This window comes from Spermophilus citellus (assembly GCF_964194105.1).
Source record: "Spermophilus citellus genome assembly, chromosome: 2".
NCBI classification, from domain to species: domain Eukaryota; kingdom Metazoa; phylum Chordata; class Mammalia; order Rodentia; family Sciuridae; genus Spermophilus; species Spermophilus citellus.
The window spans coordinates 65,223,994-65,358,256 of NC_138183.1; the positions used below are offsets into that span (position 1 = coordinate 65,223,994).

The 134,263-nt window shown below is 37.5% G+C and overlaps 2 protein-coding genes and 1 long non-coding RNA gene across 5 annotated transcripts; 1 reads left to right on the forward strand and 2 right to left on the reverse strand.

The window, feature by feature from the left end:
• Positions 1–12,625: 12,625 nt before the first annotated feature.
• Positions 12,626–73,677, reverse strand: PDCD1LG2 (programmed cell death 1 ligand 2). Of its 2 annotated transcripts, none has more exons than XM_081279109.1 (6): positions 73,585–73,677; positions 55,599–55,667; positions 39,275–39,580; positions 31,696–31,965; positions 28,128–28,262; positions 12,626–13,058 (listed from the first exon to the last, which is right to left on the reverse strand). In XM_081279109.1, exons 2-6 carry the CDS (start codon positions 55,651–55,653, stop codon positions 13,045–13,047), a joined length of 780 nt encoding a protein of 259 aa, XP_081135235.1. In that variant the 5' UTR covers positions 55,654–55,667; positions 73,585–73,677; the 3' UTR covers positions 12,626–13,044. The 2 variants fall into 2 exon arrangements, with proteins under 2 accessions (XP_081135235.1, XP_081135234.1); XM_081279108.1 differs by lacking the exon at positions 73,585–73,677 and adding an exon at positions 73,011–73,179.
• Positions 73,563–93,067, forward strand: LOC308641016. Its single transcript, XR_014020399.1, has 5 exons — positions 73,563–73,642; positions 79,210–79,496; positions 90,440–90,482; positions 92,050–92,219; positions 92,779–93,067. It is a non-coding gene; the product is annotated as an uncharacterized lncRNA (long non-coding RNA).
• Positions 93,068–100,495: 7,428 nt separating this feature from the next.
• On the reverse strand, positions 100,496–119,790 carry CD274 (CD274 molecule). Of its 2 annotated transcripts, XM_081282285.1 has the most exons (9): positions 119,691–119,790; positions 118,295–118,349; positions 118,111–118,162; positions 114,832–114,897; positions 113,673–114,014; positions 107,959–108,243; positions 105,796–105,897; positions 104,107–104,166; positions 100,496–102,858 (listed from the first exon to the last, which is right to left on the reverse strand). In XM_081282285.1, exons 4-9 carry the CDS (start codon positions 114,881–114,883, stop codon positions 102,836–102,838), a joined length of 864 nt encoding a protein of 287 aa, XP_081138411.1. In that variant the 5' UTR covers positions 114,884–114,897; positions 118,111–118,162; positions 118,295–118,349; positions 119,691–119,790; the 3' UTR covers positions 100,496–102,835. The 2 variants fall into 2 exon arrangements, with proteins under 2 accessions (XP_081138411.1, XP_081138410.1); XM_081282284.1 differs by lacking the exon at positions 118,111–118,162 and having other exon boundaries at positions 118,240–118,349.
• Positions 119,791–134,263: the final 14,473 nt, after the last annotated feature.

The following is a 134,263-nucleotide window of genomic DNA, read 5'->3' on the forward strand; positions in this document are numbered from 1 at the left end:
CACATCCTCTCTACCCAGAGTTGTGAGGATGAAAATAGATTATGTTTGTAATTTTGTGTTGATCTCAGTAGGTGCTCAGTATATAGAAACTATTTTTTTCACTTAAAAGTGATATAACACTTGTATTTCTATGTGATTTTTTATTACTATTATTGTGTCTAGGTAGTAGTTTGTAATACAAATATGATATGCTATGACCACCTCACTTTCATTTCACTTGAGAGGTTATTTCCAGTTTGGGGAAATATAGATAGTACTGTAATTAATATATCTTTTCATATAATACTCCTTTCTCTTTGGTCTACTTATTTTCTTTAGAAAAATTCTTGAAATGATGTTTCTGGGTATAGTTGGGTCTAAAACCTTGACATGGTCTTGCTACATATCAAAGTATATATTTTTTAGATCACTTTTTAAATATATAGTTTAGGAGTAATCAAGGTAAGAGTTTTGTACCTTGCTCTTTTCATTTAATGTTATGGCAAAGTGTGTGTGTGTGTGTGTGTGTGTGTGTGTATGTGTGTGTACACACATATATATGCACAGAACCTGTCTGAGTTTGTTACTTTTTCTATATTTGGATTATTTTCTTAGATTAAAATATATCTGTAGGCATAAAATTATTTGAACAAATGGTATGTCAAATTGTATGGCCTCTATCTATAAATTGTTTTCCAAAAGAATTGTACTGATTCATATGGTTAACAATTTATGGTCTACCAATTTAACAACATATTCTAAATCATTTATTTGTTGTAATTTAAAAGGATTTACCAATAGAATGGTTGAAAGGACCTGTTTAAGTTTTTTCTCATTTAAATTTTAAATTGTCTGGGAAGTTAAGCATTTCATTTTTAAAATTTTAAAGCAAGGGGAACTGAGATATTGGAAAGTTGCCTGATTTAACCAACAGCCTGATTGCATTCTTCTTCAGTAGCTATAATTCAACATTCTGGTCATTATTTGCTTCCTCTGTACTTCTTGCAGCTGTTTTAACATGGAATTCTATTTTTATAGGATAAACAGAACTCAGCAGAAAACATGCTACTCTCTTTTAGTTTACTTCTCCTAAGAAGATCCTGGCTTTTGGGAATACACAGATATAGACAAGATATGTTATAGAGGCAACTGATGTCTACCATACCATCTTTATAGAATAACAGATTCTATAAAAATGGCATCTCAAGTTCTTTTCTAAAAGGTCAAAAAATTTTGCTCTGTCAATAAACTCATAAATAGACAAAACAAACAAACAAACAAACTGGATTGTGTTGACCAAACTCCTAAAATATATTTTTATAATAACAAATGCCATTGGCATACAGATGCAATGTTGCTTCAGAATCCTCTTCCTATAGAAAAGCCTAAATTCCCCCCCTCCCCCCGTACTTGTGATTGAACCCAGGACTTTGAAAATGCTATGTAAGAATCTACCACTGAGATATATCCTTAGAAAAGTCTATATGAGAAGTCAAATTATAATCATATTTTTCAGAAGTCATAGAATCAGCAGGATGTTGTGAGAGGTGGTGGCAGCTATGACTGGAATGATTTCAATGACTACATGAATACAATGCATTCATCAACACTGATAGGTGGTAGAATAAGTGGTCCTCATGTAGAGAGACATTTCTCCATTGGATATGCTCAAGATTCACTATTACATTTTTCCATCTTGGCCTCTTTCCCTAGACTCATGCATATAGGCCTCAATTCAATTCCAAAATATTTGTTAAGTATCTTGTATGTGCTAATCATTTTACTGGGCTCTGGGACTACAAAAATAAATAGAAATAATAATTCCTGCTCCTAGGTACCTCACAGGCTGTTGTAGAAAATAAAAGACAAATCTAATTACAAAATACTAACTGATGAGGGCTTAACTGTGTTACAGGTTGAGGATATCTGAATTTTTGGGCTGAGATACTTGGCTTGTAGGATCTTAAGATTTGGCTATGCTACTTACAAGTGTATGATGTGAGTAATTTAATGTTACCAGGCCTTAGTTAGCTTACATGTGCAATGTAGATGATAACAGTTCCTATTTCATGGAATTGTGAAGTTTGAATGATGATTCTTGTAAAGTTACTCGAACAATGTCTATCACATAGTATGAAAGTTAGTTATAATGATAAACTTAATTAAAACTCATGATGGATACTGGAAATATAACATGGCAATCTAATGTTTCAATCCCAGAACAAGGAGAATGTGGTCCAAATCTTTCCTAGCACTTAAACACATCCACATCCCATGACATGTAGGAAGTACATTATCAGGAAAGATAGGATGATCACCTTCTGAAAATATGATAATTTGTCTCAAATATAGAAATATTTTCCTTAGGGTTATGGTATGATAGTGATGTTTTTCTTAGAGTAAGAAGAATACATCTTCTCATATATTCTGGCAGAAGACTACAGAAGCATCTGGATACTTCCAGTATCTCAGCCCAAAGAATATTGCTTAGATTGATCCTTTCTTTCTTCCTTTCTTCCTTCCTTCCTTCCTTCCTTCCTTCCTTCCTTCCTTCCTTCCTTCCTTCCTTCCTTCCTCCCTCCCTCCCTCCCTCCCTCCCTCCCTCTCTCCTTCCTTCCTTCCTTCCTTCCTCCCTCCCTCCCTCCCTCCCTCCCTCTCTCTCTCTCTACAGGACATTGAACTCAGGGGTGCTTAACCACTGAACCACATCCTCAGCCATTTTTATATTTTATTTAGAGACAGGGTCTCACTAAGTTGCTTAGGGCCTCGCTGAGTTGCTGAGGCTGGCTTTTGAACTCTTGATCCTCCTTGCCTCAACCTCCTGAGCCACTGGTTTTACAGGCATTCATCACTCCCCTTTCTTTTCTGAAGATGCTAACCTTCCCTTGCTTGGAAACCTATTATAAGCACATATGAGACAATGGCTTTGGTGAGATCCCTATTCTTTTTAAGTTCCAATGGTCTTCAGGATTTTCCTAGAATTAGTTCCAGGCATATTCTGAGGGACAAGATCAGAGTTTGACTTGGGAGGAAAAGGCTTATATTCCAAAAAAAATCATAAGATTTAAAAAAAATTTGCACTAACAATATATGTAGGGATGGACCCTACAGGTATTAGACCAATAATATTGGATTGGGACCAAATTTAGGTAGCCCTGACATAATAAACTTTCCAGAGATTTTTGAACTTAATGCTGTAGATGGTTAAAGTACTGACTCTGAAAAAAATCATACCATTTTGTGTATCATGCCTTCATGTCATCTCTTAACACACTGATTCTTGACATGGCTATGTGCTTTCTTTGGCCAATGGAACATTAACAAATGTGATGTAGAGACTTGAAATGTACTTGCACGCTGCAGCTTTCCTTTTATTTTCATTTTTGGACAAACTTCCATGATGAAAAAACCTGGACTAACCTACTGGAGACATAGAGCTCAACCAACAACTAGCACAAACTCTTAAGACAGAAGTGTGATCACCATCCTTCAGTAGAACTGTCATTTAGCTGCAGATATGTCAGTGTGTCCATCTGACACCACATAGAACGGAAATGATTTGCTCCCACTAAGCCTAGCTCTAGTTCTTAACCTGCAGAATACATACATAAGTGTTGTAAGTCACTAAGTTTCTGTGACTTAATTTGTTCTGCAACAAAACTAACTAAAAGAAATATACTAACTTGAAAAGAAATGGATGTATTTGCTGAAACTTGGACTCAGTGGTAGGCTACATTTGATGATTTTTTTTTAAAGAGAGAGAGAGAGAGAGAGAGAGAGAGAGAGAGAGAGAGAGAGAGAGAGAGAGAGAATTTTTCAATATTTATTTTTTAGTTCTCGGCGGACACAACATCTTTGTTTGTATGTGGTGCTGAGGATCGAACCTGGGCCGCACGCATGCCAGTCGAGCGCGCTACCACTTGAGCCACATCCCCAGCCCCTACATTTGATGATATTGAGTGGGCAGAGCCTTCCTGGAATAATGTACAGGAAGGATTGTAAAGGCTTAAGAAATAGAAATAGTGGAGCAATTTACACATCTTTCTTCACTCTTTTGGGCCCTGGAGGAGCCTATGAGAGTAGTTGCTTCACTAAAGCACCAAGAAATGAATTACTGAGGGGAGTCCCTGGCAACCCAAACACTTTCATGTGTCTGTTTTCTATGGGCCAAGGATGATGCCAGGAAATGTCACCACTTAGATGGGCTTCCTGATTTCAGTGGAAATGATGAAATCCTACTTCATCTGTAGAATACAAACCAGACCTGACATGCCACAGTTGAAAAGCAGAGCTTCTTCCTCAATTACAAAATTGGTATGAATCAAAATATATTTTATTTAACCATTTCACATCTAATAAAAAATTTTAAAATATGATTTTAGAGATTTATTCTAAGAGGATTAAAAATCTTCTAAAATCACATAATATAAAAACAAATATGAATAACCCTGAATTATCCAGATCATCTATACTAGTATTTCATAGGTAAGTTTCAACATAAACTTGAAAAATATTTTTTTTGAGATGAGATCTGACTGTGTTGCCCAGGCTGGTCTTGTGGGTTTAAGTGATTTTCCTGCCTTAGCCTCCTGAGGGCTTGGATTACAGGCACATAACGCCAGCATAGATGTATAAACTTGAAAGAAAGCTGTTATTATTTTGTGCAAAAATTGACATAATTTATTAACAGAGCTCAACATATATTTATTAAGGTGAAAGGAAATCATGTTTCTTGATGATTTTTAGGTACTAGATGCATACAATAAAATAATCCTGTGAGAGAGGTATTATTATTAGGGTATCTATATACAAATAAAGATATTAGGCTTAAACAAGTTAAATAATCTGCTAAAATATTAAATTATTAAGTAAATAGATCACACAACTAGAGAATGAGTGGGGGAGGGGGAGGAGTAGATTAAGCATGAATTAACTTCAAATTTAAGAATGGGCACAGGAAAAAGTATGATTTAGAAAAAAACTTGAGAGTAACCCAAGACATGAAGACTTAAATCACCAGGAAGTATCAATGTTTTAACCTGTTTAAATAGTGAAATTATATTTGAAAAAAAATCCGTTGTTGGGAGAATATGCCTATAGCAATGTAAATGGATACTTATCAAAAGCAAGAGCCTGAAAAGTGTTCATACTCTAACCCCTTAAATCCCTTTTCTGCCATCCATTCTAAGGAAATTTGATGTAAAAAGACATATATTATCTGAAATAGTATAATATATCAATGAGGGCATTGAACTGGATAATTTGAGTAATAATTGAAGGGACTTTTGCAAAGGTATGGACTGAATACAGGGAACTCCAAGGAATACTGCAGTACCCCAGGGCTAGCAGGAAGAAAGTGTATGTGTGTGTGTGTGTGTGTGTGTGTGTGTGTGTGTGTGTGTGTGTGTGTTTTGTGTGTGTTACTCAGGCATCCAAGCCTGAAAAAGGGAGAGAAGGGAGCAGTTACTGAAAGATAACAGGAGTTATCCACATAGAGGAGGTCATTAGATAGGAGCTCTGACCGTTTGTTGAGAGATTTATCCAGCCAGGAGTGACCCTGGAATAGAAGAGGAATAATCCTGGAGTAGAAGAAGAGCCTGGGTAATAAATAACCATCATACCCTGTCTCTCATCCTCTGATCTCTTATCAGTGTTTCCATTGGCTGAACCTAATCAGAAGCCAAAGGGCAAGAGATCCTGTTGTTATAGTCCATAGTCCATATAAGTCAGTCTCACGGGGCATAGAGCAGGGTGGAGAATGTTGGAGAGTGGAATCTGCAGGGGCTGATGGAAAATATCCAGTCCCAAAACTTTCAACTAAAGTGGCAAAAACATCAGCATCAACCATAACCTTCCATCAATAGTGAGATGGTTAAACTGTGTCACAGATGCTCAGTAGAATACTAAGCAGCCATTAAAAATTATAATAAGGAAAACTAGCCAGCAACTTAAGTATAAACTTAACTGTACAAGACAAAATTTTTAAAAGAATAAAAAATTATATGTTACATTTTTAAAAAATTTATATTCATAGATGAACAAAGCAAAAATAAACAGCTAAAATGAAAATACTTGTGATTGGATGATGAGATCATAGGTAGTTTTTTTTGCTTGCTCTCTCACAATTCCTCAAACTCTCCCTAACACTATTTTTGCTCCCATTGTAAAAAGCACTTAAAAAAAGATGTAGAACTCACCTACATTTTTAAAGAATTGCTATTATATACTTTTTAACCAATCATATTAAAGTCATTAAAAGTAAGAAAGTTAAGTATAGTTGCTCTCCTTAACATGTAACGAGTCTCAGAGCCAATCATGCAGGAGGCACTAAACACATACAGGGTACTGTGGGAGTGAGAAAACCCCACGCTCTCCCTTACCCTCCAGAGTGCAGGGGGAAGAGAAAGCATGTGCTCAAATCCCTCTGATCCCAAACTCAGAAAAAAACGGCTTTTCAGAGAGGGAAAAAGAAAGCATTACTGTGTCCAAAGGAAAGAGAGCTCATAGTTGAAGAAAATTGGAAAATATTCACTGACAGATAATGATGGACAAGATTTTTCCAGGGAGTATTGATGAAAGGAAGTATTCTGGCTAGAGAGGACAGTACAAGCATACTTACAGTCCAGTGAGCATTTTGACTTTGCTGGAAGTTGAGGCATGTATCAGAGAGCCTGGGAAACAAACCCCATGCTATACAGTTAGGCTAGAAATTTCCTGGAGAATATAGGTTCCCTTAGGATTAGGACTTAGAAGAAATTCCCTGCAGACAAATTAGCTTGATAACGTCATGAGCATTACCTATTGGCAAGGGATCATGACTGATAAGTATGGGGATTACCAGTGATATTTGATATTTATCAGGCATTTACTATGCACCACACGTGCTAAGTGCCTGTTAAAGAAAGGTGCTAAGTTTCTTTCCCTCTTTCTTTCTTTCTTTCTTTCTTTCTTTCTTTCTTTCTTTCTTTCTTTCTTTCTTTCTTTCTTTCCTTCCTTCCTTCCTTCCTTCCTTCCTTCCTTCCTTCCTTCTTTCTTTTTTTCTTTTGTAGCCATCTTAAATATCTTTGTCATCTTTATTTTTCTCCCATTTACTATAGAATAGAGAGTCCTGGATTTTTTGGTCACAGATTGGTAGCCTGGAACCCAGGAGAAGCCCCAGACTCCTAACAGGGAGGCATGGATATTTTGCTATTACATCATTTTAAAATTAATTTTCTAAAATTTATATATGAGAGTGGAATGCATTACAATTCATATTACACATATAGAACACACTATTTCATATATCTGGTTGTATACAAAGTATATTCACACCAATTTGTGTCTTCATACATGTACTTTGGATAATGATGGCCATCACATTCCACCATCATTTCTAACCCCATGTCCCCTCCCCGCCCCTCCCAACTCTCTGCCTTATCTAGAGTTCCTCTATTCCTCCCATGCTCCTGCTACCTATCCCACTGTGAATCAGCCTCCTTATATCAGAGAAAATATTCAGTATTTGGTTTTTTTGGGATTGGCTAATTTCACTTAGCATTATTTCCTACATCTCCCTCCATTTACTTGCAAATGCCATGGTTTTATTTTCTTTTATTGCTGAGTAATATTCCATTGTGTATATATGACACATTTTTTAATCCATTCATCTACTGAAGGGCATGTAGGTTGGTTCCACAATTTAGCTATTGTGAATTGCGCTGCTATAAACATTGATGTGACTGTGTCCCTGTAGCATGCTGTTTTTAAGTCCTTTGGATATAGACTGAGGAGATGGATAGCTGGGTCAAATGGTAGTTCCATTCCCAATTTTCCAAGGAATCAGTACTCCATACTGCTTTCCATATTGGCTGCACCAATTTGTAGTCTCACCAGCAGTGTATGAATGTACCTTTTCCCCCACATCCTCACCAACACTTATTGTTTTTCTTAATAATAGCTGCCATTCTGACTGGAGTGAGATGAAATCTTAGAGTAGTTTTAATTTGCATTTCTCTAATTGCTAGCGATGATGAACATTTTTTCATATATTTGTTGATTGATTGTATATCATCTTCTGAGAAGTGTCTGTTCAGATCCTTCACCCATTTATTGATTGGGTTATTTGTTTTTTTGGTGTTTAGCTTTTTGAGTTCTTCATATACCCTAGAGATTAGTGCTGTATCTGATGTGTAAAGGGTAAAGATTTGCTCCCAAGATGTAGGCTCTTTGTTCACCTCACAGATTGTTTCTTTTGCTGAGAAAAAACTTTTTAGTTTGATTTCAGCCCATTTATTGATTCTTGGTTTAAATTCTTGCACTATAGGAGTCTTATTAAGGACGTTGGGGCCTAATCCCACATGATGAAGATTAGGACCTACTTTTTCTTCTGTTAGACACAGTCTCTGGTTTAATTCCTATGTCCTTGATCCATTTTGAGTTAAGTTTTGTGCATGGTGAGAGATAGGGGTTTAATTTCATTTTGTTGCGTATGGATTTCCAGTTTTCCCGCATCATTTGTTGAAGAGGCTATCTTTTGTCCAGTGAATGTTTTTGGCATTTTTATCTAATATAAGATAATTGTAATTTTGTGGGTCAGTCTCTGTGTCCTCTATTCTGTACCATTGGTCTGTACCAGTCTGTTTTGGTGCCAATACCATGTTGTTTTTGTTACTATTGCTCTGTAGTATAGTTTAAGGTCTGGTATAGAGATGCCACCTGCTTCACTCTTCCTGCTAAGGATTGCTTTAGCTATTCTGGGTCTCTTATTTTTCCAGATGAATTTCATGACTGCTTTTTCTATTTCTATGAGGAATGCTATTGGGTGGGATTTTGATCAGAATTGCGTTAAATTTGTATAGTGCTTTTGGTAGTATGGTCATTTTGATAATATTAATTCTGCCTATCCAAGAACAAGGGAGGTCTTTCCATCCTCTAAGGTCTTCTTTGATTTCTTTTTTTAGGGTTCTGTAGTTTTTATTGTATAGGTCTTTCACCTCTTTTGTTAAGTTGATTCCCAAGTATTTTATTGAGGCTATTGTAAATGGAGTAGTTTTCCTCATTTCCCTTTCTGAGGATTTGTTACTGATATACAGAAATGCCTTTGATTTATGGGTGTTGATTTTATATCTTGCTACTTTGCTGAATTCATTTACTAGTTCTAGAAGTTTTCTGTGGATGCATTTAGATATAGAATTGTATCATCAACAAATAGTTCTAATTTGAGTTCTTCTTTTCCTATGTGTATCCCTTTAATTTCTTTTGTCTAATTGCTCTGGCCAGTGTTTCAAGAACTATGTTCAATAGAAGTGGTGAAAGAGGACATCCCTGTCTTGTTCCAGTTTTTAGAGGGATTAACTTCAATGTTTTTCCATTTAGAATGATGTTGGCCTGGGGCTTAGCATAGATAGCCTCTATGATGTTGAGATACGTTCCTGTTATCCCTAATTTTTCTAGTGTTTTGAACATGAAGGGGTGCTGTATTTTGTCAAATGCTTTTTCTGCATCTATTGAGATGATCATATCATTCTTATCTTTAAGTCTATTGATGTGATGAATTACATTTATTAATTTTCGTATGTTGAACCAACCTTGCATCCCTGGGATAAATCCCACTTGGTCGTGGTGCATGATCTTTTTGATAGGTTTTTGTATTCAATTTGACAGAATTTTATTGACATTTTTTGCATCTATGTTTATTAGAGATATTGGTCTGATTTTTTTTTATGTGTCTTTGCCTGGTTTTGAAATCAGGGTGATATTGGCCTCATAGAATGAGTTTGGAAGTGCTGCCTCTTTTTCTATTTTCTGAAATAAATTGAAGAGTGTTGGTATTAGTTCTTCTTTAAAGGTCTTGTAGAACTCAGCTGTGTATCCATCAGGTCCTGGGCTTTTCTTGGTTGGTAGGCTTCTGATGGCATCTTCTATTTCATTGCTTGAAATTGATCTGTTTAAATTGTGTATATCATCCTGATTCAATTTGAGCAAATCATATGACTCTAGAAATTTGTCGATGCCTTTGATATTTTTCTATTTTATTGGAGTATAAGTTTTCAAAATAATTTCTAATTATCTCCTGTATTTCTGTAGTGTCTGTTGTGATATTTTATTTTTTATCATGTATGTTTATGATTTGAGTTTTCTCTCTCCTTCTCTTGGTTAGCATGGCTAAAGGTCTGTCAATTTTATTTATTTTTTTCCAAGAATAACTTTTTGTTCCAAGAACCAACAATTTTTTCAATTGTTTCTTTTGTTTCAATTTCATTGATTTCAGCTCTGATTTTAATTATTTCCTATCTTCTGCTGCTTTGGGTGTAGATTTGTTCTTCTTTTTAGTACCTTTCTTATGCTGCTCATTTTTTAGATATGGAAATTGTTGCTTAGAAAGGACAACTGACACATCCGAAGTAGTATACCTCATGTATAGTGAATCTTAGGTTTGAATTTCTGATGCTAGAACCTGCACTCTAACCCATGCTTCTGTATACCTTCTTAGAAAGAGTAAAAGTGAAATTAATCCTGGACCAGTGAAGAGACCACAGGATGCATGAGACTTATAAAATCCCACCTTAGAGTCCCATCTGGTAGGAAATCAGGGAACATTAAGGGTTATAATAAATAGAGTTTCATTGTCCCAGCTCTATCCTATCCACTGAACAGATAACTTTAACTTATCTATAAAGTGGAGACATTAACAGTGCCTTTTCCAACGGGGTTTGAAAGAATTCATTCCAATAGTATGTGTAAAGTGCTTAACAACACTGGTCACATAGTAAGTGCTTGATAAATGTTGGATGTTAAGATAGCACACTACAGTAGAAAACATTTCTCACATGGGGACACACTGCCTTATGTTCTCCCATGACAATCCTGAATTTTAGGATACTGGATTGAGTACTCCTTTTGCTATTGTAGTATAGAAAATGGCCCCAGTGTAAGACCAAAGATTGCAGTATTTTGAATCCATTATACAGTTGGGTTCCTAGAGTAAAAGACAATCACCTAATCCTGATTTCAGGATTCAACATGCCAAGCACATATCTGGGAGGTGTATAGATGTGTTTATTTCCCAGGGAGAAAACCTTGTCTGCCTGACCTTTTCTCTGTGACACTGGAAAGTGCAGCAGGGTGGGCTCCCTGGGCTGCTTCCTAGCCCCAAACAGGAAGCCTGGGAAGCAGCCCAGGAACCCTACTCTGCTGAAAACGGTGCTGCTGAAGAGTGTCTCCAAGGCTTTCAAATCAATGGGAGCCAAATGGCCTGACAGATATTAAATGTACTAACTTTAAAGGGGCCTCAGGAAGCCATGAAGCCCAAAGTAGAACATTTAAAACACTCTGAAGAATGAACAATTGAACTGGGTGTGGTGGTGCACCCTGGCAGTCCCAGAGGCTTGGGAAGCTGAGGCAGAAGGGATTGCAAGTTCAAAGCCAGCCTCAGCAATTTAGGGAGGCCCTGAGCAAATTAGCAAGACTGCCTCAAAATAGAAAATAAAAAGAGCTGGGATGTTGTTCAGTGGTTAAGAGCCCCTGGGTTTAATCCCTGGTACAAACAAACAAGCAAACAAACAAACAAAAAAAATTCCAAGTTTCGTTCTTTAGAGGCATTTTCTGACTTATATAGACAGACATTGAAGAAACTAGGAGGTTAATTTGTTACTCATTTCCACCTTCCTTCATTCATATTAACCCAAATTCCGCTCAGTCCATTATCAGTTAAAGATTGTGTTTTAGACCTGCTAACCTGAGACTGTTATACTAGTTCATGTACACATTTGGACAGTTCATGGATCAGTTAATGCCCTGAGCTTTGTGGCTCCAGCATAAAGACCAAATATAAGACAGATAACCTGTTGTATAGACCAGTCACTCTTCTCTTCAAGAAACATGATGGGAACCCACAGGATTTCCATACTAGTGATCATCAAACTAGAGAGCGCCACTGTTTCAACAGCATGGAAACTGAGGCACTGAGTTTAACTGAGGTTAAGTTTAAAATTAGACAAAGGACCAGGAAAAGAGGCTTAGTTTGGGGCTTTGACTACTACTCATCTGAAGTCTCTGCCTGTTAAGTATTTTTACTTTATACCATTTATTTCTAAGGTTAAAGAAAATTTTTCTTAAGGGAAGATATAGTTAAAAAAAAACATTTTACACGTTACCATTTGGACTAAAAAATATTTTGTGATTTGGACCTTAATAAAAAAAAGACTCAATTCCTTTTCTCTATAATTTATGTACTTAATATATACTTAAATGCTTTCTAATTATTAGAACAACTTCAAATACTATCAAGATTCTGGGAAGCCATAAAGAATGCCAGTTATGGCTTGAGTTGGTACAAAGCCCTGTCTGTGAGCTTCCAGTCTCCAGAGGAAGTGATAGATAAAAATAACCACTGGCAATCTGTTTTTTTTTTCTATAACTGGAAATTTCCACACATATCTGCTTCTGACTTGCTTTGGAAAGTTAGGGGGAAGTAACTCTCTTTGCTTTCAGTCTAGCAGCAAGAAGGAGCCTCAGGACACTCACTAAGGGCCAGATTCCCATGGAGTAACTTTCTTTCTTTCTTTTTTTTTTCATTTACATCTTTTGATTTATTTAGATTTTCTTAGATTATTTTTTTTTTATTATTAGTTATTCAAAACATTACAAAGCTCTTGACATATCATATTTCATACATTTGATTCAAGCGGATTATGAACTCCCATTTTTACCCCGTATACAGATTGCAGAATCACATCGGTTACACATCCACTTTTTTACATACTGCCATACTAGTGTCTGTTGTGTTCTGCTGTCCTTCCTATCCTCCATGGAGTAACTTTCTAAAGTGCAGTAGTGTTTGTTCAGAGCCACAGGCTGCAGAGACAAGAGCCCCAAGCAGTGAAGGGCTGGGCTATTGAGTTCCTTCCTCTAAGTACACCATGGCTAGGTGCTGTCCAGTCTTGCTGCAGGCTCTTGATTAAAGTGTTGGGTGATCCAAAGATATTTGAAAAGTGCAAATGGCAAACTCTGCTTGCCAAGGGATCCTTGTTCAGTTTCTGGAAGACTCTTGAAGATGTGGTATCATCATTCCAGCTCCTAAGACTATAGGTTCAGATCTAGGGAGAAAAGTCCACAATTAGGAAAAAAAACCAAAACACATTCCTGAGTAGAAAAATATATCACCTCTCAATAATAGACTGAAGTAAGAAATTACTTTAGAAAACACACATCTGTCTGGATCCAGCATGGTTGAAAACCTTTCATCCCATCCTTTCTACCACTGCCCTAGTCCAAGTCTCCTCCCAGATATATTGTAGGAGCTTGTCCCTCCATTCTAAGAGTCCCAGACACTTCAGTAATACTGGAACACATTTCATGGGGCTTGCTCTTGAAAATCATTTACAGTTCCTTATTGCACCAGATATTTTTATTAGTTCCTGCAGATCCATTCTCCACCCGCTCTCCCTGTTCATGACCCAGGATGATGACATTGTAGATGGTTGCTAATGACTTCTGCTCCTCTTCCCTATGGTCTAAACAGAAAGGAAAGGGCACTTGAAGTCTCTTGATGTGTATGTGTGTGTGGGGGGCGGGGAGGGAATTCTGAGGATTATGAGGCTAAATAAGGTGGACTTTGGAATAAAAGGGTAACACGAGGGCTACATGATTTTCCAAATATGTTCTGAGAAGCACAAGGTAGCTCAAGACTCTTGCAGAAAAATATAGTAGGGTATTTATATTCTACTCCAATTTCATCACTTTTTTAATTAAAATTTTTTAGAAATTTTAATTGACTCATAATAATGACATATTTGTGGGGTACAGTGTGATTTTCAATACTGTACACAATGGACAATGATCAGATCAGGGTAATTAGTATACCCATTACCATTAATATATCCCAATATTTATCATCTCTTTGCTTTGAGAATATTCAACTCCTCTCTACTAGCTATTTCAAAACATACAATACTGTTGTCAACCATAGGTATACAACTGTGCTATAGAACAAATGATTTCTCCTATGCAACCATATCCCTTTTCCATTAAACATTCTCTTTCCATCTCCCTGTATAATTATTAGTCTCTAATAACCACTATTCTACTCTCTACTTCTATGTGATGAACTATTTTAGCTTCCACATGTGAGAATATGCACTATTTGTCTTTCTGTGCCTGACGTATTTTATGTAATGTAATGTCTTCCAGTTCTAGCCATATCCCTACAAATGACAAGATTCATTCATTATGGCTGTATAAGATTTCATTGCTTATTACAGAACATTTTCTTTATCCAGTCATCCATCAATGGAAAATTAGTGGATTTCATACCTTGGCTATTGTTAATAGTGCTACAGTGAACATGGCAGTGCAGGTATCTCTTCACCATGCTCATTTCCTTTCCTTTAGCTATATACACAGTAGAGTAATTGATAGATAATAGGGTAGTTCTATTTCTAGATTTTTGAGGAACCTGAATACTATTTTCTATAATGGCTCTACTAATTGATATTCTCACCAACAGGGTGCAAGAGTTTCCCTTTCTCCACATCCTCGCCAGTACTTATACTTCGTTTTTTTGTTAAGAGTCATTCATTTTTACTGTAGTGATGTGACATGTCATTGTGTTTTGATTTGCATTTTCCTGGAGGTAAGTGATGTTGAACATTTTTTCATATGTTTATTTGCCCATTTTTAAAGTCAGATTCTTCCCATTGTTGAGTTGTTTGAGTTCCTTATGTATCCTCTACCACTGTTTAAATCTGCATTACCTATAAGATTTATGCTCATAATTTACTTTGTAAAAAAAGAAAACAATTGGGAACTACTGGAGTAGGAAAGAGGAAAGGAAACACTGGTGGTAGAGTGCTGAGGTTGCAGATAGTTCCAGGTGGAAGAACAAAACAAAAACAGAGACTGGGCCTTTTGCCAGGGGTATATAGAAAGCTGGCTCCTTTTATTTGAATTTTAGCCCAAATTATACCAATGAGAATAGTCTATTGAGTATCATCTCTAATATTTGATTGTAAGAATATTGGATGACTGATATTATGCTTAATTCATTCTTATAATTTCCATAAGAACTACCTGAAACAGAGTCTTACAAATTGTAGATGCTTAGTACAGGTTTGTGAGCAAAAGAATAAATGAAAGAATAGCACTATCCTGAGAACTGCAGGATCTATTTTTCCATCACTATGTTATTCACTTATTATTTCTTAGTTCCAATATCACTATTTCTAAAATAAGAAAGCTAGATTACAGGCTCTACAAGCTCTAACAAAGCATGGTTTGATGACCAGAATAATCTCTTTTTAAAAAGACCCATGATACATATTTATGGCATAAGGATTGACTCCTAAAGTATTACTGCTTGACAGCCTACTTGTCTGCATCAGAGTAAGAAGGCATAAGCCTAAAATCAGCACAAGTGAGGTTAGATGAAAAATAACTTCTACAAATGCAAAGGTCATTGTACCACAGATGAGAACTCAAAGGGCCTGTGTGGCAGATCCAATTCTATCCCCTAAGCTTTGAGATAATTTTGTACAAGTCACCTCATCTCTTATGTCCTTGCAGTATATTCATCTTTTTAATGTAGCTGTGCTAGAAATCTTTGCAAGACAACTAAGACATGGTTTGTATCTTTAAAAGAAAGTATAACTTTGCCTTCTTTAGAGTTGATAGGGAACCTAAGGAAGAGTCTTATACAATGTATTAACTACTGAGATATAGAGAGGTGAGTAGGAGATCTCTCTTTATCTAAGAGGCATCCCTGGGTATTTAAATAGAATATGTTGGGACATTAAAAATGTATTAAATGTATTAAAGTATGAAGAAAATTCACAAAGTAGAAAACATACAAGATTCTATATCCCAAAGACAATAATTCTTGACATTTTCATAGTTTTCCTTCTTCTTTTTGGAGAAAGTGGTAAGGTAAACATGTAAACACTTTTAATAGAACACAAATGATATAGTAGATTTTTATATACCACCTTTCTGTACTTTTTATTACATAGAAAGAATTTTCCTACATTATTATTCTTCATGAAGGAAATTTTAAATGACAACATATAGTTTATTGAGTAAAGATTCTAGCTTTCCCCTGTTGTGTCAGTCAGGATATATGAGATTATGCTGCAGTAACAAACAACTCCAAAATCTCAATTTAATAAACAAAGTTTTATTTTATGCTCATGCTCCATGTCAACTGAAGGTCAGCAAAGTTTTTCTTCTAATTTTTAGTTTCTAAGAGGCTGAGATTGATATAGCAATTATTACCTCAAATATTTCAGGTTACTAAGTCAGATGGAAAAAAAAACCCAGCAGAGCACATGGTGGCTCTTAGGTGCTTTCATTTAATTTACCAAAGCAAGTAACACAACCACATAACTACAATTGCAGGGAAGTTCAGTTCTATCATGTACACAGGCAAGAGATGCAGGAAATGATGAAATAGCACAAACAACCTCCATGCCCACCATGGAGGAGGATGAGAATGAATTATCTCTTTGGCAATCTCTAGTTTTATTTGAGACTTTTCCCTTTACAATATGAAAATAAAAGCCTTGAAGGTCCATCTGGGGAAATTGAGGAGAGTGGATTTCCATAAGAATAAGAACATGAAGCAATTTTCCCAGAATTACCTAGAAAGTTAGGGATAGAACCACAGAGTGGAAAACACCACTGAGCAACTGAGCCCTGCTGGGCACTCTCACAATAACCAGATCTGGCTTCAGTTGCTGACCTGTGACAGATCTGGCTTTAGTTGCTGACCTGTAAAGTAAAATTAGTAAGCCCTTCCTTTCTTTAGTGGGAAGGGAGAACATTCACCTAAATAAAAGTCTGTCAGAAGTATGTGCGATGGACATGCCCAGGACAAGTTCTAAGAACCCATCTCTCAAGATGATGCTGAATCAGAATATGAGGGTAGAGAATGACTCTCAGGCAGCCTGGAAGTGAACACTTCCTCACAATGGAGGATTTAATGGTCAAGTTGAGCTGAGTTGCAGAGAATGGGTATGGGAGATTGAGAGTCTACATCTGGCAAGGCCTAAACAATATCACAATATTAGCTGTGGCAATTTCTGGAAAATACATCATATATTATTTTAAATATTATTTTTAGTTGTTGATGAAATTTAATATTATTCATTTATTTATATGTGGTGCTGAGGATTGAAGCCAGTGCCTCATACATGCTAGGTAAGTGCTCTGCCACTGAGCCACAACCCCAGCCCTGTACATTATTTTAATATTCTTCATAATTTTTATTTTTTTCTTTATTTTATTTTCCTTATTTTTATTTGTGTATTATAATTATATATAATTGTAGGATTCCTTGTAACATATTCATGCATGCACATGAATATAACAATACAATTTGGTCAATATTGTTCCTCAGTATTTCCCCTTTCCCTCATTCTTTTTCATTTTTATACTCAGAAAAAATATATATAGTAGTGAGCCAAATTCGGTCAAAGTCAGTCATCTTTAAAATTTTTGCAGAATAGATCATAAGATACACAGCAAAGGGATAATGGGAAAATATCAAACTTAGATAGCTGCATTAACACCACTATCTCACTTCATTACACTGGCCAAATAAACATAAAATATAGAAACGTGGTTATAGCCAGAAAATAATGCTGTAATCATGTGCTTGAGAGTGGGCTAGTCTGTGTGTTCAAGGTAGAGGCATGAGCTGGGAGACCGTCTTATAGATTAAGCAAGGGAAGATAATGTGGTGGGTAGGTGTGGTTTCTGCACTTGAGTATTTGGGTCAATTTGCTGGGCCTAGTATTTACTAGACCTTGGGCAAATTATTTAACCTCTTTGTGTTTCATTTTGACATCTATAAAGTGGAGGTGGAGGAGTATGTACCTAAGCAGTTGCCAAAATGATTAAGTGAGTTAGTATCTCCAAAGTAGTTAGAACAGTAGCCTGGCATTGTAAACATAAAGTTAATTATTATGGTATCTTAAAGTTGACCCTGCAAGAAGTTTGAATTCGGGTAAGCAAGAGGATCATGGAAGGCATTCCAGGCAGCAGAGCCAATATGGGCAAAAGCAGAGGTGGGAATGAGTTTGGCAAGGGAAGGAGTAAGGATGGCGATGGTAGAAGCGGTGGGGACAGCTTGAATTGAGGAAAGTTTTTGTTGAGGGGTATAGATGAAGTTGACTTAGGAAAATGTGTCTGTCAAAAGGACTGAAAAATCTTGGGAAGAAATTTAGATCTGGTCCATCTAAATGGAGAAGAATCTGACATGATAACGAAAACAAGGTTTGGTGGGATTGGATCTGGCAGTGGTGTGCTGACTCTCCCTTAAGGGTTCTTCCCCAAACTTTCTATAAAAAATTAAAATCCTCATTAGATGTTGTCAAAGAAAATAAAATATTTGAGAAGTCAAACTATCTCAAGATTCCATTTTATTGAGAAATAATTTTCAAAATTTTGGTTTGATTTTGTCAAATCCTTTTGATTACAAGTTTTCTTCCCCTCTAGATTTACTCAGATGTTCATTTTTTGAAATACATAGTAGATTCTGGAATGACAGAGGTTTTATTATTGCCCTTGACTAAAACTAAAAACAGAGTCTGAGAGACAGTGAGAAAAAAATTCTGCTGAACTAAATGAAACCCCAAACAATCTGCATGCAAATCTGGAGTGGCAGGTTCATGCATGAGCAGGTATTAGACAGTTGCCCGTTAGACAATTACAGTGACCAGATAATAGATGGTTATTTAACTTTAAAAAGGCTTGTGCAATGTTAAAGGTCTAAAAAGGCAACTTTCTCTAGCTAACGGTGAGGCCTAGATTGCTACCCCACAACTTCCCATCTCCCATCTCTTGCCTAATTTTGGTGTCACGGAGTCCAGTTCTCTGGTCAAATGCTAGTCTAGATGTCATTATGAAAGTTTGTAGCTGTGATTAACATTTACCATCAGCTAGTTTTTATTTTTAAACTCTTCTTAATTAACGCAGATTACATTCCACAACACAGGTGCTTCATTCAATCAGTTGAATGCCTTCACAACAAAAACAGATTTCCTACAGAAGAAGGATTCTGCCTTGAGACTATAACATGAAGATTTTGCCTGAGTTTCCAGCTTGCTGGCCCAGCGTACAGATTTCAAACTTGCCAACCTCCACAATCTGTGAACCAGTTTTTTAAAATGAATCAGTCAATCTGTCTCTCTCCCTCTGTCCTTCTCTTCCCCATCACCTCAACCCACTATTGACACCATTTCTACGGGGTGCCCTTGACAAAAACTAAAAACAGACACCAGTTTCCTGGTTATTCAAATACTAGTGTCCAGACTTAACCTCTTCTCAAAATCATTATCTTCATATCCTGTTCCTTTTCTTTCCCAGGAGATATTAGCCAAAATGCTAAATTAGTTCTTGCTAAAGAGTTAATAACTGGTGAATAATATAACAGGAACTTAAAAAGTATCTAGTAAATCTAACACATTGGTATTTGTCTTGACAAAAACCATAAAATATTACTCTGAATAAAAGCGAGCCATTTTTTTCTATCATTGCTGATCATTAATCAATATATGAATTGTATGCATATCTAAACAGGATTGCAAAGACTTAGGCTAATCAGAAAATAACTGAATGCAACTGAAACAATATAGAACACAAAATAATGTATTAGATAAGTGTTAAAATATGTATGTACACGACGAGAATGAAAATACTGATAAATACGCACATAGTTATCTTTGAAGAAAAGAATACCAACTCATTGCTATACCCCATGACTTATTCTGGTCCCAAACCTAAGGCAATGTCATTCATCCATCACCATACTCCTCACCTAGAAGTGGTCCATCACACCATCCTCATTTTTGTTTCAAGCATCCTTGGCCTGAGATAAGGTCTATTTACCTTTCTGGATTTGGTCCCAATTTCTCAATTTACAGATGACAAAACTAAAATCTAGAGAGGCAATAGATTTTACCTATGGTTCTGTAGCCAGCTCACAGAAAAATTCAAATCTAAATCTCCTGAATTTGAATCATGAGCACTTTTTATCCCTCTAGTATGGGGATTAAACACAGGGTCACTCCATCACTGAACTACACCTCCAGTCCCTTTTTATTTTGTTTTGCGGCAGGGTCTTGCTAAATTGTTCAGATTGCTCTTAAACTTGTGAACCTTTTGCTTCAAATATCCCAGGTAGTGGGGATTACAGGTGTGCTCCACCATATTTGACTATAAGCACTTTTAAAGATAAAAGTAAATATTTCAGGAATAAAACAAAAAGAGAATAATATAGTGGATATCTGTATACCCACCTGTATATGCAGTTTAAGAAATGAATTTCTTAAAACTACCAGATTCATAGTCAAGAGTCCTACGTTTTTCTCTCATATGTGGAAGCTACAGAGAAAAGAGGGGGAAAAAGGTGGATCTCATGGAAATAGAAGGCAAACTGGTAGAGCAGAGGAAGGGAAACAGGGGGAGGAAGGAGGGGAGGGAAAGGGAAATACTGAGGAATGAAATTGACCAAATTATTTTATGTGCATGTATGACTATGTCACATGAACCCCCATTATATGTATAAATTACAATGCACCAATAAAAATTTTAAAATGAGGTTGAATTTGGTGTTCATCATTGCTATGCTGGTGTTTAATTTTTAATTCATATTAATATTTCCCATAAAAACTACTGAAGAATTATCTGTGTTTTTTTAAACTCTTTATATAATAGTGATTATATTATCTGTATCTTTCTGTGATCTGTCTTTCCTCTCAAAATTACATTGTTTAGGGGCCAGGATTATGGCTCAGTGGTAGAGCACTTGCCTAGCATGTGTGAGGCACTGGGTTTGATCCCCAGTATCATATAAAAATAAAAACAAATAAGATATCATGTCCATCTACAACTAAAATATATACAATATATAATATGTATTATATATTATATATATTAAAAATTATATGGTTTAGACATATTTATCTAAAAATACACCTAGGTTTTGGTTCTTCCACTTCAATTACAGCTTAGTTAAGTAATCCTATTTATCTATTCTATTGATACATATTTGATTGTTTCCAATTTGCTGAAATTGTAAGCAATGGTACCAAGAACCTTTCTATTTGCATCTCCTTGGGCATACATGTGAACATTTTCTATGACATATATCTAAGTAGCCCTAACCTCCTAATCTTATGTCACATCTTCTCAGATAAATGCCAGGGAGAGGGAGAGGCAGAGAGAAGAACATCAATGTCTCATGTCCCTCATTTTCACTCTCTACCTCTGCCAGATGGGAGAGAGTATGACTGTATGTAATTGGGGAAAAGGGAAATATTCTCTTTTTTAAAAATTTGGCTTTTAATCAAGATAGTTACCTTATTTTGAATTTCAGATGCCATTAAAAGAAGGTCTGAGATTTTTCTGTTTATAAGGAATAGTATTTGTTAAATATGCTTGGTACCCTGTTTACCCAATGAAGGTATTCTCTAATAGTGCGATATTTAGATCATGTGGCAGTCTATGGTTTAAGACATTTAGGATATTTAATATACCCTTGTGTGTTCCCTGATTCCTCAGATAGAGAAATTTCTTTCCTAATTGCTCAGATTCTAAGCCCCTTTTATGGTAGCATTCTCTCTTTAGGATTGAGGTTGCAAAGTGATCACCCATAAGCCATATTAGTCTATGGGCATGTTTAATTTGGCTTGTTTGGTTTAAAATATTTTCAGCCAGCACTTAATGAATAACAGATTTTATGTAAACATGTCTGGATTTTCATCTTAGAAACGACAGGCCATATGTTCTCCAGATGGCAGGAGTCCCCACTACTCCCTACCTGATTGTACCAGATCCTTTGCATTCATTTCATCACCTGCCCAGCCCCAATGGGCATCTGAGTTGACCATCTCTGCTCTCAGGCCTTTCAACATTTCTTCCCTATAATAAGCAGCTGAAGGAATTGCAGTCAGTACTTAGGAAGGCTGTTGTTCCTAGTGATCAGATATGAAGGACTTCGAAGAATGTGATAAGGAAAGTAAGGAGAAGGGAAACTGGCCACTTTTTTGTCTCCAATCTTTAGGTGGGAATCAAAGAGGGCAACATTGGTTGGTGCTGTGGTCTCTGATTTTGTCCCAACCTGCTACTGCTGAGGAACACCATGTGATTAATAAAATATCTAAACCCTCTCCATTGAGTCCTCCAAGTAAATATTATATTGGGCTTTTGCAGCCCTGCAAAAATGAGAAAATTATTCTGTTTATAGATTAAACTATGGCAGAACGAAAGTAAATCCATATATAGAGTTCCAGATGTCCACTGTGGTTTGGGACCTCAGACTGGGTAATACATAATGTAAAATCTGGACTTTAGGCCAGGACTCTGAACAACAACAACAAAAAAAATAGTTCAGTTTCTATTCCTTTGTTTGCCCTTGGATTCTCCCAGGCACTTAGATGATGAGGGGCTGCAAATTTTGTATATAATCCAAGAAATGTCAGGTTCTAGAATATTCTCTCCCTTCCTTCTATCTTAACTGCCACTTCCTGCCTTTCTTCCCTGGCACAGAGCAGAATGTATGGTTGCTTAATTTGAAGTAAGATGTAAATGACTGATGATTTAAAGTGACTAATATAGCAAAAGCACAAGTTCGTTGCTCACCACTAAATCCCCTGCTTTCATTTCTTCCCCTGATTTTACATGTCGCTTCCATTCTGATTCCCTTCTAGGGCTTGATGCTCAACTCTTGCCCTTGCCTGGGTTCCTGAATTCCATCACTGCTTCTGCTTTTGCTCTGTTCACCAGGTTTTTAGTAATTCCATCATAACCATCCTGATCTTGCTCAGAATTTGAGGGACTCTACCCAGCATTGTAGCCTCCCCTAATGTTTGCATTTGAAAGGTTACCCCAGAAGAATTGATCTTGAATGCTGACATTTTCATTGGAGGCCTCTTTAATGCCACAGGTCAGTGCCACTATTCTCTGTGGGTCTATGGCAACCATAAACCAGCAGCTGTGGCTTTTGGTATAGCTTCCTGTAAAGCTCTGGCTCAGTCTTCCAGGTGGTGCCACTCAGAGTCTGGTCTATAGGCTAGTATGGGCAAACTGTTATCAGTCTATGATAAACATAGAAATTGAGTGTAAACATTTAGAAACTTTTGGAATAATTCTTTTATTATTTTCTCTGATGGCATTTTTTGAAATTTAATATTTGTTGCGTCTAATAAAAATAAGGTTTACTGTTTTATGCTTTTGTTCTTTCCATTACATTTTTTAGTAAGTGCTTATTATAAAATATCAACATATTGGAAATTAAAACAAACTAATCCTTCAACAGAGTTTGAGAAACACTTTTCAAGATCTGGATACTTGTTCCAGAGATCTAGATTCTATAGCAGGTGGCCTTTCTGGATTCTAACTTGGCTTGTTATTAGCTCAACAAATCAATGATAAAGTCACTCAAATCTTTTGGATTGAGAATTTGCTTTTGTTTTCAATTGCCCAAAGATAATGCTATTTAGACTGAGCCAATTTTTATTTTTTTCAAAAAAAATCTACAGGTTTTAGAGTCACACTTGTGGACCTGTGTTCACATACAAGCCAGATGACTGTAGGATGTCAGATAACCTTTCTGAGCCTTAGTTCCTTCATCTGTAAAGTAAAGACACCACCTCTATCTCAAGAAATTTTGGTGGGATTAAGTAAAAAGAAGTTTGTAAAGAGTCTGAGTGCCATCTAATAACTTTATGCTGTGATGTAATTTTGCATATCTGCAGTGTCAAATATGGTAGCCACTGGCTGCAAGTGGCTCTTGAGCAGTAACAATGTGTGAGTAATTAAAATATAATTAATGAATTGAATTTTTATTTAAATTTAAATAGTCATTATATTGGATAGGACAGGTCTGGCATATTCATCAGCATATAGTAGGTTCAATGTTTACAATTTTATTAAAATATTAAATAAGTCAGATAATGCTTTAAAAACTGGGCACATATTGGTGAATGAGAGGAACACAGTCCCTGTATTCATGAAACTTAAGGACTAGCTGAAAGCAGAACTTGACATTACTTTTGCAACAGAAATTGTTAGCTTCTTCTCTGGAACTCAACAGATCACCTGGGGCCCTTAATGGTTATCTTAGGAGGAAATGGTAAATAGGATATTTTATGGACCAACAATTGCTGCCCTCCCAATCCACCTTAGTGTGCAGAGTTGGTGGTGAGGCATGGATAGCTAAATCTGTTTAAGAGCCAAGGAGCCTTCTAGAAAGAAAGAAACTGAGACTACTACCTATCAACTTTAGTCTTCAAAGGATTAATAAGTTTAGGACAATAATGGCCCTAAGAGGCACTCAAGAGAAGGAAGTGAGAACAAGTGTCTCATGTTCAACATGACAAGTGTGGAAGAGGCTGGCTGTGCACAGCTATGGTTAAGGTAGGAAGCCTCCCCTGCCTCTCTAGCCCATGAGGGTATTGCTTTGGGACCAATGGTAAAACATATGAGGGTGAGCCATAGAAATTGTAATCTGGTATCATCATGTCTGCATGGGAATCTAGACCTGCAAGGGTACCTTTTTGCAGTGGAAGGAGACATCAGAAGAGAACAAAAATTCTGTACAGCAAGAGTAGAGTCATAAACAGCTCAAAATTAGGGTTCTCTGGTGGACTGACCTAGCTCTCCAGTAGGTTTTCTGCCTCTTTGGAAAGAGCACTGTCCCTGTAAACTGAGAAGGCTTCCTGATAGTTTGTGGGAGGTGGAGAAATGCATACTGTATGTGTGGGGTGAGACATTGATCTTCTTGCTAAGATGAGCAAGTGGGTGCTTGAGGGATTCATTAGAAAACTAAAAAGAATGCAATGCATTTGTAGCCAAAGCTATTATAAGCAGGTTCTAGACATTTACTTCTGGGCTGAGTGTATTGAAAGAAGAAGTCAGTGTTATGGAAGCATACGACAAGAGGATTTAATTTAATAGGTGTGGCAAGGGGGTAGAACTGGGAGACTGATGAAGTGACAGCTGAAATTTAAAGGATAATTATAACTGAGGTAGACAAGAAGAAGGCATTTTAAGAACAGAGGACATTATAAAAGAAAGTTCAGAATTGACAGTGGGGTGCCTCTGAGGTCTAGAAAATCTTCTATGGTGAGAGCTTGGGCAAGAAGGGCGGGTGATGGTGCTGTAGTCAAAGCTGGAGATATGAGTTAGATGCCCAGGGCTCATTGGGACTTCATCCAGTGAGCAAAGAGAAGTCATTGAAGAGGTTGAGCAAATTAGAATGGTAGACTTTTATTAAAGCCTATTCTAGTTTATTCTCATCTAGAAAGGAAGAACAGATCATTAAGGAGGTGTCAGAATTAGATGCATGGAGATCAGTTAGGAGAATTCTGCTGTGGTCCAGGTTGAACACATATGTGGCAGTGAGGTTGTGTTAAAAAGCTATAAATGTTCCTTCTTTTGCTGCTTCCCATTTACACGTAGAGAGACCATCTCAAGCTAGTCGTGGTGGAGTGCACTTTTAATCACAATGATTTGGGAGGCTGAGGAAGGAAGATTGCCAGTTGCAGGTCAGCCTGGGCAACTTAGCAAGCCCCTGTCTTAAATAAATAAATAAATAAATAAATAAATAAATATTAAAAAAGTAAAAGTAAGTAAGTAAATAAATAACTGACTGGGAATTGTGGAACAAATTTAACAAAATTACACTATGTATATATATGCCACCGTGAATTACAACTTTATGTTTATAAAGCACCAAGTTGAAAATAAATAAATTAAAAATAAAAGGAAGACCAGTAGAGTAGAGGAAAGGGAATAAGAGAGAGGGGAAGAGGAGGGAAAGAGAAAATATTGGGAACTAAAATGGGACAAATTAAATTCCATGCATATGATTATGTCAAAGTGAGCCCAGTTATTACTTATAACTATAATGTACTAATAAAAGCATTTAAAAAAGGGGTGAGGGATGTAGCTCAGTGATAGAGCATCCTTGGGTGCAATCTCCAATACCAAAAGAAAAATAAATAAATAAAAGAAAGACCATCTCAAAGTTGAGTGATTTGTTTAAGGTTGTAGGGCCAATAAATGACAGTGCCAGATCCGCCTAGCTTTCTGACTCTGGTTAGAAAATCTATCCACAGAACCTACAGTTCTTTGCTCTAGTTCATGGCACTCAAGGTTGTGTGCATGCCAGACACATTTCTACATGTATCCATGTATCTTCCATACAAGAAAGCAGATCTGAATGCAAATGAGCTAGATAGGAAGGGGTGTTATTAGATGGACAACCATGATTTCCCTCTGGTTCATTAAAAAGGAATGTTAATGGGCTGAGGATGTGGCTCAAGCGGTAGCATGCTCACCTGGCATGCAGCGTGGCCCGGGTTCGATCCTCAGCACCACATACAAACAAAGATGCTGTGTCCGCCGATAACTAAAAAATAAATATTAAAAATTCTTTCTCTCTCTCTCTCTCTCTCTCTCTCTCTCTCTCTCTCTCCCCCCCCTCTCACTCTCTCTTTAAAAAAAAATAAAAAAATAAAAAGGAATGTTAACAAATTTGGTCACTTAACTCTTATTAGTAACAAAGCTTTCTCAATCACAGTTGAGTCTTATATTCCGGTAACTCTGAGCTACTGATATCCTCAGTAATTTTCAAGACAGAGGTGATACCATGCTCTGTCTTTGAGTGTGACTCTATTCCATTCCGTCAAAGATAACCAGAATAGAAGTGACTAAAGGGTCCTCAGGTCTCAGGCCTGGAACCTTGTTTACAAGAGTCATGTATGTGAGAACCAAAAGAAGAAAGGCAGAAGGTAAGACTTTAGTGAGTTGCGTCTGCCACAGCCCTCTGAGAGCATAGATTTGTAAAATTATTTTATTTAAAAGTCAAACATATATTGAACAAACACTGTAATTCTTCCTCTTTTGCCATGAAGCACCTTTCCCTTCCACTTTCGTTGTCTGCCTTCTCCCTCTCTCCTTCCCTCTCCTCCTTCCTTCCTTGGTCCTTCTTTCTCTCCCCTCTCTTTTCTTTCTTCTCTCTCACTTTTTTCTTTCTTCATTCTCTCTCTTTTGATAACAGTTTCTTGAATTCTACAGTTAGAGGGTTTTTATGGTCACATTCAAGTTAATATGTGTAGCAGAATGGACTAACAGAGCATGATATATGATAATATAGATGATGGTTTTTATATTCTTCATGGCAGATGAGAATACAGAAGTAAATGTAGAATAACAGTCACTAAAAACCTCCCCAACCACCTGCACTAGTGCTGCCCCAAATTCCTATAGAATCATTCTTGTATGTCACTTCTTTTTCTATAGACAAGGCCAGTGTAGATCTTGGGAGAAGTTCACTAGGTGCTGACGAAGGGATAGCCAGACAGGTCTGCGTACATCCTGGGATTTTTGCAGCCAGGACAAGGACACCAAGGAAACCAAGGTCAGACACACTAAGGACAGAAGCAGGAGTAACAAATGCTCTGTTCAGGGCTCAAAGACTACAAGCATGCCCTGTGCCAGCCAGCACAGAAGAATGGGAGTGGGCTGGTGAGAACACACTGGGTTAAGGAGGCATGCCAGGGGGAACTGCTGAGACTCACCACCTCAAATAGCCTCACAATTGGTTCTCTTTTCCTTTACTCAGACAGGGGATTCAGATTCCTGGGAGACAGGGGAAAGTTTTAACCTGGCTCAAGCCCAGGATGGGGAAAAGAGGTATAAAACTGAATGAATCTTCAGAAAGACTCCTGGACACCTCTACCTCTCACCTGCATCTGATCACGCTGCTGTCTGCATTGCCAAAATGGCATTACTCTCATCAGTCTGATGAAAGTTTTTAGCTCCAAGAATAAAACCTAGCATGTTAGCTATGGGAACAAAACTTTCTCTTTAAAAAGCTCAGTGTATGGAATTTACCTCACTGACGACTAGAGCTATTTTTTTTTCTTTTTTTTTTTTTATTGGTTGTTCACAACATTACAAAGCTCTTGACATATCATACTTCATACATTAGATTGAAGTGGGTTATGAACCCCCAATTTTACCCCAAATGCAGATTGCAGAATCACGTCGGTTAGAGCTATTTTTTTTGTAGGGGAAAAAAATCATCAGGATGAACTCAAAGCCCTGTCTTGATTGGATTTCGTGCAGACTTCCCAGCCCACTTGATTACTGTAAATTAAACTTACCTTTTCTAGAATACAGCTTTTGGCAGAGTAGTTTTCTCATGGCTATCATTGTGACTATGAAAATTAAAATAATGATGCAGGAAGGGATGAGAATGAACAGCAGAGAAGTAGTAGGGATGTTGGGTTTCATCTGACCTGGGTAAAGGAAAGAACCAGAATCTTATTACATGGCAGTTCAGAAATAGACACCAAGTTGTCCATATGAGTGAGTTTTAACCAACACAGCCACTGTGTTGAGCCTTTACTCAGTTACTGTAAATGCTCTGTACATCTCAGCTCATGTATCTTCATGAAAACACTATAAGGCAGGCTTAACTGTAATTTTACTAGTGATGAAAGGCTGAGAATTTTCCCAAAGGTAGACACCAAATGACTTAGCGGAGGTACAACCTGGGCTGTCTGCTTCCAGACTCCATGCTTTCTGCCACTCTGATATACCTATTGTCTATCTATCAATCAACCAACCACCAACTTCCTTTTTATTTTTTTTTTCTCCCTCTCTTCCTTCTCTTTCCTCCTTTCCTTTCTCATCATCACCCTTCCTCCCTCTTTCTGGTGGGAAAGTCCCTCAGTCCAAAAATATCTCTACCCGCCTCCCCCCCTTACACACACACTAACAAGCATTCAAGTGCTTAGAATCTCTACCATTGCTCAATTTCAAGGATTATCAAGATCCTTTTGAAAGAGTAGAACATCCTAGGCAGTGGTAATTTAGTAAATTTGGTGATTCCTGCCTTAGTACAATGACTAGGAATGACCCTTGTCTTGGCTAATCAAGATCATGGAACCGAGGAAGACATCAACTTAGTAAAGGAGGAGATGAGAAGAGCACTGTGGAAAGCCTTGTGAGGGAGAGCTCTGGGTAGCTACAGGTTAGAACGGGGGTCTCAGATGGATAAAGGACAGGACTGCAGGAGTATTCACAGTAGGGAGATGAAAGGCTACCAAGTTAGGTTGTGTCATTTTCAAAAGTCTGAGTTTTGTCTCATGGAGCAATTTACACAGAATAACATAACAGTTTCATCCAGGAAAAACTGGACAAAACTGTTCAGGAGAAAGGGCTCAGTCCTGCCACCTGCCTCCCTCCTACCTCTTCCTTCCCTGTCCTGACAAAGTATCATCTGAAAACCATAGATTGTTTTAGCTGAGAAGGGATTAGACATTATTTAGTCCTAAGACTGTCATTTTAGTTGAAGGAGCCTCAGAGATGCCTAATAACCCAGCTGCGGTCTTCACTTCCAAGTCGGTAACAGAGCCAGGGTTGCATATCCAGCCATGTCTGACCCAGAGCTCAGGCCTCTCAGATACCATCCCCATCCAACATACGACAGTGAGAGTTAAGAAAGAAAAGGATAAAGAACCTGTTTGGATAAGCAATGTTGTATAATGCATATTGACTATAATCTTCTTCACGTCTAGGAAGTGCTTATGAGGCACTTGCTGCATTTAACATTGCAAGTAAGAAGACTGGGCTCCTCATTGTCCCCACAATGGAAAAGGTCCCTGCTCATTGCCTGGGCAGGTTCCCTCAGAGTCCCTTGCACATGCAGAAACTCTACTCATTTCTAAAGACTTTGCAAAATTGAACATGCTAGGACATCATCTACTTGGACTCTAAGTATTTGGAGGATAAAGGCCTTATCTAAGTCACCTCTGAATTGTCTGCACTGTAGCACCAACCATGTGTATTTACATGTCTATAAAAATTGTCAGGCCAAATTGTGTGTCTAGTCCACCTATTTTTTTCCTAGCTATTAGTTACCTTGTGGTAGACTGAGGGTTATCCCTTTAGACCATCCTATCTTTCTTCCTTAGTATTAGTGCATTATCTGAACACATAGCTTCTCAGAGACAGCATTTCCGGTACCCACTGAAGTAAGATAAGTTCAAACAGAGGAGTGGTCTTCTGGATCTCAGCCTTAAAATATTGGATATATCTCCATTCTTTTTCCTTTTTGAGGATAGAAACACAGATTTGGCAGTGACTCTGCTTTGACAATTCAACATTCTTGAGAATGGAGGAGCAACAGGGTGGAAATAACCCAGATCTTTGAATGGATTTATGGAATATAGTTGATTAGCTGCTCTGAACTACCTTCTATCTCAGAATATTGCATGGGGAGAAATATATTTCTGCCTTGTTTGAGTTTCTGTATTTTTGGTTCTCTTCATTATAGCAGCTTAGGCTGTGTCCTAAGATATATATTTCTAGATTGTTTTATAATAATTGAAAATTCTTTAGCAATGATATAATGGTGCAGTGGCAAAAATGTTTGTCTTGTTTTACCCCAGTCCCATGCATTCATAAGGAAGTCATAATCTTGCTAGAGGTGCCATGTTTTTTCAACTGTTTCCTCCCTTTCTGAGTGCTAAGCCCTTTCCAAGATACTTCCTTAAATCATCATGATAACCTTTTGAGGTATCCACCATTATTTACCCTCATTCTACACCTGAGAAACTAATTTCTAAGGTGACTAAGTAGTATGTTCAAGTTTTCAACATTTGAAATTCTGTCTTGACTTTTCTGCCTGTCCCACAAAGGTCTTTTAATAGTCATTTCCTGTGCTGAAGTCCTGTTACATTTCCAAGGAATATACAATAACTGGCTACACAAGAAATCCTATGAATTCATTCCTCCCTAACTTCTGATTGAAAGTTAGGATGTTTAGTCATTCGTGCTAGAGTTTCAGGCACACCTCACATGCTCTCATTTCTGTGTTTGTCTTATTCATTGACTTCTGGAGAAGCTTGTGGTGGTTCACAGAAACCATCAGTGAGCAGCTCGATTTATAAGAATGAGTAGAAAGGGAACAGTCATAAGACAACTTGAAAATAGCTTTGAGAAAAAGAAGCAAGGCACCTGTTGGAGGATTGTGAATTTTGTGTTTTGTTGCTGGTATTTGTGCCACAATTTGGGACATCATTTGGCTGTCTTGATCTGACTTCCTATATAGTCTGGTAGTTGAGATGATGGGACAAAAACTAAGTCTCGAACCCATCAACCCAACATTGATTGAACAATTATTATTAAAGGCAATGCACTCTGCTTTTCATTTAGTCTAGCTATGGGACGAGGTATTTTCTAATTCTTGTCCACATCCATCCTCTCCATTTCAATACTCTGCTCTGAGACCTGGTACGGCTGACCTTTATGGAAGCCATCAGTAGACTCCATTGTTCTCAATAGGGAACAATGGGTTCAGTCAATGGGAGGCACTGGTAGGAAATTGGAGGTGGGAGGAGAACAAGGTTGGAGTGACATTCTTCCAGCTTCTGCCCTTTGTAGTCACTGCAGCTGGCAGTCTCCCTCTTCTGAAGGTTACATCTCCTAAGTGATGCTGTTCCTACAGCTGTATCCTCCTGGTTCCAGTAGCTTCTCCAACAGTTGTAACAGTTCCCTCAATATTGATGCCCTATGTCCTTTGTAGTTTTCCTAAATTCTGATCACACCTTCATAAACAGTCCTTTTATTATACCCTCCTCAAATGACTTACTTTGAGTATGCCACCTTGTTCTTGCTTGAACTCTGACTGATAGAACTAGGAGGTGGGGCCAGGGCAGCTCTTACCTTGAGGGTCAATGATGGCTGAAGTAAGTTCTTTCATCTTAGCATTCCAGAATATGCAGCTGAAGTTTCTGCCAGGCTGTGGCTTTAGGCGCAGAACACTAGTGACTTGGTAGAAGCCTTCAGGGGTCCTGGTATAGCTGGTGTTGGCAGGAACACTGACATTTGACCAGGACACTTCTGCTAGGGGATAACCTCTGGCCTGGCATGTGAGTTCCACCTCATCTGTCCCTGTGACCTTAAGGATGCCAGTATCTATTTTCTTGTAGGAAGCTGGACAATAATGAAAAAGAAATGTCTTTCATTTCTTATTTCTGTAGAGGTGTGTACCCAATACCATGTGAAATGAATAAAATTAATTCTATTAATATTAACTAATAATATTTTCACTTTTATTCTTGGTACACTCACACACTATTGGTGGGACTGCAAATTGGTATAACTGCACTGGAAAGCAGGTTTTTTTTCCCCTAAAAAACTAGGAATGGAACTATCATTTGACCTAGTTGTCCCACACCTCGGTATATATCCAAAGGACTTAAAATCAGCATATTACAGTGTACAGCCATATCAGTATTTATAGCAGCTCAATTCACAATAGCTAAGTTATGGAGCCAATGTAGGTGCCCTTCAGCAGATGAATGGATAAAAAAAAATGTGGCATATATACACAATGGAGTATTACTCATCCATTAAGAGGAATGACTTTATGACATTTTCTAGTAGATGGATGAAACTAGAGACTGTCATGCTAAGTGAAATAAGTCAGTCCCCAAAAATCCAAAGGTTGAATGTTTTCTCTGATATGTGGCAGCTAACCCACAATAAAAGGAGTCGGGTAGAGAATAGAAATTCAGTAGATTTTACAAAGGGGAATGAAGAGAAGGGAGAAGAGATGGGAATAGGAAAGACAGTATAATGAATTGGACATAGCTTTCCTATGTACATATCTGAATAAACCACATTGAATCTCACCATCATGTACATCCACAGAAATTAATTAAAAAAAATAAACTATGAGTAAATGGCCAAAAGAACAATAGAGGGAAGAGAGTGGGGGGTGGGAAAAGGGAAGGAGAAAGAGAGGTACTGGGGTCCTAAATAGAATAAGATGTATTCCATGCTTGCATAATTATATAAAAATGGATTCTACTGTCATATATAGCTAAAAAGAATGAATAAAATAAAAAAATAAAGTTTAAATAATAGAAATAAATAAAATAAAACCCTTTCTCTGTCTTGGATATCATATTGGTTTACATACATTGAATTATTTAATCCTTACTATACAATAATAAGTTAAACTATATGCTGACCCTTGGAGGTAAATTAAATTCATATTCTTAGTTTGTAAACAGAGAAACATCAGGGAGACTTGAGTATATGCTTCCTGACTTCTGCATTAGAAACACCATTGCAGGATGATTCTTCATGTAGTTACAGAAGCCTAGGGTGGAGCAATATGAACAGGAAAAAGAATATGTTTTCCTGAGAGATCTAGTAGGGCCCAGGACTAGCAGCTGAAGAAAATTAGGTTCTGAAACAAAGGACTTGACCTGTTTCATCAGTCTCCTTAGAGCCAAATTTTGGCTGATCTCTAGCAATCACACAGTATCTGAAGCATGCATTTAGAGTGTTCACTTTATCTCTTATGTTATTTATCTACATTTATTTTCCCTTGATTCTCTTATAATCACTTAATCCTATTCTATTGTATTTCTATAAACTCTTTGGTCTTTTGCAGAACAAAGTCAAGAAAATGGATAACTTAGAGCAGTGTGTTGTGTGTGAGGGTCCTGCTAACTTCTGTAGGGTGGCTCGGGACAAGCAGCTCATCTTAGCAGCTGAGGTGAGATCACCATTGAGTGGTGATTTCAGAAGTAGAAGGGCCAGGAATCAGGAGCTTGTCTGAAGCTTTAATTGAGATATATAAATGATGGGACAGATGGAAAAAAGGTTCAGCTAAAAGAATCAGCAAGGTTTGGAGAAAAGACAGAAGTCCACATCCTATATTACAACATCCAAGATGGCTCTACAGTCTCTATTTTATTTGGGAAGTGGCTGAAGAGGTATTATATCAGCAACACATGATGGGGAAGCTGGGTGGTGGTTGATATTCTTCAGAAAAGATAAGTAAATTTTAGAATTTCAAAGATGGAAGTGGTCTTAAAATTCTAATTTCCTAATTCCTAATATCTTCTTCAGTAACTCTGCTAGATAATTATCTAGATGAATGTTCTATGTGCACTTGAAAATAATGTATATTCTTCAGTTGTTGGGTATAAATTTTATAATATCAATTAGTTCAAGTTTGCTAATTGTATTGTTTAAATCTTCTACTATGTTTTCTTTTCTTTTGTTTATTTTTGTGTGTGTGGTACTAGGAATTAAAATCAGAGGTGTTGTTCCACTGAGCTACATCATTAGCCTTTTAAAATTTTTATTTTGAGATAGGATTTTAATAAATTGCCAAGCTTGGCCTAAACTTGGGGATCCTCCTGCTTCAAGCTTTGGGGTAGCTGGAATTACAGGCATGTGGCTACCATTTCCCAACTTCTTCTACTATATTTTCTGGTTTGTTTGTTCTCTCAATTATAATAGAGTTGAGTTGAAAGCTCAAATATGATTGTAGATTCGTCTCTTTCTCCTTTCAGTCTGCCAATTTTTGTTTGAAATTTTGATAGTAAGTTGATGGATGAAAACACATTTAAGATTGTTTCTCCTTGTAGGATGGATTCTCTTTTTTTCCATATTTACTTCATTTATTTTCATAATTGTCATTTACCAGATATACCAGTTTGTTAAGTTGATCCTTGTTCCCAGTTAATACATAATTCTAGAACAAATGTATTTAAACATAAGTCTTTTTGCAAACATGTAGTTTTGCAGTTTATTTTCAAAAAAGGAAAGAGTATGCCTTAAATATTTTTACCAAGACTTTGAGTGATTTACCTCAACACTCTTGCCAATGGCACTAAAATTTTAGTCACTTTACTGTTGAAAAATGAAATTGCATTATTGTAGGACCGATTCTTTTATCATTATGAAATACTTTTTATATTTAGTAGTACCTATTTTTCTAATCCTAGTAATGAGATGGATAGTTAACTTTTGGTTAAATACAACCTCAAATGGAAGCTCCTCCTTTATCTAGAAACAGTCTTTGCCTGGATTAGGCAGTCTTGATCGTTACTAATAAGCAAGTTAAACTTTTATTGGGAAGATCATCCTTACACAAAGTCTCTTTGTAGCTTCAACCCATTGGTAATTGCTTGGTTTAGTATCACAACATAAGGTAAGCACAGTAATTGATAACATGGACTTCAAAATCTGAGAGATTTTCTTCTTCTTCTTTTTTTGGTACCAGGGATTGAACCCAGAGATGCTTAACCACTGAGCCATATCCCCAGCCAGTTTTATTTTTTTTCTCTTTAAGTTGCTTAGGGCCTCAATAAGTTGCTGAGGCTAGCTTTGAACTTTTGATCCTTGTCTCACTGTCTATCACATTGACGCAAATGAGAAGAAAAAATGTAGTTTTGCATGTCTTGGTCTTGAGGATCCAGGCAAATTTCTAGCAATCACTGAAATAAATCTTTTAGAATTGTTCCCATTCGATTGTTAAACAGCCCGAGAGAAGAATTTGATTAGAGTTTGCAATTCCCAGGAGCTTTTCTCCCTTTGAAATTCAGGACATTATTTTCTTAACTCCAAATTTCCTTATCATCTTGTTTCCTCAAGGGAAAATAGACATTGAGAACAGAGATATAGCTCTATGGTAAGTCATGTTAGCAAATGCTTTCCCTGGCCTTAGAGACTTAACAGTTGACCTTTTCACTTCTGCCTTGCTTTTCTTCCACTGCTAGTCCTGAGCCCTTGGTCTTCTTGTTCTTTAAATGGAAATCATGCTGTCTCTTCCTGTACCTGTTGAAGTTACCCTCTTGTCCATCTTGGGCTTTCTTTCTTTCTTTCTTTCTTTCTTTCTTTCTTTCTTTCTTTCTTTCTTTCTTTCTTTCTTTCTTTCTTTCTTTCGGCTTAAAGTACTTCCTAAAACATGAGCAGATTCCTGGTATTAGCTCTTTCCTGTACCCATCTCCACCTTACTCTGTTCCTGTGTGGGGTCCTTGGCATCATATCCCTCCTGGTCTGTTTGGCCTTGTGTACTGTTTGCTTCAGCCAGGCCCCCTGCCATAGACTGCTCCCAGTCAGATAGTCACCACCCGGGTTTTCAGAAACCACAGCCCTTTATTATTACCTCTTCTGGATGCTCTAGCCATTACACCTCACATTTCTCCTATCCCTTTGAAATCAACTCTCTCTTCACTATATTTAATGTGAATTGCTGTATGGACATTAAAGAAGGTAATATAAACCTATTTTCAAGGTTTATGCCATGAATTTTAAGGCAAAAGTCTGTTCTCCTCCAGTCCTATTTCATTTATGGGAACCCTCACTGGGGCACCAGATCTATCCTGCTTCCTTTAGAAGTCTCTGATCAGGAGAAGATACTCTTAGGTGCTGGTCCTAAATATTTATTTATTTATTTATTTTGCTTGCATTACTCCTAAAAGAACTAAGAAACACTATGGTCCCTCATTAATTCTTAGAATTTTTTTATAAGTTTCTATGTTGGAAAATTAGAATTTTAATAAATAATTTATATTGTATTTTTTTAGTAAAACAACTATTTCATTCTTATATATGCACCTAATGGCATCTAAATATTTAAAAAGCTGTCTTTTTTTACACACCATCATCCACTAAAAAATACAGAGAGAAATTGTTTTCTAATGGTCAGAGCTTTATATTGTATCTTTTCTTGAATCTCACTTCTTATTTTAATTTCCCCATAGAAGTTATTTTTTTTTCCAGTGCTGTGATGGAACTCAGGGCCTGAAATGTGCTAGGCAAGCACTCTACACTGAGTCACACCCCTAGCTCCAGAAGTTTATCTTGCTGAGACAAATGTTTATATTTGACAGCTTTTTGATTTATTATCCTTATGCACCTTGCAGTAAAGTATGTATAGCTACTGAAGTTAATATTTTTCTTATAACCATGAGGCTTTAAATACTCAAAGTTTTCTTCTGCACTGAAATCTAATTTCCATTATCAGCATATATATGATTACAATGTAAAATGCTATGAATATTGGTAATTATTCAACATGAAAGATACAAATTTCCTGGAAAAGTTTTGCTTATTTTTCAAATTATTCCTGAATCTGAGGATACATATGTCTTAGGGTTGGACTGCTTCAACGTGGTAGTATACAGCATACATTCTCTTTCAAATGTTCATTTTCTGTAGCTAGAAGGGCTGTGGGATCTTGTTCATATGAATAAGTTGATGGAAACTTGGAACAGTTTTGTTCTACTTAGGTATGTCATTCTTTGAATGACATGATTTATATGGCAAAATTACTCAATTTTGATTATATGATCATCATTCTATTTGTGCTTTCATCCATTTTGTTGAAAGCAGAAAATTTGACACCATCTGCTTTGCAAAATGACCAGTTAGTCATGATGGTTCCATAAGGTGTCGGTATTTCTGTTTACTCTTTTTGGTACTATGGAGGTTTAAACCTTGGGGCAATGGACTACATTTATGATGAGGTAGAAGTGAACTTTTTAGGAAGTGGAAGAAAGCAGTAAAAAAGGAAGTGTTTTATGGGAACCCCAACAACCTTGCCTGGAACACATATTCTGAGGTTCATCAATTTTGGGAAAGAGTACTTGGGGAAGATGAGAATCTAGAAACTTACTTCCTAAAACTGACTGTGCTCATTCATTGCTTAGAAAGTTTTCATGTTCCTCATGTGCTCCAATGTGCATTCCCTTAAGGAATAAATCTCTCCACACTGGAGAAATCCCTGATCTAGCTGAGGTAGTAGGCGAAATGCCTCCCCAGGAATGAGAGGCAGCCCTCTGTCTGAAAGAATGGTGTAGCCATCCCCCAACTTCTCAAAGACCCTAGACATACCATAAATAGGGATCAATAAACATGGGGGTGGTGTCAGGGGTGCAGATACTCTAGGACTTTAGGGGATCCTGAGACTGCACGGCGTTCTTTCCTCATATGAATTGAATTCAGACTAACATCAGTGTTCTCAAGTTCCTCCATGCTGATGCCAAGAGGTAGGAAAAGCAATAAAGAGAAAGCGGGTATGTGGCTTTCCTCTTGACACACCGATGGTTGAAGGATGGGGTAGTCAAAAAATATTTGGGTTTTTAAAATAAATCTCTGGATACTTTCTCTATGCCGGCCACCATGTCCAGTTCTTTGATGTTTACAACAATCCTATGTGGTAGGAGCTACTATTATCCTCTCACTGATAAGAAAAACAGAAGGTTATGAAAGGTGCCACAGGTGAAGTCAATGTTCATCCTTGTGCCTAATCCTTCTCTTATGTCCTTTTTTGTTCTGGATCATAGTCACACCATTTCTGCCCAGGTCAATAGTATTTGGGGGCCAAAACCCACAGAACATCCAGAAGGCAGATCCTCAGAGGCCTAATGAGTGGGGTGGGGAGGGCTAGAAAGCCGCTGGCAGTTTAGCTCAGAAGTCTATCAACAAGCCAATCAACAAGCTGATTCCAATCTTTCATAGTTGTTAAGAGTCTTGCTCAATATGACCTTTCCTAGAATAAACAAGAACATGAAGAGTCTCTTCAGATTTAGGTTCCCGGGTCTTTTGGGGTAGAAAGAGATCCAAACCGGAGAAATGGGGACAACTATGGGCTTAGCCAGGCTCCCTTGGGCCACCCACTTTACTTCTCTGGACTTTGGTTGCCTCATCTGTGATAGATAGTAGTTGGGCTTGAACAATGTTTTCCAAACTTTTTATAACCCTAAGTGAGAAAGAGAGGGAAAGAAATCTTTAAGCCATGACTCAACACACACACACACACACACACACACACACACACACACACCCCTGAAACAAGAGTTTGATTGTTTTTGTTTTCATACTGCTGGGGATTGAACCCAGGGGAATTCTACAACTAAACTACATCCATACTCTATTATTATTATTATTATTATTATTATTATTATTAAGACAGGGGCTTGCTAAGGTGCTCAGCCAGAAACAAGAGTTTTCAAAACAACACTTAGCCCTACTCTGTAATACTCTCTGACCTATTTATTTATTTATTTATTTTTGGGGTGAGGGGAGAGGAAACACCCATCTGGTTGCTTCTCACTAACTTGATATTTTATCACAATTATAGTTGGAGAACTATGGTTTCTGGATTATAGGAACAACTACAAAGAGTAGCTGACTAAGCTGGGAATGTCTGAAAGAACTGCATTAGGCAAAGCTTATCTTTGGCACCTTCCCACCTTTTGGGATCTTGTTTTCCTGGCTTATTCCAGACTCATATAACAGGAAATCCTACTCCTGTTTATCCTTACTTAGCTGCTTTATGTGCAGGTGTCAGAAAACATTTCCAAGCAGGTGCTTCCCTCCACCCCCTCTGAAACAGCTGTCTCCTTAAAACCCTTAAAACAGGTTTCTGTTATTGGCAGCTAACACAGCTGGAGAGGTGACTCCATGAATTCTAGCCCTTGAAAGCACTCACCTTTGACTTCCACAGTCAGGTACTTGTAGTCCAAGGCGAGCCCGCAGATGATCAGGCAGAGGTACTGCCCTGCATCTCTCACTTGCACTTGGGGGATGTGGAACAAGGCCTTCCCCAGGGGCAGCTGCTCCTCCAGCAGAGTGGCTCTCTCGCTGGGGGAGGATGTACCATTCTCCACCCTTTGAAAACTGGCTTTTATTGCTTCAGGTTCCGTACAATCTTTAGTGTCAAAATCACACTCAAGGGTCACATTGCTGCCGTGGTCTACTGTGTACAATTTCTTCGGGACTGTCACTGTGAATAAAGCTGAAAGGGAAAGACAGCTCACTGTTGCCTGCCTCTACTTGAAGGTTCAGTTCTTCCAGAAAGGGATCTGAACCCCATTCCACCCCCATTTTCTGGGAGATACCTATTGGCATCCGGGCCTTCTTTTGGGCTCCTCTTTCTCTTTTGCCCATTCCAGCAGAGCAAGGGTGGAATTCTTGCTCTGAGTTGGTGAACATTTCACCCATGTACCTGATTGCCCTCCTGCTCTTTCCTGGGTACCCCAACATGAGCTTCTGATGGACAGCAGTGGTTGCTTTCCATAGCATCTCCCACCTACTTCTCTAGTACCCTGTGGTCATTCCAGATCGTCCCTCTTGGGAAAACAGAATCTCTCCTTCCGACTCCCTGGCCATCAAAGTCTGAGTCCATGTCCTTAACGGCCTTCACACCCTATTATCTGGGCTCATTTTCTTCAATCTATACAGATCAATTCATGCCTTTCCCTGCTAAATATTACTTCCCTAGCCAGTGATAGTAATAAAAATTATCACTTGTAGAGTTCTTAAACATTTCTGCTGACACATTATCTCATTTAGACTTCCCAGGAAGTGAGGTAGGCAATAGTGTTATCCTCTTTTTAGAAAATTAAATTGAGGTACATTAAAGTTAAGCAGCTTGCTCAAGATTGCACAGCAAAGATCAGACCAGGGATTTCTTTAAGTCACAAATGCTGTTGAACACCACATCATACAAACCCACTGTGGATGCTATTTTCTATTAATAAAGGGAAAGATGTTTAATGTGTATTTACTATGTGCCAAGCACTGTTAGGCACTTTATGACTGTATCATTTAACCCTGAAAATATGACCATGAAAAACATATTATCATTAAGGTTGAATAGTTAAGGAAACTGGCTCAAAGAAATTGGCTCCTGAAATATTGTTAGTAAGGTTAATATTCATAACCAGTCAGTGTTTGACTTCAAATCTGTAGTTTCTGCTTAGATAGTATCTCCCCAAATACAAAGCACATATCAATAGAAGTATATATAATTCTAGATGGGGTAGAATCAAAGCCTAAAGAAAGTTGAATTATTTAGAGAGAAATTTATCCCTTTTCAGAATGCACTTCAATCCCTCAAGTACACGTAATTTATAATCAGACTCTTATACCATTAATGCTTGTTCTTTTTCCTTTTAATAAAACAGGAAGCTTCCAGGCAAATAAGTGTTATCAGGGTGGAGTTTAACAACACTATTTTATTTTAATTGCATTTACTTTGTTTCTAGTCTACATTTTATTAGTACAAGCAAGACTGAATTTCCAAGTACAAAGGAGCATCCTGTCTAGCTAAATAAAAGTTGAATTGATTTAAATAATTCTGTGAAAACCATAGTATAAAGAGTAGCCAAACATGGCAAAACTAGTGAAGGCAGTGTTTGCAATCATAAAGCATGAGACACTGTCCCAAATTATTCTGCTTCCATCATTAATGAATAGGGATCATTATGATGGAGTATGGAAAGATCTGGAAGTAGTTTCCAAATCATCACAGATTAGATCAAATTATGTTCAGTAGAGTTTGCTTCATTCATTCATGAATTTATTCAATCAAATTGAAATCAATCAGATCAAATCATTCTCTCAAAAAATATTGGGGGGCCTTCACCTAAGCATTTGTTTTTCAAGGGCCATTTCTATATAAAACGTGGTATGGGAAGAGCACAGCACTTAGTGTGTTCAAATTCTGCCTTTTTCAGGATTAGGAGTCTTTGATCAGGAACTCAACACTTCCATGAATCTCAGTCTCCTTTTTGTAAGATGAGGTTAATATTTACTTCTCAATATCATGGTGAAAACTGGACAAGATATCTCATGTGCAGGGCTTAGGTCTGGTAACTAGTAGGTACTTGGCAAACTTTCATACCATGTTTTAATTTTTGGGATAGTAGCAATCCATATATGGAAAACATGGCCATTCTTTATTAGTCAAAATTCTTTTTACTAACCAGGATAGTTTATTCCTGACAAGAGTTCACAGCACAGTAACTTTTGGGTTTCCTGCTTGAATGATTCACAGTACAATTTTCTTTGGATTCAAGTTTTTCCTCCTATTGAACTGAAAGTCTTGGATGGCAATAACCAAGTTGAGTTTGCTTTGATATCACTCAGTCCTTGACACATGCTTAGTTCCATATAAGGGTTTAGCAAATAAATGGCAGAAAGAGAGAGAGAGAGAAAGAAAGGATGAATACCAGAGATGGTATGAATTGGCATTCTCAGTCACCACACAGCACAACTGATAGTTATCTGCACCAATGGGCTTTATAAAAAAAATAACAAATATGTTTATATTTTGCCTACACTCCCTGTTATAACCACAACTTTGACTCTTTCTACAGAGATCTATGGTACAGAGAGGAGGTTCACATGTGACCACTGTTCTTTTGTGCAAGATGGGATCAGGGCCAAGGCTATCAGGTGAGTGTTTTCATATACAACAATGTTAATCACATCTGGGCTTGCTGACCCAGAAGAGAAGACCTTGGGATAATATTTATGAAAAGGGACATTGTGCTTCAGGATTTCCTATATGATTCCACTTTGTAGAATCCCCTGCATACTGTAACAACAAGGCTTCACATAATGGGACCATAGTCTCCTTAATGGGGCCCTATTAAGGGTAGACCCCTTTATGATGGGTACCATCTCTACATCCTCAGTCCCTTGTAATTAAGACACTCTGCTTGGAATCATATTTATCTATCAAAGATGTATTAACTATCTTCTGTTTGTCAGGTTCAGGAATTTTCTACTACTTTCACTCTTCTCAGTACTTCCTTCTTTTATTTTATATTACATGATAAAGCAAGAAAAATGGAATGTGATGGGGGGTGTGCAGGGAAAGTTAGTTGCTGTGCCTTATTAACAAGAAGAATTAGAGATTTGGTTGTCGATTCTATTGACTGCATTTAGCAAATTTATTTACCCCACAATGCTTTCTTTACCACATGAGCAAGGGAACATCTGTAACTTCCTCTGGAATTCCCCTTAGAATACAGCAGAACTCCCCTCTTTACTGCCTGAGCTCTAGATAAATGTTTGTTTTCTTCTTGTTTTTCTTCTCTGCCTTGTACAGGGTATGTGTTAAGGGTTATAGACATAAAGTATGCTACCTTTCAGACAGGTGATATTTTTTGGCTAGTATTCACAAGAGAAAAGAGTAATGAATGAACATGAATCATGTCTATGAGTACCTTGGAACAACTGAGGTTAATTGTTATTTGGTATAACTTTGTCTCAAAGCTTCCAATATGCAAAGCTTTGAGCTTGATTGCCTCCTATAAAATGAGGGGGTTAGGAAATGCAATACACTTGAAATCCTAAAACATTCTTATTTTTTTATAAATTGCATAGGAAATCAAAACACTTTTGCAAGCAATTCTGTGAAGAGGCTTTTCTCAAGCTTGGCTGCACATCAGAATCACTAAACAGAGGCCTCAACCTCAGCTGACCCTGGAATCACTGAGAGGCTGTCTTGGTCTGTTCAGTGTTTCTTTAACAGAATACCTAAGGCCATGTCTTTTATAAAGAGGCTCGTGGTTCTGGTGACCTGAGGGTCCAAGCAGCTTGGCACCAGCCTTCTTGCAAGGGCCTCCTGGCCCTATCACAATGTGGAGGAGAAGCAGAAAGGGAACTGGCTGCATGCACAAGAGGCTGAGCACTCATGCACAGTGATCAGGGTGGCTTCATTTTATAACAGCCCATTTTCATGACACAGGCTTAGCACATTCATGAGGGTGGAGCCCCCAGGACCTAATTACCTTCTACTAGGTCCTACCTTTTAAAGATTCTACCACCTTAACATCGCCACATGGAGGACCAAACCTGCTGGATGTGAGCTTCTGGGAGTAAACTATATCCAAATCATAGCAGAGGCTTCTAAAAAACACTAATGCCCAGACTCTGCTTTGGCTCCTTTAAAATTAAATTAATTCAGGGGTGGGACCAGCATTAATTTTTTAAGAACAATTTTCCTGGGAGTATAGAATGTGCAGACAATAGTGAGTAACATTAGACTAATAAAATACATGTACTTTCAAACTCTTTTTACCATCTTTCTAAAGTGTTGTCCTCAGCTTTACCTGGAAACTAGTTAGAAGTGAAGAATCTCAGGATTTCTCCAGATCTAGAGAATCAGGATCTGCATTTGGTGATTCATATGCACAGTAATAGTTGAGTAGCAGCATTATAAAACCTGTCTGCATCTGGACTGTTACCAGATTGGAGTAATAATTAACACTTTTTAAACACAATGAGCCAGCTGCTAAGCTAACCCTAATGCCATCATCTCATTTGATCTTGCCAACACTTCTGCAAAGTAGGAGTTACTATTCATATTTTAAAGATGAGGAAACTGAGGCTTAAAGCAGTGATACAACTTATTCATTGTCAAAGAATGATGACTATGTAATTAGAATTCAAAATCATTTGTGTGTCCTCAGTCACATCATCACTATGTTCCTAATGACTCCATAGATATATTTCCACTGGCATGTGTATGTTATACCCATGAGTGAGATAAATATACTTTTTAGCTTTATGTTAAAGAAAAGATATTGTTTTCTTTTCATGTCCCACACATGAGTTACTAAATTAAGCTAGTTTAACTTCTGAAGTTAACAAATGAGAACATTGGGAAGTTTCCACAACTGCATATGTAGTGGGCAACACAGGTTTTCTCATTCATTTGGGGCTCTTAAATCAATGAAAGGGCAAAGGACTTAATGAAAGCATGAAAAATTCATATATTCAAGTCTCTTAGTCAGATTAAGGCAGCTAACTTGAATAATGCTGTAGTCTTTTTGAAAATTCTGAGGGAAACTTTGCATTTTATTTGCAACCAGTCATCAATGAGAGTCAGCACCTGTCCCATCTCCAGGAAACACAAAACAAATCATTTGCATTATTTCCCCAAATAGTTTTCTCTCCCAAGATAGCTTCCTCTTTAAGCTAATTATATATTTTTCATTTAACATCAGAAGCTTAATTTATTTTTCAGACTTCCTATATGATGTACTTGAAAGATGAGAGGGGGCTGGAGGGCTGCTTTACACAGCTATATTCTTCAGAAAATTCCGCAGTTTCTGGTTTAGGACAAAATCCTGCTCTGTGTACCTGATTCATGCTATATTCCACGTATGAGCCCTGTATGGAGACACAGTAATCCTTCTCTCTTAGAAATCCTCTCCCCAACTTGATTCTTCTCTTTTGTATCTCTCAGCAGTCAGTAAAAGTAGTGGAAGATAGACCAAGTAGAACAACCCAGGATCTGATCTCAACCCCAGAGTAACCTCCGTTACCCATGATCATGAATACTTCTTGTTTTCATTCTCTGAAGGATGAAGAGAGGGAAACATCAATTGAGAGAAGGATGACTAGGCTTTTTTCCCTTCAATACATAATAAAATGTAAAAATAAATATTACCCTTTAATCATTTTTGGGTTACAAGATATAATTGGGTTTTGAACAAATGTGTAAGAATAAAAAGATTCAACTATAAAGCTACAATAATCAAAAGAGGGTGCTACTGGCAAAAGGCTAGATACAAATCAGTGGAACAGAATAGATATTAGAAGTAGAACCACGTGTTGGCGTTATGGAAAGTGGTATGGAGATCCCTTAGAAAACTTGGAATGGAACCACCATTTGACCCAGTCTCTGACTTCTTGGTTTATACCCAAAGGTCTTAAAATCAGCATATTACAGCGATGCAGCCACATCAATGTTTATAGCAGCTCAATTCCTAGATAAACTATGGAACCAACCTACATGCTCTTCAACAGATGAATGGATAAGAAAAATGTGGTATATGTGTGGAATATTACTCAGCCTTAAAGAAGAATGAAATCATAGCATTTGCTTGTAAATGGATGGAGCTGGAGAATATCATGCCAAGCAAAAGAAGCCAATCCCCCCAAAACAAAAGGCAAATTTTTTCTCTGATATGTGGTTGCTAATTTACAATGGGGTGAGGCTAGGGAAGAATAGAGTTACTTTAGGTAGAGGGAAGTGAAGGGAGGGGAGGGAGTCCAGGGGTAGGAAGGATAGTAGAATGAATCAGACATTATTACCCTATGTAGATATATAACTGTATGACTGGTATGCTTCTATATTATGTACAAGGAGAAAAATGAGAAATTATACTCCATTATATATGATGTATCAAAGTGCATTCTACTGTCATGTATAACTAATTAAAACAAATTTGAAAAAGAAGTAGATCCTCACAAATATGACCAAATGATTTTTGACAAAGATTCAACAGCACTTCTATGGAGAAAGGATAGACTTTTCAACAAAGGCTGGAGCTACTGGATATCTATATGGAAAAAATAAACAAGTCTCAACTTATACCTCACACCTTATACAAACGCTAACTCAAAATAGATTATAAACTTGAATGTAAAATGTATAAACATAAATGTTTAGAAGAAAATCTTTTAGATTTTAGTCCAGTAGCTAGCCAGAGTACTTAGATATGACACCAAAAGCATGAAACATAAAACATTCATAAATTCAAGTCCATAACAATTAAAATCTTTGCTCTGCAAAGACCCTGTAAAAGAATGAAAAGAAAAGCCACAGACTGTGAGAAAGTATTTACCAAGTACATATCTGATAAAGGATGTAGATCTGTAATATTTAGAGAACTCTCAAAACTTTTTCCTGAAAATAAACAATCCAAATAAAAAATTTTCAGTGATTTGAACACACAATTTACCCAGGAAAATACATAAATTGCCAGTAAGCACATGAAATTGTGCCTTACATTATTGGCTATTAGAAAAATGCAAATTAAAACAATAATGAGATATTTCTACACATCTATTAGAATGATGTAAAATAAAAAAAAACAACGTAAGTACCAAATGCTAATGAGAATGAGGAGAAATGGAAACTCTCATGAAATGCTGCTGGGAATCTAAAAATCAAACCTATGGAAAGGTTTAATAATTTTCTATAAATTAAATTATACTTACCATATGACCTAACAATCCCACTCCTAGTTGTTTATCCAAATGATTTGAAAATGTATGTTCACACAGAAATGTAGATGCAAGCATTTAAAGCAACTTTATTTAAAATAATCCCAAATGGGAAACAACCCAAATGTCCCTCAATTAGGAATGGATTAACCAAATATGGTACATGTATACAACAGACTACTACTTACTTACAAAAAGAAATGAACTATTGATACATACAATGATATGAATGAATCTCAGATGCATTTTGCTAAGTGAAAGAAGACAGATAAAAAGCTAATATATAATACACAGTGTTCACATATATGGAAATATCATAGCAAATTCAATAAATTTGTATAATTAATCTGTATTAATAATAAAAGATAATGATTTAAGAGAATATTAAATGAATAATCTCATTTATATGACATTCTAGAAAGGTTCACATTTTAAGGACAAAGAATAGGTCAATGGTTCCTGGATTTAAGAATTGGGAGAGGACAATATCAAATATCAGAGCATCAGATGTATGATGTATTAAAGGACCTAATGGGAGGGACAGACTCTAATAGTAGTTGAGGACTTTAACACCCCACTTTCAGCAATGGACAGATCCTTTAGACAGAAAATAATAATAATAAAAAAAATAGTAGAGTTAAACTTCACCCTAGACCAAATGGATCTAACAAACATCTACAGAATTGTTAGCTAAGTGCAGTGGTGCTTACCTGGAGCCCCAGTAATTTAGGAGGCTGAGGCAGGAGAATCACAAGTTCAAGGCTAGCCTCAGTAACTGAGGCCTTAAGCAACTTAATTGGATCCTATCTCAAAAAATGAAAAGGGCTGGGGATGTAGCTCAGTGATAAAGAGCCCCTGAGTTCAAACCCCAGTTCAAAAGAAAAACAACAAACAATTAAATAAACAAACAAATAAAAAAATGGAAACTACAAATCAAAATCTTTGATGAATATAGATACTAAAACCTTCAACAAAATACAGGCAAATCAAATTCAAGAGCAAATTAAAAATATTATTCACCGTGATCAAGTGGGATTCAACTCAGGGATATAAAAATAGTACAATATATGCAAATCAATAAACATGAACACCATTTCAAGGAATAAAGAACAGATGGACTTCCAAAATGATAGATAAAACACATCCAATGAAATCTAACATCCCTTCAAGTAAAAACTCTGAACAAATTGGGCATATAAAGAACATGCCTCAACATAATAAAGGACAGTTATAAATAAGTCAACAGCTAATTATATCGAATAGGAGATAAGCTGAAATCTTTTAAGATCTGGAATAAGACAAAGATGATTACTTCCACCACTTTTATTCAACATAGTGCCAAAAGTTCTAGGCAGAACATTAAGGCAAGAGTAGGAAATAAGGGGCATCCAAATTGGAAAAGAAGAAGTCAAATCTTCATTGTTTGTGTATAGAAACACCTAGAACTCCACTACAAAATGATTAGAAGCAAGAAATGGATTCAGAAAAGTTATAGGATACAAAACCAACATACAAAAATTAGTAACACATGCCAATAGTGAAATATCTGAGGTAGAAATCAAGAATGCAATCCCATTTACAATAGCTGCAAAAAAATCCATAGGAATAAATTTAAAGAAGTAAAATACTTCTTCAATGAAAATTGTAAAGAATTGATAAAAATTGAAGTTATATAAAAAGGGGGAAGACATTTCATGTTATTGGAAGACTTGATATTGTTAATAGTCTATACTATCCAAAGCAATTTAGAGATTCAATGTATTTCCTATCAAAATACCAATGGCATTTTTTTAAAATTAATTAAATTTATTTCTTCTAATTTGTTATATATGCCAGCAGAATGGATTTTAACTCATAGTACACAAATGGAGCACAATTTTCATTTCTCTGGTTGTATACAAAGTAGACTCACATCATTCATGTCTTCATAAATGTACTTAGGGTAATGATGTCCATCTCATTCCACCATCTTTCCTACTCTCACACCCCCTCCTTCCCCCTTTGCCTTATCCAAAGTTCCTCCATTCCTCCCATGCTGTCCCCAATCCCTAATAGGATCAGTGTCCAATTATCAGAGAAAACATTGGACTTTGGTTTTCAGGAATTGACTTACTTCACTTAGCATGATATTCTTCAACTCCACCCATTTACCTGTAAATGCCATGATTTTATTCTCTTTTAATGCTGAGTAATATTCCATTGTGTATATATACCACAGCTTCTTTATCCATTTATCTATTGAAGGGCATCTAAGTGGGTTCCACAATTTAGCTATTGTGAATTGTGCTGCTATAAACATTGATGTGGCTGCATCACTGTAGTATGCTGTTTTTAAGTCCTTTGGGTATAAACCGAGGAGTGGGATAGCTGAGTCAATGGTGGTTCCATTCCAAATGTTGTAAGGAATCTCCATACTGCTTTCCAGATTGGCTGTACCAATTTGCAGTCCCCAGCAATGTAAGAGTGTGCCTTTCCCCCCCACATCCTCGTCAACACTTATTGTTGCTTGTATTCCTAGTAACTGCCATTCTAACTGGAGTGAGATGAAATCTTAGAATAGTTTTGATTTGCATTTCTCTAATTGCTAGAGATGTTGAGCATTTTTTACATATTTGTTGATCAATTATATATCTTCTTCTGAGAAGTGTTTGTTCAGTGCCTGAGCCCATTTTTTGATTTGGGTTATTTGATTTTTTGGTGTTAAGTCCTTAAAATTTAACACTTTCGGTCCTTGAAACTCTAGCCAGAGCAAATAGACAGACAAAACTAATTAAAGGGATACAAATAGGAAAAGAAGAACTCAAACTATCACTATTTGCTGATGACATGATTCTATACTTAGAGGATCTGAAAAATTCCACCAGAAAACTTCTAGAATTAATAAATGAATTCAGCAAAGAAGCAGGATGTGAAATCAACAGCCATAAATCAAATACATTTCTGTACGTCAGTGACAAATCCTCTGAAAAAAAATTAGAAAAACTACCTCATTCACAATAGCCTCAAAAAATATATATTTGGGGATAAACTTAACAAAAGAGGTGAAAGACCATCTCTAATGAAAACTACAGAATACTAAAGAAAGAAATTAAAGAAGACCTTAGAAGATGAAAAGATTTCCACTGTAGGATAGGTAGAATTAATATTGTCAAAATGACCATAATCCCAAAAGCACTATACAGATGTAATGCAATTCAAATAAAAAATCCCAATGACATTTCTAGAAATAGAAAAAGCAATCATGAAATTCTTTTGAAAAAATAAGAAACTCAGAATAACCAAAGCAATCCTTAGCAAGAAGAGTGAAGCAGGTGGCATCACAATACCATACCTTAAACTATACTACAGAGCAATAGTAACAAAAACAGCATGCTATTCGCACCAAAATAGACTTGTAGAACATTGGTACAGAATAGAAGACACAGAGACAAACCCACATAAATACAGTTATCTCATACTAATCAAAGGTACCAAAAGCACATATTGGAGAAAAGATAGTCTCTTCAACAAATGGTTCTGGGAAAACTGGAACTCCATATACAGCAAAATGAAATTAAACCCTTATCTCTCATCATGCACAAAACTCAACTCAAAGTGGAACAAGGACCTAGGAATTAGTTCAGAGACACTGTGTCTAATTGAAAAAAGTAGGCCCAAATCTTCATCATGTTGGATTAGGCCTCTATTTCTTTAACAAGACTCCTAAAATACAAGATATAAAATCATGAATCAATAAATACAATGGATTCAAACTGAAAAGCTTCTTCTCAGCAAAATAAAACTAATGGCAATCTTTATGTAACCAGAAAAAAATAATTCTAAAATTTACACGGAGCCACAGAAAAAAAACCCTAATAGCTGAAGTCATTTTTAGCAAAAAGAATGAAGCAAGAGACATTACACTACCGGAGTTCAAGTCTATTACAGATGTGTAGTAATCTAAACAGCACAGCATTGGCATAAAAACAGACACACAAACCAATGGAACTGAATAGAATGCCTAGAAGTAAATTTATGTATCTATAGCCAATGAATTTTTTACAAAGGTGCAAAGTCTTTTTTAATAAATGTTGTTGGGAGAATTGGGTATCCAATTTTATGCAGAAGAATGATGCAATCTCTATCTCTAATCAGTCACAAAGATCATCTAATGCTATATTAAAGATTTAAATATAAGACCTTAAATTATGAAACCACTAGAAGAAAGCAGAGGAAATGCTTTAGGACCTTGGACTGGGTAAGGATTTTTTGTCCTCGACCCTCAAAACACAGGAAATGAGAGCAAAAATAATCAAATGGGGTAACATAAAACTAAAAAGCTTCTGAACATCAAAGGAAACTCTCAACAGAGTTCAGATGCAACCTACATAATGGGGAAGATGTTTGCAATGTATACAGCTGACAAGGGGTTTATATCTAGAACATACAAGGAACTCCAAAAACTCAATAGCAAAGATCAGATAACTCAATTTTAAAAATGGACAGTAGATCTAAATAGACATTCCTCAAAAGAAGACTTACAAACGGCCAACAAGTACATGAAAAATGACTCAACATCACTAAGCATTGGAGAAATGCAAATTAAAACCACAGTGAGGTATGACTAATACCTCAACCAGTAAGAATGGCTAATATCAAGAAGACAAAAGGTTAACAAGTGCTGGCAGGGATGTGGAAAAAGGGGAATTCTCTGAACACTTTTGGGGGGAATGTAAGTTAGCTATTATGGAAAACAGTATGGAGTTGCTTAAAAAATTTAAAATAGAATAATCATGTGATCCAGCAGTTCCCCTTTGGGTGTATAATCCAAAAGAAATGAAATCAGAATGTCAAAGAAAAATCTGTATTTCCATGTTTGCTGCAGCACTATTTACAGTAGCAAAGAAATGTAAACAACCTAAGTGTCTGTCAGCTGATGAACAGATAAAGCAAATGTGGTACACGTGCATGATAGAATACTATTCAGCCATAAAAAAATGAAAAATTCTGACATTTTCAACAACATGGGTTGAACTGGAGATCATTACGATAAGTGACATAAAGCAAGCATAGAAAGACAAGTGTCACATATGTGGACTTGTCTTCATATGTGGAATCTAAAAAAACGTTGATTTCATAGAAGTTGAGAAGAGAATGATGTTTACCAGAGGCCAAGAATAGTAGGTAGGGCAGGGGGAGGGATTGTGAAGAGTTGATCAATAGATCTAAGACTCAGATAGGACTCACTGGGTTACTATTGCATGGTATGGTGACTATAGGTGTAGTATACATTTCAAAAAGCTAGAAGAAAGGATTTTGAAAGTTTTTCACTGCTAAGAAATGATAAATTTTTGAAGAAATAAATATGGTTAGCCTGATTTAAACATTATATGATGTATACATGTATCAAACATTACATAGTATCTCATTAATATGTACATCTTTTATGTGTTTATGTATTGGTAATTTTTTTTTTAATTTGGAGGAGGATTTCTCATTTGGCCAATGATGGAACTGTTCTGGATCTTGATTGTGATGGGGGTTTATACGACTACACACATTTGTCAAAATTCACAGATGAATTTTATGCATGTAAACTTAAAAATTAAAAATATGAAAATGTTCCTAACATTTTACTTCAGACTTTATAGATAATTCAGTAGAGCATGTTTGGAGCCTACAAGTAAGAAAAGAGTTAATGATTAGTAGTTTACTGGAATCATATTTCTAGTCAACCTTTGTTGCTGTCTTTGGGAGGCACATTTTTTTTTTTTGAGCATTAATCCAGGAAAAAATTGAAATTTCTGCAGTGTCCGTCAGTAGGGAATTGGTTAAGTGAATCACAGCATGTTTAATGAAATATATAGAGTCATTTAAAGTTTTTTTTTAAAAGGGGGACAGAAAGGATAGTGCTATGGGGAGTGTTTGGATAGATTAATCAAGGCATGAGCAGATGAAGACATTCTGGGGAGTTGGCAAAGATCCACTTCTTGATAAGGGTGGTGCTTATAAAAGGGTTCAGTAACATTAAGCTTTACATTTGTTTCATGTGTTTTTCTGCATCTATGGTATGTTTTACCACCAGAAAGGCTTTAAAAAGAAAAATTATAAAAAACTATTTAATTAGGACTGGGTTTATGGTAGAGCACTTGCCTAGCATGTGTGAGGCACTGGGTTTGATCCTCAGCAACACATAAAAATAAATAAGTAAAGTTATTATGTCCATCTTCTGCTAAAAATATTTTTTAAAAAACTATTTATTTAAGTAAAATGTACATCTGTGACCCTACCACCCACCCAAAGAACTGGAACATTACTAATAAGACATATCTACCAGAGGTAATTGACACCTGCATATTGTGCTTTGTCTTATATGTATAAGTATGCTTAAGTAATATATTATTTATAAAAATGATATTGTGCTATATACCATATTTCTGGGCTTGACTTTTTTTTTTAGGCTCAACATTATGCAATTCACATAGATAGATCCAGTGGCATGTTTTTGTAATTAATTTATTTGCTCACAGTATAATATTCTAATTTTGTTCATAATCTATAATTTCCTTATCTATTTTCCAGAATGCCTGGGTTGTTTGTTTTTATTTGAAATGATGAAATGCTGCTATAAGCATTATTTTTAAAATTTAAAAATAGAAATGTATGCAGAGAGAGTACTAAGGCATAATATTGACACAATTCAAATATGGTGTTTTTCCTTTTCAATGAAGAGTGCAGGTGGAAGGTTGCACAAGGAACAATGAAGCAATGGGGTCTTCAGTGTGGCCACCGAAGGTATGACTCTCCCAGGAGCAGGATGTGGTAGCCTGACTGCTCTCATATGCTTTTTTAAGGGTTTCTTTTATTTTCAAAATTATATTTTTACTATACAAATAATTCCTAAATTCAACTTTTTGTTTAAAAGTTTTAAAATGAGTAAACATGATGGATAAAATTGTCCTTTCTACAGCATCCCAGATCTTTTTTCCCTTACCAGAAGTAAACACTCAGATTCTTTGATTTCTAGGTGTTTCAGTTTTCTTTCTCCTTTGAAATGCAAACTCTTTAATTAGGGAGATGTGAAATGACAAGGTTTTAAACCAACTCCTGAGGAGAAAGCATTCTAAAATTAAGGCATTTAATGTTTGTCTGAACTGAAATTATCAGCAGTGTGGAAAACAGAGTAAAATTCTGAGTTTGTGGAAAATCAAGGAAGTAATGATCTTCACTTCTTTTTGGTTAATTTGTCAACTATCATCCATATGTTTTATTTTTTGAAATGTTCAGAATGAACTTTCAGTAGATATCTATATTCAGATCTATGTACAAAATCCATTCCCCAGTTGGAAGACTTATGAATTTATCTTCCATATTTGCTTACTGCCATTATTGTAGCCCAGTAAAGTAGAAAGGACAATAAATCTGTTGAAATCTTTCATGTGCCACCTAACTATGTAATTTTAAGAAAATTAAATAACTTTCTCAAGTCTGTTTCTCCACCTTCCAAATGGTTATTGTGAAGATGACAAATGCCTAGCATAGTGTCAGGTATTTAGTTCATGTCCTTAGTAAATATGATCTCTATTCTCTATGCCCTTTAGTATACCTAGTGGAGAGCTAGTGCCTTCTCATTGCCTTGGGCTGTTTACCTTAAAAAGAAAAATCCTTTCTCTTCAAAAAGATCAATGATGGATTAAAAATGTCTATCTCTTTTTTTTTTTCTAGGAGAAAAGACCAAAACAAAACAAAACAAAAATAAAAACACCATTGGGCATTTAAACTACAAACCCACAGAGGTTGCACAATCCCCAAGCTTTCACTTGAAGCACTCAGTCCTCTCAGGGGACAGGGAACTCTAGTTTCAGACCCTTCTTTTGAACTTTGGTCATATTAGTTACTTTATGAAACTTGAAGCCCTTTAGTATAAAGCGGGTGCTTGCTTTTGCATGTCTCTAAAATCCCAGCCAAGTAGGATTCCTTGCAAAGGAAACAAAGTGCTTCTTTAGCTTGTACTGCTGGCACAGGGTAGGAGGAGGCAGAATATTTGAGTCTTCCTTTGAGGAGGGTGCCAAATCTATGTTTCCAGGATCAGAAAAGGCTGGGCAGCCCAAGTAAGGGAGTGGAACATAGCTGAGAAAAGAACCATCTGGGGCCACCTGGACTGGGAAAGAAAGCTCTTCAAAAGGTTATCAAGTGCTAAAGGATTATTTGTCAACCAAGAGCAGAATGTTAGGTGATTTCTATGGGATTAGGGCTGCTACCACCAAGGACTTTATCCCCCTTTCCATCTCCTTCTTTCTCTCTTACCTCCTGTCATTTGACCAAAATAATGCACTCCTGATCCTTACTGCACACTCTAAGGGTCTGAAGTCTGTTTGCCAGGAAAACAATCAGTTCTTAAATGGCTCCTTTCCACTTGCCCACATCCTTCAGTAGATGACCCATCTTCAAGTCTAAAGGCAGAACCTTCAGATGCATTGTTCACTGGGGCTTTAGGAAGACTCTGAGTTTTCAATTCAAGTAGTCCACATTAAGGTAAGAATGACCAAAGGCTGCTACTGTTGCATTTTAAAAGAGAAACTCACATGAAAGTATAATAATAGGTAGAATGTCTTCGAGAGACTCTGTACTAATAAAGTCCTCTAGATGTTTTGGACCTTGTCTACTCACTCTCCCTGCCACAAGGGAAGGGGAAAGCCCCTTGACATTTCACCTTTAAGAAACTCGTTGCTGATCTCTAGTAACAGTTCAGATGCATGTGGCCTGAGTAGTCATGCCTTCTTGTCTTACTCTTATTGGATAATGCGGATGGATGGATCAATATCCTCAGTCCCCATTTTTATAAGAAAGGGACATTAGAATACACAAGCCACCCTGACACGATTCTTTTGCTTGAAGCAGCCAGTAACCATACTTCCCCTCAAAGAAAGCCTTCAGCCTGAGGACCACAGGCTCATTATTGGCCTGAGTGAGGGGCCACTACCTACTTCCCTCCAGGACCCCTCCCTCCCTTTGTCTTTTCTTACCTGCTCCCTGATGAAGCTGCGATCCTAGGTTCAACACTAGCAGGAGGAAGAACATGTTCTGTATTTGATCTGAAATAGACAATTGAAAGTTTCAGAGCCTAACACAGCCTTCCTGGGCCTCATGATTTGGTGATTTGCTTACTCCGGAGAATAGGGTAAAGACTCATAAATAAATATTTTGGGGGAAGGCATAAATGTCAGGGGAGCGGAACTGCAAAGAGAAGTTGTAGTTTGACTGTCTGGAGGATAGGGGATGTAGCGTAGAAGGAAGTGAGACAGTCTTTCTTAGTCCAAACAAGAAGCTATTCTTCCTATTCTAATGGCTTTTTCTGAAGATGAACCAGTTTTCATGAGTTGCCCACACTGGTGGTTATCTGCACCTCTTTGTGTCTGCCACAAAACTTTACATCATACTTCTCATCCCCCCAATAGCAGGCCCTCAAATACCAGATGTGTCTTGTCAAATGGATAATGCACACCACCTTCTCTAGCTGGATTGGAAATCAGGGAATTGGATATTTGAGAACAGGGTTTGGTAGAAACAGAGCTGTGTTCTCAGTAAATACTTGCTAGTTGGCTGAGTAGCATAGTAGAGCTGTCTTGAGCACTGCAATCCATGTGCCCATCATGTGACTTACCTCTTACCAAGAGGTTTAAATGGGGAAAATGGAGAGTAGGTCCTGATGGGGGTTGCCCCACCTTGGTCCTGCTCTACCTCCTGTGCATCTACCTTTGATCCCAGGCTTTTTCCATCCAAAGGATGGCTCTGGTTGAAGGGAAAAGAGCAGAGCACACACAGCTATTTTGTCCTCAAAGGGACTTTACAACTTTTATTAGCAAAGGGACCATTTCTCAAGGAAAATCTGTTGGAGCCATACATCTGAGGCTATAATGGCAGAGATACTCTGAGTGTGATGGAAAGTCATTTGAATGTTTGGACCAGCAGAATGACATGACCTCATTTACATTTCTGAAAGAGGGCTCAGCTTTGGCTAGATGACAGACTTGTTGGGAGGAGAGGCAGTTGGTAACATTAGAAGCAGGAAGATCAGTTAGGAATATCTTTGCAGAAATGGTGATAGCTTGGATTAAGTGTTGGGGCTAGTGAAGGTGACAAGTGGTCTGTTGAGGCATTTATGCATTTTTATTTGTCTTTTAAGTTTATTCTAAAAATTTCAACAGTTTTATGAAAGTATAGCTGACATACAAAAGAAAGCAATTTCTTAAAAAAGAGAAAGTAATCTCTGTGTGTGTATGTGTGTTTAAAACAGACTTTTAAAATTCTACAATATAACGACCAACAATAAAAAAAATAAAATTCTACAATACAATTCAGTGGTCTTTAATATATTCACAGAGTTGTGCAGCCAACACCACTATCTACTTTTGGAACATTTCAATTACCCTAAAAGGAGCCATACTATTAAAAGAAACTCCCCATTTCCCTGTCCCTCTCTCCATAACCTCTAACTACCCCTAATCTGCTTCCTGTCTCTATCAATTGCTTATACTGGTCATTTCATATAAATGGAATCATACAATGCATGGCTTTTTGTGACTGGCTTCCTTTACTGAACATAATGTTGTCAAACTTTATCTGTGTTGTAACACATCAATACTTCTTTCTTTTTTTATGACTGAATAATATTAAATTGTATAATATAATACATTTTGTTTATCCATTCATCTGTTGATTGATATTCAAATTTTTCCACTTGTTGACTATTTTGAAAAACTCTTCTATTAATATCCATGTACAAGTTTTTGTGTATATATGCTTCCAATTCTCATGGATATATATATATATATATATATATATATATATATATATGTGTGTGCGTGTGTGTGTGTGTGTGTGTGTGTGTATGTGTTTGTGTGTGTGTATGTATATGTCTAATAGTCATTTGAAATGCCTATTAGACTGGCAAGTGGAGGTGTTCAGGAGGCAGTTGGATAACAGGTCCAAATACATATTGTGTGTGTGTGTCTGTGTGTGTCTATATATATATAAAAAATTGCTGGCTCAAATGGTAACTCTGTGTTTAAGTCTTTGAGGAACTGCCAAACTCTTTATCAAACATATGTTTGAAAATATATTCTCCCATTTTGTAGATTATCTTCAAAGCTTTTTGATAGCATTCTCCCAAGCATAAATGTTTTAATTTAAAATTAACTTCAAAGAACATATAAATTTAATTTTGATAAAGTTCAGATGATCTACTTTTTTCTTTTATTGTTTGTGTTTTTGGTGTCATATCAAGGAAACTGTTGCCTGGTCTGAGGTTACAAAGATTTACATTTATGTTTTCTCCTAAGAAATAAATATATTCTAGTTCTTATACTTAGGTTTCTGATTCATTTTGAATTAATTTTTGCATATGATATGAGGTAAGGCTCTAAACTCATTCTTTGGTACATAGACATCCAGTTGTTCCCGAATAATTTGTTGAAAAACTATACTTTCTCTATTGTGTTGGCTTGGCACCTTGCAAAAAATTGCTTGACCAGAGATGTGTGGGTTTATTTCTGGACCTCCAATTCCGTTTTCATCTCTATTTCTCCTATGTGAGTACCACACAGTAGTGAATACAATAGCTTTGTAGTAAGTTTTGAAAACAGGAAGTATGAGTCCTTCAACTCTGTTCTTCTTTTTCAAACTCCCCCCCACTCCCCACCCCTGCCCTGTCCCATTCTGGCTCCTTTGAATTTCCCTATGAGTTAGAATGGGCTTGTTTATTTGTGGGGGGAAAAAAGTTGAAAATTTGGTAGGAATTGTATCAAATCTGTAGATCTGTCACAGGAGAAGAGATGTCTCTGGAGAAGGGTCCAAGGAGTTCCCAGAGGAGAGGGGAACTCAACTCAGGGCAAGAAGTGTTCTTGGCATAAGTGATGGGAAAGAATACAAAGGCATAGACAGAAGTTTATTTAGGAAGAAGATACACATTCAAGAGAGAATGTAGACTGTCTAGAGAGCAAAATGGAGAGGCCTGAAGGAAAAGCAGGTTTAGGAGAAGAAACTACAAGTTATATTTCATGTTTGTATGATTTGAAATGCCTATTAGACTGGTAAGTGGAGGTGTTCAGGAGGTAGTTGGATAACAGGTCTAAAGCTTGAGAAAGAGATAACTTAAGAGTCATCAACACATAAGTGTTCTTTAAATCCATGACATTGCCTATAGAGAGACAGGGAAGTGAAAGTAGACAAAACTGACATGTGCGGCATTTCAACATTTATATATCTTGGTGAAGAGAGGGCACCAGCAAAGAAGACTGAGAAGAAGGGTAACAGGGCAAATGATAGTATATATTAACCATATCCTTTGATCTCTGTATTCTAATGCTTTGATTTCCTGGAGGCTTGCTGATCCTAAAGGGGTTGCCCTTCCCTAGACTAGCCAGTTACAAGAAGTAGGAAACAATATGCACATGAACACACCTTTCAATTGCAAACCAACCAACCCAGAGTGCATACTCTCAACCACTTCCTTTATTGTGCCCTTCCACATTTACAGTCACCAATCACTTGCCCTAATCACCCCAGCCCCAGAAAACTAGAGAGAGCTCCTATGGTCCAGGGCCTACAGAAATCATTCATATTAGTCAACCACGAATCTGCTTTCCTTGTCTCACCTGCTCCTTCCTATGGAAACCACAGTAAAGGTGCCTGCCCATGTGTCCCACCTACCTCCTTTGCCCCATGACTGATCTTGGCGCTTCCCTATGTAGCCCCTGCACTTGCATCCTTTTTTTCTTGGGATCTTGAGTATAACAAACTATCTTTCCAGTGGCTGAGGGTTGGCCACATGGGACATAAATTCCTTAAGTAACAAAGTGATTAAATTGTTTTTCAGGAAAAGCCTTCCGAATCCCCTCAAGGACGATGTGATCAGCTGTTCAAGAATGGACATGTGCAGAAGCAGCTAGCTCCTCTGGTCAATGACCTTTTGACGTCAAATGTTCCAAATTCCCTGCATAGCACATAACTCCCTCAGGAAAGAAACATGTTCCTTCTGAGGCACAATGACCATCTTTGCCTGTTCAGAGGAATCTCAAACTCCCTCTTCTTGACAATCAATCAACAAGCAGTTTCTCCCTTCTCCCTCTCTGTAAATTTGCATTTACACAATTTACATCAATCAGGATGTAATTTGTGCATCAGGGAGACAGATTTGAGCCTTTTCCCCCTCTGCTCCTGACTTCCTTGCCAGGTGACCTTCCAAGAAAGCTATTTCTTTTTGCCATAATATCAGCTTTTATGTACACAGGCAACGAGACCTTGCTTGCTATCAATGACAGTTGCCTCCTGATCTGTTGGCCTCACCATATATATAAAAAAACAAATAAAACTTACATTTTAAAACACGGCACTACAAGGAAGGAGCGACTGACAGAGGTAAATGTTGCTGCAAGTTGGATTTAGTAGTATGGAAGTCATCCATGATCTTGACAAGTGCACATGAAAGTTCTAGAGGTAAAGATGTGGAGATGATAGAATGTAGCCAACTCTTTAGAGAAGAGTGTTACAAAACCATGAAGAGAAATGAATCAGTAACTAGAGGGAAATGTGAGGTCCACAGTTGGTTGTACTCTTGGTTTTATTTTCAGAAGGATGAGACAGGTAACAAATGGGAGCTTTGCACAGGGAAGTGCTCATGGCACACCTAGCTGAACTTGACAATACTCTTCCTCATCAAAATGGAAGTATACCAGCTGGGCCCTCCGGTACATGCCCATAATACTAGTGACTTGGAAGGATGAGGTAGGAGGATTGCAAGTTCCAGGCTAGCCTGGGAAATTTTGTGAGACATTGTCTCAAAATAAAATAAAAAGGACTGTGGATATAGCTCAGTGGTAGAGTGCCCCTGGATTCAATTCTTAGTACCCACCCCCGCCCCCCACACACTAAAGAAAATGTAATTTGAAAAGGTATCATCATAGGCACTTAGCAATTATGAGCTGATTAGCACTTTTAAGCACTTTTGAGCAGCACTTACCAACTTCCTATTTTTAGAACATGAAAGAATGACATAACATAGTGCTAGTAACAGAAAGGACTCCTGGAAGACCCATCTCTGGCTTTAACTTCTCCTTCTTCCTTGCCCATCCAACGGGACTTTCCTGACATACTGTGCCTTTGGCAAAACTGAGGGACAGAGATTGTTACAAAAGTACTTTCCAACCACAATTCTCCTGTATTAAACTTTCTTCTAAGAAAAAAAAATGTGCTCCGTGAAATGGTTAAGAGCTCAGTCTCTAAAATCAGACACATCTAGTTTCAAAGTCTGGGCTTACAAATTATTAGCCTCTAACACCTTGGACAACTTGTGAAAACTGTGTTTTATTTTCCTGGAATACCAATAATAATAATAGCCACCTCAAGAAAGAATCTTGAGGGTCATCTTCAACCTACTAATCTCTCATCTGCCAAATCCAGTCCATCCCTTAGTTCTGTTATTTCGGAGGCAGAAAGATAGATCTTCCATAAATAGCCAGGATAAGGGTGTTGAAGAAGGACAGGGGACACCATGCCAATCTGAAAGAGACATTGGGTCTGAAGGACATCTTGTGACTTGCTCTCCATGCATTTAACCACAATATCTTCTTCTGACCTAGAATACCTGTTTCTATTCTTCACATCTTTAGTCACTGCATACCTTCCTTAGTTACTCTTGCTCTTACCCCTAGCAACAGCCAACCACAAGCAGACCTCTACCTGAAATGCTTCCTCTAATAGATGTGTCAAAAACCACCAGGTGAGAACTGACCTCTTAATCATGGAAATAAAGGATTGAAATTATGCATTCCTGATTGGTTTATTAAACCCAGACTTTGAAGAGCTTGATTTGTCTATGCTGATATCCCTCAACCCACCAATCACCTTTTCTGGGTCATCAGACATGCATGCCTTTAAAAACCCCTAGACAATAGATACCTGTTGGCATCCCTCTTGGGGCCCCTCCCTTTTGGGAGCTCTGCTTCTTTCTATTACTTTAATAAATCCTATTATTTTGCTCTCATCCTTGTGTCCCTGGATTTCATTCCTTGAATTTGTGAGACGAAGAACTCAACTGCTTAACTTCCGGTTACATTTCTACCTCTTTAATGCTGCTTAGATGACCTCTGTTTTCTGCACCCCATTACCATAACCTCCATTAATCTTCTTGTCATTTTTCGTTATCTCATTGCAGAGGCTCCTCACTGCTGCTTTCCCTTTTTGTCTTGCTTCTCTCAGCTCTATTCTCCATTTACTGAAGTAGAGGCCAACACCATTGGATTCATCCTCAACTCTTTTCTTCTTTCAACCTATATCTAATTCACTAACAAGTCCTGCGGACCCTTCCTTCGATTATATCCAGAACACGACCTCTTCTCACTGTCTTCTCTGTTTCCTTATCACTCAGTGCCATTATCATCTCTTATTGTGTTGCAACAGTCTGATAACTGGATGCTATGGTTCTAATCTCAGCTTTCTAAAGTTGATTTTTAACACAGCAGACAGAATGATTCTTCAAAAATATGAGTCAAATCGTATGTGCTGATGGCTTAACATTTCACACAGAGGAAAGTCCAAAGTCCTTCCAGTAGCCCAAGCAAGAAAGACCTCTCTTTTGGGCTCCATGCTTTGGAAGCTTCCACTGTGGCCAATCCTCTCCCTGCAGTGTGAGGTGTTCGAAGAACCAAGAGGGCTCCTCTGGAAGCTTTTACTTCCCACCCCATCTGTCACAATTGGGGTCTTTGGGACTTGGAATTCCCTGTCTGAATGGCTCTAAGCTTGCTCCCAGGCCTGTGTGTCTTCCTTCCAAGATCCAGCTCCCAAGGACAGATCTGGCAGTGTGCCAGGTTCCACAATCTGGACACCTTCATCACTCTTTCTGGTAATATTGTATTTTGCAAAATTGTAACAGCAACTCTACCCTCACTTCAGCATTTTTAACTTTCCGTACCCATCTCTTAATTCCCCAAAGCTTTCATTATCATCTAATATATCATATAATTTACATCTTTATGATATTGTTGCCTATCATACTTCATATGAATATAAGTACAAAGAGGATAGTGATCTTTGCTTTGCTCATTGTTATGCATTCATCTCCTAGAACAGTAAGTAGGCCCTCAGCATTTGTTGAATGAATTACCCCTTTATACAGTAGGCAAAATAATGTCCAGAATAATCAAATCCAGCGATGTAATTTCTGCTTGAAGGACTTTAACAGCTCTCATTATTTAAAAAGTCAAGTCTTCCTTAGTATGGCCTGTAAAACCTTCCCTAATCTGGCCTTCTGGCTTCATGCACATGGAAATATAAGCATTTTCTAAGAATAGGGACTCATGGCTGCTTTGAAAATTCTAATCTCATTTTACTTTTACTAATTTATTTTTCCTGTACCTCAGTTTTATCATAAACTTTAAAAAAAATTGTAGTTCATATTATACTTTTTGTTACGAGGATTTACATCTTTCTACTTCCAACTACCTTAGAGGATCCCCTCCTCCTTAAATGTATCCTATTTCCTTCTAGTGTTAGTACTTTACTCATTGCTGGTATAAGTTGCTATAGTTCTGTCTTCCTTGCTAGAACAAGAGCTCCTAATACTGAGTTAGGTTCTCATAACTTTGTTGAATGAACAAAGAAATGAATGGTTGCATGTGAAGGATATAGGAAACAACAGCTCCCCAGGGGAAAAGGGGAACCACTATCCCTAGGGAGAAAGGAGGACAATGGGTCCAAGGGAGAGAAGCAAAACAATATGCTTTGCACTTTTACCATTTCCCAGCAACAATGGGCTTTGAACTTTCGCAACTGCTTCCCCTAACTTGGGCTTTGAACTTGCACAACTGTGACCCCTGCTTATCCAACTGATGCATTTTGCTATGATTCAAGTCTCACTTAAACCTTATAAAAATCAGACCCCTCTTGTAACCAGTTGCCATTTTCTCTCCTGAAAATGTGCCCTCTGATGCTTAACTTCACCACTTAATAAAAGTCATCACTGATCTGTTGAAATCTGTCCTTGTTCTGGTTATTTTTGCTTTAACAAGCATGACAGCTTAGCATCATACTCAGGAGTCTGAGACTCACTTCTGGTTGGCTCCTTCCTCTTTTAAAAGAAACCTTAATTTATTTACTTATTTTGGAAAAACCTATGAAAGGACTTTCCATCAACTAGTGCCACTTGCAATGGAATGGGCCACTAATGGGACGGGAGGTCATCATCCCTGGACTTTTTAAGAAAAGGGTCCATGTTGAAACAAGGGTTTCAAAGGACCGGTCATCACATATCGAAACCAATGATGGTAGTGAAGAATCTTCAGATACATAAGATTAAACTCCATATCTCACAATACTGTAGTAAATTTTCTGAAGTGTAATATTTTGACTATAATGCACAAATCAGTAACAACAAACGTTAACTTTTTTCCAAACTGTAAAAATGTTCACTAGACTGTCAAGAAGAAATGTTGTGCGTCTATAGGGACTATTCAGTTTTAACACATATTCATGAGTATTCCAGGCATTCTAATCTTGCACCAAAGACAGTTTAGTAATAAATTTTTTTTAAGAAATACTGGTACCATTAAAAAAAAAGAGGTTCACTTAATGGCTCCCCCCACACACACTTTTTTGAAAAACATTTTTTTTTTGCAAAAAAATCTGCAACAATAATGTAATGAAATACAGTAGACAAAATTATTTCTGCAAATCTGCTTGCAAAACCTGTTTCCAGAGAAATGATTTAGTCTGACACAAAGAAACAGTCTTGGATTTGAGAAAAACACTAATTGAATGGATAAATGGAAATAAAAAATATTGAATGAAAAACAAACAAACAAAAAAAAGAAAACAGTCAATGTTGAATTTTAGGGATGGTGATCCTCTTTCAACAGTAAGATAACTTTCAACATTGTCACCCAGAGAAATTGTCACCAGTCCTAGGCTAGAGGCCTGACTCTGGGGGTTCTAACAAATCAGGTCTGGCCACTTGTCCCCAAAACTGAATAGAAAAGGTAATGGTGAAAAGAAGAAAAGAAACTTTAATTAATATGTTCATATTGGGAAGGCAAAGCAAGGTCTGGCACCTTAGCCCTGTCTTCAGGGGTGCTGACAGGAGCTTTAGGTATAAGCAGAGGAAGAATTGGGGCAGGTAACAAGAGATATGCATAATTAAGTACCCTTGGTCAAACTGTGATCTGGTGGATAATTATTTCAGTTTTGGTTCTATGAGGTGGCTTTGCAAAACTTTTTTTTTCTTTGTTTTTTAATTTATTAAATGGATTTATTGTTTGACTCCTTTTCTCTTCTTTTTAAAGAATTTTTAAGTTCATTCTAGGTAGTTAAACATGATGGTAGAATGCATTTTGACACATTGCACACAAATGGAGTATAAATTCTCATTCCTCTGGCTGAACAGGGTGCAGAGTCACATAAGTAGTGTAGTTATAAATGTATGTAGGGTAATAAAGTCCACTTCATTCCACCATCCTTCCCACCTCTAAACCTCCTCTGCTCCCTCACTCCCCTCTGCCCAATCCAAAGTTCTTTCATTATTCCCTTCTGCCCCCCCACCCACCATTATGGATCAGTATTCACTTATCAGATAAAACATTTGGCCTTTGGTTTTTTGGGTCTGGCTTATTTCACTTAGCATGATATTCTCCAGCTCCACCCATTTACCTGCAAATGCCATAATTTCATTCTTAATTAAGGCTGAGTATTCCATTGTGCATATATGCCACATTTTCTTTATCTATTCATCTGTTCAAGGGTACCTAGATTGGTTCCATTGTTTAGCTATTGTGAATTGAGCTGCTATAAACATTAATGTAGCTGTGCCACTATAGTATATTGATTTTAAGTCCTTTGGGTGGGATACTTGGGTCAAATGGTTGTTCCATTCCAAGTTTTTTTTTTTTTTAGAAATCTCCATACTGCTTTCCATAGTGGTTGCACCAATTTGCAGTCCCACCAGCAATGTATGAGTGTGCCTTTTTCCCCATACCCTTGCCAACATTTATTGTTGCTTGTATTCTTGATAATTGCCATTCTGATTGGAGTGAGATGAAATCTTAGAGTAGTTTTTCTCTAATTGCTAGAGATGTTGAACATTTTTTCATATGTTTGTTAATAAATTGTATTTTTTTCTTCTGTAAAGTCTCTGTTCATTTCCTTAGCCAAATTTATTGATTGGGTTATTGTGGGTTTTTTTTTTTGGTGTTGTTTTTTGAGTTGTTTATATATCCTGAAGATTAATGCTCTATCTGAGGTGTGTGTGGTAAAGATTTTCTCCCATTCTGTAGGCTCTCTCTTCACATTATTGCTTGTTTTCTTTGCTGACAAGAAGCTTTTTACTTTGAATACATCCCATTTATTATTTCTTGAGTTTACTTCTTGCACTTTAGGAGTCTTGTTAAGGAAGTCAGTTCCTAAGCTGATATGATAAAGATTTGGGCCTACTTTTTCTTCTATTAGGTACAGGGTCTCTCTTCTAGTGCCAAAGTATTTGATCCACTTTGAATTGATTTTTGTGCAATGTGAGAGATAGAGGTTTAATTTCATTTTGCTAAATATGGATTTCCAGTTTTCCCAGCACCATTTGTTAAATAGGCTATCTTTTCTCCAATGTATGTTTTGGGCACCTTTGTCTAGCACAAGGTAACCATATTTATGTGGGTTTGTCTCTGTGTCTTTTATTCTGTACCATTTGTCTACATGTCTGTTTTAGTGTCAATACCATTCCATTTTTGTTACTATTGCTGTGTAGTATAGTTTAAGATCTGGTATTGTGATGCCACCTGCCTCACTCTTCTTGCTAAGGATTGCTTTGGATATTCTGGGTCTCTTATTTTTCCAAATGAATTACATGATTGCTTTTACTAATTCTGTGAAGAATGTCATGGGGATTTCAACAGGAATTGAATTAAATTTTTATAATGCTTTTGATAGTATGGTCATTTTGACAATATTAATTCTGCCTATCCAAGAGCATGGGAGATCTTTCCATCTTCTAAGGTCTTCTTCAATTTCTTTCTTTAGTGTTATGTAGTTTTCATTGTAGAGGTCTTTCACCTCTTTTGTTGATTGATTCCCTGGTATTTTATTTTATTTTTTAAGGCTATAGTGAATGGAGTAGTTTTCCTAATTTCTCTTGCAGTGGATTCATCATTGATGTCTAGAAATACATCTGATTTATAGGTATTGATTTTATATCCTGTTACCTTGCTGAACTTATTAAAGTATGTATTCTCAGCTGAGTTCTACAAGGGCTTCAAAGAAGAATTAACACCAATACTCCTTAAATTATTCCATGAAAGAGGAAAGGGGGAACCATGCCAAACTCATTATATGGGATTAGTATCACCCTGATACCAAAACCACACAAAGATGCATCAAGAAAAGAAAACTTCAGACTAATATCCCTGATGAACATAGATGCAAAAAATCTTAACAAAATTCTGTCAAATCGCATACAAAAACATGTTAAAGAGATAGTGCACCATGATCAAGTAGGGTTCATTCCAGGGATGCAAGATTGGTTCAGTGTACGAAAATCAATAAACATAATTCATTACATTAATAGACTTAAAATCAAGAGTCATATGACCATCTCAATAGTTGCAGAGTAAGCATTTGACAAAATACACACCTCTTCATATTCAAAACACTAGAAAAACTAGGAATAGCAAGAACATACCTGAACATTGTAAAAGCTATCTATGCTAAGTTAAGGCCAACATCATTGTAAATAGAGAAAAATTGGGAGCATTCTTTCTAAAAACTGGAACAAGACAGGGATGCCCTCTTTCACCACTTCTATTCAACATAGTCCTTGAAACTCTAGTCAGAGCAATTAGACAGACAAAAGAAATTAAAGAGATACAAATATAAAAAGAAGAACTGTCACTATTTGCTGATGATATGGAAAAGTTCTTGTCTCTTAAGGAGGCAATTTCCACTTGCTACTCAGGATGATCTATGAGACCTGTGATTCTGAAAGGGGCAATTGAATTCCTGTGAATTGACTGCTCCTGCTTGAGGGCGAAGTTCATCATGAGGATTTTCTAGAAGGTGTCAGACAACCACTGAAGACTCAAGGTAGCACTCCAGGGGTCTGATGTAAAAGCTGACAGTAGAATACGCCTGAAAATCTTGTTTCAGTCTTGAAGGAAGATAGACAAGGTAAATTTAGGGCTAATAAACCTTGTACTAACAGTTGAGGTGCACACTTAAATGATCAACATGCCTACATGCAGAGCTAAGCAGGTCACAAAGTTTAAGGTAATAAAGGAGAAATACAAAATGAAGGCAGAGAGTTCAAGCTTTATCCTGTTTTCAGTAACTCATTGGGCAGCTGCAGGCCTAAATAAAGAGACACTGCTTTTGCAAAGTCAGCCTCTTTAATCCCTGTTACAGAATGTTTCCTCAGGCTTCTCAAGCCCCCTACCAAACTCTCTTAAAACCCTGGCCAATCTGGATAAAATCTGGATAAAACTTTATCTCATCTAGATAAAATCTTTCCAGATTGGCCAGGGTTTCCAGTTTCCTTATGGGAGCCATGATTTCTGAAAGAGTAGGTTTTTAGAGCCTTTAAAGTTAGGGAAGCAAAAATAAAATTAAAAAAATTATGGAAGCATGAACTCTTCAATACCTAGGCAGGCAATGCCTGAAAGAGTTTCTTTAGAAAATTTATCGGATACATGGTCAAAATTGATGATTTCATCACATAATTTGCAGAGCATGCATGAGCACTGTGATGGTACTTCTCTCTCTTTTTTTTTAAATCTTTTTTTTAAAGATAGATAGAGAGAGAGAGAGAGAGAGAGAGAGAGAGAGAGAGAGAGAGAGAGTTTTAATATTTATTTTTTAGTTTTTGGCGGACACAACATCTTTGTATGTGGTGCTGAGGATCAAACCCGGGCCGCAAGCATGCCAGGCGAGCGCGCTACTGCTTGAGCCACATCCCCAGCCCTGTGATGGTACTTCTCCAGGAGACAAAACAAACAAATTCAAACAACCACTCCACCTCCTAGGTCTTCCATTCTAAAATTCCCTTGTGTTTTATAAATAAGTCTCTTACTGTCCCTTCCTGTTTGGCTGTCCATTTTCATTTTAACTGTATGGGGGTGGGGGTAGAGACTGTAAATCAAAAAGTTGTCCAACATCTCTGTCTCTCAGCTAAACCACAGATATGGAACAGAAATGCTTGTGGGTCCTTGGACAATACTTGGTAAACAGCAAAGCATTCTCCCCATTCATTGTCACTATTAATTATAAAGGAGGGTGACTAGTGATCTTTGGTCTAAAAATTACACTAATTCCTATACGACCACATTAAGATCTTACCTAAGGAAAAAGACTACATGGTTTTAAGACTCACAAGGCCCCACCTCCTTCATTAAACCTACTCTGATTCTCCTAAGCAAATATTTGCTAAACCATTGTACTTCCAGGGCATTTCTTTTTATCTGCTTTATATTTATTGGTTTATATTCAACTTTTTCCCTAGTAAAATTTTAGCTGTTATTTTGCCTATTTCTATCCAAGAAGTATTAATATCACTTTATTTAATTGCATTGGGAATTTTTATCTTTCCAGAGAATTCCAGAAAACTTTGGTACATTCTGAGAAGAGGTTTGTAAACAGAACCTGAGAAAAACTTTTTCAAGCCCAATTTGCAAAGTATCAAAATCATAGTAAGTGCTGGCAGTTTTACTTCTTGCTTTCGGTAGGCCTTGCTTTGTGTTCTCCGTACTGTCTGCTGAAATCTATTTCCAATGAAATTTGTTGTGCTGCAGTAGAAAGTGTGAATTCTTTATTTTCTTCTTTGTTTCTTCTTTTTTTTTTTTTTTGAAAATTCAAAGCATTTACTTGTTCTTTACTATGTGCCAAGCTCTATTATACATAAGAAAATAAGACAAAGCCAATGCTTTCAGGCATAAACATTCTGGAAATATCTCAAGAATCCTAGTGAAGCATTCCTTTGTATAATGATAGCCAGCATAAAGGACTCACTTGGCGTTAGTCAACAGGAGATGTGATCAGATCATGTTTGCTTAATGCTTCATTCTTTACTGAATATTGCCAGGCTTATCTCATTTGGCTCCTCCCTCCCCATAAGTGTCCAGTACAGCCTTGGGTATTAATGGAGATTTATGTAAATACACACCAAACTGAACTGACCACTGTTTTTGAAGTCAAGTGTTTAAGGCATAAATTGTACAGCATGTTTTAAAATAATTTGACCTTGAATGCCTTTAGGCAAGTAATGCAGAATCGATCCCAGATTCTACCACTCCTTATTGTATTATACCTAGCTCTATTCAAATATTTTTTGTTACCTGCCAGTCCCTATAAGCATTTAAGTTTTTAAGAGTTTTTTGTTAGAGCCTGTGCTCTCCTCTCATTGATGTATGTGTAATTATTTGATCTTTAAACCACCTGTGGAATAGACTACCTTTCGTGATTCACTTTTAAGTTCAAATTGCATCTTAATTTTTTAGTCAATAAATACTGAGCTCCCAGTTTTTACAAGCCTTTATATTAGATTGTGGAGAATTTACAGAGAGATTCATCTAAGAAAGAGTCTCCTGCCCTAGAAGATATCATAACAGTTAGAAGGTTAAACCTTGCAAACATGAAAAATACAATTCTTACTAGAACTGGGGTAAAAAGAGTGATAGAAGTACAAAAATCTTGGAAGCTGTCTATAGGAAGGGAGACTTCCCAGAGGGGTGGAATTTGAACTGGCCCTGGAAACACTTGTGAGATTTGGAGTTAAAGTTACTTCAGTAGTCACTGCAGATGCAAATGCACAGGGGAGTTGAGGGGACAATGAAATTTAGGTTGAGATGAGAATGTCAAGGGATTAATGCCAGGCAGAACCTCCAATGGAGAGAGAGTGACAGTCACTCAAAAATGGAGTTACAATACCAAAGAAGTATTTGGAAAAGATTAAATCTGATTATTATTATTTTTTTCCAAAATAAAAAGGAGCACACCTTTAAGATTTTGGGGGGTGGGGATGGAACTGAAACCATGCACTCATTTAGGAGGTCACTGTATTCATCCACATGTTTGATAACCAAGCCCTGCCACTGAGTCAGAAAAGCAAAGCAAAGGAAAGGAAAGAAAAACGTATTATAAGACAACCGGCAGGACAACTGGCAACTGATCAGTCATACAAGAGAGACTGTGATTTTCATAAGAATGGGAAGTTTTACTCCATGTACGTATGTTATGTCAAAATACATTCTACTGCCATGTATAACCAAAAAGAACAAATACAAAATATGAAAAAAACAGGGGCTGAGGATGTGGCTCAAGTGGTAGCGCGCTCGCCTGGCATGCGTGCGGCCCGGGTTCGATCCTCAGCACCACATACAAACAAAGATGTTGTGTCCGCTGAAAACTAAAAAATAAATTTGAAAAAAAAATTCTCTCTCTCTCTCTCTCTCTCTCTCTCTCTCTCTCTCTCTCTCTCTCTATCTCTCTCTCTCTTTTAGAAAAACAAAATATGAAAAAAACCCCAAAAAACAAAAAACAGAGACTGGTTTTAAGGTAAGGCTATGGAGACAATATTGGAGTCGTGGAAGGTAGGGGAAAGAAATATTAAACGAGGAGTTGGTTTTAGAAAGAAGGCAATGAGTTGGATGTGAGTCACAGCATTCAAGAAAAATGTAGGTCTAGATTCTGGGAGATAATTTAGGAGATGAGATTGCAATTGCCTCATTACAGAGTAACTGTAGCATGGTACAATCAAGGCACATGGTATATTTTGACATTGGCATGTGGAATAAAAATGACACAAAATCTATGAGTCAGTGTTTAATGCATTGTAAAACATGACCTATAATACTATCTCTGAGGACATTTCCACCATCTCCTTTTAACATCAACATCAAACATTGAATATTTTTATGTTGATGTGTCTATTAAACAAACATTTTATTTTGGTAATTCGCCTGCTGTTAGAGCAAATAAATTGTTGCAGCAATTTAACAAGTTCCCAGTGATTATGTATTGCTATGGGCCAGGTAGTTGGGACTCAGAAAATCTTAAAAGTGTGGTCCTTGTCTTTGAGGAGCTCCAGTTCATTGGAACCTGGGGAGAAGACATCTGGAAGCAGCAGGCCAGGAAGAGCCTGCTGATGTGTGGGAAGCCAAGTAAGGAAGGCACGCAGATCAGATTCCTGTGGCCAGAGTGGCCAGAGCAATGTTGTTCATCCATTTGTGGGACTACAGGTTGTAAGAGAACTTGGAGGACATACAGGTCAATCAGTATTTTACTTCTGATGAAACAGAGAGCTCCTGAACTTCTTCATGCTGAGAATATGTACTGTCCCCTGGCCCACCTGGGCACCAGTGACATGTTCTCTGCCTGGCGCAGCACAGCTAGATCTGCATACTTACTTCACCTGGCTTTTATTTCTATAAATTGTAACTGCTTCTGTAGGACCAGAAAAGAAGGAATCTAGGTATTTCTTTCCAGTTTGATTAAGTTGCATAAAATTTGCTTTTTCTTTTTATGTTATTTGCTTACTTCTTATGAGGTGGCTGAATCCAGCCAACCAAGATTTAGGTAGGTTCCCTTAACTTAGATGCCAGTAACACTGATAAAACTATCTGATTATGGCTTACACCGAATGATTTTACTCTGCATTTTGGCAATTTGTGTCTGTGATTCCCTTCCACAGAGCCATAGAATTTCAGGGCTAGACGTACTGGTTAGTAAGTAATCAAGTTTCACTTCTCCACCTCCACCCCCTCCCATGTGAATTTATTATTTCACTCTTCTACTATGTAAATCCAGAATAACAAGAGTTAAAATTATCTTTAATTTTTCTCTTTTCTCATTTTATATGAAAAAAATAAGTCTTTAAGTTGGCCCCAAATTATGCTTTTGTTATATAGTAGTTACCTCTATAAGTTAGTGAAATGATAGTGTTTATGTTTTGTTTTGTTTCCTAACAGCTTACTCTTAGAGCATTGCTTATAAACACAGGCCAGCCTAGAGTATGGCCTGTCTGCCAAAAGGATAATCACAAACACATGTCAGTTGTAGAAGAACATTTTTAAGTTCTTAACCATTAACCCTTCAAAACCTCTAAGATGAGAGATATATCAGGAATAAATTTTTCTAGAGTGCACATTTTCGGTATAGAAAATATTGTACCTCAAAAAAAATGTTCAACAAGAATAATAAGCATTGGGGCAAGTGAGAGAAATCCTAATATTTGAGGAACAGAAGGAAATTTGCTTGTTTATACCCCTGAGCATAATTTCTGAGGCAGAATTCTTCCTGCCTCTAACAGTGGAGAGCAAAGATATGCCCACACCTCCTCCACCACAGCAGCCTCACCATAGTCTAAAACACAAACTCAGAAAGTACAAGAAAACCTCAACCCACTCAGTACTCACATAGGCACTGTGTACAGCTCCTCAGGAAAAGACACAAAAGAAAAGCAACATACAGTTGCTATCGGCATCAGATTTCTATTAAAGAAACCAACAAGCAGAGTAGACAAAACCAAAACCAAAGCAATCAGCGAGAAGTAGCATCAGCCCAGGATCCTCTTTTGTTGGGATATAGGAGGTGTAATAAAGATCTGTAAAAATTTGGGGTTAACATAGTAAGCAAGAAAAGATGCAATCAGTCACGTCATCCCTGCTCTGCTTTCCTGTAATATGAGGGTAATTAAAACCAGAACAGGTTCTGGGGAACTAACTGATGGGAGCCCGGACTAGAGACAAGGTTAGTTTTGCTTTCAGTATTGCTTCTCTGCAAGCAGATGGCCTTGAGCTCTGTCCCTCGTGAAACTAGTATATCAGTTTCTCCACCAGGAATAGGGGAAAGGGAGGGGAAAAAGAACACCAGCAGGTCCCAACCATGTGCCAGGAACTTTGTATTGTTGTTTTTATCCATTTCCTAGGGATGCTATAATAAATTATCACAAACTGGGTAGCCTAAAACATCACATGCTTATTTTCTCACAGTTCTGGAAGCTGGAGTCTGAGGTCCAGGTGTCACATGCTCCTTCTGAAGGATCTAGGTAAGAAGGCTTCCCTGCCTCTTCCTGGCTTCCTCTCTAAGTGGTGCTTAGCAGTCTTCACTTGGCCGTCCTTGGCGTCCCTTGTTTCATAGGGGCATCACTCCAATCTCTGCCTCTCTCTTCACATAGCCTCTTCTCTGTGTATCTCTGTATGTCCTCTCCTCTTCTTACAAGGACACCAGCCATCGGATAATTGCCCACCCTAATTCAGTATGAGTTTACCTAAACTGATTATATTTGCAAACCCTCTATTTTCCTTCTGAAAAAGTAGCACTTTTTTTCTCCTCTTTGTTCTGTCCTCTTTTCACACTATCCCTTGTGCAAGAAAAATTGTTTAAATGTTTCCTTAGTTTGTATTACTCAGTAATGTAACTATACTCTTCATTGCTGCAATGACTGTAAACGGGAATGGCTGCCTTAACCACGAGAAAGGGGTCCCTGTTCTGGGAAGCTGTCCTTCCTTTGGGGACTCCATCCAGGGCTTATGTGTGGACCTGATTGGAGATCCCCACCCTCCTTTTCCAGCGGCAGTGACTGGCTGAAGAATAGACACACAGTCCCTGATTCTGAGAGTTTAGAGTTGTGGCATCCACACCCCACTCCACCAGAGTGCCGATCCCTCTACACACCCCTCTCTCCTCTTCCTCTACTGCAAACTTCCTCCTAATGGCCATCTTACCTATAGTCGTTCCTCTGGGCAACTCAGCTCTTTTTCTAAATGCTTATGTTTTAGGAAACAGATTCATCTAGGAGCAAGGGAAAGCCCAGGTACTTTCATATCAGGGCCAAACAAAACTCAAACTAATGTCTCAGCACACTGGCCTGCCTCAGAAAATCTATATGTCTAGAAAAACTACCAGAGGGGTAGATACTAAGTGTTGATGGGGGCACTTATGAGTAGAGGCCTTGTATGTGATTTTGCAGTTGCTTTTTAAAATTGCCTTACATTTATTGCCTCCATGAACACAAATTACATAGAAATAATGTTTAAAAAGCAGCAATGGAGAGTATAGTTAGATTACTGAATAATACAAGCTAGGAAAACATTTTAAGAACTCACAAAGGGTTTATGTGTTTCTAATTAATTTTAATTACTTAATAAACTATCCGTAAGTCCTTTGCTAAGTTCTTAAGTTAGAAACACACATATGCTCTTTTCTTTGTTTGCTTTATAAATGAAGGTCACCGAGAGGCATAGCTATTGTGTGTGTTTGTGTGTATTGTGTGTAGAACTAGAACCCTCATACTGCATTGATACTTGGTAATACAAACATTAGGATGTAGACCATAAAAACATTATATTATAATATGCATAATAATCATCTCATTGGTGTTTGCAACCAGACTACTAGGCCCCTTCTGTGTAAAGAAGTGAAAGTTGAGGCATGGAGAAATTACAGAGTTTAACCAGGCTCACTCTGTTAGAGAGCAAGCTATGCCCTGGAGTCTAATGGTAGTGGGGGTCTGCCACCACCAGAGCTTGCAACCTTGCCTGAATTTCAAGGCATTGCACTTTAGTTGTGGATACGGGGTTACTAGAAGGGAAAGGGAAAGGGAAAAGAGGGGCACTCTCAAGAGAGAAAAGAAGAGAATGGGTCCTCTCAGAGAGGTGAGGGGCAGCCCTCTTCCTACACTTCTGTTTTATTGGGGGATCCCAAGGACGTTTCCCAAAAACTGGCTCAGGTCTACCTTTTGACTTTTGACTAACAGCAAGATTGTGTCAGACTTTCAGGTCCCCACTGTGCATGGTCTTACCACATGGAGAGGAGATTTTACTATTATAATGACATGCTAAAGATCCAGGCAACTCTGGGTCACTTTGGACTGTGCTGACCAGTTCTAGTTGGAACTTGTTCTTACAGATTTCATGGTTGGGAGTTTTGCTCTGCTTATCCTATCTCCATGAATCTGCAATCTGGTCTGTGTAAAGTCACAAAAGTGCCCACTTCAGGGTAACTTGTGCTCTTCTTATCAGTAGGGAAGAATGTTTTGAACTGCATTTCTCCTACAGATAACAGGTTGTTTGCTGAGGAATATAGCATAGCCTATTGACTTGAACCAGGCAGGACCAGAGTGGTCTCAGGTAAATTGACTTTTTTTTTTGTACTTGGAATCAAACCTAGAGGTGCTCTACCACTGAACCATATCCCCCAGTTCTTGTTATTTATTTATTTATTTATTGAGGCAGGATCTTGCTAAGTTGCTAAGGGTCTTGTTAAGTTGTTGAGACTGGCCTTGAACTTTCAATTCTGCTTCAGCCTCCTGAGTTGCTGCAATTACAGATGTGTGCCACCACACAGGACTGGTAAATTGCTTTTTAAAAGAAAGCATGCCTAGAGGCTTGGGAGATTGAGGCAGGAGGATTGCAAGTTCAAACCCAATCTTAGTAACTTAGTGAGGCCCTAAGAAGCTTAGAGAAATTGTCTCAAAAAAAAAATAAATAAAAGGACCGGGGATGTGGCTCAGTGATTAAGTACCTCTGGGTTCAATCACCAGTACCAAATAAAAAAAGAAAGAAAAGCAACCATGTGAGTGTTAGAGGAGTAAGGCCCAGTCTATAGAATTACCCACTTTAACTTCATGTTCCCTCTGCTCATATCTGTCTGTTACCTATTGAGTATATTGTAGCAGGAAGAAAAAATGCTACAACAATTTTTTTTCCTTTCTAAATTCAGTGTTCGTTTTTAAACACAGTGCAATACAAGGGATGCAATTAATGGAATGTGATGTGATGCATATGTTTATGTGAAGCACCTAGAACAGTGCCTTCCACACCATAGCCACTAAATCAATGTCAACTAGTTTAAATCTGAAAAATAATAAGTCCAGTCTTTCCCTTTTCACCTGAACATGTGGGTTGGGGGGCGTGGAGCCTGAGGATGCACACAGATAGTCTGACACAGAGTGACGAGGATAAGAAAGAAATGCACTTAGGTTTTGGGAAAATGGGCAAACAAGTCCTAAGGAAGGGGCAAGAGCTGAGGAATCAGCACTTTATTCAGAACTAGCCTTAGCAACTTTTCCAAAGTCAAGAACCAAGGTTCTGATGGGAATTTAATCTGAAATGTGATAAAAGGTCAGTGTCCTCATTGAAAATTGGGACAGGTGATTCATGGCTGGGAGAAGATCATAAGCAGCTGGGGATAAAGAGAGGAGGAGGGAGGAATTCACTTGAGAGCCAGCCTGAAAATTGGCCTCCCTTGTGTCATAGCCCAGAAACTGGAGGTAGGTTAGTCACTTGAAGCACATAAGGCTTGGGATCCCACCAGGTCTTTGCAACCTGTTGTCAAGGGAAAGGAAGGAAAGGTGTGGGTGGGAGTTCTGGTCAGAGAAATTGAGATGCTTGCTTTCAAAAGGACAGAAGTCTAGGTTTGGCTTATTCATTGAAGAGAACTTCAAAATAAAAGGAGGTTTATTGTAAGTGTAATAAGTTAGGGAGTGAGATGAGGCACTAATGAAGCACTCTTCCTGTCCCAGCTCCACCCCACCTCCAAGTCATTGAAAGTGAAGAAATAACCAGGGAGATAGTTCTTAGTTAAGAAAAAGTTTTCAGAGCTTACAAAGGCCAAATTTCAGTGAGTCAAATTTCATGATTTCTTGAGTCTTTGAGGTGCAGGGGTGGAGCAGGGAGTGATGGTAAGAGAAGAGAGGGGGGAATGAGAGGAAAAACAGTTTCACTGGCCTTTAACAAGGAAATGAGTGGACTCTTGTGACAGGGAGAAGGTTCTAGGTGCTTGAAGATGCAAACTGTCCTCTTCTCCTCTCATTCTTGAAGAGAAAAAGGTGGTGCTGTACATACACCCCTAAAGTTTGAGAGCGTCTAACAAACATATTGATACTAGCCTTTTACCCAGATTTCTAATGGTAGGAAGTTCACTGTATCTGCCATGCCTGGGGGTGTGAAGGGATGTGGGGTTGTACTTAGGAATGAAGAAAATGGGAACAGCCCTCATTCCAGGCCCCTGAGACCTAGGAACTACCAAGACACAAACAGTCAGTTTGGCTCTGGATTATGCAGAAGGGAGGGAAGCCAGTGGTACAGACAGCCAGGAGCTTATCAGAAGCCACTAACAGTAAATGGAGCCAGGCTGAGATTAGATATTTCCCTCTCTCATTCCAAGATCACAGGGCCACCAGTATAGTTTGTTTTGGGAGGAAAGAGTTTTGGAAAAGGTACGGGATTAGAATTTTAAATGGGACTCAGTTAAATGGGACTCCTCAAAATGTTAAACATGGAGTTACAGTATGGCCCAGCATTCTCCTTCTAGCTATATATACCCAAGAGAAGTGCAAATATATGCCCACACAAAAATGTCTACACAAATGTTCATGGCAGCATTATTCATAATAGGCAAAAAGTGGAAACAACCCAAATGTCCAGAAACTGATGAATGGGGAAAAATGAATTATGGCCATACAACAGAATATAACTCAGTCTTAAAAAGGAATGAAGTTCTGACACATGATGGGGATGAACATTGAAAACATTATGCTATGTGAAAGAAGCCAGTTGCAAAAGACCATATATTACATCATCCCATTTATCTCCATAGTAGATCTATCCATACAGGCAGAAAATAACTAATGGTTGCTTAATATTGGAAGGTATGAGAGGAAGCAGGTAGGTGAGTGTGGCTGACTGTGAAAGGGTACCAGGTTTCATTTCAGGATGAAAATGTTTAAAATTTGATTGTAGTATTGGTTGTACAACTCTAAAAAACATTTAAATGGGTGAATTGTGTGGTATGTGAATTATATTCCAAAAGCATAGGAAACATGGGACTGGTCTGAGTCATAAGTGACCTGTACATTGTTAAGGTCACTCACTATCCTATAGGCTAGGAGGGTTTGACAGAATACTACTGATAACAGTTATTAGAAAAATAAAATATTTCAATGAATTGAGTTCCTTCAGTCCAATTGGCAACACGAGGATGGGCAGGACTTGAAACTGTCAGAAATAAGGTAATACCAATGCCATCTGCTTCCCTTGCTACCTCTCTACCTCTGAGAGATGCTGAAAGCCAGGTGTGGTGGCACATGCTTGTAATCCCAGTAACTCAGGAGGCTGAGGCAGGAGGATTGCAAGTTTGAGGCCAGCCTTAGTAACCTAGCCAGGCCCTTGGTGAGACCCTTTCTCAAAATGAAATGGGCTGAGGATGTAGCTCAGAGAGAGGGGGGAGGAGAGAGAGAGAGAGAGAGAGAGAGAGAGAGAGAGAGAGAGAGAGAGAGAGAGAGAGAGAGAGAGAGCGCGCTAGAGAGAGAGAGAGAGAGAGAGACCAAAGAAAGAAGCAGACAGAAAGAAAGCAGGCCTGACTAGTATGCTGGTCTTGGTTCCAGTCCCTTCTGCAGACTGGGTTGTGGTCCCAGCCTCAGGTTTGGCTGGATAACCATGCATCCTTAGCATTTTCTGCTCAAGTGGCTGGCTGTTACATCAGAGGGCTGTGTGAGTAGTGGGGGCCATGATGACCCAGGCCTAACTTAATTTGTAGAGCAGTGAGATCAAGGTAGACCCAAGGAATATATGATCTGGAGCCTTTCCTTTTCTTTCCTGATTTTTGCCTCAGGAAGGCCAGAGGGAGACAAAGTCATGGCACGGGACATCAACACCACACCAGGGTATGCTGTAAGATGAGAGCCCAGCAACTGGGGGCTGATGAATTCCAGAGTTAGCCACTTTCCCAAGGTATTGCCTTGACAGAGATAATCAGGACTACAAGTGATCGCAGGATTAAAGTGAGGAAGAAATTCACCTCCTGAAGCTTGGACCGACATCCCTTGGCTTTTTGACCTGGGCAAGCCCGGTCCAAAGGTGAAGTGCTTGGGCCAAGGAGAATTCTAAACTTAAATTCAGGTAAAGGAAACCAGAGGTTCTCATAATGACTCATTGGTTTCAGCTGAGATTTAAAAAAAAAATGTTCAGTCAATTTTACAGTCAAAGGTGAAATGTAGCCAGTTGACTCATGTTTTGAAATTAGGTCAGTGATTCCCAAACCTGATGGTTTCTGGCTGCACATCAGAACCCCCTAGGAAACCTCAAAAACAGAGTTACCTAGGCACTACCAAAATCTCCTAATTCAAAATATCCAGGGCTGAGTTCCATGAATCTGCATTTTCCAAAATGTCAGGTGGTTCTGAAATAATCAGCCCTGCTCTTGTTTGGGGATCAGCATTAGGTAATCCCTGGGCTTGATTTTGCTGGTAATAGCAATTCTTGAAGAGAAGTAAGTAAGAGGGAGAAAAGGAAGGTGAACATCCAAAGACAAATTGTGCCTATTTCAAGATGTGGCTTATATTTCTCTGTACATACTTAGAATTTCTTTTTCCAAGACAAGCTGGTATCATGATCTGCAATTTACCAATGGTAGTAAGGGGTTGAGGAGGGAAATATTCAGATATAAATGGATGCCCTCTTGGTGCTAAAATGCCTGAATTAAGAGACAGAGCATTGTAATTATAAATTATATCTTATAATTTGTAAATAATACCTAGAATTCCTTTATTTTTCTCTTTTTCTCTCCTTCCTTCCTTCCTTCCTTCCTTCCTTCCTTCCTTCCTTCCTTCCTTCCTTCCTTCCTTTCTTTCTTTCTTTCTTTCTTTCTTTCTTTCGTTCTTTCTCTACTGGGCAATGAATTCAGGCGTGCTTTACCACTGAGCTACATCGACCATCCATTTTATTTTTAATTTTGAGACAGGGTCTCACTAAGTTGCTGAGAGTTTTGGTAAGTTGCTGAGACTGACCTTGAACTTGTGATCTTCCTGCCTCAGCCTCCTGAGTAGCTGGCATCACAGGCACTCGCCTCCTTGCCTGGCCAGCCTGCAAGTGCTGCTTTCCCTGTTACTCTGTTATCACAAGGCCATGTGACTGTATTTCTGATTCACTCAACAGAGGGTGTTTGTTTATTGAATGATATATTCCAGAAGCTGGGAACACAAAACTTCATGAGACATTGTCCCTGACTCCAGGGGACAGTGGGGAGAATGACAAATGAAGAGAATTTTCATAGAGGGTGGTGAATGCAGGGACAGAGAATACCTCTCTCAGCCTTCTCTGACAGCCAGGCTTCTGAGGGACACTGGGGCCTGTCTCATAGCCTGAAACAACGGGATGTTGGTGGTAGTGTGGGGGGGGGCACAATAGATGTATCTAATAGGTCCCTAGTTAGTATGTAAGGTGACTAATTCTAAAAGGAATGGCTTGGAAAAGGTTGCTTCATTATACAGAAGATGAATCTGAAACCCTGTGGAGTTAAGTAAACAGGTGGCTTGTCGGAGATTGAAGAGCAGCCACTTCTGCCTTCTCTGCTCCCTTATCACTCTGGCTCCCGCTCAGACGTGAGTAACTTCCTTTCATCTCCTGCAGATAGACCAGGTGAGCTGTATGCTGAGCAGCACAGGGATCATGATCGGACACATTGTTTTCTTGGTTTTGGTACTAGAGATGGAACACCAGTGGTGCTTAACCACTGAGCTACATCCCCAGCCTTTTTGTCTTTTGAGAGAGTGTCTCGCTAAGTTGCTTAGGGCCTTGCTTAGTTGCTGAGGCTGGGTTAAAACTTGTGATCCTCCTGCCTCAGCCTCCCGAGTCACTGAAATCACAGGCATGTGCCACTATGCCTGGCTGTGATTAAACATTTTGGAAGCAGAGCTTTGTCCCATCTGTTTTATCCCTTACCAGTCCAGAGACCTTGAAAAAAGGACTTCTTCTCTTGGTACCTCTCTCATTATCTATAAAATGAGGATCATAAAAAAAACTTGCTTCATAGGGTTGTTGTGTACATTAAATGAATGGAAACAGAAAAAGTACCTAAAATAGGCCTGCTGACACATAGTAAGTGTTCAAAATGTTAATTATTTTAATTTTATGCTATTACCTGGTTGGTGTGGCTATCCCAAGATCACATTCCCCAACCATGATTAAATTAGCTCATTTTTTTCATTAAGAATTTAAATGTAAAAGTTTCTTTATTCCCAAGAGCACAAAATAACACATTGTGCTATTATGAAATATTTTTAAAATTCCAAAAAAAATTATAAAGAGAAAGTAAAGATGACCCAAATAACAAGCCCCAGAGGTAATTGCTGTTAGTATTTTTTATAAACATAACTCTCTATGACTCTTTGGACACATTCATAAAAATTTAATTTTAATAAGTGCCATTATATCAGAATCAATTCAATGAACAGCTTTTATCATTCAGCAAAGTTTCTATAGACACCTTTTCAGTTACAGATCCCATACTTCTTTGTGAAGTTAAGAAGTACTTCATTGTACGGAGTGCCATAATTTACTTAAACTATTCTCTATTGGTGGCCATCTAGGCTGTTTCCAATACAGTACTGTTGGTACTACAAAATAATGACCACAAGAAACTCTGCACAGCCAGCTCTTGGAACTTGTCTGAGTATTTCCTTGGGGCAACTTGCTGTAAGTGGGTCAAGGGTGGATACCTATGGACACATGTTCCAATAGAGGAACTCACATATTGGGAAAACAGTTCAGCTAGTCAGCTGGTTTGACAAGAACTGACATGGTGTGGCTTTTGCAACCACTCAGGGCCTGGCTGTGGGAACGCACATGGGCTGATGGCCAATTTGTGGGAGGGCAATTTCTTACAATCTGTCTTTGCCTATAGGTTTCAGAGATGTCATTCCTATGCTATCAGGTAAATTTTCAGACCTGAGAGGGAAGTCTATGGGAGAATTTACTGACTTCTTTGTCAGTCCAGTGCCCTACAATTTCTCTGAATTTCTGGCTTTTCTAGGAAATCAGGTTAGGGAAGTTCAATTGGTTGAAAAAATGTCACATAACTTTTGAAGAACCTTCTGTGGGTATAATGTCCATGGGTATTTTACTCCAATCAAGCTTAGGGCAGATTTTTGCAGGCACCAAACTTCCTTATCCCCTGGTAGTAATCCTGAGCATCTTCCTCAGCACATGAAGCTGGAGTGTGAAGCAACACACAACAGTGGTGGCCAGGAAGCCCACCAGCTTCTACTGGCTGAAGATTAGCAAAGGGTGGACAGAAAGTGGGAGGAAAAGCCAGAGGAGGACTGCCTCAAGGCTTGGTCAGCTCCTGATGGCTCCTCTCATAGGTGGGGGAGGGGAGGAAATGCCTGAGCCCCCAGTGGAAACCAGAAGTCCACCAGTCTACATATTTCTCTTCAGCCTCCCTTCCTGACCCCTCAGAGGGAGACCTAGGGTAGAGCATTGTGTCACACAGGCTTGGGGTGGTTGAGGGGTGATCAGAGAGGACCAGTGGGATGTGCTACCTGCCTTCACTTTCAGTTATTCCCAACTGAAGACAAAAGCAGAAGTTCAGGCTAACATCTACAGAGGTCTAAAAAAAATTCACCAGGGCAATTCCAAGTGCCCTATATGTTTTAATCCATCTAATTCTCACAACAATCCTGGGGGGGGGGAGATGCCCTCATCGATTCCAATTTTATGAATAGGAAAACTGAGGCAAGAGAGGGTAGACAATTTTCTGAAGGTCACACATCAAGTGAATGAGAGAACTGAGATTTAACCCCTATAATCTGGTTTCAGGTTCCTTTTACTTACCATTGCTTCTCTTTATCATTATGTTAGTGTTGGTAATAATGGGCATCTGTCATTCTATCTTTGATCAAATACTCCCAAGAAAAACAGATTAGACATGCCAGTGACTCTAGAGAACTTAATGGGATCAATCTGGAGCCAGTTGATCAAAGTGAAGTCTCCTAAAAGTGATCAAAAACGGATCCAACAAGAGTACTGATTGGAGCCCTACCTGGCCTGCGACTGGGAAAGACAACAGCATCTTTAGAGAACAATGGAAATTCCAGCTAGAGGATTTGCACCAAAAGTAGAATGCATGGTCCATCTTTGCTTTTACTCTTTGTCAACTCTAGTTTCTTACCCCTTTCCTTCCTGTTTCTTGTGTCCTTTCTTCATAGGCTGCAACTACATTGTATACAATAGACACACCATGGATTTGTTTTGTATGTGCATGTTTTATTTGTGTGTGTGTGTATGTGTGTGTGTGTGACATACAAAAATTTTCTCCACAGATTTTTAATGTTCTAGAAGTGTTAGTAAGTCATCTAATTTAATAAACATTTTACTTCCATACCATGTTTGAAATTATGACCTCACTGTCAAGACAGATAAATGATTGGGTCAAATGAGGTACCTAAAACTGTCAGGGGCCCCATCAGACTGGCTGAGCCATGTTGGATATACTAAGAATGAAGAGAGGCAGAAGTGACCAAAGAGTGGACAAGCCAGCAAGCCATTTTGCAATGGGCAGGAAAGAGACTGGCATGCTGGGAGGGTTGGTCTTGAGAGGGACCACATTTTTATTATGGATAAAACAGCTTCTATATTCACTCCCAAGAAATTTTAAGGATAATCATGGTATTTTGATTTGACACAAGCCCACTCACAAAAGATGTTTGTCTTCTTTCTGATGTGTGTGCCTGTGGGTGGGGGTGGGGGTGCATGCATGAACACATGCATGTGTAATGATTCATTTCCAGTAACATTTTAAAGTTCAAACCAAAGCATTTTCATAATCACCCTGACCTTTGAAGGAGTAGCTTCCTATTTTACTTCACCCTGTCCACATTCATTCCTCAATTCTCTAGTTGTAGCCCCTCCCTTCATAGCAATAGAACTTGAGACTTTTTTTTTTTTAGGTACTGGGATTGAGCACAGGGGCAGTCTATCACTGAGCCATATCTCCAGCCTGAGACTTTCTTGATTCTGTCTACACAATTGTGTCCCTTTCACATAATCCAGAAAAAATATCAAAAAGAAACTTCTTTCTGAGATCTATCATCTACAATCATCAATTAATCTTTGTGGCAATTTGGATTTTATAGATCTACTTTCTCTCAAGTCCCAACTTAATACTTTTAATTGAGAAACACCAACACACTGAAGACACAAGAGGGACATTTCTTTTCTTTCTCCCCCCACCCCCTTTTCTTTTTTGTAATGGGGATTAAACCCAGGAGCACTTAACCACTATGCCACATCACCAGATCTTTTATTTTTAATTTTGAGATAAAGTCTCACTGAGTTAATTAGGGCCCTGCTAAATTGCTGAGGCTGGCTTTGAACTCAAGTGATCTTCCTGACTCAGCCTCACCAGCTGCTGGAATTCCAGGCTTGCGTCACTATGCCTGGCAGGGCATTTCTTCTTTTCAGGTAATATAATGAAGTTATTTTGAGGACAAAGAAAGAATCTGTTCTAGGATTCTAGAACTGCCCAGGATATTCAGAAAGGATTTAAGGATATTGACAGTGGACTATAATATGCAGCAAAGGGCACAGATAAGAAGTGGGGCTAGAAAGAGGAGAGAAATAAGAACAGAACTTGAAGCCAGAGCCTGCTCCTTTCCCTGGGCACGAACCAATAGGAGGGTGTGCTTGCTGCCAGGACCCACTGGCTTTCCAGGGCTGAACCACCATCAGCCTTTTCCAAACTGTGACAACAAACCCCTAGTGTTCTCTATGCTCCCATGCCCCTGTAGTGCACACCCCCACACATCACAGTGAAATAGTCTCCTAACAGATCAACCATTCCTCTACTTAGCACCTTCAACCACTTCTCATCACCTTTAGAACAGAATTTGAACTCTTTATCATGGCCTTTGGGGGATCTACATGATGAGCTTTAACATCTGTTTGTGCTCCTCATCCCCTTGCTCACCACTCCCTAGCTTCCCTGGTCTCTATTCTCTCCCTTAAACTTACTGAACTCAACTCCACCTTAGGGCTTTGGTGTACACTGCACTTACCTGCTGGGGCTATACTACCTTTAGTATGGCTAGCTCCATTTAAATGTCACTTTTTCAGAGATGCCCCTGTCCCACCCATGCTGTTTAAAGTTGGTTTCCAACTCTGTTATCCTTTAGGTTGGATCTTTATTGATTAATATTTTGCACTTACATAACTACTCATTTGTTTATTTTGTATCTCCATACCTGCCTGCTGACTAGAATGTGACTTTTATGAAGTAGGAACCAGGTCTTCTTTTATTTGCTTTTGTATCCTTAGGGTCTTGTTCCAAGCTTGACATGTAGCAAGTGCTCAGTAAATATTACTTGAATGAAAGAATGTCATCTCTAAGCTTTCTAAGCCAGTCTTGGACAGTTAGCAATTAAAATTTCCAAGACTGGTGGTCAAAGCAAAGCAACTTATTACTTGATAAAACAACTATTTTGGTCTTAAGATGAAAGGGAGATTTTTCTTAATGTCCTCTGTCCACTATGTAGTGAAATGAAGGATTCCTCAAAATTATACTTATACTATACCCAATAACCAGTTTAAACAAGTTATTTTATTAAAATAACCTCAGTAGAGTCCAATAATGTTATAGACATTACAATTTAATGTATTCTCTGCATTAGAATACCAGGAACAAATGTGGTGTTGCTTAAATGCTCAGCTATAGCTAACTCTAGTTCCTCTTTCCCCTATCTGTCTGTCTTTTTGTCTATATAGCTACATCTATATAATATATATATATATATATATATATATATATATATATATATATAATTTCTCTCTCTCTCTCTCTCTCTCTCTCTCTCTTTCCCTCTGGGAAGCTAGACTGCATCTCCCAGCCCCCCTTGCAGTTAGATATGGTCATGTGACTAAATGCTAACTAATGGAATATGAGAGGAAACTGCACTATATTTAAACCCAGCTTATAAAATTCTCTCAATGAGATTCTCTATGCCCTCCTAGTCCAACTAGTCACATGGAGCTTTCCAAGAAAAACATAAAAACCATGTGTTAAAGATAGCAGAGTCATTGTCCATCTCAGTCCTTGAACGACTATATGGGGCAGACTGCTGCCTAAGTAAATTTTGATCCTTCCTTTTATATATATGAATTTTATCCCATGCGTAAAACAGAACATATGTATTATTTTATCAACTTATATACATTCTTAACATATATTAACTCATGCAATTGTCCTAATGTGGGAGATGTAGAAGGGTGCAGACAGCCAGGGCAAGATGACAAATGAGATAGTCAGGGGCAATACCAGAACAAAGGATCATAGAAAGGTTTTCTAATGAGGTCAACTTTCTGGTTGACGAAAGTGCTTGTGGACACAAGTGGGGACCCAATTAGACAGATACTTTTGTATTCATGCCCCTAAGCAGAGGATCCAATAGAAAAAATAAAATAGACATGAGGACACAGGAGGCACCCATCAATAGTAAGAAGAGCCTAGACAGGGGAATAAATAAGGAAAGGAGGAAATTCCAGAGACCACAAAAAGAACAAGCCAAGATTCTCCCACCAGCCTCCTGGCTCTGGTGCCCCTTCTCCTTGGAGAAGCCTGTTACTGTTGCTTTTATAATAAACCTGCTCTTGCTTACTATCTATGTGTCCTATTCTTCAATTCTTTGCTGAGCAGAGATGTCAAATCCATCACCCCTAGACAGTAACATTAACGGAGTCAGATACTATTGTTGACTCCATTACATAGATGCAGAAATAGAGACACAGACAAGTTAAGTAACTTATCCACAGTGAGATAACTAGGAAGTAGCAGAGCCAGAATTCAAACCAGACCAGACTAATGTTAAAGTCCATGTTCTTAATCACTCTACTCTTTTAGTTCTCTAATAGAGTTTTGTTAAACTCTTGGTTGACTCAGGTATAAAACAACTAGCTAAAGAAATAAACAAACCAAACTTTAGTCTTTCCAACATAGTTATATTTCCTAGGATCATGGGAGATACTTTGACATTGGCCTGGATTATCTTGGGTCACTAAGACATTGTTTGTCCACAAGCTTGGTGTGTGTAAGTCTATGGGTGTAATATTGGGTGCATTACTATTGCATTTTTCCTTTTGTTTCATCAGTCTTTTAATAAGGATATGGAGTCAGAGAGATGATTCTACGAGTAGGGTATAGATCTGGGGTAAATAAGGTGGGAAGAAGAGTTTGAATTAGTGACATGCCAAGATATTATTTGGGTAGTGGGAAAATAATCACTTATTTTTCTTGGTTAGAAAAACAAATCCATGTAACACAACCTAAAAAGATCAAGAAACAGTTCTAGAGGATTACTTGGCCTATGAATCAACTGAATGATTTAACTGAATAAATAAATTTACAAATAACCACAAACAGTGTCACGGCTATATTGAAACACAAACCTGCTTGACAGACTGCATGGGACTTCCCTACACCATTACCTTGTCATCTTTGTAGCTCCAGGAAGGTGTTGCTTTTACCTGTGTAGAGCCCAGTGGGGTAAGGAGTGGGATCTTATAAGAAAGGACTTGTTAAAGAGTGGCCTATGGGCCAAATCAGGTCTACTGCTTGTTTTTGTAAACAGAGCTTTATTGGAACACAGACACGCTCATTTGTCTTATCTTGTATGCATATGGCTGCCCCTGTACTACAAGGGTAGAGATAAGTAATTGTGACAGGACCACATGACTCTCAGAGCCTGAAACATTTACTATCTGGACTTCTACAGAAAACATTTGCCCACGCCACTGTTATAAAGGACTAGGGAGAAGAAAGGATAAAGGTTAGTTTGGAGTCTGATGGTGGGAATCTCAAATGGGGAGGTCAAGGTTCAATCAGAACGAAGCCATCTGTGCTCCCTGGCCAACACATTACTATAATGTCAGAAGTCGATGATATCAGAAGTTATATGAGATGAGGTCTGCTGGGTGTAACCTGGAACCAGTGCAGCCATCTTGGTACTAGGTTGGGTACAGAGTCAACAGACCAGTAGGGTGGGACCAAGAGAACTTCAGAGAAGCAGAAATGGTCATTCTACCTGTACATTTCTTATTTTATGAGATAATGACCTTTATTATTATTTAAGCCAATATGAAGAGTCTGATTAAAAATCAAACAAATAAACCCAAGAGAAGATAGTAACAGTGAATTCACAAAAAGAACTAGACAAGAGATTCTGTGAAAAGGGCTTTTAAGTGTATATAAAGTTGCACCATGGGGAAAAGGGAGGAGTAAAAGATGGTCCTGAGGATTTTAGCTCTGGTAACTAGGAAATTGAATAATAATTAACAGAAATACAGAAATGTCGAGCATGACCCACAGTCTCTGCTTTGGGCAGGTTATTGTCCCATAAGTGAGCCAGACTGAGACAACTGACATTCCAACAAGGAATCTGCTTTTTATATTACTGCATGACTCTATACCCAACATGTGATAATATGATCTCCACACATTCTAGGAAGGCACAATTATATTTAATATGTATTTTTATTATAAGGGTTTATATTACAATAGAAATGGAATGTAGTTTTATCATGATGGGAATAAAATTATCAGATGGGAATAAAATCTCCTTCTCATAGGAGGAAGAATAGTAAGAGTGAAGAATATTTTTATAAAATCAAAACCCACTGAATTTATAGTAGAAAATATGCACTGAAAGCTATATGGGTAAGTGTAATTCAATTCCATTTTTTTAAAAATAATATGGTAAATTCTGTATTCAATTGCTTTTAAAATGATGTATAAAAGAAGATATTCAACAGATTAATGATAAAAACATACTTTTATAATTATTGAGAGACAAACACATACAGAGAGAAGATGGAGACTGAATGAAGACTTGGGGTAAAGGTGAGAAAGAAAGAGTAGGAGAGAGTGATGGTGCTATTTTTTGTGTTTCATATACACCCACAGGATGGGTACCTTGATAATTGCCATGGCATGGCGAGGGCTGCAGGTGAGAAATCACACCCCAAGTGTTGTCTTGGTTCCAGGAGGCAAAATTCAAACTCGTAAATACTATTTAAAAAAATTTTTTTTTGTAGTTGTATACAATAACTCTTATTTATTTATTTTTATGTGGTGCTGAAGATTGAACCCAGGACCTTGCATGTGCGAGGCGAGCGCTCTACTGCTGAGCCATAACCCCAGACCCAATACTATTTTAATGAAGTTTTCTAAACATAAAAATAAATAAGCTGATCAATGTAATAGAACAGAGTCCATACACAGATAAAGTTAGATAGATAGAAAGACATAGTCACCTGGTTTTGTGATAAAGGTGACACTGTCATACAATGGAGGAAACAACGATGATATTTTCAATACAGTAAATGGCACAGGGGAGTCGTCCATATGAAAAAATATATTTTAACACCTATCTCACATCATATGCAAACAACTAATTCCAGAAGGATTGCAGATCTAAATGTGAAAAATAAAACAACATAGATTTTAAAAGAAAAATTGGAGAAATATTCATGACTTTGGAGTAAGCAAATTTGGCTTGAACCAGTACACATACAAAAAATGTGCTAGCCATAAGGAAAAAATTGGCAAATTGGACCACATAAAATTAACAATTGCCATTTGTCAAAAGACTCCATTAAGAGAAGAAATAGGCTGGGCTGGGGGTGTGGCTCAGTGACAGAGCACTTGCCTAGCAAGCAAGAGGTCCTGGGCTTGGGTTCAATTCCCAACACCTTAAGAGGGGAAGAAAAAGAGGGATCTTAAGAGAAAGGTAATAGGCACCCACAGAGTGGGAGAAGATATTTTCTTTTTAAATTTTTTTTTAATAGTTACAGATGGATAGTATGCCTTTATTTTATTTATTTTTCTATGTGGTGCTGAGGATCAAACCCAGTGCCTCACACATGCTAGACAAGTGCTCTGCCACTGAGCTACAGCCCCAGCCCAAGATATTTTCAACTCATGTATTGGAAAAAGGACTTGAATCTAAAATCTGTTAAGAATTTCTACAAAATAGAAAAGATAGTAAGTCCTTATCCCTTATCATTTTTACTTGTAGGATACTTTCCAAGTCTCCCAGTGGATGCCCCAAACCACAGGTAGTAAGTATTAAACCCTATATATAATATGTGTTTTCTATACATATATGTCTATGATGAAGTTTATAAATTTGGCATAGTAAGGTATTAAAACAATAAATAATAACATAGGAAAATTGTATCAATATACTGTAATAAGTCATATGAATGTAGTTTTTTTTTCTCTAAGTATCTTATTGTATTATAGATTTAAGCAACCTTAGCATACAATTTCTTTTCTTTCCTGAATCAAGAACTTTTTACCCTTCTCTTAAGAAAGCATGTTATTCCTTTTCTTTGGCATAGTCAAATTTCCTACTTTGGTGTTGTTATTAAGTAAAATCAGAGTTACTTGAACACTAGCATTGCAATACTGTAATAGTCAGTCTGATAACCAAGATGACTGCTAAGTGACTAATGAGTGGATGATGTATATAGCAAGAGTACACTGGATAAATTCACATCCCAGGTGGAAAGAGAGAGATAGCATATGATTTCATGCTTCAGTGGTTTGTGTTTAGATTTTTGATGACCATTTATTTGTCTTTTGTTTTGCTTTTGGACAAGTAGGAACTGAACTCATAAATCAAGGTAGTGTGTTTCCATCTTCACGTCTGAGTCATTTTTGCATTTCCCATAATGCCTACAGAATCCGGTAGGCACTCAATGAATGTTTAACAGAGAGGTTAACTTATCATGTAGGGTTGTTGACATCTTTCTGTTAGAAACCAAACCAGGTCATTGTTTTTTTATGTTCTGTTTTCATTTTGACTAAAGAGTGGACAGAAATTTTTAACTTGAGGTATAAAAACAGCAAATGCTTTCCATTAGAAAGCTGTTTGTTCTGAAATTAGGCATCTTTTTTAAAAACAAAACACAGTTTATTCAAAACAAACTTCTACTAAATTGCCCGTAGATTAAGTTATGTTATCCTGTGTAAGTAACTTTGACTTTGCCACAGCTCAGCACTTATGGATGATAGAGACCCAAATAATTGTAAAAGGAACTGATGCTGGAATTTTAAATGTGCAAATTGAAAAAGAAAAAAAATAGTTAATTTTGACATTATGAAAGATTATAAAATTACTGTCTATCAATTTAGATCTTCCACCTGGTGCATTTTAATGCAGTTGTTTTAATTTTTACTATAGATACAAGAGTTAAACACTTTAATTTTCAAAATATTTAAACATTTAATAAATAAAAATATTCATTAAAAGCAGTTTTTAAGTCGCCCATAACAGTAACAATCTGGCTGGATTTATCATTCTTGGACCTTAAAATAATTTAATAAACCATTTCTTGGTATCAATAACATCAATATACAAATGAATTTCAGGCTTTCTAACTACTGGGCATTATGCTAAACTCTTTAGATATGCGGCCTTATTTAGTCCTTATTTTTTCCCAGAAGAAGAAAGTCTCAGTGAAATGACAAACACAAGGCCATACAGCTAAGAAAACTGGAGTTTGGGTCTGACTGACTTCAGGCTTTCAATGCGTTCTCCTCTTCTCAAATATGAATACATGCCTTAATACAGCTGAATTTTCTTTTTCTTTTTTTAAATTTTTTTTATTATTTAATTTTTAGTTTTCGGCGGACACAACATCTTTGTTTGTATGTGGTGCTGAGGATCAAAACCGGGCTGCACCAATGCCAGGCGAGCATGCTACCGCTTGAGCCACATCCCCAGCCCCTGAATTTTCTCTTCTGTCATTGTCACCTGGAATAAAACAACTCTTAGATCAATGAGTTTCCTGGTATGTACAAATAGATTTTTTTGTTGTTGTTGTTTGTGGGGTTTGTTTTTTGCAGTTTTTTACTAGATACCTAAATAATGTTAATCAAGTTTTGAAGTCCGCAAAGTGTCTTAGAAAGAGATCATTATATTTGATTTCATACACTTTAACAGTCAGAACTTGCTCGAAGCTTGCTAAGTCATCTCTGTCCAGAAAGAAGAGATAGATGATTGTTACAAGAAGCCTACTTTGGGCCATGTGCCATTGTTGATGTAGTTTTTTTCCCCATTATTTAGCCCTGAAGTGGCATTTTTTCTTTTTTTTTTTTTTTAAATATTTTTAGTTGTAAATAGATCCTTTATGTTATTTATTTATTTATTTAAATGTGGTGCTGAGGATCAAACCCAGGGCCTCACACATGCCAGGCAAGTGCTCTACCACTGAGCCATAACCCCAGCCCCGCATTTTTTCAATTTTCACAATAACAACAAAGTTTCTCTTAATCAGTTTCATTTATGCAAATTTTGTTGTCTATTGCATCACTTCTCCTGATCTTCCTCTTTATTCTTCTCCACCACAGAGCATTGAGGTGAAAGCAGCTTTGCGTGTCTCTGGAAGGCTGGATACTTGATCTTAAGGGAGGCAGCCAAAATTTCCCATGAAGAAGCCAAGATGCTGAGACGGGAAACCTAGGTTTGGAAGATTTTGATAGCTATGAATAGCCCCAAAATGCTGACCAAAAGCCTCATCTCTGTCATGCTGAAATTTCACTGGTAAAGGTGTATTAAATTTAGTTATCAGAATGCATAAATATAAATCAAGATCATTCTTGCAAGCTTTCCCAAGGTTCAACTCTCTTAATTTTTTTATGTCTATGGAAGCATAAATCTTGGGTTGATTTGGTTTATTTGTTCTTTTATAGTATGATAATATCATTTATCAGCATGCAGATCTAAGCCTACAATTGCTTAATTGAAGGCCATAAATAAACTGATCACGCGTCCACAAATTAGAGGCTATGTTGGGTGTGAGACCAGCTTACCATAGGGAAAAATGAAAAAAATTATTGATTCAGTTAAGTCCAGACTGAAATCCCAGGATGACTAAATTGAGCTTTTTAGACTCTCTCATCTCTAAAGTTTGTATTTGGCCTCATACACCACTAAGAGTTATAAGGCAAATAATTGAGCTTAGACTTTTAAAAAATTATAATTTATTTGGAATAGATAATATGTTCACTAGTTTCAAAAATCGAAAGGTACAAAAAGACATATAGTAAAATTCTCCCACTAGGAACCCAATTTGCCCCCGGCCCCAGGCAAGTAGTTTTATTTGCATATGGTTTTTATGTATGCAAGCAAAAACACATATGACTTTTTCTTTTCCCAAAGTGAAAAGTTTTTATCTGGAAAGATACATAAAGTACATAATATACAATCTCAGTGTACAAGTATTCATACTAGGACCCAGTATGCAAACTAATTTTCATAGTATGCTTATTTTATATATAATTAATATAGTGCACTGTACCCTTTGTTCTAGATCTTCCTTTTTTAATCAACAAAAAATATATGTTAGAGATCTGCTTCATATTGGTACAGAAAGAATTTCTTACTTGTTTTTGTGGCTGTGTACTATGGGCTATGTACTTTGGATGTGCCACCACATTTATTTAACAAGTTCCCTATTAATGGACATTTGGGTTGTTTCCAGTGTTTTGTTATTATGAACAAAAATGCAAAGATGCAATGAATTTTCTTATATGTGTGTCATTTTAATACACATGAAAACAGATGTAGGATAAATTTTAGAAGTAGAATTGCTAGGTCATTTATACTTTTTTGTTTTGTTTTGTTTTGTTTCACAGTGCTGGGGCTTGAACCCAGGGCCTCATACATGCCCTGGGTTCAAGGCATACCACTGAGCCACATCCCCAGCCCTCAATTATACTTTAAAAAATTTTTTTAGTTATACATGACAGTAGAATGTATTTTGGCAGAATATACATATATAAAGTATAACTTATTCTATTAGGTTCTCACTCTTGTGGTCATACATGATGTGGAGCTACCCTTGTCATATATACAAATACAAGGCTAGGAAAGTTATGACCAATTAATTCTATTGTTTTTCCTATTTCTCTCCCACCTCCTTCTCTTAATTATCCTTTGTCTAATCCAATCTATTTCTATTATCCCCCTCCTCAACCTCCTTTGCTTTGGGTTATGATCCACAAATCAGAGAGAACATTCGGCCTTTGGTTTGGGGGTACTGGCTTATTTCACTTAGCATGATATTCTCCAGTTCCATCCATTTACTGGCAAATGCAATAATTTCATTGTTTTTTATGGCTGAGTAATATTCCATTCTGTGTGTGTGTGTATGTGTGTGTGTGTGTGTGTATTTCTCCATCCATCTGTTGAAGGACATCTAGGTTTTTCCATAGCTTGACTATTGTGAGGTGAGCTGCTATAAACATGGATGTGGCTGTGTCACTGTAGTATGCTGTTTTTAAGTCCTTTGGGTATAGACCAAGGAATGGGATAATTGGGTCAAATGGTGAGTCCATTCCAAGTTTTCTAAGGAATCTCTATATCATTTTCTATAGTGGTTGCACCAATTTGCAGTCCCACCAACAACATATTGAGAGTACCTTTCTCCCCACATTCTCACCAATGTTTATTTTTACTTATATTCTTCATATCTGCCATTTCTATACACCAATGATGTATCAGGTAAAAGAGAAACCAGGAAAACTATCCCTTTTACAATAGCCTCAAAAAATATTTGGGAATCAACAAAAGAGGTAAATGAAAACTATAGAACACTAAAGAAAAAAAATTGAAGAAGACCTCAGAAAATGGAAAGATCTCTCATGTTCCTGGATAGACAGAATCAATACTATCAAATGGCCATACTACCCAAAGTGCCATATAGACTTAATGCAATTCCTATAAAGATCCCAATGACATCCTTCACAGAAATAGGGAAAGCAATCATGAAATTCATTTGGAAAAAGAAAGGCCCAGAATAGCCAAAGCAATCCTTAGTGTGAAAAGTGATGCAGAGGCATCACAGTACCAGACCTTAAATTACACTACAGAGCTATAGTAATAAAACCAGCACGGTATTAGCACCAAAACAGACATTAAGACCAGTGGAACAGAAAAGAAGACACAGAGATAACATCTACATAAATACAGTTATCTCATCCTAGACATAGGCATCATAAATGTACATTGGAGAAGAGATAGTCTCTTTAACAAATGGTGCTGGTATAACTGGAAATCCATACATAATAGAATGAAATTGAACCCCTATACCTCACCTTGCACAAAACTCAACTCTAAGTGGATCATTAGACTAGAGAACCTGCACTTTCTAGAAGAAAAATTAGACCCAATTGTCCAACATGTCAGCTTGGGAACCAAATTCCTCAACAAGACTCCTAAGGCACAAGAAGTAAAATCAAGAATCAATAAATGGGATGGTATCAAACAACACAGGAAGCAATCAATATTGTGTACAGAGATCCTACAGACAGGGAGAGAATCTTTACCACCAGTACCTCAGATAAAGCATTAATTTTCAGGATATACAAAGAACTCAAAAAACTTAGCACCAGAAAAACAAATAAACCAATCAATCAATAGGCAAAGGAACTGAACCAACACTTCACAGAAGAAGAAATATGAATGGTCAAAAAATATATGAAAAAAATGTTTAACATTTCTAGCAATTGGAGAAATGCAAATTAAAACTACACTGAAATTCCATCTCACTGATTTATACTTTCGATAGTGCCAAATGATTCTTTCTAGATGTGGCACCAATTTACATTATGACTAGCAGTGTAAACAGCACAGATTTTCTTTGTTATGTTTACCCTTAATGAAATGTGAAGCAGACTCTTTTGTGAAGGCTTCCTAGGCCCTAGGATTCTCTCTGCTTTAGTTTGTTTTGTGTTGCTGTACCCAAAGTGGAATTGAGTACTTTATAAAGAAGAGAGTTTTTTACATTCAGCTTGTGGTTTTGGAGGCTGAAAAGTCCAAACTGGGTGGCTACAACTGGTGAGGGATTCATGTGGTGTCACAACATAGAGTACAGCATCACAGGGTAGGAGCCTGTGTGACACCAGCCAGCAGCACATGCAGAACTAACCCAGCCAGAGAAGAAGCAAGAGGTCAAATAGAGGAAACTGAGCTCGCTTCAGGTAATTTATCCAGTCCTTGAGAACAAGTACCGAGAACAGCACTCCTGCACTCTCCTGAGACCTAACTCACTTTCTGAGAAAGGCATCAATCTCTCTTAAAGCCTAACTACCACCTTAAAGATCTGAAAAGTCCCACCACCTCCAATGTTGGACTGGGGACCAAGCTTCAGCATATGAATCTTTGTGGTACAAACCACACACAAACTATAACATTTTCTCTCCTCTACTTCAGTATTGCTGTCCTCTCTTACTATTTGAGATGTTTTCTCAAAGTCTCATATTCTCTAATATTTGAACTATTACTTAATTATTCATGAATTTATATATACCATCTCCTCAGTTAGACTGTAGACTCCAATGAGGACCTAAATGTTTCTCTGAATCCCTCACAATGCCCAGTAAGTGTTTAGCCTGTGGAAGACACCCAGTGAGTAACTGTCTCATTTTTGAGATGTTTATAGTGGAATTGTGGAAAAGCCAAGTGGAAATTCAGGTATTAAATGGTACTGTGTATGTCTGAGCTTTGTCATGGGGTAGGGAAGGGAAATGTTTATCTGATCCTCTGCTTCAGAGAAGGAGAACAGAGGTAGAAAGAAACAAAGAAAAATTCCATGTGTTGAGATATACTGCAATTCTGCCACAAAACCTTCTGGTAAACCCATCTACTTCTCCAGCCTGGAGAAGTTTAAATTTAAAGACTGGGTAGATCTTAGCCTCCCTTTCATCAAGAATGCTGCTATTCATTTTTCTCAAACTTATATTTGCAGTAGGTGTTCCTTAACAGGGGCCAAGATCTTAACATTCCTAACCTCTCCATCCCACCTTGGTAACCCTAGCCTGAAAAACTGATGTGGGATTAAGTCATGAGTGAGATTTTGTACTCTCTTCTCTCTTCCTGGCAAGATAGGGTTAGCAGTTCTCATCTTGCTTTTTTTTTTTTTTTTTTAATACTGAAGATTGAACCCAGGGACATTTTATCACTGAGCTACATTTTCAGCCTTTTAATTTTTTTACTTTGAGACAGGATCTTGCTAAGTTGTTGAGGCTGGCCTTGAATTTGTATCCTCCTGCATTAGCAGGAGGTGTGTGTTACCATACCCAGCAGCTCTCATCCTGTGCAAGAGACCTCCTAGAAAGGTCACACTGACTGGAAGGAGGAAGTTGGAAATTTGTTTTCAGTGATAATGCTTCCTTGGATTGAAATGGATTTATAAACTTCCTGCAATTTTCTACTTTAGAATTCACAATCAGACCTGAGATTGGTGACAACTGGATATTACATATGATAGCTTCACAACTATGAATCTCAGAACCATATATTTTAGCCATTGTTTGGCCACTTATTGCCCATTCAAAATTAATGTCTTAATTTTATATGCATTACTTATAAATGGCCATTTTATGTTCTTGTGTTGAGGAGAAAAGATATAAGTAAATTTTTAGCAAGAATGATAATAAGAACTTTTGTTTTCCCTCTGTTCCTGCTGATGGGCAGAATCACAGTCTCTGGGACAGGAGTCCTCTGTGTTTCTCCTTTGCTAGCAAAACAATAAAACTTCTTTTTCCTTTTTTCTCAAAAAGAAAAAAAAGAACTTCTGTTTTTAAAACTTCCAAGTAATATCACTATATACTTTTTTTTGCTTTTCAAATATTCCAGTTTATTTAATGTTCCTGATTTGACTCTCCAGGCAAACACAGTGCCTTTATTTGGTACAACTCCCTGTCAGAACATAGCATTAAATGAGATAATGTATGAAACACAGTGCCTGGAATACAGTATATATTTACCAAATGGTAATAATCATCGTAATTAATTAATGATAAGACCCACTTACACTTACTTCATTTGTTCAAAACTGACTTCCTTAAAAATGTAAATGATTCTGGGTATTTTAAATTACAACAGGGGGTAAGTTGGTTTATTATAAAAATTTTCTTGAAACTTTGGGAGCCTAGGGTAGGGAAAAGTTCTAAAAACAGGATAATCTGTCTTCACAAATTTGATCAGGGATATCAATAGTGCAAAGTCATTTCTGAATTCTCAGCTTTAAAATAGTAATAATCTTTCTGTGCATGGTGGTGCATGCCTATAATCTCAGAAGTTATAGACACTAATGCAGGAGCATTGTGAGTTCAAATACAGCCTTAGTAATTTAATAGGGCCCTAAGCAATTTAGCAAGATCCTGTCTCAAAGTAAAAAATGAAAAGATGCTGGGGAGGTGGGTGGCTCAGTGGTTATGTGTCCCTAGGTTCACTCCCTGGTTTCCCCCTACCCTGTTAAAAAAATAAAAAATAAAAAAATTAAAAAATTAAAAATTAAAAAAAAATAAAAAATAAAAATAGCAATAATCTGGAAGTTTTCTAAAATATTTAGATAAAAATATATTTACCTGCTTATGGCAGACAGCCACAGCTTGAAAAGTGGCTGGAGAAAAGTTTAATGAAAGCTATGGCTCATTTTAAGTTTTTTTTTTTTTTCACTAGGAGTTGAACCCAGAGTCTCCTATATGTCAGTCAATCACTGTACCACTGAGCTCCATCTTCAGCTCTCAGGTTATCTTTTCTATACACAAACCCTCCCAATGTCACAAAATTCCGGCTGTAACTATGATCACCAAAGCCAGCCAGGAAGATTGTTTCTTTATGTTTTTCCCAGATAAAAATGGTGAGATATTGCTGGGCGTACTAGAGAATGTGCATATAATCCCAGCTACACGGGAGGATAAGGCAGGAGGATTGCAAGTCTGAAGCCAGCCTGAGCAATTTAGTGAGAGCCTGTCTTAAATAAAATAAAGGGCTGGGAATATAGCTCAGTGGTAAAGTGACCTCAGTTTCAATCTCCAGTACTGGAAAATAAATGAAGAATCTAATGTATATTATTAGAAATAGCCAACATCATCCTTTAAAAACATCTGATTCAGAGAAATGATCAAAAGCCTCATTAAATTGAATTTGATGACTAAGTACTCAAACGAGATGACACATTAAAAGATCCATTCTTCCTTGAATGATATCTTGTTTTAAAATCTAGATGTTTTTCATGGTCCCACTCAATTCTTAGACTTTCATCCTCAATTTGGCCTAGTTCTAGGTTTCTCAGTTCCTTTTTAAAACCTGGAGATTGAAATATATCTAGCTTCATGTGCTTTAGCTTGTACATCATGTTTACAGATCTGAGAAGGGTGTACTCTGGGAGGAAAGCCCCTTGATTTCCATATGCCTCTTGAGTCTCCCTCCTTATCTCCTATCTTCTCTCCCTCAGATCTTCAATATGGATGACAGATTTTTATTTATTTATTTTTTACTGGGAGTGGAAGCCAGGGACTCTTAACTTCTGAACCACATATCCAGCCCTATTTATTTATTTAAATTTTGAGGCAGGCTAAGTTGCCTAGGGCCTGGCTAAGTTGCTGACACTGGTTTTGAACTTGTGATCCTCCTGCCTTGGCCTCCTGAGTTCCTGGAATTACAGGTGTATACCATTGCACCTGGCAGAGTAACAAAATTTGTGTTTTGTCTTGGTTTTGTCCTAAAAGAAACTAGAAAAGAAAATAAAAATTTTCAGTGAATTATTTTAAAAAATGAATTATTTTGATTTCTTTCATTATGTAGGATTCAAGAACATGCTGTGTAAGCTGGGCATGATGGCACATGCCTATAATCCCAGCAGCTCTGGAGGCTGAGGCAGGAGGATTGTGAGTTCAAAGCCAGCCTCAGCAATGGCAAGGTGCTAAGCAACTCAATGAGACCCTGTCTCTAAATAAAAAATGCAAAATGGGGCTGAGGATGTGGCTCAGTGGTCGAGTGCCCCTGAATTCAATCCCTGGTACCAAAAAAGAACATACTGTGTAAACCCAGAATCTATTATCTATCTATCTATCTATCTATCTATCTATCTATCATCTATCCATCCATCCATTCAATATATCTATGAAGAGGGCTGCAGATATTCCAAGTAACTTTTCCTATTGGTAGATAAAACTGGAAGTGCTTTATACAACACCAAGAAAATAAGACAATGGACATATTAGCATAATGGGAAACAAAATAAATATTTTATTAAATTAATGCAAGTACAAACAATGACAATCAAATATAGAATTAGATGACATTTCTGCATATGTAATTTACAATGAAACACAAAACAACAGGGTTAAAGTGCTTATAAATCCAACACCACGAGGTGTTGAGACTTAGGAATGGAGTGAATGTATGGAACAAATGAATGTCTTGCTCATCCACAGTCTTTGTACCAAACAAAGGACATTGTCACACAAATTATTGTATAAATAAATAAGTAGAAACACATAACATAAGGGGTTCTGTTGGAGACTCTGTTTCTTCAGTATTGACATGTGACAAAACAAAGAAGATGCTAATAAATTGCCAGGAGTGAAGGAAAAGTTTTGAAAGGTCATCTGAATCTCAGCGCTTCTGGAAAAAAATATCTTATGAGGCCCATGTAGGAATAAAAGATGGTGACATTGAAGGGTTTTAGCAGAGAAAATGGGCCCTTTCTGGTGCAGATAAGGGTCCAGGGTAGCCAGCAGCCAAGGTACTTTGCTGGAATTTCCAGAAATAACATGTAATTATGCAAGTGCAACATCAAGGTGGAATTTATACTAAGGGTGTGGTGAGGCATGCCTGTAATCCCAGAGGCTGGGGAGGCTGAGGCAGGAGGATTGCAAGTACAAAGCCAGCCTCAGCAATTTAGGGAGGCCCTCAGCAACTTAGTGAGACACTGTCTCAAAGTAAAATATAAAAAGGGCTGGTGATGTGGCTCAGTGGTTAAGTACTCCTGATTTCAATCCTTGGTATAAAAAAAAAAGAAAACATATTTAAAAAGTTTTTGACATGTTTCTTGCATACAGAGTTAATAATAAGGCCATTGCTAGGTACAATGGTACATACCTGTAATTCCAACCACACAGGTAGCAAACACAGGAGGATTGCAAGTTGGAGGCCATTCTCTGCAACTTAGCAAAACTCTGTTTCAAAATAAAAAATGCTGAGGATGCAGATCAGATCAGAGATAGAGAGCTTGCAGGGCCCTGTGTTCAATCCTCAGTAGAAAACCAAACCAAATCAAACCAAACCAAACAACAACAACAACAACAACAAAACAACTCTGCCCTTCAATGCTGAATTGACTCTGGAATGACTCACTGTAACCTGAGAACCCATGGGCATCACTTTGTGCAAACATAAAATAAGCATAAATGGATAAAAAATGAAAAGAAGGTGCTAAAAATACCACACACTACATAGAGAAGTATGGTAAAGTCATATCAGGGATAAATATAATGCTAGAAAAGGAATTCTAGAGTTATTTTCCACAGTTTTTTAAAAAAATACTGACTTCCTATAATCTAAAAATTGCTTTATTATCATGTTTATGTAACTGATATTTTGTCTTGCTCACTTCTGTAGACTCAATGCCTGGCCCAATGCAAGGCACATGTAACATACAAAGATATTTAAACACTTTTTTAAATAAACACATTTCTTAAAATAGAGATGTAAATTGTATTCCAAAAGGACAGCAGATAAATTGAGGAAATCTGAAGACTGTTATTTACTGCTGTGTACAAGCTACTTAATCTCTTTGCTTCTTCAGCTGCTAAATGGATATAATAGTGGTTGTGATGACAGGAATATATGAGATCATGTGTGTATAGTACCACACAGTTATAAATCTGATATTTAAAGGGAACAGATTTTGCAGCAGACCCCTGAGGTCTGAGAATAGGATTAGTCAAGTCAAACAAAGTATCAATAAGTTATATAAGGTCAAATCCTATACAAACCAATGGCTTATTTTCTATGCTTCCAATTTGTAATGTCAGTTACAGAGAATACTAGTATCTAACAAATACTAGTTTCACTGAACACAAACAAGCAGTTAAGTATAGAGTTTGGTGACAAAATTTTAACTTCTACTATAGTATGTCTTCAAAAGAAATCATTCATAACCACAGTCATATGACAAGACCCCTCAGACTGGAAATAAATAGGAACAACTCATTCTTCAACACTGTTGCAACACGAGGAGGTGGAGAAGACAAGGAGAGGCAAAGGGCACTTCTGCAAGAACATCCATGAAATCAGGGATCCTCAACCCAGTTTCCTAGCATGAGTGATGGATGGTTTGCTTGGAGACGCCTCATTCAGAAGTGTTCTTTGTCCCTTTTACATGCACCAACAAGTCTCTCAGCTTATGTTGAAGTGCCCAGGTTTCCTTCCAGGCTCCCCTTTCTACTCCCATCTTTCTTTGTTCTCCTCTTCTTTCCCCAGGTTCCATTTTCAATATTTGGGCCTTTTAATTCCAACATCATCAGCAGCATCCCATGGGCCCTTTCATCCATGAACTCCCAAACAACAGGCCAAGAATCCCTGCTTGAAAAATGTAATTTTCAATGCTGGTTACGTCTCTTCAAACTGTGTATCTGAAGAATGATAACAGTATATTAATTGCATGGGGTCAGGGTTCTGGAAAAACAAGAAATTGACAAGAAACAAAACTCATATTTTCTAATCATTTGATCAGTGTTCAATAAGAGAAAGAGGCAGATTATATTTATGCTCAATTACCCTTGAATGATAAAAGATGACTAACTTCTGGTTTGCTCGGGAATGTCCTGGTTTTAAAACTGAAAGTCTGATGTCCCGAGAAACCCCCAAGTTTTGAGCAAACTGGGAGGGTCAGTTCCCTAGGATGACCCACACGTAGACTAATTAGCTTTTTTTTTTTTTTAAAGAGAGAGTGAGAGAGGAGGGAGAGAGAGAGAGAATTTTTAATATTTATTTTTTAGTTCTCGGCGGACACAACATCTTTGTTGGTATGTGGTACTGAGGATCGAACCTGGGCCGCACGCATGCCAGGCGAGCGCGCTACCGCTTGAGCCACATCCCCAGCCCCAGACTAATTAGCTTTACAGCGAAAATTAACCACCTGATGAAACCTACCTGGGCTTTTTAAACTTGGGCTCATTGTTAAATGTTGTTTCTAACTACATTAAAATGAATTAGAAGATTTGATATAATTGTTTTAAGTTCTATCAGCTGGATGAGGTTTCTCTGCCCTTTTATAAATGTAGGCATTTGTAGCAAAATGAATTGAAGCAGATAGGTGAAGAGTAAGGGTCCATGGTCAGGTTAGTGAGCCCACAAACTTGGTTTTTGGTCACAAGCTGTGTATTTGGGGGTATTTTTAATTACCTTCATGAACCTCTGTTCTCTGCCCTAAAATGGAGATAATTCTAGTAATAGAATACTAGAATTCTCTCATTCTTTTGGTGTGTGGGGTAAGGGGATTAAATGAGACACTATATACCACACACTCATCAGTTAACAGTGCCTGGTATGCAACACTGTAGAATTAATTATCCACTCACATAAGTCAACATGGTCCCCTGTGGCAGGAGATGTTGGGATGCAGGGCAAAAGAAGGTTAGTGAAGAGAAGCTGCCTTCTCCTTTCCCCTCTTGTCTCCTCTTTCCTATGGAGGGTCAGTCCTAAACCTCCTCAGAATGGAAGGAGTTCTTAGAGTTGTGAGGTAAAGAGGAACCAGCAATTCCAACAACCAGCCTTTTCCAAAAGGAGGGGAGACTGTGATGGACAGAATTCTCCTTGTTATTACTTTAGTTTTTTTATTCATTTTCCTTTAACTTCCCAATTCTTTATGACATTCTTACCATTTTGCTTCCTTGAGTTTATATCTTGGATGCCACCATTCTCCACATCTAGCATTCTCACTGAAGAAAGAGAAATAATTTTCATTTTCATGTAGTACAACACCGTACCTTACACAGTGACTCAAGTTTAAACTCCAGGTTCCTATGAAACATTTTTATTCCCTAGAAACTCAGGTGAATTTCCTTATTCCAAGGTCCAAACCCACGAGATTAATTAATTCCGCAGTTTCAAATATATACTTTTGCTCTTAGATTTTCTTTAGGAGTATATACTTTCATTTCCATGGTTTTAAAAAGAAATGGACCATATTCTGAGGCACGTTATTGGTTTTCTGGCCATTCCCAATGCCAACTAATCTTTTCTCCAAGGGAATATTCAAAATGCAAGTTGGTAATAATCATTTCCTCGTGCAAATCCATTCCATCTCGATACCTCTCTGTTACTGAAACTTGACCCATATATTCTGGCTAACTGTCTCAGTTCTGTTAAGGGCCTACTCTTTGAAAATAACTGATCTGTACTCATTCAGTTACATACTTTCCCAGGTCCACCCACCCTCCTAGGGGGTTGTGGGAAATTTCTAAATGAGTATTGGAATTCCCTTCATATTCTACTTCCCTATGTGACATCAGACACCTCTATGTGAACATCATCATTGGATCTCTCGGTACATAATCTCAAAGTATTGGGGGGGAAGTGTTTACTCTGAATCATCTTAGGAGGAAATTATTTGAATATACTCATTTTCTTGCATTTTAATCATTCCTATGGGTGTGTAAATAAATAAGCACATGCAATTTATTTTTAAAATTATGTAACACTCTCCTCCAGAAATCTTGCAATATACTCCATGGTAAATATATAGCTCTATAGAAGGAACTATTTATTTCTTAGGAAACTCAGAAATGAGCTCAAAGGCTGGGATTGTGGCTCAGTAGTAGAGTGCTCACTTAGCCCGTGTGAGGCCCTGGGTTTGATCCTCAGTACCACATCAAAATAAATAAATAAAGGTATTGTGTCCAACTACAAATAAAAAAAAATTTTAAAAAGAAACCAGCTCACTATAATGTTGTAACTAATATAAGACTCAAATTCAATGGAACCAACAGGAATTTAAGTACATTCTCTTCTATAAATTTGTGGTTATTTGCATAGTAGAAAGAAGCTGCATGACACTGAGTCTTCTTCAGCCTCCATAGATGCCCATTCTTCTACCTCTTGCCACTATACACCTAATCTTCTGGCAATTCCACTCAGCTTCACTGTGATTGCTATTAACAGTCAGATATCTTGGTGCCACCGTGCAAAACCAAGCCAATTTCCTTGCAGACATTATTCAACTCTCACCCTTTGAAAATGCAACTACAGGGTTCGATGCCACCCTTCAATATAGGTGTAGCAAAACGAGCAGCATTGAAGGAAGAGGTAATACACAGTTTCACTCAGTGGCAAAGCTAAAATCCATTTGCATAGTTGAAAGTGGGCCCTGAGAGGGAAAGCTAACAGGAAGGCAGCATAAGGCAGTACTCTAACATTCTGAGTGGGATAGATCTCCCCTGATGGGGATTGTCCTATACATGCAGGACATTCAGCATCTCTGGCTCTGCCTATTAAGTGTCACTGTGGCAACAATGAAACCTTCACAGACTTCACATCCCTAGGGGATACCATTGCAGTTAAAGAAATACCATTTTTTCTTAAGCAGAACAGGATTGTCAATGCTGCACCAAAGCAAAACAGTACAGCTCCCAGCTTCACAAAGTGAGTCCTTTGAAGTAATGTAGATGGTTCTGAAAAAGAAAATAAGACCAAAGAGAAAATTTTCATGGGAACTAGTCAGGGAAATAATCATCCATTGAAGTTTAATTTTATTTAGTTTCAGGTTAATTTTCTTAAATCCTGAAGCTCCTGGCTAGTGAGTGGCTAGAATGATGAGATATCTCTGACAAGAGAATAGAAGTAGCATGAGAAGTGGAAGAAGGTCTGGACTTGGACAGATGGACTTGGGACTTAATTCTGGCCCCACTGGACAGCTTTGAGATCTCCAGCAAGTCCTTTAACCAGACTACAAAATGGAAAGGCTAAGAAATTTCTTGTGAGGTGAAATTTCTTGTGTGGTGCTTACATAGTACCACAGGGAATGCCTGCTCAATATTAAATGGCAGAATGCACTATGTTACTTTGTCTTACATTCTTTAATATAGAAGTTGGAAGTCTACTGTACATGGCAAGGATGGCCCACTGTGGAACCTGGAAGGCCAACTGGCACTGTTCAAGGAGTTTCTGCCTCCCCACATCCATGGTCATGATCAAGGACCAATACTTGTTATCTTTTTCCGGAGTTTGAACACCTTGGGACACATTGGTTTCTCTCACCAGTTTCTCTGTCTGCAGTCTCATGCAGAGGCTAAAGGGGTCCCACAGCACATGCATGCTTGGAGACTGCTAACTCCTCTTTCACCATAAGTCTGTTCTTGCTTAACCTCACTATCAGCTGAGACCCGTGATTCCTAACTTCCTACTTCGAATTTTAAAGTCATAACAGCAGCTGGACTTTGTTTATAAAGGCCTGTTAGTTTATAAAGCCTGTTCATACATAATTTGAGTCTCAAAACAACATTACAAGTTAGGCATACCAGGTAAGAAAAAATCCCCAATTTGCAGTTGAGAAAACAGACTCATAGCCGTTAGGTGACTTACTCCAAGTTGCCACACAAATAAGTTGTCATAAGACAATTTTTAAATGGCAGGAATCCACTAATAAAGCTCTTAATTGAAGGCCAATCCCAGAAACAACATCTCTATTTTTTAAAGCCTTTTCGCTCTTTTTGTTTAAAAGAGCACCCTGGATTGGTGTTTCAAATAGGTTGACTTTTCTATCCAATTTTCTAGTAGTTTTCTCTGAAGTACATGGAGTTTTTCTGTCAACATCTACAGGGGGAAGGGGCAGTGAAAAGCACTTCTCATCAGAACACCTTTGGGTTTGTACTAATCATCATGCTTATCCTCCTCACTTATTCAAATGGCCCAAGACTCATCAGACACTGTCTCCTATTCTACCTACTTCTGCTGAGTAGTGGGAATAAAAATACTTGAATTTGGGCTCACAGGGTCTCAAATCATTTGCATATACTATAGCTTATTTTTCCCCTACAAAAACCTTGCTATATATATATATATATATATATATATATATACACACACACACACACACACACACACACACACACATACATACATACACCCCCTTCAGGGAATGTGGAACCCACAAAAGTCTAGTAATTTACCCAGGGACATGCAGCCTTTCATTCTATGGTCCAACCAGGATGTCTTGAGTTGAAAACCCACAGAATAGCTAGAGAGAGGCGCATTTGGAGTAAGATAGAAAAGTACATTCCCTTTGCTTCCTGGCCCAGAAACTGTGGAGAGAAGGGAGCAGCTCTGATATGCTAGACTTTGGATTTCTAAAACAAGTCCTGAATTGAGTATTGTTCTCAGGTTCCTCCTGATGTCCCAACTACAAGAGCATTTCCAACATACAATTGGATTGCCTCTTTTCTTACCTGTTTCCTAGATAGTATGAACTGTGTCCTATTCTTCTACAAATACCCAATCCTTAATATACTACGTGGCAAGTAGGGAATATTCCATAAATATTTGCTGAATGTGTATTAAGTAGCATTATGACTTGGATGCATGGAAGTGAGGGAATAGCATAATGGCATACATTTTGTAAGTACTATGCTATTCATTCATTCAACCATCACTGAATGACTATGATGAGCAGGCATAATGGTAGCTGTTAGGGGACAGTGTTAGACATGTTTTAGTAAACACATTCAGAATATTACCTGGGATAACCAATTCAGCGGTATTGTTTTCTGTGAAACTTAATCTCTTAAAAGTGCAGTAGAAAATCTCATTAGCTGTTGTGTTGATTCTCAGTGTGCTGGTCACATTGAAAAACTTCTCTTCCCTCTGGGATTTGGTGATGGTGGTTTTAGCACTCAGGATTTGGTGGTCACTGCTTGTCCAGATGACTTCAGCCTCAGGGTAGCCCTCAGCCTGACATGTTAGTTCATATTCCGAGGTGACCGGATCCATAGAAATTCTTTGGCTGATCTCGCGGTATGGTGCTGCATCATGAGAAAAAAAGAGGTCAAGGTTTTCTCTAGACATGTATCTTGGTGTTGTCTACATTAGAAACCATCAATGCAGGCTGATTCTCAGAGAAATAGGCTTAATGGTCAGCTTTCTTAGCAGTAGGGAAGCCCTGCCTGTTGACCTCAACACTTCTATTCAAGCACAGGCCAAGTCTGAGCTTTAAGAAACAACTGTCTTGCTATAAAAATCATGTTAGTATATGAATACATGAACCAGTTTTACTCCACATCATATACAACCACAAGAATGGGAAGTTATACTCCATGTATGAATGTCAAAATACCTTCAATCTCTCATGAATAAATAAAAAGAACAAATAAAAAATTTTAAAAACTATGTTAATATATGTATTGGACTCAAACTAAAATACAGACTAAAGTAAACTGTCATCTTTAAACAAGTAGTCTTTCTATTCAAATATGAAATGTCTATTTATTCATATTTTTATGTTTTTCCCAGCAAAATGCCATAGCTTTCATAAAGAGCTCTGTTTCTTCTTAAATTTAATCCTGGATATTTCCTTTGTTTTATTGTAAAGCTGTCTTCATAAACATGAACCTTTCTAGCTAGCATGCACTATACCTTAGACTTAATCGAATAAACTGATTTTGATAGTCATTTACTTGTTCAACTTTGAGTCAATGATCAGAAGTTAGATTTGAAAAGACATACTATGTCACTTGTGAAAATTAATACTTGTTCCTAGTGACCCTTTTTAAAGTTTAAGTACATTTTTAAATTTGAGAATGGGTTAAGATCTACAAAAAAAGTTGTAAAAATAATAGTTACTATATACTCCTTACCAAGATTCCCTCATTATTCACATCTTACATTACTCTGGTACAACTGCTATGACTGAAGTGCCAACATTAGTACATCACTATTAACCACATTCCATCATTTATTCCATTCCACCAACTTTTCCCTAATGTACTTTTCCTGCTCTAGGATCCCATCTGGGTTACCATAATATGATTTAAAAAAAATTTTTTTATGTTTGCTATTTTAGTACATCTTTTAATTATTACATTCATGGCAGAAAGTCTAATTAGTTTTTAGATAATTGGTTTGAGAACTTTTTAGGATTAAGATACTCAGTCTGCTGACTATTCTAGTAGATTGTTTAATGCTTATATATAGCATAAGATTTATATTCATGTTTACTCATTACAAGTACATCAACATATTTTTAATTCTGTTGACATAACCATTGCTTTATACCTAATACTTTAATGAACAACTAATCATCTATAACTCTCCAATTCTTTACCAAAGACATAACAAAAGCTTTGTGATATAATACTTTCACAGAGATTTAACAAAGCGATTAGCATAAAACAAAACAAATAAATAATGATGTGATGTTTTGGTGCTCTTAAATCAAGGAAATCACAACCAATAAAATCAATATAATTATGATTTTGAAACACAAAAATAATTGGGCCATCCATCTTTTATCTGTCATATTTAAAGACCACTTAAAAATGAATCCACTGATTATACTTCACAAACTGCTATTAACATAAACAGGATCAAGTTCACATAGCACAGAGCTTGGTTTATGGGCGATTAGAATTTCAACCCAAACTTACTGTTAGTGATAAATACTAGGGTTAAAATGCTTTTGCCTTTTTTTTTTTAACACTTCTATTATCATTTTAAATGGAAGAAGGGTGAAAAAGGATGCTGTTTCACACAGAGGAGTAAGTACACATATGATGCAGCCCTAAGAGCCAACAAATGAGTGGTTCACTCCACAAGGACTGAGTACATAGTTGCGCATTAGTCCCTAAAGTGGGGCACATGTGTGAAGGTATGGGAAGAAAATGCTAGAACTTCCACTTACATGCATTTCTGTCATATCAATTAAAAAATAATTTAAGCTTCACAAGCTTTGCTTTTTGACACTGGGTCTCAGTCAGCCACACAGGGGTCTTACAGGAAGAGGACTTTCACAACACCAAAGGGAGAATGGGGACCCAGTTTGTACTTACTATGGATTTTCAAATTCTGATATCTACTTTTAACTAATCTTCTCATGAAATGAACAACTAATTAAAAATTTTTCCACAAAGAAACCAAGAATTGAAGATAATACTAGTATTTAAATACAAACCAAAAGGAAATGTCAGAAGGGATTTTTTTTTAATCAACTACTTTATGAGGTTAAAACAATAAAGACCTAATTGGACTTGACAAAGTGTGGACTAAAATCCTCAAGATTATCAAGACTGTCTACCTTTGCTAATGATGAATTTTACCCTAAGGTGCATTATGCCTTGCCATATAAACTAATGAGTGAAGCATCTCAATTAGCAAGATATTAAAAGTATTGCTTGGTAATTTTACTTTACCTTTTGAAATGTCTATTTTTGTATATTACTAGAGCATATCATGTACAATATGAAGTTGGTGAAAGTCATCCTCTTTGCCTTTTAAAATGTCAATTCCTTATAATACGATCTATATATTAGTACAAAGTATATTCTTTATAATTATACACACATTAGTTTAAAATGTTTTACAATTTTTGCTGACTTCTGGTTTACTAGATCTAGAGCACTATGCTAATGTTGGTTGATCAAGATTAAGAAAAGTTCAAAGTAGTTTTGAAGTCATACAACCTGATACACATGCCAGAGGTATAAAGGTAGGCAGAAAAACATGATTATTAATGACAGATTTTAGAGCCAGTCTGCTTGGATTTAGAACTCAGCTTTACCATTTACTAGTCTGATGGCCTTGGATAAATTGCTTGATTTCTCAGCCCTCAGTTTCCCCATTCTTAAAATGGGAAGAATAATGCCACATATCATTGAATCTAAGATACCTATCAAAAATACACATTCAAATTTCAGAGCTAGTAAAATGTGAAAAATATTCAGCTTAGACAAGAGTCATGTTGAAGATTAAATGAAATGATTTAGGCAAAAAAGCTTAATACAGAGCTTAACCCATAGAAGTGCTACCCAAGTGTTAGCAGTAGTACTGGTAGAGCTGCTTCTCTTCCTCTTTTAATACTGAAGTGTACTCTTGTGGCAGTTCCTGATGAACACCATTGGAAATAAATTTCCACATATCATAACCTGTTCACAAAAGGTGCAATAACACCCAAAGTGATAAGAATTGAGTTAATCCAAAACCAAACCTTTCCAAATTTCACTTTTGAAATGCTTCACTTATAAAGCCCCGTGGTGAGTAAACTCCCTGTGGGGAGCTGTGTTACCACATATTTGCAGTGATGGGAAGAGAAGTCCAAGAGCATTACTGTGAAATCATTTGCATTAAGAGGTGACTCAGTAGTTCTATTTCCTTAGGTTGTAAAATTGTGCAAGCTAGCCACCAAATGTCCACAGGTGGCAGTGCCTCAGTGCAATGAAGCTTGGTGGCTGGCTTGTTCTCAACACAATGTTGAGACTTGCTTTAGCTCAACTCATCTTCCTGTATGCAAATAACAAGATGGTTTGGGATGAGAGGCTAATTTATAAAACAAATGGAATGGCTCAACAAACCAGGTGTCAAATCTGGTTGGTCATTTGCTTTGTTCCATCAAGGATCCCTCCTAGGAAAAACCTTCAGTGCTAGAAGATCTTTTATTATGTTGAAGAGATACTATAGAGCCCCAGATAACCTGGTATAAACTCTTTCTCATTTACAAAGTCAGCCATCTGCCTGCTTCCTCCTGACAGGCTGATCAGAGACCTTTGGAAACAGAAACTTAAACTCTATGCTTCCTTCTTCCTGACTGCCAGGTTGATGTTCTTTCACCCCATCCTAGATCTAGCAAGCTTATGGCTTAAAGCTTGCTAATTTATTTAATTGACTTTGAACACAATAGATACCTAATATTGCTGATGAACCCAAGAAAAGTTGACAATTTAAACAACCACATCCCAAGTTTTTTTTTTTTTCCATGACTGTCTTGAGGGAGAAGCAAATGGTAAAACATAATGAAAATCAAGTCTACTTCATGAGGCAAGTGACATTTTCTTAACATCAGTAGCATTAATTAAGCCAGCATCAGACACCCAGTAATGTGCCATAAAATGGATGCATTTCTCCTAATCACTATATAATTTTATTTTTGAGTTTATAATTATCAGTGATCTTTCATAATAAATCTAAATTTTCCTGTTTATATCATGGACCTTCAGATTGATGATAGTTATCTTAGGAATGGGAAGACCAAGGGGAGATGAATGAATTCTGGTAAATATGGGGAGTATAAGAACAAAAGATCTGCCAGGCGAGGTGGTACATGCCTATAATCCCAGTGGCTGGGGAGGCCAAGGCAATAGGATTGCAAGTTCAAAGTCCAGCCTCAGCAACTTAGAAAGACCCTAAGCAATTTAGCAAGACCCTGTTTTAAAATAAAAAATAAGGGCTGGGGATGAGGCTCAGTGGTTAAGGGCTCAATCCCTGATACAAAAACAAACAAATAAACAAACAAACCAGAAACAGAAGATACTTTGGGTTTTTTTTGTTGTTGTTGTTCTTTGTGGGAGTTTGGATTAGCTGCTCATTGCTGGGATCCTTTTACCTCTCAATTCTATGAAACTCAACAGTGAAAGCAGAGGTGGTCAGCTAAGGTGCTTTCCTTCCCTTAGCTAGTACCAACCCAATACTTTGAACTCTAGTGACCTGATGACATAGTTATAGGTCAGTACTCAGGAATTAACACTTACAGTTCCTCTTCAACACTCCAAGATAACACTGGTACATACACTCTTAAGATAAATACATGCTTGGTGATCAGAGTTTGTTGACATCTCTGGGGACAAATGGCTTTCTTTATACTTGATATGATTATTTTTTGCCTTCATAGATTGGCTTAAACTGTTATTGAATGTGAACCTAATTATGGGATTTGTTTTAAATATATTTATTGGGGTTTGAGACATACAGACATTCCAAGGAAGGAAAATACAGCAGACCTAATAAAATTAAAAAATAGCAATTGAATTAAAATAATGAAAAAAAAAACTTCCAAAGGGATATACAAATAGTATTAACTATATTTGCATGCTGTGAAAGATAGTGGTAAAGGGAGGAAAGAAGCTTTTGCAATTCATTTTATTCCTTTCCATAGCATCCAAATTATTTGCAGGTACATGTATTGCTTTTATAATAATAAAAAAGTAAAAACTGGGAATTTATTATGTGGAAAACTGAACATACTGTATAACATGGCTCTGTGTTACTTGACTCTGGATCACCAGAGACTGCCAAATAAAAGGTGCTCAAAGAAGTACTCACTAGATGAGTATATGAATGAATTAGTGAACAGGTTGCTGGTATTCTGTTGGAAATTAAGTCTGAACTTCTAAGAATGATAAGCTCTCAACATTTGGGATATGTTTTTCATTAAGGTTTAGCTTTCTTTATCTACAATAATTCTTACCATTGACTTTCAAGGTAATCCACTTGTAGTCTGCACCACCATAGCTGATCATGCAGCAGTAAACCCCAGCATCCTGCAATTTCACATTGGTGATCTGAAGGACAGCATTTCCCTGGTAGAGCTGGTCTTTCAACAGCCAGGCCCTCTGCCTGTAGCTACTGTGCTGAACCTTCAGGTCTTCTTTCCCATGCACAAACTGAATAATTTCCTCATCCTCCTTTCCCCAGTAGACAACTAATGAACCCAAGTCTAGTTGTTTTTCTACTGGGAATTTGCATTCGATTGTCACATTGCTGCCATATTCAACTACATACAGGTCCTTGGGAACAGTGATACTAAAGGCTGAAAAGAAAGATGGCAAATCTTCAGAACATAGAAAATTCCTTAAAACATTTACAAAATGGGTAGAGGGCTTGCAATCACCTTATCTGGTGAGTTATAGGATAATTATATTTAAGGATTTTAGTTCCTTAAAATACATGTTTTATCCAGTGGGCTTGAAACATGTTTTGGGACACTATTTCTGATCCCTGCATTAGAATTATAAAACTAGCTAAACAAGTTGCCCCGCAATTTGTAAACATACATTCCTGTAAAAATATTATATGGTGATGGAGAACTTATAACCACAGAGACCTATTTTCACATGGTCATCCCCAGAATGTCCTTTGCTTTCAACACAGTCTGAGTGGTAGATTTCATAATCTTCTCTTCTTACTCCCCTACATTTTTGATCCATTCTCTGGTCAGAGGTAAGTGGGTATGGAAATTTAGAGAGGGCCCCAGTATGTTACCAGTGCTGTGTTACCCTTAAAACTTCGATACACACTAAAATTCTTCCTTAGAATATTTTCATCAGGAAAAGCAGGTCATAAGCAATATCAACAGTGATCCTGGCTTTGTTTAATACAAGCAAATAATGTACGTATAGGCCATTTCTCTAGAAATTTTCAATAAGTTATTCATGGGAAATCACTGAATTTTGTTTCTTTCAGTTTGTCTGTCTTTATACAATGACACAGGTGATTTTTTTTTAAATGAAATAAGTAGACTGTTCTCTCTATACAAATTATGTCCACTTAAAATTATTATTTAAGTTTTTAACTCATGGTTAAAATAGTTAAAATACAGAACCTAATGAAAGGATTTGGTGTCTTACCGTTCAGCAAATGACAGAAGGATGTGAATATAAAGACATTAAACATCCTCATCTTTTTGCAATGACCTAGTTATGGAAAACACAAAAAGAAGACTGCTTTATTCAACAGTTGAACACATAGCACAACAGGAGGGCACTTGGCAGTTCTAAGTGAAATAGTCCTGATAACCAGGTGATGACTGATGTCTAAGTGTGGAACCATAGCAGGGGAATTTGGAAGTTAAATACCTTTATTTAATAGCACAGAACTGCATAAAGCCAAGTGAATAGAGTTACTGTGATGAGCATCTTTAAATTTGGTTACAGGCCTGAAAAAAACTGTAAATTGTAATGTACACTCAACAAAAGCCAAGAAGAAAATACTTTGCCCAAATCCTTTCAGTTATTTCATGTTTTCTGCATGGTAACTTATCTAGAAACTCAAATGTGCCCTATGCAAAAATTTCAAAGTAAGGAAAATTTGACTTCTACTTCTCACCTTCCAATATTTTTTTTCCTTCTATGACTAAATATTTTCATTTTAACCTTTGGCTCTTCAAGACTTCCACTCTACTATAACAAGTAGGCCAGATGCATCCCTCAAAATCTTTTATGCCTCTCACTTATTCCAAACCACAAATCCTACTCTTTCAATAAACAGAATTTGTTAGTAACAAGAGATGGGAAGATGAGAGAGTTGGTCAATTTATGTTAAGATATGAATGTCTCATGGTCACTCTCCCAGAGTTATCTATATTCATTCTTTTCTTCATTTTATCATCTTGCTTAAAGTTTTACTGATTTTTTTTTTTTATTCAGCAAACCATTGATCGAGCACTTCTTCTGTGATTGGCACTATTTTAGGAACTGGAGATATGGCAATGAATATAAAAGAAAAGTCATTCTTCTCTTGGAGTTTATATTCAAGTAGGAGAGGAAGAGAAATTTGTGGTATTTCAGCCATGCTATTTATTTATTAACACATTTTTGTCTTTTGTGTTATATTTATACGCTTTGATAAGAAAGTCAGTATCTCTCCAACCTCTATATAAATACACACGATTAATTAATGCTACAGATATATAAGGCAGAAGATTAATGTTCCCAATATATAAATAGCTCCTAAAAATCAATAAGAAAACTACAGTAACCCAAGAGTAAAACAAGTAATAATTTCTAACATACAGCTCAGAGACTAAAAAATACCAGTAAACATAAGAAAGGATGGCACCACTAAAATGTATATTTAGGATATAAGATACCATTTTCACTTATTAGCTTGACCAACATTACAAAGATTACTAATGTTTGGTGTTTATGAGGACATATACAAATAGGCTTTCTTGCCCATCAATGGTGGGAAGGAGAAGCTGTATATCTTTTTTCCAAGGGCTATTTGGTAATCTTTTTTGAAATTTTAAATGTATCTGCCCCTGTGACCTTTCACTCCCCTCCTAAAAGTCTATCATACAATCCCACAAACACATACATACAATAATATATGTAAAGACATTGCATTGTTAATAATATCTCCAAACAGAAAAAAAAATACCCTAGATGGTCTGAATGGTTAAATAAATTTTGTTCTGTTGATATGATACCATTAAGGATAGAATTCAGTACATGTATATGTATTGCTTTTGCAAAAGGAGGCATAGAAAGGGAACTTCAGAACAGTATATGAAGCAGAAATCCATTTTTGTTCAACAAATAAAAAGTGTGTGTGTGTGTGTGTGTGTGTGTGTGTGTGTGTCTTTAGACATAGGAAATGTCCAAAATACCGACAATGATCATATCTATGAGTGAAATTAGAGGGAAGGCAAGTAAGTTTTCACCCACTTATAGTTTTTAAAAGGAAGAAAAAGGATAAATGGGATTGTGATTGATTTCATCAGTGTTTTGTTGAGTTTTCAAATGAATAATGGTTTTACTTTTCTTATCAGAAAAAAAAAATGATGAGTTTTTGGCAAACTAAAGTGGTATAATGGAAGAACCCCAGAAATGGAGTCCAAATATTGAGGTAGAATGAGGATATTAATCTAATGTTTTTCTTCATTATAAAAGTGATATAACCACATTACAGAAAAAAGAGAAAGGAGGGAGAAAACCCCCTATTCTATCACTGTCATGCAGGGACATTTAGTAATAACCTGGAAACATTTTTTGTTGTCAAAACGGGTTTTGGGCAGGGGAGAGTTGCTGCTGGTATCTAGGAGTGAGGCCAGGAACGTGCTCTGAAGCACAGGACAGCATTCCTACAGAAAAGACATATCTGGCCTGGAAAACAATAAGTGCCAAGGTTGAGAAACTCTGTGACCACTGTATTTCAGGAAAATATTTTTCTTTCAGTCTTTTTCCCTATGAATCTTTAAGAGAATGTTAACATACATTTAATATTCATTTTTTATTGAAGGTTATGATAAATGTTTTCCATTTGGTGTGTGATATTCATATACATTATTTAATAGTCTCATTCTATTCATTTATTGTTAGGTATCAAATTATTGCCAATTTAAAAAAATCACAAGTGTTGTGTATTCAGAAACTATTTATTGAGTGTTTATTATGTGCCAGGCCCCAGGTTAGCCCCTAAAGATAGATTTCCCCCAAAAGAATTGCTGATCAAGGAGAAAAAAATATTTTCTTGGTTCTTGACTTATTCTGAAAATTGGTACCATTATATAGTATATTCATCCACCTCTGGCATTATTTAAAATTTTTTTCCTAATTTCATTACTGAAAAGTACAACTTGAATTTTTTGTGGGTTTGTTTATGGTTTAGTTCTTTGGGAATTATCTGATAACTTCTTTGTATAGTTATGCTAACATGTTTCTTTCATGTTAAAAATGCATATATGAAAATATTAAAAATAAAATGAATCATCCTCTTGCTAGTTCAAGGTGCACAATTCTTATTTCTTTCCTCTCCAGCTACACTGCAGATAAGAAGCAGGAATATAACTAATCCTTTGAGGACACAAAGGTTGCAAAAATGAGGCTGCAGCATCTGAGTGTCTTTTCATTGAGCCAGTATTGATTATAGCACAATTATAAAATATTAATGTGATATTATAAACACAAATATGTTTATCAGGCAGTAGAGGATTTGGGATACCCCTAATTACAAGCAAGGCACTGTTGAATAAAACAGAGAGACACTAAATTCACTTGTGGGTTACAACTAATTTTGAAAATGTTTATGGCATACTCTGGTGGAGTTTTAATCCTTTAATGAATCTGGTTGAAATTTTAGATGCAATTAAAGTTTACTGAAGGTGATGGATTAGATTTGATATTTACCTAATTCTTCATCATCCCTTCTCCTTTAAGGCTTTGTTCCCTTGGAGTGCAACTATCATGAGAGGGAGAAGAAAAGGGGGAGGAAAGAGACCATGTAAATAAACATGTTCTTTGATCTCTAAAACTCACATGAGAGTAGTTGATCCAAGAGAACACTGATGTCTTCTTCAGGTCAGAAACTGACCTTGTGTGAATTCCCAGACAAGAGTGGACACTTTCACAGAGCAATGAAATGTGACCTGGGGAAGAAACAAGGGCTCATTCAGGATGGGGAAGTGGGTTTGCCCCTGGGAGAAGTCCAGTACAACACCAAGGAAGTGATACCATGTCTCTATCTTCCCAGGGTAGGACGGCTATGAGGAAGATGCAACAATGCAAGTTTTCTTTCTCAAAAGTAAAAGCAAGGACTAAGAGAGTTGATCTATCAAATCTTTAGTAAATTTTTAAGCTCTATTAAACTGTACTAAACCTCATCCCCCTGCCCCAGTCACACTGAATCACTCTTGTACATGCGACTTCAAACCCCCAAGCTATTTCTCAGGCTTTGTGGAAGACCATACTCTGACTGCTATCATGTAGCTTCTACCTCACTTTCCACGGAAAAAAAAATCTACTTTTCGTTTTTTCTTCGAGTATCATAGTTCTCCTTATATATTGTTGACCACTGTCATTGTCAACTGGTACATCTTTTCTGGAAGGCAATTTTAAATATTCATGAAAAGGTCTTTCAAATATACAAGACACTGACTATTTACATTTCTAACAGTTTATCTGAAGGCAAAAATTGGCAATTTCCTAGAGACTTATGTGCAATGGTTTGGTGAATGGCTATCGTAGTGAACCCTATGAATAACCATTATGTTCAGCAATGGGAGGGTAATATTGGTTCTGTAGCACCATGAAATACAACAATTAAAAAATATTTTAGAAGGCTACTTAATTCATAGAAAAGCATTCACAGTTAAATATACAATAACAACAACTAGTTAGAACAATGGTACTTTTACTCCTTGTGTTTTAAAGCAACCCCAAACTGAATTTAGACATAGGTCAAAGTCAATGTGTCTAAGAAATGTCTTAGCATTTTTATTCTTAGGCTTTTCCACTCTTCCTCCAGGATTTCCTTTGATCTTTCAAGCAGATACAGCAAGAAACTTAGGCCTTTGCATCCTGGATCTCAAGACTGGAAGGGACCTTAGGAGATGCTGAAGGTGGGATGACTTACCCTGAGTCATATTACAAGTGATAACTTAATGTTGGACTAGAAGCCAAATGTCCCGGTTTCCAATCTAGTAATTTCTCTCCAGACCCAGCTACCTCTCAGGACAGTATCCATGCACATGCACTCACATAAAAGATTGACATTAGTGCAAAACAATAGCAACTGTCAAAAGGCCAGATATATTGCCTGTTTTTAGGTCTTAACTCTACCATACAAATGAGTTCTGCTGCACCACAAAGTATCACACTTCCCATTTCCCTCTCCTCTCTCCATCCCAAAGACCCTGTCTTTTAAATGCCTCCTGTAGCGACCAGAGACACCTGGAGTGGGTGCGGGGCGGGAGAAGGACGCTCCCTACCTGCGGGTGGGGAGACCCGTGGCTGGCTGCGCCGGGAGCCGGTACCCAGGATTAAGCGACCAGGGGATGTAGCCTGTGCGCTCTAAAGACTCGTGAGCGAGGGCGTCCCCGCCTCCTGGCACAAAGCTCCGCCCCAGGGCAATTCCACCAAGTGTGTGGGCTTTTCCCTGTCAGCTGGGTTCTTGGGATAAATATTTATGAAAACGAAACGAAAAGTGAAACTTTCCAGCCCCGCTTTTTCCCGTAAGTAAGTAAGGTTTTCATGAAGAACAACGCTCAACAAGTGAATGGAAATATATTCTCAAAAGAAAATTTTTTTTTACAAAGCCCCCCAAACACATGAAAAAAATGTTCAGCATCATTAGCAATTAGAGCAAATCAAAACTGCAGCTGAGATTTCACCTCACACCAGTCAGGATGGCAGCCATCAAAAACACAGTAATAAATGCTAGAGAGTTTGTGGAGACAAAGGAACACTTTTACACTTTGGTGGGATTGTAAATTAGTACAACTACTGTGGAAATCAGCATGGCAGTTCCAAAAGACTAGGCATGGAACCACCCTATGACCCAGCAGTACCACTACTCAGTATTTATCCTAAAAAATTAAAGTCATCATACTATAGTGGAAAAAAAAATGGGGGAGGAAGAAGAGGGAAAGGGGAAATACTGGGGAATGATATTGGCCAAATTGTATAATTATATTGCGTGCATGTATAAATATGTAACAAAAATCCGGCATACAACTATATGTGCCAAAAATGTGTAAAAAAAAAAAAAAAGAATCTAACTTAACTACTCTTAACAAACAGTGCCCCAAACTAAAATAAACTTACATCTATTATATCTTAAACAAAAATTTAAAATAAACAAACACCTGAAATCACAAAGATTTTAGTCTTTGATTTTAGGTTCTTTCCTTCTTACTCCAGAACATCTTAGTAAATTCTACTGTCAGGTTCTGCCCCGTTCTAATAAGAACCTTTGGAAGGTGACTGAACATTTTGATATTACTTGATATACCTTGGTACAACATACACACGGTAAACAACAGACTCATAAGGCTTTGGTTTTTATTCTAGAAAGTAGTTATGTGTGTATAATAGGAAATATATTTTTAAATTGTGGATTTTTGTGACTTCCTCAAAGTTCCTCGACATAGTGAAACTTCAATTTCTTTGTCATTAAAAGAACTTCCCATCACAAGCTGAGCTATATACCTTTTAAGAATGCTCTGGATCCTTGCTATACTACCATCTTTGGGATCTAAGTTGGGGAAGCATATTCTAGATGATGAATAACACCCTTCTGGAAACTCTGAATCAGAGGGTATTCCCCAACTGAAATCATGTGACTACAATAGAGCATGGTGTCTTAATTTACTTAAATATGCCCATTGTTGGACTTCTAAGTCTTTCCTTCCTTCCTCCTGTCCATCAATTGAATTCATTTTCATTTGCCTTTCCGGCTTATTCATTTCAACTACAATTCAAAATACTGCATGATGAATGAATATTTAGATTGCCTTTGGCTTGATTGTGGCATTTGCTTCCCCAGTACAATTTTTTACACAAGGCATTACAGATTTTTATTTTTTTAGTACTAGAGATTGAACTTATGAGCACTTTGCCACTGAGCCACATCCCAGCGCTCCCCTTTTTAAAATTTTTAAAAATTTTGAGGTAGCCTCACTAAGTTGTTGAGGCTGGCTTTGAACTTGAGATCCTACTGCCTCAGGCTCTGGAGTCACTGGGATTATAGGCCTGTGCCACCATGCCTGGCAGATTTTAATTTTTAATTTGTAAATACTGAGGATGATACTTCCTTAGAGATCTGGTAGGAAATGTGGGATTCTCTGTGGTCTCAGTAAAATTGTAACAGACTCTGAAGACCCAGTTCCAGTGCTCCTTCTTTCAAATAGTTTTTGAGGCCATATAATGGAATAGAACAGGTTTCCCAACTTAAGGTCTAACCTGTGATAAAATATAGACTTTATGTGGTAATCCAATTTGCACATATTTGTGTACAGGTGTGTTGAGTGTACACACATATATAAACATGTTTCATGCAACAGTGGCTGTGTATGTAATTAATACCTCTGACATTTCCTTTTTAATGTTTAATTTTTCTAAAAATAATGTTCAAGATCCAGGAAATAGACTTCATGATCTGCTAGCTCAGTCATCACTATTAAGATCTTTAAAAACTGGCTCTAGAGTCACCTACCACAAGCCAGCTAAGTTATCTTGGTCAAATAGTTTACCAAGTCATCAGGATTAGGTCATATTCTCTTGGATAGTATTTATAATCTATGAATCCTTTTTAAACCTGGAAAGAGGGATGTTTTGGTTTTTGATTATTTTATGAAAGGTCTACACAAATGATTACCAGGGAAAGCAGGAAGTGAATAAAATTTGCCTTTCTCTGAAGCTGTTAGTGGGAATTGAAGGTATTTACTCAGCTTGTGTTTAGGGATTTGCATATTAGTAATCTGAGGATTTGTGTTCTTTTTTCATCTGTTTCATCTCTTTCTTCTCTTCAGCTGCTCATACTCCCATGCAATTGATCAAACTTCTTAATGAGGTTTTTGGTATCCTTCAGAAATAGAAAAACAGAATGTGCCTAGAAAAAGAGAAATTTCATTTATCAGCTCTAAAAATATACATAAATCCAAAGAACTGGGGTGTTAGGAAGTGTTATATTGAAAAACTGTGTGAGTTTTATGATTTGGGCAAAGTAGATGGAGAAGTGCTGAGACAGAAGAGCAGTGACTAGCCAGGGTTGAAAAGCTAGACACCTTGGTCACCTCTAATGTCACCATTTCCCATTCCCATTCACTCCCCTCATTCATTTTTAGAGGTAAAAACTCATCATTGCCAATGTGCTTCCCTTCCTCCCCCTCCTCCTCCTTTTCCTCCTCTTCCTCTCCCTTTTTCCCTTCCTTTTCTCCTTCTCCTCCTCCTCCTCCTCCTCCTCCTCCTCCTCCTCCTCCTCCTCCTCTTCCTCCTCCTTCTTTTTGGTACTGGGAATTTGGCCCAGGAGCACTTTACCACTGAGCTACATCTCCAGCCCTTTTTATTTTTATTTTGACTCTGGGTCTTTCTGAATTGCCCAGGCTGGCCTTGAGCTTATGATCCTCCTTCCTCAGTCTCCTGAGTTACTGGGATTACATGTGTGTGGTACCATGCCCTGGTACTGTTCTAGGGTCACTTGCATCATGGTTGACTTGGGGTAAGTGCTTAAGATATCGATTCTAGAGCTCTGCCATAGACCTGCTACATCTGAACTATGTGGCAGGATGGGGTGGGGGTCTTGAAAGTTGACATTTTAATACTGTTCTCAGGTGAGTGATGTTCACATTGAAGTTTTGAAAACAGATGACTTAAGGTTTAAAGGGGGAAAAAATCAAATCAAGAGTTCTTTGTAAGGACAGTTCCAACTCCTCTTCTTCTATCTAATTTGGCTGATTTAGATTAATTCACCTTTCACTCTGCCTCTGCGTACTCCATTTGCCACTTTCTTCCCTTAAACAAGAGAGATGAACCTCAAAACAAAGCAGTAACAACAAAAATTGGCAAACTGCTTCGTCTGCATCGAATATTTTAAAATCCACTTTATTATATGAAAAGACAATGTTCAGATTTATCCCCATTTTCTATTTGAATTGTGCAGGGTAGTAAACCACTCCCCTCTGCAAAGCCCATTTCTCTCTCACTGTTCCCATTCCAACCCCTAACCTTGGTTGCCCCCTCTTTGCTATAGATTAATGCATAAAGACTCTGGAGCAGAATACTTAAGCCGGGTTACACAAAACAATAATGTAGATTTTAGAAGTAATTAACATGTGGGGACCAGAGAGTAACAGCTGTCCTCACCTGACACTCAGATGCTTCCCTTCTTAGTGCTATATTTATCTCCTTCCTCTCCTGATGTGTGGTAGAGCTCTTGCCTTTGTTGAGGAGCTCCCAGGTCACAGGGACTCAAAAACAAAGTCTCCAAAAATATTCCCTGTCCTTATGAAGTACACAAAACTATGTATAAATAGTTATGAACTAGGTAAATACTGTGGGAATTTGGGAACACTTTGTGGTCAATGCTTTAATTCCAGGGATTCTCAATAAATCAACAGAAAGCCACTAAATAAGAGTTTGCAGTAGGGAGATGAGTTTTTAGGAGATGCCAGGAAATGTTTTGTTGATTTAATATCCTAAATAACCTAAGTGAATGTCATACAAATGAAACAGTTACTCATGGGTCATCTACTTGATGTAAGCCCACAACTTGGTTTAAATGTCTCATATAGAATGATCTCCAGAAGCATTATCTTATACTGACACTTGGTTGTAAACTGATAAAACATGACTCGCAAACCTAAAATTCTATGAAACTTCTACTTTGAAGGGAACAACTACTTTTGATTTTGTTTTGGTATGAGTAAGTATTTATTCAAAGACCAATTATGGTTACCTCCAGGTGAATTGGAGCACTTTATATCTGCTATGATGTAGGTTCATCATAAAAGAATGAGAAGTAGTTTTTTCCTTTCCCCACCTTTTCCTGAAAAGGCAACAAGGCCATTCTGTTCTGAGAGAGGTACATTCCAAATATAAATTAATGCATAACAATTTCAGATACCAAAGAGTTCTACTAAAAATAAAAAAGAATTAGAATGCAGGAAGAATAATGCAACAGAGTGTGCAAGTGTGGTGTTCACTCAGTGGTCAGGGAATACATAGAGATGGTTTTTGAAAAATAAGTTGTGAAGATACTCATGAAAAGATCTCTAGGAACAATATATTTTAGGAAAGAATAGGCGCAAAGACTATGTAAGAGCCAGGGGAGAAGCCAGGCAACTTTCAAGACTGGAAAGATCATTGTGTACTGAGTATAGAGGAAAGAAAGGGATGGTAGATTAGATCACACCTTGAATGGCCCTGAGTCCTAAGGATAGAGGCTGGATTCTAACTGCAATTAAAAGCCACTGGATAGTTTAAAACACAAGAATTACCTAGTGGACATTCTGAAGTTTGGAGTTTAGAGGGGCCTTATGTTCATGGAAGCTGAGAGGTCTTTAGGAGTGATTGCTGTAGACAAATTTCAAATGACAGTTTGGAAGTAGAATCATTAGGACCTGTTGATAGATATTAGTGATATGCTCTTCCAGAGTAAGGTACCACAGCCAGATAACCTATACCAGTCTTTCACCAAGATTATATGAGTACTCTAAAGAGTCTGAAAACAAAAACAAAAGTCTTCTGTTACATTGACAACTGGGAAATTAGCAATCAAGAGACTAATAATTTCTGAAGATAAACTTACAACCCTTTCTGGAAATAGAGAGGAAGTTGGTGGCAGTTGCTGGGAGTGGTTCAGGGCCTTAGCCCTGCTCCTGGGGCTTACTGTTAACCAGGCTGGGAAATAACTGCTTCCATCAGAAGTTGAAGAAATTGGTGGGGAATGCCAGGTCAGGTATGAGAGCAGAGTTCTGAGTAATGGTTAGAACACTTCTTTGACAAAGTACACAGAGGGAAAGCCTCATTGGCTGAACAGTGCCATTGGCCTGGGCATTGGCATTAAGGCAGGTGCATATGAACTCAGGATGAATCATGCAGGGCAGGGAGGAGACTAAGTGGAAAGCATAGATTTCATGATGCCTGTGCATGGACAAACCAAATAAAAATGTGAATTAGAGTCTAGAGTTATAGACATCTCACAGTCGCAAGGGAAGGCTCCTAACCCAGAAGTTTTTGTTGATTTTTGTGCTAGTAAGAACCGACAAAGCAAAGGCTGAGAGAATGGAGAAGTTGGGGGCAGCATTTTCAGAGTAAGACAGAATAACAAGATTCCAGGTGAGTGAGAGCAATACAGAAAAACGTCTACCCCATTAAGTCTAACCTTTTTTTAGGCAAGTCCCTGGGGAATGCAGAAAAGCAATTTCTCCCAACACAGTGAGGCCTAGCTTAGGTTTGGGTTGGAAAGGGTAGCCCTATTTTACTTCTGATCATAAAATTGGTCTCAAGTAAGATCATTTGGTATCCATTTCCCTATATTTAAGACTCCCAATAGATATGGCAATAACCAACCCTAATTTGCTTGGTTTTGGTAAAGGGGATAGTTAATGCCTGCTGTAACTTCGAAAATTTTAACATGGTTAATTCCTCTTTTCCACATGTTTTTAGAGGGCAAGAGGAAGATGGTGAGTTGGCATGGGGAAGAACAAGCTCTAACATTGACGTGTTTGGTCACAGGTTGGCTTGGAAGAACTTTGATGGACACTTCTAGACCAAGCTGTGCAGTACTTTCAATGATGATTACCATAGAAAGAGGAGAAAAAGAAAGAAGATGAGGTCTAGAATTGTTTTTTTGGTGTCTTTCTTGTGGAGAACTATTTAAAAAAGGAGAATATATAATGTAAATAAGATAGGAAAAACTAAAACAAACTTTTCCCTACTCTCATATGCAACACAGCACAGAACACTTAAGATCTCCAAAGTTTGCATGGAGTTTTCCCTACACACCAAGCAATTCTCCAGCAGATATGGATTAAGTGTTCTAGAATTCAATTAAATTCTGACACTATGGGGAGTTACAGAAAAATCCCACAATTTATGGGCCCAGCCCCACAGGAGGGCTCCTACTTCAGGGAGCCCTGAATCCAGGCCCTTAGAACCTCTGACAGACCAGCTACATATTGTGGTTTCCCATGACTTTCTCCTCAGGTTTGATTAATTTGCTAGAGTGGCTCTCAGAACTTAGGGAAACAGTATACTTATATTCACCAGTTTATATCAGTGGAAATTACAAATGATACAGATGAACAGCTAGATAAAGAGGTACACAGGGTGATGTATGGGGGAAGGGGCAGGGAGCTTCCAAGCCCTCTGAAAACTTCAGGTGTTCAGCAACTCAGAAGCCCCATGAACTCTCTAGATCTTTATGGAGAATAACGAGATTCATCACACATACATCAGCAACTGTTAACTCAATCTTCAGCCTTCTCCCCCTTGTGGAGGATGGGGGTTGGGCTGAAAATTCCAAACTTGTGATCATGTCTTGGTCTCTGATGACCATCTCTTATTCAGGAGCTCACAGTCACTTCTCTAGAACCAAAGACAGTCCTGTGACTCAGGAAATTCCAATGGCTTTAGGAGCTCTATGTCAGGAACTAGATTAAAGATAAGATATCAGAAGAAAAGATGCACCTACTACCACTGTCCCTCAAGAAATTACAAAACTTTTAGATGTTGTGTGCCAGAAAATGGGGATGGAGACCAAGAGTGTCCACAATATCACAAAAAAATAAAGATCATTTTACTCATCAGCATTCAGGGAATGTTTTCTGTAAAAACAGAAGCATTCAGGTAGAAGAGTAGACTGAATTTCTCAAGGCTACAAGCGACTGAGTTTCACAGACTGAGAACAGTGTCATGTGAGTTTCGTAAGTTTCAGAAGGAAGTTAACAGGGTCCTAGTCAAGTGGTATGGTGACATCACAGGTGAGAAAAAATATAGACACAAGCAGCTACTGTGAGTGAAAAAAATCTGGAAAGATAAATATCTAAAGAAGATTTTAAGAGGTTATGCTGTACAGAACATTTGATCATTCTGTAATGCTTCACCAGTAGTTTTCTTAGAATGCTATTGCATGCTTGGACCGAACTGTGTGAATTCTTGGTTTGATTCAGGTTATACTCTAAAATATAATCGTCCCTGCTCAGAAAAGCTTTCCTTGACTTTCTTGCCCACTAACATGAGTGTCATTTCCAATACTGTTTTTCCATGCCAAACCTCAACAAACTATATCATTACTTTTTAAATTAATAAAACAAAATACAATAATCATAACAATAAAGATTAAAAGGAGCAGTGCTACTAAAAGAGGATTTTTTAAAATGTCAGATACTGTCTTAGTGATTTATATATGTTAGCTTATTAAAATATAATAACAATCCTATGAGGAAGTTACTATTATTGGCTCCATGTTAGTGATGTGGAAACTGAGACATACAACTTAAGAAATTATCTAAGCTTACACAGCTAGAACAATGGCACAACTATGATTCAAACCCAGACATTATGTCTCCAGTGTCTGCTCTTAACACCTACAAAGGGTTGATTGGTGTCCTTATTCACTTCTAGTGGCATTATATATTTGTTTAACTCCTAAAAGTTAAACCCAGAGTTATCATATGCTACAGAAATTTTACTCCTACCTATATACCCTAGCAAACTGAAATATGTTCACATAAACTTAGCAGTATTATTCATAATAGCAAAAAGTGGGAGCAATCTAAATATCTATCAATTTTGAATAGATAAAACAAAATGTGGCGTATTTACACACTGGAACATAAAATGAAGACTGATACATGCTATAAACTTGGATGAACCTGGAAAACCATATGCTAAATAAAGGAAACCAGACACAGAAGATCATTCAGTTTTTATGAAATTTCCAGCATACACAAATCTATAAAAACAGAAATTAGATTAGGAGTTACCAGGGCCTAGGGAAAGGGAAGAATGGGATTGACTGCATCTCACTAAGTTGCTTAGGGCCTCACTAAGTTACTTAGCTAGCTTTGAACTTGTGATCCTCCTGCCTGAACTTCCCAAATTGCTGGGATTACAGGCATGCAACCCACCCCATCTCCTCCCAGTCTTGAATTTTCTTTAGGGGCTGATGAAAACATTCTGGAATTAAGTAGTGGTGATGCTTGTACAATTTTTAAATATGTAGCCACTAATTACATACACTTTGGAGTGGTGAATTTTATGGTATGTAAATTCTTCTTCAATTTAAAAATCTTGAGGCAGGGAAAATACAGGACCTAAGGAGTTCTCTGCTGACATGTAACACATTGTTCCAAGGTGTCACTGTTGAGGAATGCAGGAAGTCCAAACAAGGCTCCTACAGAGTTTCTGTGATGATTGTCTGGTCCAGATTGTGCTCAGGCTACAGTCGTGCCCCAGAATTGGAGTGAAAAATTAAAATTTGGAATTTAGGGAATCCCATTCCAGAATAGTTTAAAAGAGCATTTACCCTCAGTCCCACACTTTGCAACTACTTGCAGTTCTTTACAAGCTGAGGTTCTTGACTACACTGGTTCTCAGATTAATGGCATAAATTTCATACTCCTGTGAAAACATCCAAAGCCCCTCCCCTCTTTTGTTTTTGGTACAGGGGATTGAATCCAGGGGCGCTTAACCTCTGCCCTTTTTAAAAATATTTTATTTAGAGATAGGGTTTTGCTGAGTTATTTAGGGCCTTGCTAAATTGCTGAGACTGGCTTTGGACTCCTGATCTTCCTGCCTCAACCTCCTGAGCTATTGGGATTACAGGCATGCATCACGGCTCCTGCACACCCTTTCTTTTAAGGCAACTGTTTTTTATTATCATATACATACTTCATAGAAAAAGCAATGCTTCAAATAGGTCAGGAGACTATGACAAGTAATGCAGTTTGTACGTGTCACTCTATGTACATGTGGGAGCAGAGCTCTCTCTATGATGGGGAAGCGGTTGCACTTGTCTGATGTCCCTTTGTAGACACATTCCTGGGCACACTTGGCGTGGCCTGTGGCAATAGCTTTTCTTGCAGACAGTACATCTGCTCTCTTTACAATCTGTAGGAACCACTACTGGTGCAGTCACAGTTGGGGTCTATTTCAAATGGAAGTGAGTCAGTGCCCAATAGGAAGGATGAATAGGCAGAGGTGCTGCTAGAGGTGTGCTCTAAGTCCATTTTGAACCTTCAAACTCATTATTTTTTTTAAGATTATTTTATTTTTTAAGACTTTTTAGAAGGATAGAGAACTATTGTACAATTTTACCATCCTGGTGTAAGGAGTTTCCATTGAGTGGAGAATTTTACATTAATTTTCTCTAAAGTATTATACTATTTAATCCAGTATTTCTAATCAAAATACAAAAAGCTACATATACATTAAGATGACTATTATGATGTTCTTCCCAATAGAAAAAAATCAGAAATATTCAAAATGGAAGTTGTTGTACAACATCTTCTGAAAATCATATAGTTGTTAAAATCAGTAGTATGAATGTTATGTACATGAAAATTCTCATGCTATAATGCAAGATGATAAAAAGCCCACATTTGTATGTGTGTAAAAATATAAAAATGTATATTCACAAATTCATATAACTGGATATAATCTACATACCAGTTAAAATTATATGTCACTTGGTATTGAAACATTTCCTTTAATCATTTTAGCTCACATTTCATAAAATGTGTCCTATAGCTATACCATGATTTTTCTCAATTCCCTAGGTATATTCTCATGGTCATCTTTTTCACTTACATTTTGAAATGATGACCAATATCCTATATGTAATATATTTATAATTGTATATATAATTTAAGGTATAGAGGGTTTACAATCAGGATTGGAATTTTATTTGTTGGCTCAACTAAAGACATATCAATGAAGACAATATTTAAAAGGCTGTGGAGTAGGTTAAGAGAACCATCAAGCTGAGGTCTCTAGAGAGTCTAGTAACAATGGGAAGCCTGTGCCATGTCTAAGCTGTAACATAAGGTCAGAAGTATGTCCAGCGTCTAGTAAGCTGGAACAATGGAGGAGGGAACACTTGTCAGGAGCTGCAGTTGTGAAGGAACATAGCCACCACCAGAGAAAGAATGGAGAAAACATACCCTGATGCCCCTTCCTTCCTGTCTTTCATCTCCTGCAAAAGCCCCAAAGGGATACCAGCTGGGGAGAGCCCAGGTGATGCTTTCTTAGAGGCCATCTTCTGCAATCCAGTGAGTACAAGGAAGGGAGGAGAATGTATATAAGGGAAGGCAAACTGAAGAGCCTGAGAGTCTATGGACTTTACCATCCAGCATCATTCTTGTCCTTTGCTCAGATGAATAGGAAACTGATCCCCTACTCACAGGAATCATGAAGTGTGACTAGTGTTAAACACAACAAACTTCTATAAGGCTTCTTGAAGCCTTCTCCTCACTTAGACTTTGAACTCAGGCTCCTGTGTTCTTCCTTGCAGAGTCAATTTTAGCAAGAATCCTGCAAAGACAGTTTAAAGAAAATTCCTTGGATGTGGATATATGATTACCTTCGATATCTAATCAAATTCCTCATTCTCCACTACCTCTCAGGTGATCTCTGATCATTCTTACCTGCTTTTATCAAGAATTTTTAGATCAGTTTAGTAAGAATTCCCTCTGTCCTTCATGTCTCCACTTAGTAATTTTTCATCCACTGACTGCTTCTACCACCCTTGCTTCTTAGCTATAAACCTCCACTTCTCCTTGCTATATTTAAAGTGGAACCCAGTTCTCCAACAGAGCTCATTTTCCCTCCTATTTCAGTAGTTCCTGAATAAAAGAAATTTTTATTCCCTTAACTACTGTCTGGCTTTGATTTTCTTTCTTTTTTCTAATATTTTGCTTTCAGTTGTAGTAGGACACAATACCTTTATTTTATTTATTCATTAATTTTTATGCGGTGCCAAGGATCGAATGCAGTGCCTCACATATGCTAGGCGAGCACTCTACTGTGAGCCACAACCCCAGCCCCTGGCTCTGATTTTCTATAAGTCCCATCAGCTACCACATTGCCTTGAGTTGAGGTCAATTCAGGTGTACTCTCACTTAATTATTAAATTATATTTGTCTTCACCAGTACTCTTTTGCCGCAGTCTTGGCTGGGCACAAAATCACGAGCCACTCACAGCTTTGTAGATTCAAACAGCAATTCTTTATTCCCGAACTCACACCGGCCTCTACACACACGTTCTGGGGAAATCCAAGTTCTTCCGCACAATTCACGTCCCAAATACTTTCTCAATTCCATGAGAACTCAACGGGAACTCAGGCAGCAGGATACGCCCTATTCCCAGCAGCAATAACCTTAAACCTGGAACTGCCTTAAATCCAGATTGTCCTAAACCGGGAACGCCCTAAACCCAAATTATCCTAAACCGGGATACTTCCTAAAACCTGCAGGATACACCCTAAACCTGGATCCACCTTCGTCCTTGAGCAGGGTCACCTTTCTCAAACACACATGCAATGTCACAGCGAATTTCCAAGGCAACATGGGGTACGCTGGCAAGGAAATTTCGATGCGTCATTCCTACTTGGCAATGGCCCTCAGCACTCTTTATGCAAGGTAGCAGGAGAAAAGGGGCAGGGAAGGAATAGTGAATTAACACTTTATATGTGGAGCTACTATAATTCCTGCCTCTCCAGTTTCTTGCTGAGCTAAAGTTGATAATCATAGCTTCCTATTCATTCACTCATGTTCCCCCTGCCCTCTGCCAGCACCTTGGTAGATCAGGATTTTTTACCTGAAGTAGTGATATAACACTTCAATTTTTGCATAATCTGAAATTTAATTGGTCTCAACTTTATTGGCTTACTGCAGTTATCTAATGATCATTATTATTGTTCATGAGAGGACTAGGAGATACCCAGTGAATCTCTGGTTGTCACACATAGTTCTCCTTGCCCTTCTTGAATAGCTACAACTCAATTTCCTTTTAGTAATTGGGATCACTCTTCTCAATTTTGTCACTATGATGAACCAAAATTACCAGAGGGCACTTTCAGCCTCCAATTCCCTAGAACCATGTCTGGATTCTCCAATGGAAGAATTTCTTCCTTTTGAACTGGGACTTTCAAGCATGACAAACCCAAGATCAGAGGAATGGTGTACTGCATATTTTCTGGTTTTCCCTCTAGGCATTGCGCTTAGGAGCCTGACTACCATAGACTGCATCAACCTGACTTCTGGCTGTCATGTGGATCTAGCCAATGGAAGACCTGACAGGATATGGGAGCATGGAAGGACAGAGAAGTGGGCCTTCTATCTTCACTCTGTTTCCACTTTGAAGTGAGGTCCCAGCAGCTGCTACAACTATAGAATCTCATCCTGCTCTGCCAAAGGTTGGCATTGACTGCTTTTCTCTATAAACAATTGGCTGCTATTGGGTAACCTCTCCTGTAGCTGCAGCTTCAAATCTCACCTGGTTTTGGTAATTTCCCCCTCTTTCTCTCCTTCAGACTTAGAATTAGTAGCAGTTCTCATTGTTCTGGCTACTACAATTTATTAAATCCTTTATGCCAGACAGTTTGTCTAACTATATTATCTGATTTGGTCCTAATAACCCAATAAATTAGATGTTTTTAATTCTATTATAGATAGAGGTGATAATGTGAGAGGGTGACAATGACAGCTGAAAATTGAATCTAGGTGTGTTCATGCCAGTATGTGCACTCAAACACTACTCCATGCTCTCAAATGTTACTTCCTACTTTGTGGAACAGTTTTAACATCCCTTAAAAAGTTAAACCTCCTCATGGTTTTGCTCCTGACAACACACTCTTGCTCCCACAACTGGAAGTGGGGATGTTGTTGCAATTTTCCCATTCAGCCATTGAACAAATAGTGTTTGAAAGCTAAATACTGAGGGCTGGACCTTTCTCAAGGCTAGAGACTAGTGAAATCCATTTGAAATCTATGCTACTACCCCAGGCCATTTGATAACAAAGGATAGCTCTTCAAATAGTCTCTCAAGGAGGCTGGGAGAGAAACTTGGTTTACTCAAGAGAGAAATTGCTGGTCTGAATGAAAAGTGGCATTTCTCAGAGGAGCAGAGGATAAATATGGCTTTATCCAAAAAAGAACCCATAATTCCGGTCAAGTTTTTTTCCTTTTATGTATATATATTTTGCTACTTTAATGGTGGCAGCTTTCCAGCTGAGGAAACAAGCACTTATTTGAGATTTCCATTCTACTTCTTCTGCCTTAAAAACAACTGCTGACATTTTTAGATGAAATGTAACTGGCAAAATCAAGAAAGACCATTTAAGCTCACTAGATGTCAAATATCAGCTACAATTGCAATGGTGTAATACCCCTATTAAATTAGCCAGTTAGTAGAATATACACATATGTATACAAGTGTGTACATATGTGAATATATATACACATGCAGAAATGCCCTCTGCCTTACCAGGTAACAAAAGCTCCAAGAGGAAGGATTAAAACTCTTTCTATGTGATCAACTGTTTTGTTCGGAGACCCCAACTCATTAACTAAAACTGAGTGTTTAATAAACATCTGTTGTTTGAAAACTTGCCAATGAAGTCATGGTGAAGCTGAAGTACATTTTCAAAGAACCTGTTTTATAATGTCTTTCCACTTTTCAAGTTATTTCAGAATTATCAGTACTTTTATCTTTTTAACAGTACTAGTTTCTAAACAGTAAACTATATAAATTGACTCAGTCCTTCTTTTAAAAAAATTAAATATTCTGATTATGGTTTATTTTTAATATATTTTTCTGTCCTTTATTTAGCATTGCAATGTATTTATTTATATCATGTTTTGTGTGTGTGTGTGTGTGTGTGTGTGTTTTACACTGGGGATTGAACCCAGAGGAAATTGACATGAATCTACGTCCCCAGTTCTTTTTATTTATGTATTTGTTATTTTTAAAAATCTTTTATTGATTTTATTTTTTTTTTTAAATGCACGACAGCAATAGAATACATTACAATTCGACATCATGTTTCAGTGCAACTTA

Coding starts and splice junctions, on each gene's coding strand:
- PDCD1LG2 (XM_081279109.1), bottom strand. CDS start 55,653: ATGTTCTTCCTCCTGCTAGTGTTGAACCTAGGATCGCAGCTTCATCAG. Junction 39,581..55,598: donor GCAGCTTCATCAGGGAGCAG/GTAAGAAAAGAC, acceptor TTTCCCTTTCAG/CTTTATTCACAGTGACAGTC. Junction 31,966..39,274: donor CCTGACTGTGGAAGTCAAAG/GTGAGTGCTTTC, acceptor ATTATTGTCCAG/CTTCCTACAAGAAAATAGAT.
- CD274 (XM_081282285.1), bottom strand. CDS start 114,883: ATGAGGATGTTTAATGTCTTTATATTCACATCCTTCTGTCATTTGCTG. Junction 108,244..113,672: donor GATTACCTTGAAAGTCAATG/GTAAGAATTATT, acceptor CTCATGATGCAG/CACCATACCGCGAGATCAGC. Junction 102,859..104,106: donor AAACTCAAGGAAGCAAAATG/GTAAGAATGTCA, acceptor ATCATTCTTCAG/ATACACAGTTTGAAGAGACG.